Genomic DNA, 144,179 nt, shown 5'->3' with positions numbered 1-144,179 from the left:
AACATATATGTTCTGAAAACAACGACCAGAAAACTGTCGCTATCACAGCAGGGTAGAGAAAATCATTTTCAACAAGTACCGAGCACGTATCAACGACGTTTTTGTTGGTATCACGTGACTACCGCATTGACATGTGCTCTCTGCTTAGTGAATCTAGTTTTACTTTAAGTTGCTTCAGCATTTACAGATTTCCGGTCATTGTTTTTAAAATAAACATTTTGAGAACTTTGTGTTCGTTTATTTTTCTATAAAGATAATGTGACTTTCATTCATATGTTCGATTTGTTTTCCTAGAACAACACTAGGAATGGGTTAGTACTGATGTCACGTGACTATATGACCGCTGATGTATTTGACATGTAGGTTGCGATATTTGTATAGTCATGTGACTCGGAATGCAAATGGCGAGATCCGGGTCAAATTTCAGCAACGATGTACTTTCGTCTTGTCTGTCAGCTGATTAAAGATCTAACAAATGCTATGCTCACAATTTGTGAGAACATAAATCATATTCCTATCGATTTCATGCAGGTTTATCACGATAAAAGACCGTTCGAATTTGCTAGGTCGGCTACTTATCAGCTACCCTATACTTGACCATATATTCTACCTGGCCGACGTAAATCATAAAGAAAAATTTGGGCCAAGTGGGCAATGGATTTTTACGGACATCAACTGGGGCATGAAATCTGGGTACCTTAATGAAAAAAAGCTGTGTAAAGAAATTGTCCAAGTTGACTTCTAAACATATCATATAAACTCAAGCGTGAGGAAATATTTATGCTAGAAACGAAACAAAAACACTATTACAGACGCACAGGCTATACAAATCACTGGCTTCAAAAATTCAAGCTCTCTCAACAACAGCTACCATACATTTGGCAACAATGTTATAACCTGCTTTCTTCAAACTTTGTCAAGCAACCGCTATCCGTGACAAATGGATCAAACAATGAAACAATTGCAAATGCAAATTCCTGCACTTACTGATCAGAGTGGTTCATTCGTCAGTCCGCACGCTATTCCACTCCACAAGATTTCCCTCTTAGCATCCTTGCCATATTCCAAGACAGAAAATATTACATTTCAAGAAAAGTTTTAATTAGAAACCTCCACACATTGTTCCGCTGGGTGATAAGTTTGAGGGATCTTTAATACATGGTGGTAACTTTACAACACATATCTAGAAAAACAACAGTATGTCACCTCTTGCAAAGAAAATGTAAGTTATATTTTGATAGAAACAAGATCTCTAATTCTCCATGAAATGGCCAACATAAATAAATCGTAGTACAGTCATTATGTGCTTCGTTAGAGCTGTATATACATAATTGGCTACCATGGAGCTTTTCCAAATCAGAACTGAGAAAATCTTATATGTTATCTTTCTAACAATTATTAATTACTTACTGTTATTTTCATATGACATCCATCGATTAAATGTGATAATATAATAATAATATAAATTTTTGGTATCTATATTTTCATGCGTAGAACTTGTCTACTTAAGGTCGACAGGTCAATCATCTGCCTTCATCAACATATTTATATTAATGCGCAGTGTTTACAAATAGCACGTGGGTAGAGATGCTCATGGTGCATTACTTACAACACGTAACAATGTTAATTTGTTTTGTTTTTTTTCTCATTTGTTTTTCGTTTCTAAGAGCGGCATTTCTAGCTAGATTCCGCTTAGATAATTATTTAGATTTTCATAAAACAGTATAAGACCTGATGACCTATAAAGAGAGTGTGCAAGGCAATAATAGTACTTTGCCTGATGAATACAGTTTGTGGTGAATGTGGTACCCATGAGGCAAATGTGCATGATGATTTTAATTTGAATGAGAAAAAAATGGATGAGAAAATAATCTTTGTTGGGTGCCATTTTAACTGAGACAAGGAAATCCCAGTCGCGTGGTTACAGTGTTTATCTCCCCACGAGGCTCTACCGAGGTATATTAAGCCGGCATGCTCATAGCAAAACATAGTAAAATAAGAATGCTCAGAGCTACATTGGCTAATTTCTAAAGATCTCGTGGAAGAAAAGAAAAAAAAAACAGTTATAATACACATAATTGTTTAAACGGTCATCATCAACAAATTAAAACACGTGGCCCATTAAGGTTCGGCTGCAGAAAATATTTACTTAAAAGAGAATCGGTTCATGACAATATATCCCTGCCATTACCTAAAGGTTAAACAAAAATCTTTTTCTTAAGAAATTTAGAGATGGAAACAATTAGTTTCTGAAAAGATGTAGTCAAGTGTTAAGTCTATGTAACACTCCCGTTCCTGATAGCCAACAATTAGTAACCAAGGGATATTGAAACAGCTTCAACCATGATCGTGAATCCTTTTGAAAACGGGTCATTTAATTAAATAAAGACCAACACGTATTTGGTTGGTGATAGTAATTTAAAAAATAATCCGACAGGTTAATGTTAAATATGGTTCGTGACTTCGTGGTTTTAATGCTATTTTGCAGCACACGATAATCTTCGACCAGTATACCTGGTTGGTGGAAAACCCCTCAAAAACCGGGACTACACAACGACACTCCGGAAGCTACTGGCAAGCTTTCTTAGATGCTCACATTGACCAAACCCAAGACTCCAACCTACGTGGATATAGGTGAGATATCACCTGGGGCCCCCGTTTTAAATATGAATTGTAAACAGAAACAGTCCTTCTGCCCATCATACATAACTTTGTAAATATATATTCATCTTCATAAAATAGAAAAATTAGCATCCATTATGTCTTCATTCCCATGATATTTGATTTACAATTGTTTCCTCACTACACGTCATCATCAGGGTCACTTACACGCTTATCTTTGCTTTCATTAATATGTAGCTATCATCATACTTGATCTTTCGACGTTGCCTTTAGATTTACTAATTTTGATTTATGCTTTAAATTGCAACACTATGTTTCCAATTAAATTACATTTTCTGAATCCTGATCTGTACATCATAACAAAACCATTACTCTGGCCGTTTTAATTAAAAATAGCAGCTCACTTTTTTATTGCCCTCATAAGTACAGTCAGCTTTTCACGTAATTTAATACAATAATGCGTCACATGATTCAAACTGAGTTAATAGTTTATTTTAGTCTTTCTCATATGTGCAAAGCCAATGTATATTAAGGAATTAAATGCTTTGTTAATATTGGAAACGTGATGAGTGAAAATAGGAATTTCTTTTCTAACTCAAACCTGTGGTATACTATAGCAGTAGATTCAATCAATGTAGTGTGATTAAATGTTCTCCATTCAATAGCTGGGATCAGTTTTGGTCTATACATATGGGAACTATCAAGCAAATCGCGATATTGAGATACCATTTTGATTAGATTCAAAGGAATAAAAAAGCATAATTAGAGTATAATTATAATTATCTAAAAGCTATATCACTCCCTAAGGAACATTAATTTTGGGATTGCCTTTAATATACAGTTCAGTGAATATCGTTAAGTAGATTAACGAATGGCATTGAAATTGGATTGCAGCCTTCGACGTTTTATATTGAAGTTATATGGTTGTTTTAGCTTAATGGAATTCTTTATGCAGCCCTTGACTTTTATTCATCCTAAAATTAAAGAATTTTTAAAAACTATTCCGTTCAGCTGCTTTTGTTTAAAGATTCTGGTAAAAGAAGCTGGATGCAGTAGAAAATACAAGAACTCAATTCAAACTCGTATATTAGTTACAGAAGCTTCCTACGGTATCACAGGTTCTATGGTATAGCGTTACTCGAAGTTTTCGGTCATTTTCTGCATTGCGCCATCTATCGTCTAGTTGTTCTATATACACTATATGATCGTAAGTTACTATTTCTACATCACGGGCTGATTCCGGGAAAATTTCGGGATTGTTGGAGAATACACTAATTTAAATATGTACCGTTGAATATCAGTGTTTGCAAAAAATAACCGTACCCCTTGTTCTCAAATATAATCAATATCTTCTTAAAACTGATATTAGAGTAAAAAAAATAAAACCAGGTTAAGCAGTTTGATGTCTGATAATGAATTAGTGAGCACCATTGCCTTATGCCAGACGCCAGAATGGCACAATCGTCAAGCAGAAATAGAGTGGTTACTTGAACTATATAGCAAGCTCACAAAGCTATGAATTCAGATCATAGCCATCAGAGGTGAGCAAAAATATTAGTGTCCTTTTTACCGCGGATCTGAAGGGAGGTCGGATGTGGGTCTTGCCCTGAGCTATCATATGAATATCAGAAACTGACAAGTGTGCGCGTTGAGCTGCGCGCCCATGATGGTATATATATATATATATATATATATATATATATATATATATATATATATATATATGAACGTGTTCAACACGATAGCTAAATGGCACGTCTTTTCGATTTACCGTGTAATGCCTTTGCTCAGGTTTTCGATAGCCTCTGGAGCGTGTGGTGTTCCGCCGAACTCGGATTGATGACAGGGGCAGAATACGCCATTATTATATACTCCTTTTATCTCCGTTAACTTTACATTGTCAGAATCGCGCAGTATTTGATGACATTGAACACCTTGATACTGCACCCACGTATAGTAAATATAGTGTATTAGGAACTACTTTGTAAACAAACCATGTGCACTCATGCAGTAGACGTTTTAGGTTTTGGTTTATTAGATTTGTTTGTGGATGAACTAAAACAGATGTTTCGTCTATTTGAAAGTATAGATGATAAAGTTAATGATGTAGGCGAGTTCACTTATTCAGACATGAAACTTTCAAACAAACAAATGAATGAACGTAATATTCTGTTACGTATATTTGATTTAATTATATCTGATTTAATTTATATTTATTTCATTTTAATTGTTTGTCAGTTTTAAATTATTTTTATTTTTCATTACATGATATTGTAATATAAATTTATTCACTAGAGATGATACTTTTTTCAGAAAATAGTTTGACCTTGACTGTTAGTTTATAAACACGAGGTGTTGATGAAATCCTGACCTTGTTTCAGAATTTGTAGCAATCTTCGCAAACAAGTTCTATTTTATTTTAAAATGATTGGTTGTTTCTAAGGTCATGATGGGACTTTGTCTTTAAGATGTAAACAAATTTTTTATTTATTTCTTAGAGTAAAAATGATTGGTTTTTGTTAGGGTCACACTGGATAAACGTGATCTGTAACAAGTACTTGCTTCTATAACCTTCCAGAAGATGATCACGTGAGCCCTTGTTTACGTTTCAGAAAGACCATACAACCCATATTTTGGAGAATTAATCTCAGTAGAAGCTCGGCTGTTAAACTTTTAGTTGTACGTTGTGCTGTTTGGAGTTATTTCAAATTACTTGGATTCAAAAGAATTAAGTCTGTTATTTTTCAGCAAAATACATGTGCTCATGTAATATTGTGGAACAAGGGCAATTGTTATAAAAATTTATTCAGTTATCAGAAACCGGAGTGATAATTCTTTTTTCTACAAGGAACTGTAGACTTCAACACTACGGATTGCATTATACATCACCGTCTTCCACCTTGGATTCTTCGTCGGGATTCGAACGTGAAATCAGTAGAACATTTAGTTATTAGGACTAATCAAATTTTATTCTCGGATTATTTTTGGATTTGACTATAAAACCGTAAGTTCATATCTTTTTCATTTTTAAAGAATTTTTCCAGGGAAATAAATTATTGTATATTTTTTCAAAGCTTGTTGTTTTCTCTCTTCCTTTTGTTATTGTTTATTCGAGCCTAAACAAGTGACATACGAATTTGCAATGTCAACAACAACGCGAGAAATACAGTAATTGTACCCAAAACAAATATTAAAAAAACAACAACGTTTCTGATCATTGAAACAGTTATTTAAGAGAATATTCTTATCTGTTCGCAAAAAGAATTTTCAGACTGTGATCAGTGCTCTCTAGGGTCTATAAAAATATAGCTTAGAGAAGAATATTGAGGCCCAGGCCTATCGCATATCTATCAAAAACATACCATTTTACAAACATGTCCAAAAACTAGGTTGGAGAAAAAATTCAACTGAAGGTTTTGGTAGGAAACTAAGAGCCTCAAATCCAATAAGCCAAGACGAGGAAACGACTTTCCCGCTGGCTAAATGGACTGTAACACAACAGCTGCTTTTCAATTTTCCTCGTGTAACTATTTCGTTGCAATGTTAGACTAGCGAGAGAAGACACACTGTATGATACAGGTCATAGCTGGAGTCCCTCCAACAGCGAGATGCAAGTGACAAGGAATAAGCATGTTTTCTTTACCTGATAATAAGAATGCTACTAATTATATTTACTGAACTGACCCAATAACCATGTCCATCATAATCAGAAATCCAGAATCGAGTCGGATCACCATGGAAACAAAATCCATGCACATTCGTTCACAATATGACTCTAAATTTCAATTTAATGTTGACCGAAATGACAGATCTTTCTTAAACTGATGTTGAGCACGCGACTAAGCTAGAAAAGGTCGCCCGGCGGTGTTATGTGCGCATTAATATATCTTTTATGTATTGTTGATCCTACGGTTGTGTATTGTTTCTGGAATACAACATAAATTCAATTACTTTGTTTCTTTTAGTGTATTTGTTTAATCATTAAACCTTAGGTAGAATAATAAAATTAGCATACAGTAGAAAGATTATTGCATTTGTATCAGAAAATATGAACTCTTTTTCTCGGATGGATACTTCACTTCCACAGGTCGTGCAATATCATTCAGAAGAAAAACTCGTTCATATTCCCATACAAACGCAGTAACCTATAAATGTTGATCTACGGTAGCTCCGAGTCCATAATAGCCTCCCTTGCCATTACTGTTAGGTCCTTTTCGCACTCCTGGTTTCATGCCATCCCGTAGGCATAGATCGGGTTTGGGATACCTTGAACGTCACTAATACATTATCGATAAGTGTTTTGAAGAATGACTCCGGATTGCGTTTTAAACGTATGCCGAGTAAAACATATTCTAAGAGAATAACTTTTATGCTTGTCGCTGGCATGTTACGGTTGATGTTTCACTCATTGCAGCTATTGTTTAGCGCCACCATGCGATGAAGGAGCACTCTGGTGTAAAGGCAAATTCCCCATATACATCTGCCGTTGGTGATAACGAAGAATTCAAAGGAGATACTGCTGATGGCATAGATCGTCTTGTTGTTATTGGACCGGATCGCCTGCCGTATTCATTAGACACCAACTCAAATGTGATGCATTTTGAAAGGCCTGACGGGAAGTAAGGCAAGTGATCATTTAGCATCTCGAAGTCGAGCGATACGGTATTGACAGCGCCGAAACACATAACGTGAGTATTCACTTTATATGCCCTGATAGATCATCGTCAATTTAGGGCCAGCTTATTTGCACTCAAGCATGACACATATCTCCTTGACGATGGTGTGACACGTATTTTACATTAGCGTACGTTTAGCATCAACCTGCGTTGCAGTGCCGCCGATCAGAGCAATTATAAATGTCAACCTGGAAATACCAGGCGTGATAACAACGTTGTGACGCATGTTGTGAAATCTGACAGTAATTGTTTGGTTTTAGCCTAAGGTGTTTGTGTTGTTGGTTACAACAACAGTGCTCCGGGCTCCCCTTGCACCAAAACATCCGGTGAGGGATCCGTATGAGTCGAGTTTGTTTCCTTACTGAGATAAACTAAAGCTTCTATTGAATTTCTCGTGTCTTTCCTTCAAAAAGCGTGAATAATTTTTTTTGTTGCAGAACAGCAAAAGGAGGCTTTGACTTTGATATGCCTGGCTGGAGTGACCTTAATCTGCTGCAGCCCTTCTGATGCTGTATGAAAGTCGGCTACTAGCAATCCACGAAGACGAAAGAATAACAGCTCCGAATGAAATCCGACAATGGACGAATCTTTTAGAAAGAAATAGCGTAAAATCAAGGCCTGTCTGTTCCGACTGTACCGTGCAAAACGGTAAATTTTGCCCTTGAAGTAAAAATTATAACTTGAGCATGCACACAAGGGAAAAGGTAAACATTACTCCATTTACATGCTAGGAAGGGAAAAGGTTCATGGCCGTGTCATACATAAATATCAGTCGACCGAACGAACGAGACCAGTTGCTGTCAAATATGTCAGATGCCAAGCTATTCTAGGTTCTGTAGACGGAGGAAACAACAATCAAGAAGGAAGCTGTACATAAGTGCAATATTTTACAATGCGGAAACTCCTTGGCGTATGCAAATTAATGCAAACTCAGAAAGGTGAGCTTGCAAACAATACCTCCAAAACCAGCGAAATAAAAAATTACATAGGTGAGTTTAACTGACATAGAACGATACCAAGGTAAAAACAATGCGAGAGCTGCTACAAACCCAACTTGTGGCTAACGAGGGAGAACTTGATAACCTTTCTCAGGAGGCCGACTCGTTACGAAAAGGGTTACTCAGTCAATTTGCCTCTATGCGGCAGGCTTCAATCACATTATCCTCAGAGATATAATCCTTGTTGAAAACTTACGAACTCTCTTCCGCGAACAGAGAATCACTTTAGCCTCAAATTCTCATAGCCCGGTGGTTCATCATAAAGAAGATTGTACCTGCAGTCACAGGCAGAAGTGGCTAAACGCCATCTTCAGCTCTACCTCCGGCACCGGCACATACACCAGACTCCGGCAGTTTAAAGGAATGGGCAAATAATAATTAGAGCTTCCAGCTGGAATTCTGAAAAGGCTGGCATAACAAGCAGCGGCGGCTTGGCCAGACTATTTTGATGAATCGTGTCGTTCTTGCTGAGGATCGCTAGCAAACTCGTGGTGATTGTCATCACGATAGTCATCGTTGTCGTTGCCATTATCCGTTCTTATTATGAAGACAATCGAGAAATCTCTGCAGAACCTCTGAATTAGGTTGGTGTTTTATTGGAATCGTGGTCAGTTTCTTTTGATACATGAATTCTATACATGACGCTAGAGCTACTGCTGGTTTGTGCCTTTATTGCACTAACCTCTACAAACACATCTTGAGCTGACCGTTCACATCATCCTTCTTTGGCTGCGGTTGTTGGAGCGTGCTTTGCTCCTGAGCGGAGACAGTTGTACGAGCATTATTATAGAATTAATATTGATACTGGTGCCTACCATCATGATGTCGTTTGCTATGTAGACTCTCTACATATAGTATATACTTCTAAGAGAGAGTCAGGTCTAAGGTAATTTTGTTTGCATTTGAAAAATTTCAGTGAAAAGAATGTTGACATACCTCTATTTTATGTTCGTGTACTGTAGCTGAAATTTCTTTGTCTAATGTACTTGTGGACATTGTACATGAGCTAAACAAACAGCAAATCAAAAAAAATGTATGTATGTTCCCATTTGTTTAAAATATCAGCCTGGGTTAGTTTAAAGTACTACCATAAGCAGTTATTAAAAAGCGAAAACGAAATTTTGCCAGACAAGACAATATCAGCTTTTTGAAATTTCAACGACTGAATGAAAACTATATAAAAAGATTTTTAAAAATCGCTGAGGTCACAGGACTAAAATACAGTGTGATCTTCGAAAAAGGCGTATTCATTTAAACCTACAAATAGAAGGCACAGTGGTTGTTACATTTGGCAAGCATGCTGAAGACCGTATAATTTCCGGTCTTGCTATAGTACACCACGGTGATAGGTTAGATGCGCGTGTCCACATAGGTATACCCTCTCCCATCAACCACCACCCTCATCTATCCCTGAAATTAAACTTTCATATCACGTTCTTTATAGCAGAATTATAATTTTACTGTACCCAAGTTTCCAGTGTGTTTATGCAAATCAAAAATCTCTGATGCTGAAACCGCCTTATGTATTGATGCTGAACATCGTCGCGCTCTCCACAAAAAAAATACAAGCCGGCAGTAAACTCGATTGATGACGCTGATAGCATACTAACGGCTGTGGTCAGTATGCACTGGTGTGGCAGGGATGGGCAAAATGCTGATAATCGTTGCCACCTCATCGTGGTTGCCCTTGTACTTACAGATATTTCTTACTGGATGATTGTTATGGCTGGAAATTCATTAATCGCCTGGCCGAAGTCATCGCGTACCATATACCCAAGACGTTAATATGACACCACCATATTCGCGGAAGAGTTAAGGCTTATTCTCAATGAAGTTGATAAATATACAGCCTTGAAAAACGAAATACGGCCTGGCACACGCATGGACGAGGTGGACAAAAAAAGCTGATTGCCCGCAGCAAAGCCGCAAATCATTAAGAGCTGACGATATGATTGTTGGGGGTGCGGCTTCAGTCTAAAATTGGAACGACAGAAACATCATTATCTTCGAAACTTCGGCTTTCTGTTATGCAGCATGTTCTCCGCGCTCCACCTGGATATTACGGTGAGGTTGAGACTAGCAACAAATCGGTTGCCCAAGTGGCCTTATTTTTGTAGCCCCTTTAATGCTTGCGCAAGTGCTTTTTGGAGAGCATTCCCTACCTGACGGGCCGTAATATTTACTCGGCACTGCCTGCCGATCTGATTGATAAAGCCGTGAACTATCAGTGCCGCGGTCAGCATCCAAACGTCCTACAAAGACATTCACCCTAGTCGTGCTCCTTTGATATCAGGCCCATATCATTAAATCACGGGGCTTGCTTGCTAGAGTGTCATAATGGTCTTTCTTGAAGATCTTCAAACATTGATCTCAAGACCTTCAGACCAGATGAAGCAAAACCCACTCTGGTTAATATAGGTTTCCAACCCGAGACCAATTAATCAAACGGCTTTGGCTTTCCCAGCATCGATATCTCAATCACACTCAATAAGCTTTATCTGAGAGCGTATGGGCGCACATCTATTACCAGCCCCGTCTGCATAGAATCTCCAGCCTGCACCACCATATGCACTGCGAACGCCAAACTGACGAATTTTCCGAGGTCTCTTCACATTCTTGGTCGTATTACGCTCTCACGTTCAAGAACTTTAACAATACGTATCAGAATCAATACAAAAGCCTCTAAATATTAACCTCAAGGAAACTGGTATTTTTCGTTATGAATATTTTTTTAAGATTGTTTTCCGCTAAAATCCATGTTACTCAAGCGAGTAACTGAACAACATTTATACATCAGGTACGCATTCAAGGTGCAGACATATATTCAATTCAATTATATATATATGATACAGATTCGAGAAATTTTTATTCGTACTCTACGGAGATTCGAACCCAGGTCTGCGGGTAAACGGCTTCCATCGCCTTGCCTGCACACACGAACCCATATTCCCTCACGACTAAGCACACATCACCAAAAAATGATGTTACTCAATCGGTGTTATATGCACTCGTGTGAAGCAGACACACTCACATGACGACTAGTAATTAATTATCATGTATCTACACAGTCATTCCGGAATTCTATGAAAGAAATCAAGGCATCTAGAATTAATTATATAGAATTATAAATATACACCAGACAGAACTCTCTATAATTATCCATAATTAATTATATATACCTTGATTTCTTGAACGAATTAAAAATTTTCTAACCTGTATGATAGTAATATTTGTATTAAAATATTAATTTTGCCTACTATTATCAAGCATTCTTCTATAGGAATCCAGTGATAGCACTTTCCATCTGTTTAGTGTATATTTATAATTCTCTTTAATTAATTCTACATACCTTGATTTCATTGAAAATTGATTGAAATAAAAGTTCCAGAAAGTAAAGTAGCCAAGAAGGTAGGAAATTTTGAATCCATTTTCTGTTCTCAGTTCTTTGTTTTCTATCTCCATAGCATACCTTCACAGAAAAAAGGAGAAAGTTAAAATTCATTGTCTAACAATTTTAAACTTCCTCAAGAAGGATTTAGTTTAGAACTTATTTTCAAAAGAGGACACGAGTTAAATAAAATGCAACACTGTATGGACAGTATGGATCAGTCATACACACACACAAAGGGACTGAGTTAGGGTGTATAATTATAATTACTCGAGGTCATGTCTTACCTTAACCCGAGGGCACATGTTTCTTCATTACAAACCACGTAAATCAGAACAAAATGGCCTTTCGAACCGACTTGAACATTGTAAAATGCATGTGCATGGTTCTGGCCAAATAAGTTTAATTGCTTGTTTTGTCCCTAACAAAAGGGAAAGGAAAATAAATGAAAAACAAAATATAATAGCAAAAATGTGATATCTAAACAATTGATTGAGTTCAGTATTATTGCGATTTCCAATACAGTATTTAGTCTACAGACGTTATATCATCATAATATGAAAAGCCTATTTGCATTAAAGATGATGAATGTACTCGTTGATTTATTGTGATATTTTTATATCATACCAAGTGCATATACCATTTACATGGAAACCTGATAAAAGAATAAACCACATCGTCAGCTCATCACAATGGCAAACAAATCCTTCTGTTTTCGAAGCAAAAAAAACCCCAAACAATATTTAATTCATATTTTAAAAAGTTGCACGTACATCATGAATTTATTTACTGGCATATATATAGTGATGCTGTACGGGCGCCTCAGCATGGTAGCGATATTTCTGAAGTCAGCTTCAGTAACAGAGTTCTAGACCTATAAATACATGGTTATATAATTTGAATCATGCATACTCAGCATATCTAGATTTCATTAAAGAATGTGCTTATATTAAATTATTTTGTCCTTTTTCAATGCTTTTACCTTTTTATCCGTATCAAGTTTTATCTTTTAATATTTAATATTATCTAACCGTTTTATCTTAAATTTTAGAGGACAATATATTAACTATTTATTCTGAAGCGAATGGCTTCCGCATGATTTTAATAAATTTTGTTTTCACGTTTACATTTTACCGCATAACGTTTAGTCGGCACCGCATAGCCAGGAATTTGCTCATGTGCCAACACTCAATAAGAATACATATTAATTTAACTAACTTTTGAAATCCTTGATATCAAAGACTAAACAAGCTCGTTTTTGTCCTTGTCCGTATAGTTTTTGATTAAATTCAAACTTTAACCGTGTTCGTGTATGCGGTTGATTATGCATTGCTTTCAGTACGTGTTCTACTTTCTTCTGCCTGATAGACCTATTTACAGATTATGACATAGCCTGATTGATGACGGAATAAAGAAACCCTGAATTTCATTATGTAAAAAGTCACTGTATTGATGAAAAGTAATAAGATTGATGATTAAAACAAGCAAAAAATTATCTTTAAATTTTAGAACTTAAATTTTAAATGGCAATATAGCCGTAATTGTGCTAACGTACCATCAAGATCTATACATACGTACAGTAAAATTAATGCTTTAATGCTTTTTAACTGTTGGGAGTTGATTACACAAAATTAGAACTAATACTTTATTGCATTTTATTTTTTTTATTTATCCTGACCTAACTGTATTACTTGTGTCCAACCAAGTGGGGGGGGGGGGGTCGGGCAGAGTGATCTTAATCCGTTACGGATCACTACCGTCTCACCTCTGTCCGCGTGGGTTCGATTCTCGGGTTCGACCAATGTGAGTATGTGAGACAGCTTGCCAGTACCTTCCCGTGTGTCTTTGGTTTTTATCAGGGTTTTCACGTTATCCTCTTCCACCAGTTATGCTGGCCGCCAAGAGTAGCCTATCTTGTGCTGAGAAATGGTGTTAAACCAAAAACAACTTCAACAACAACGAACCGTCGAGCGTAATTATTAACATTAAAACGTACACTTATAGCAGCAAACTGGATCTTTGAACAATAATAATACTTCAACTATTTTTGTTTTTTAATTTCTACCTCATGATTTCCTTAATTATTATGTCAACCTATTCGTTTCTTTGCCCACCTGATCGACTCGACATGCAAATACGTAATAATTATTTTCAGCTGGTGAAGGCAGATATCAAGTTATGTCAACAACGCCTGTCAGTGTTTAATCTCCAGGGACAGAGATTCATTTATGTCAAATATAAAAGATGCAAAAACCAATACAAATCCATTTTCAGTTTAGTACTTTTTGTTTTCCAATACAAACATGTCAGTTAGTCGAAGGATATTTAAACACCATGGCGACAAAATCCATTAACTGTAACATAAGTATTTTTTTTTAAAATTAAATGTAAAAAAAAAAATAAACGGAAGAAATGTCATTATATTTTTAACTCAGTATTGTGGACATTTACTGGAGATGCATACGAGCATAAGTGTACGGTGTAATATGTTCTAGTAGCATTCTAAGCTAATTAAATGAAAAACTGTGTTATAGCCCCTGATTTATAATTGAAGAATAACATAATTGCTGCTTAAAAATTCTGGTTCGCATGAAGGAACATTAAAGATGAAAGTGACCTTATATAGTATAATTTCTGAAACTAATTATAGTATAATTAGTGACACTAATTATGTATGCAGATGTGCTCTGGAGTAAGTAATTTGATTAAAAAAGTTACTTTAACTTCCATATTGGTAACCATTGAAAGATTAACAAAGTTGAAAGTCAAAGAATGCGGTTCAAATAAAACTATTGAAAGAAAATTCACTTCACTGTTCAATGAGTCCAGCTAACAGGTAAAATACTGTATCCTTTTTTATAAGAAGGAAAGTTAATGTTAAATTTTCAACAAATAACCTTTTCTACAACGTTTCGGACATTTGTGCTCTTCATTAAAAAGCCACTCTCTCCAATCACGTCATTTTCTAACAGATTTCACGTCCTCTTTTTCGTCATCCAATCACATCATTTTCTAACAGATTTCACGTCCACTTTTTCGTCTTCCAATTAAATCATTTTCTAACAGATTTCACGTCATCTTTTTCGTGATCCAATCACATCATTTTCTAACAGATTTCGCTTCCTTGTCTATTTTAAACTTCCTTTTGAATTAAAGCAAATTGTTACGTACAAAGGTTTTAAATTATAATGTATCGTCCGGTTTATAGCAACTGACCGTTTACGATACTCTTTTCGTGTTAAGGCACCACATTTCTTATAAAGTAATTACGAACTATAAATTTAAAGATTATAAAATTACATTCTTCTACTCTGCCATTTAACAACTGGAAGAATGTGTCAGATTAGATGCATGCTGCGGCAGACTGCACTGCTTAATTTCTATACGTCCAACAAACTGTTACTGCCATTGTAAATAAGTCTCCAGCTCGTGCTCAGTAATATGCAACCACAGTCTTAATGATAAATGTCTATAGTGTATGCCAAAACTTGTCAGTTACGTGCATCACATACAATCAGAAGCTTGATGACATATGTCCACATGGATTGTCTTAGTTTGTTAGACAGCATGATTACGTGCGTTACATATTCATACACTTGATGACAGATGTTGATACTATATACCAAAGTTTGTCAGATGATCACGGATATCACATCTAATCACAGGTGTGTTGATATATGTCAGTATTATATACCAAAGTTTGTCACATAGTATAATCACGTGCATTAAATTGTGTTGTTGGTGTTGTGTGGTTTAACGCCATTTTTCAGCACACGATAGGCTATACATGGCGGCCAGTATTAATGGTGGAGGAAGAACCCGGGAAAACCCCGGAAAGAACCACCGACCAACGAGAAGCTAATGGCAAGCTTTCTCACATACCACATTGGCCGAATCCGAGACTCGAACCCACGCAGACAGAGGTGAGATGGCAGTGATCCGTAACGGAGAGAGCTTTAGACCACTCGGCCACTCACGGCCCCACATTAAATTGTCACAAGATTGATGACAGATGTCGATAACATATGTCAAAGTGTGTTGGACAGCATGATCACATGCACTGCACAGTCACAAGACTGATGACAGATGTCGATAATATATGGCAAAGTGTGTTGGACAGCATGATCACGTGCACTGCACAGTCACAATCTTGATGACAGATGTCGGTGCTTTATGCTCAAAGTTTGTCAGATAGCATAAGGATGTACATTGCTGCAAAAGAGCAGAGTTTCATTTTGCAATCAGTCGATGTCAACAGGCCGTAAACCACTGCGATAGCAGGATATTGGTGAATATTGATTAATTGTGCGCAGCTTTAGCTTTCTTGCATGTAGCAAGCAACACGATGTGATGTGATTTAAAATAATTCAATCCTAATTAACAGTAACAAAAGTAAAATACTATTAACTCGAAATATTTCTTAGGGGTCATACGTCACGTGTTTAGACTCAGACAAACAGTAACAAAAGAAACAGTGAAAACAACAAACTTTGAAAATTCAATAAATAATTTATTTCCCTGGAAAAACACTGTAAAATTGGAGAAAAAAAAGAAGTTACGGTTTTAAGAATCTACTCCAAAATAATCCGAGAATAATACACGAATTAAATTTTAGAAGTCCTAGTAATGAAATGCTCTAATGAATTTAAGTTCGAGTCCCGACGAAAAATCCAAAAATGGAAAGCGTTGACGTATGCTGTAGTCAGTATGGTGCTGTAGCATCTACAGTACTTTGCTATTCCACAGACAATAATATTCCGGTGTTTGAATTTCCGAATAAAATTTAAAGAAATGTCTTTGTCCAAGAATTCTGTATGAGCACTCAAATATTTCCAGGAAAAAGATTTTTTCTTTCAGAATCCAAATAATTTGACTGAAAATTAAAATATAACTCCAAACTGGTCACAAACAAAACGAAAGAACACCTTACGTCCCAATGTTTAGAAGTCCGACTGATGAAATTCTTTGTAAACAAAGGTTATACAGTAACTGGAGACGCAAAACAGATGCCCGTATGAGTGTCACGTGATCACATTCTGGAATGGTTTAGAAAGTAAAATGAATTTTAAAAAAGTTGTTGTTAACTTGATTCTCAATCAAGGCCAGGAACTAGGTCATCAAACAATGCAAAGTTTGATGTTTACGATAAAACAGTCAGGTCAAACTAATTTCTGGAAAATATAAAATTCCTAGTAAACAAAATTACATTACTTCGACATGTAATGATTTTTTTTTAATATAAAGATTTTAAAACTTAAATATAAATTAAATCAAATATACAGAACAGGGATTTATCAGCAGATCCTCAAATCCTAATTTGGGTAAAGAGATAGTACTTATTCGGTAAGTTGTTATGCGGTGTCAGAAGAGATTTTTAAAAAATAATTTTATTACAATTCTATTGGATATGTTCACTGTTTTGCTTCTTTGTTGTATTTTATTTGATTGTCCTTGTGACTAAGTTGTCGTATCTTTTGGCTTTATCATCATCCAAGAAAAATTTTTCAATTTCATCATCATCATCATCATCATCATCATCTTCTTATTCTTCTTCTTCTTCTTCCTCTTCCTCCTCCTCTTCTTCTTATTTTCTTCTTCTTCTTCTTCTTCTTCTTCTTCTTCTTCTTATTATTATTATTATTATTATTATTATTAAAGCAGCGGCCCCAAGTGGCCGAATGGTCTAGAGCGCTCACCGTTACGGATCGGTGCCATCTCACCTCTGTCTGCTTGGGTTCGAGTGGGTATGTGAGAAAGCTTGTCAGTAAGTTCTCGTGGGTCGGCGGTTCTTTCCGGGGTTTTCCCGGGTTCTTCCTCCATAATTTATAGCCTATGTTGTGCTGAAAAATGGCGTTAAACCCCACAACAACAACAACAACAACTACTACTACTACTACTACTACTACTATTACTAATAATAATAATAATTATTATAAAAGCGGTATTATTATTATTGAAAATATTTGTAACATCTATGCATTACTGCTGTGCCACTTGCATACAGTTATCCGTTCGAATATGACTCTTTTTCATCTCCTTTGGTCTCAGCTCTGGGCTTTTCGTGTACAGCCGAGAGCTTCAGTCTAAGGGCTTTTCGTGAAGAGCCGAGAGCTTCAGTCTAAGGGCTTTTCGTGTACAGCCGAGAGCTTCAGTCTAAGGGTTTTTCGTGTACAGGCGAGAGCTCAAGTCTAAGGGCTTTTCGTGTACAGGCGAGAGCTCAAGTCTGAGGTCTTTTCTTGTACAGCTGAGAGCTAAGTCACAGGGCAAAGTTGTTTCCGTTGCAACATACATATTCTTCACCGACGTGGTTTGACAAGAATTTCTCATTTTTATTATGAAATCTACGTACTGTCAGCAATAGATATGAAAATGTGTGTTTAAAATTATTGGTCTGCATCTTGTACGTAGAAACACATTTTCTGGATAAGGTTGGGCTTTAAGGTGTTTGTCGGGCAGTTTTATTGGGTTTTGTTTCGCAGGACAGTTAGATTATCATTCCTAGGAACTCGAATAACCGGATACTCCTCTAGAAGTATGAGCGCATGCGCATGCATGCACTCACGCACGCACGCACACACACACACACACACACACTCTCTCCCTCATATATATACTTGTGTGTGTTTCTCTAATCTCTACTAACGTGTGTTCAGGAAATTAGTTCTACACTGACATTAATCGCGAGGCAATGGTTGAATGAGGAGCTCACATGCTGAAGTAAGATCAACCGAGAGCTGTTAGTGTCAACAAGCCAAGTGGTGTATATTTATCGTGGTACAAACGAAATAACTTTACAGGAGGAACATATTTAATTGATGTATGCCTGTTTCTTACTTGCAATTTTATTCATAATTACCGAGCATGCCAGCGAGGTAATGATTTAAATCACAATTATCATAACAATGTAGCTACCACGTAAGAAAATGGAGTCATATTGATTCGTATGTTTAGTGCCACTTCGCAAACCAGATAAAGTAGTATCCAGTTTGATGTGCAGATGTCCATTACATATGTCTCTGTCTGTATACGAATCATGTCAGATATTGGATGCGTCTCCTTGCACAAAGACACATTATTTTGAATAATCCGCGTTATCTTTCTGTCAATCGTTTGAATAAAGTGAACAAAATAAAAACTGATTTGCCATTTTTTTAAAATACGACTGAGGGTCATATTTTTCCAGTATGAAGAGTAGAATATTTGGTCTAAATTTCGCGAAAACAATGTAACAGGTCATACAACTCCAACCCTTGTTGACATGATTGTGTGTGTGTGTGTGTGTGTGTGTGTGTGTGTGTGTGATTTGGATTTTTAGCGTACCTTTAACAATTTTTCAGTCATATCGCTACGATGTCTGCAGTGTGACAGTTTATAGTGATGTCTAGCATCGTGTCCCATCCAGTCACATTATCCTGACACCAAGCAGACCAGTCCTTACACTAATCTCTTAATGACTAGCGAGGCAGCTGATATTACCATTTTTACAAATATATGTGAGGACTTGGCAGGGTTCGAACCCGCGACCTTCCGCATCCAAGGCGTACGTTCTAACTACTCAGCCACTGAAGCGATCTCTAATAACTGAAAACAAACTACTAAGAATGAATACTAGGAAGTAAGAGTATCTACAGGTTTTGTTGGCCTATTTGAAACTTTCATCTGATTTCGCGATCGCATACAACCTTCTCCTCTTGCCTTTGGTTCATGTCAAACCAGAGCCAATGTATTTTGACTGGGTCCAAAAGATGCAGCACAAACAGTGACTCAACCTGTTGCTGTATAGCAGCAATTAACTGGCTCAGCTACAAGGTCAGTACTTTTGATCTGTACTCATTTGGAAGTCATCAACCTGACAAATTCATCTGAACAATGCTGACAGGTAACGTATTGCTGATTATAAAATGTTTTTTAAGTGTGTGTGTGGGGAGGGGTGTATTTTCAAGAATGAGAGGTCTCTCTTACAGTGTGACCAATACGTTCTTGGATAGCGAGTGAAATCCCTCTAGAGATGGTAAATGCTGAAATATCAAGTGATCCCTTTAATGAAAGTGGATCCACTTCATCCCTTCCTACTCCCTTTTGAAGATGCCCAATATAACCCAAGGTGCCCGAACTGGGCTAAAGAGTGTAATACTATCCTGGTAATACAGATGTAACAAAGATGGGGATCTCTGTTGGAGATAATAGTACTGGGTGAAGTCGTGGGTTTGTTGGGAGAAAACCCGTCATAAACAGGAAAACGTAGTCCAAACTCCTAATGAACCGAAACCATTCTTTCTCTATAGAAAGGGAATATAGTTCGCTTTCTTCTCCTCACTGAAGATACGGAAAGAAGAAAATTTTGAGTATAAGATTTTCAAACCAACCCAAGCTGACATGGTTTTTTTTTTAAGATTCCATCTCGGCATCAATGAACGAGACACCGGCCTCAACAGTTCTAAGTACTTCATAAGATTCGCCAAATGAAGATCTGAGCCAATCACTGGGTTCTTAGAGAATTTAAGTGCGTCAAAACGGGCTGCCCTACAAACTTGGAATTTTGAAGTCGAACATGATCTCTACTCAGAACGGAAAAGAAAATCTTATACTGTAGAACTTAATGGGGCCGCTATGACTACTGCCTTTCCATGTGCAGCAATGGCACACATTTCTCCACTTTGGATAATAGACATTGGACGTAGATCGTCTCCGGGACTGGCCGATGCAGTTGGCGATCATATCGGAAATGTTCGCCTGGCATGTGGATAGCTTGAGATAAGCCAATCGTGAAGGTGTAGAATCGGATGACTGTAGCGAAGATGATACCCCTTGTATTGCGACAGAAGGTCTTCCCACTCGGAAAATACCTTGATTTGGTCTATCAACAGATAGAGAAGGTCATTGAAGCAAGATCTTTATGACCAAAAAGGTGCCATCAGAACGATCTGTGGGTGTTCTGACCTTGTGAAGTATCAATCTTAAGAGCGGGAATGCGTAAGCTATCAGCCGATCCTACCGCCGGCTGAAGGCGTCCAATGCCCAGATTCTTTCGTCTGGGACTTGGGAGACATAAAACAGGAGCTTGTTGTTCAGTCTCGTAGCAAACAAGTCCATCAGTGACTTTTCCGGATGACTAAACAAGGGCTCTGCAACTGCTTCATGCAGATTCTATCCTGTTACGATTACCTTGCCTTTTCCCCCTGGCACCCGGTGACCAGTATCGTGACCGGTGACTGGTGGTCAGTGACAGTTCACCTGAATCAATGTCGACTCATATCGGTCGGACGGAAATACGTGAGCTAGACCACTGCATATCACTCTTCGGTTGCGCGAACTGCTTATCTTCGCAGACGAGATTTGGACACTTGGAGAATGTCAATCATACCCCAAAGGAAGAGCGCAATCACACTATCTCTACCCTCTCAAGGTGTAAGCTTTTTATCATACAAAAAAAGGTGCTGCCCCTCCTTCTTACAGTGGTGTTGGCACTAAATCGCAGCTTTGAGAATATAATCCTTAAGGATTGCAACTACCTTGTTCCCAGAAGACGCGCTCTCATTATCTGGGCAAGTGTTGATCCATCACCATTTTTGAGGGTAGCAGTTTTTCCTCAGTGGTGGTAATAGCTGCTCCCTCAGGGAAGGTGATATTCCTTCCTCTTTTCCTGGTGGTGTGATGCACACAATCCCAGTACTGCAATGTACAGATATCCTTGAGATTCAGAGGGAGCAGAGGGAGAAGGCACTTTCACTTGGTCACCTAAATCTAAATGCTTTGCTCGCTCATCAATTAGAAAACTCGCATGTACTTTGCCAGAGACCAATCGTTTGGGATGTTGCAGATGTCCAATGATTGCTGGGCTGAGGGATAATATTCGCTAACAAAGAGGAATATGAATACAAGTTCCTGAACAGCAATAAACCATAGGTGAAAGGTAATTTTCCTTGAGATGTCATCTATAAATGAATGTGGCGCTGTCGTGCATGGGCCTATATCATCGAGTTAGACACAGACGGGTTCAATGCACATGTTCTAAGAAACTCTTGGAACAGGAAGACAGTGCATCTGGCATAGACGACGGTTTGAGGGTTGTTCCACTGCCCAAGGGTAAGCAAAACAATACTTTGACAGTTAACGTAATGAGGCTGTCCTCATCCCGTATATTTAGTTTTATCCACAAATTTCCTGGAGCACTGAAGGACACAGTCAGTTTTTAGGATGTGACCTTTTCCTTCTCCAATCAGACCATTCTCATTTTCTTGATCAATATGAACAGCTTATATTGTAAAACGGTTGGTACATGACTGTAACTTAAAAAATCTTGCATACATTTGATGTTGGCTACTGATATATGATAATAATAAAATTATTTTTAAAAATTCCTCCTAAGTAAATAAACAATCAAAACTTTCCACCAAAAGTCTTCTTGGAAGGTATTCCTTCTCTTATTATTGGTACATCATGAGAGGTGCATTTCTTTGGAACAGCTGTACTGGAATATTAAGGGACCTCTCAAAACTCTCTTTCCCTCTCTCTCTCTGCAATGCAGAGAGTAGGCAAAGTTATTTCTACATTTATTTAAATCTGTGTTATGTATTTTAAAAGATGAAGAATCCTTATTTACAAGATCCAGAAATAATTTTCAGCCTCAAATCCTGACCAAAGACATTTGGATTTACCCGGAACTTAAAGAAAGCACAAGTGAAACTATGACACATTTCTTACATTAATAAGCAATATCCAACCCAACAAAGCCAGCTCCATGTTTACAAGAACACTTTACATTGTTTTACCTTCTGTACACATATTTGTTTCATTCTGCTTACTGAACTATTTGATGAATGTCAACTTGCTAGCATTTTTCTTCCAGGAAAATGTTACAACTCTATATATTATTTTTTCATCGTTTATTATGGCATAAACTTTAGCTGTTGCAGACCACATATCACACAATATCCATCGAGTGTTATAGTGGTGTGAGGTTTGGCAAATTTCAGTTTACTTGACAATAATGCAGATAAAATAACATTACAATATGAAATACTCATGTTATTGATATGCAACTATATGACGCCACTAAAAAATATGCTAATGTAAAAACTGAGTACCATAAAATTGCCCCATGTTTAATAGTCTTCTGTTTTGGACGGTACTCTTGAACAAAGCTTTTTGGGCAGAAATGACTATTTTCCTATTCAATTGCTGTGATCATCTTCTAGACCCCATAATCTATAGGTTGCTTTATTACTCTAATGAAGGCTAGCCACAACATTTTGTTAAGGAACTTGCACTAGAATAAAAGTTACTCTGCAAAACACATTTTACTTTGAACCACAATGTGACCTTAACCTTTTACCTTCAAACGAAAAGAACTCTTCCATACTTAATGTGCAAGTCGTCAACAAACACTGGCCAAAGTTCTTGTTCGAGGACTAAAGTTACATAAAATTCATTTTTCTTCTTGTATCCACAGTGAAAATGAACTTTGACTTTTTGACCTCAAAATCAGTCAGCTTCCTTCCTCCATATGCAAGTTATTCACAAAGTCCAGGTCTGTGGTGTCGAGTACTCAAAGCATTTTCCTTTGATTATTCACAATGACTGACCATTTAACACCAATTAACGTTTATCTTATGACTGTGTAATCATTTGTAAAGTACATTTTCATCTTAATTTCCTTTTATAGTTTCCCAAAATGCAGTTCCAAACCCCATGGAGCTCAATGGCTTCTTGCATTCTCGTTACTTGATGTAATATTTCACTTTAAAAAAAAAGTAATTCATGTGGTGACAATAATCATCTCCTCTGCTTTGCAACAGACCTAAATTAACACATGATTTCCAATAAATATAATTGTTGCCCTTCATGCTCATTTTGCCAAGAACCTAATTTTTCTATTTTTCTGTGCTGACTATTTACACTTTTTAAAGGGGCCCTGAGTGGCTGAGTGGTCTAAAGCGCTCACCATTACAGATCACTGCCATCTCACCTCTGTCTGCACGAGTTCAAGTCTCAGGCTCGGCTAATGTTGGTACACGAGAAAGCCTGTCATAGCTTCTCGTGCATTGGTGGTTCTTCCCGGGGGTTTCCAGACTTCTTCCTCCACCAATTATACTGGCCGCCATGTATAGCCTATCTTGTGCTTAAAAATGGCATTAAACCCTACAACAACAACAACATTAACATGCATATAGCTTGTCATGATCATACACACTACCTGCTAAAACGTGCAGACTAGAGCATCCTGTAAAGTTAGTCTGGTTTCCTGACCAACTACGCTGAATCTAATAAAAAAAACCTGGATCTAAATGAAACACATAAAAACCAATATCCGGATTTTTCCACAACAATCATATTTCTGTAATTTTTTCTTTTGTTCCAAAAGTCCATATTTTAAGGGTAATTTCCTAAAGATTTATAGTAAAATCGTAAAAGTTGGCAGATCTGTGTCTTGCAGACAAGACCCATGTTGATATGACTTCTGTTCAGGAGGAATGGCCATATCAAATGTTAGATTGTCGCCATTTTTATTTGGGACCTACCAGACATCGCAAGAAGTCTTTCAGTGAAGACCCATGTTGACAGGACTTCTGTTCAAGAGGAATGGCTACATCAAATATCAGATTGTCGCCATTTTTATTAGGACCTACCAGACATCGAAAGAAGTCTTTCAGTGAAGACCCATGTTGATAGGACTTCTGTTCAGGAGGAATGGCCATATCAAATGTTAGATTGTTGCCATTTTTATTTAGGACCTACCAGACATTGTAAGAAGTCTTTCAGTGAAGACCCATGCTGATATGACCATCCATTCTGAAGTAGTAGTTATAACAAAAGTTTCAAGATGGCCACTGTGGCAGCAATCCTGGATGCCCATGAAACACCATTTTCATTTAGGGCCAACTAGATCTTGGGATGTACATGTGTGAAAATTTCCAAGAAATTTAGGAGGATCAATAATAAGAAACCGTTGCTAATGTCTGGTCACTGATGGACAACTGAGAACAGATACTTGCATAAGCACATCTAGTCTGTGACCACCTGAACCAACATTTAATATGATTCAGCACAATTACTTTTCATAACACTATAATAGGGACCATTTAAAATGTTATGGTGGGCGATGAGTTAAAAGCACAACTGACAACTTGGGTGACAGAGTATATATATCAAAGCTAAGCCAGCAAATGACCTTTTGAAATGTGAATTATAAATTGTGGCCAAATGTTTAATTAAAAGTAGCGCAGTTGAACAATGTATATGCAAACACACAAGATACAGCGGCAGTCAATAGGATCTCATAGTTTATTAAGTTTTATCTTTAGAACAATTCTCATAAAAATAATTATGAACAATATAATGCACCAAAATACACTATATAACCTGGTGTGCAGCACTGGAGTACACACATACACAAAAAAGTCACTAAATGCATATCATGTAGAAAAATTACAACTGTCAAAAAAAGTGAAAAGAAAAATTTATTTGAAGAAACTTAAATATCAATCCTGCATGCATGAAGTTCATTTATTTCCTTGCTTAACAATAAATGACAAGGTCTGCAGCAAACAATGCAAGCTGTGCATTAAAACATAAGCAAACTGTGCAAACCATGATGCAAACATGCAACAAAAGTGCATCTAGCTAATTTTATTTATAAAAACCGATTGTCCCAATCAACTTTTCCTACAATCAAGATTCAGCTTTTAAATTTGTCTCATGAATTATTTTTTCATGAACTGACTCTGAGGCCCAAAAATTACTACATGAATAAACAGATTGACAGGCACACCCTTTCTAGTAACAAAAGACCACCTTTTATTTAGTCGAGAAAACTTTTCATTTCATAAAGCAAAGCCTTTTTTTATCTTAGTGAAAACCTTTAACAATGATGTCATAAACATATATTTATTTATGTAAAAGAGTAACCTGTATTTGTGCTCCAACTATAATTGGTTGAAATAAGAATAGTTACAATTGTTACAATTATATTCATGCAACAAATTCTCAGAAACCTTTCCAAAACACATAAAATTACCAATCTTATTTGCAAAATTCCATATTTAGACACTATTTTCAGATGATTACACCAGGAAATTGCCATTGCTACCAGTCTGTAAAGTCCAAACACTACAATCAGATGACTACACTGGGAAATTGTCATTGCTGCCAGTCTGTAAAGTCCAAACACTACAATCAGATGACTACACCGGGAAAATGTCATTGCTACCAGTCTGTAAAGTCCAAACATTACTATCAGATGACTAGACCAGGAATCTGCCATTGCTACCAGTCTGTAAAGTCCAAACACTGCAATCAGATGACTATGCCAGGAAATTGCCATTGCTACCAATTTTGTTAAGTCCAAACACTGCAATTAGATGCTTCAGCCTTTTTACTTCAGTCATATTTTTTTCAAACTATCTACACAATGTGTTCATCTGACTAAGGCATGCTTTCTACTGAATTTTGTAACAATTAACACTCACCATATTTAAAACTGTACTTTTTATTTTCTCACTGCTTGCTAATGACACAAAAGCTCAAAAAATGACTTGAGTTGTATGCCAATTATAGTACACATAAAGGGACATAGTTTCTTTATAAAGTTTAGCAAATGAATAAAACATTTTGCAACAGTATAGTGGGATATTTAGACCACAGTCTCAGATTTACAGTTCCTAACTATCCAGCCCTGCCAAATACATATATCTGAACTAAACACATTCCAAATGTAATTTTTTCCATGTTATTCAACAGTCAATTTTTAAACTATGAATGAAAACTTTATCATGTCATTCATTTATTGATAGTAATTTAAATCCACCTCCGACAACTCTACAAATATGCTGAAACATTTTGTCCAGTGCATTAAAACTATGTTTTACTGGATAAGTTTTCTTTACTGGACAGGATTTTCGACATCCATAAAATTTCAGAAGACAAAGCACAAAAACCTGTCAGCTTCAAAGCAAGTGTTTTTTCATCAAATCTCCATGGTAACAAAGAAATTAAATGTAACGGCATGTTCATGAGAACACAATAGTCTAGCTGTTATTAGTACACATATGAAGCCTGTAACTACATGTGAAAATAAAGCAGTAAGCATGATGAAACAGTAGAAGCACGCACCAGATTACAGTACCTAATCACTGTATATAATTGTTAAATAAATCTGGTTTAATATAACTGAATGATTGTCACTGATATTTCATAAAATAGTACAGATCTGAAACACCAAAATACCATAAGTACTTACTTATAAGTCAAAGCCAAATGCATACTGCATAAACCCAGATCTGATGTCACATAATGCACTGGCAGATCTGGGTCTAAGCAGTTTGTTAAGAGTAATCATTAGAACAAGCAACAAAGACCCTGATTTGCTGATGCATTATATGTTCTTTACAGCTGGACTCGACTTAAAAGCGTACATATACGCCATATTTATACTTTATGGCAAAGTCATATCTGTATTTTTTAGGTTTAAGGCATCAAGTTATATCAGTAATTTATGGGTATCTTGTTAGAGAAACTTATCAATGCTGATCCAATGTTTATATCTAGCCAACACATTGGCCATAATCTTTGTAAATTTTCATCAAAATATGGCCATAATCTTTGTAAATTTTCATCAACTCGATTCTGAGGCATCAAAGGTTTCTCACAATTCAGTCTTAAAAAAAAATAATCTTTTCTTTGATTTTGAAGAACATCCACTGCTGCCTTAAGAAACAGATCGTTTCTTCTCTGGTGTGGCACCTTCCAGAACATCTAATACTTTTCCTGCCGCATCAGGAATCCTTGTACCTGTAAGTAAATAATGGCATATGCAATATTGCTTTTTAGAATTCAGCTCAATTTAAGAACAACGATAATATTAATGGGTGGAATTTGTACTTAATAAGACAACACCTACTTCTCCCTAAACCAAACCCCACCCCCATTTCCGATTTTTGCTGAGGTGGCAGGGGACAGTTTCATAAATTGGGCCCTGGCAAATTTCTTAACTTAAGGCTCTGGTGTGACTTTTTGAGCTATTATTGCATAATAATTAAAGAAGATATGGATATATGTTTGAATTTGGTCTTTCTGGCTTGTGTTGTTCTTGGAATTGATGTGAGGCACGTACACCTGATGTAGTCACTGCACAATATGTAGCCAGTGAAATAACAATAGTTGGCTAGAAACCAGAGCTAGTCACTTATAGCAGTAGATGTGTTGGTTCAAGGCAAGTAGAATAACTAAAAAATTCCCTTAGATTGCATCAAGCTATTACACAAACAATGTTTTTCTAAATTATCACCCAGGTAAAAAGATTGTGTTTGCATTGTAAGCATCATATGTTCTCAAAAAATGGTCTTCAGACATGAAAAATGCATGTATAAATTTGGGGGTGAAGTGCATCAACCTTTTATTCTATGAATTTCCACTGACCTGTTAGGTCAAGTGAATGATATTCTTATGTTTTGCTTTATTATACCTATCCAAAAATATGGATCTTTTCGACCTCACTCATGTGTTTTACTTTTATGAATTTTTATATTAGGCAGGTGTATGCAACATAAAATTTGTGAATAAAATCTGTCCCTTACACCCTAATTACAAACTGCCATCTAGAGTGATCAAGGCAACCATCAAATTATTATGTTTATGGAGAACCTCCTTTATGCCTTATATTGGGTTATGCTACAGACCCTGAAAGTGGCAATTTTATCCCATTTTCACTTCATTTATATTAATTTTGCACTTGCATTTGTATTCCATTTGCATTTGTATTCCTTTGCATTTGCATTCCATATGCATTTGCATTTGTATTCCATTTGCATTTGCATTTGTATTCCATTTGCATTTGTATTCCATTTGCATTTACATTTGTATTCCATCTGCATTTGCATTTGTATTCCATTTGCATCTGCATTTGTATTCCATTTGCATTTGCATTCCATTTGCATTTGCATTTGTATTCCATCTGCATTTGCATTTGTATTCCATTTGCATCTGTATTTGTATTCCATTTGCATTTGCATTCCATTTGCATTAAATTTACATTTTCATTTTAGATATCATCTCACTGTTTTTCAGTTAGTCTGAAACATGCACTTTGACTTTGCATTTACAGCTTCCATTCATCATTTCCATTCACTTTCATTCATTTTTAATGCATTACAAAGTCAGGATTTCTGTTACTAAAAGGAGAAAACTATTGCTTTTGTAACTTGTCTTGTTAAAAGTGCACTTAAATACAACAGAAAACTCATAAATTAAAAATAAAGCATTGAATTTTATGACAAATAAATATATAACTGAAAATGCAACGGATGTGAAATTATGATGTTGAGTCTTGGTAGCAAAAAAAATATCCTATTTCTTCACCTAAAATTTGTAGTTACAAACTCAGGTGATAAATTCATCATAGCAATGGTGATTGCTCAATAAATGTCACAGCTTGTACAAAATGATCATGCCATCTTATAAAGAGACCATGTTATCAAAAAAGGACCATATTATAAAGAGATCATGTTATAAACAGGACTATGGTATAAAAGGGAACATATTATGAAAGGGACCATGTTAAAAAGGGACAACATTATAAAGGGATAATGTTATAAACAGGACCATTTTATAAAGGGACATTGTTATACAAAGGAACCATGCAATAAAGGGATCATCTTATACCAAGTTGCCTTACAGTGAAGAACCACTGTAGTCAGTGCCGAGAAAGTCAATGTGATATCAGTCCTAGCTTTATAATCTGGCTACCTCTATAAAAATGTCAAGAATTTTGGTGTCACTGATGGTTGGTTGATTTGCACTGTTACTATTGTCTGTAGACCATAATACAATGTCAAAATGTCAAGAATTTTGGTGTCAGTGACGGTTGGTTGATTTTCTTTTGGTGTCAGTGATGGTTGGTTGATTTGCACTGTTACTATTGTCTGTAGACCATAATACAGCATATACGTATGCATGGTCAGATATGATACACTGATCCAAATCTGAGCACAAAATTAATGTCCCCAATGATTAGCAAGGTCTTGCATAGGAATTGCATACCAGAGGTCTTGCATAGGAATTGCATAGCAAGGTCTTGCATAGGAATTGCACAAACATCCTTGTTGAATCATGAAACTAATTTACATGACAAGAACCATGTTATAAAAAATTACTAAAAATATCAAGTCTGCCTCCTATTCTAAAAAGGTACATTTTATATCATGAATATCCTCAAATTTCCAACATTTTTACTTTTCTGTGTGGCAAAATATAAAAAACACAAGGACATTGTTACACAAGGAACAAATAATTCTGGTGCATATTACACCTATCCCTCCATAACTTGTACAAACTTGGGTTCAAAAGCATAAACCACAGCAATGGCGAGGGTGCGAGTTAATGAGATACATCTGAAAAATTAGGGGATGCAGTTTTCATTGCCAAAGCGTACTCATTTATATCAAACTAAAATAATCCACTCTGCTACACTGAAGGCAAAGGATTATCCTTGGACTAAGTACACTTCATTGGGTATTAGGCTTAAACAGGTAAACAATACATACCTGGTCCAAATATAGCAGCAATTCCACAACTATAGAGGAAGTCATAATCCTGTGGGGGAATCACACCACCTGCCACAACAATTATGTCTCTGGAAGAAAAAAGTATCTGAATTGTAAAAAATGTCAACACAAAGATAAGCCTGGTACAATCACCAGTCTTACAAAACTGATCAGTTGACTATATCTCTAAGCAGGTTTTATGTAGTACTCTAAGAACACAACTTGTGTAAACGATCTCATAAACTATATATCATGCTGATTTTACCTTTTTTAATATAGTCTGATTAAAAAACAAAATATTTCAAGATATATACGCCTAATTAATCTGCATGGTCTATGCTAATATATTCAGTCACAGATTCACAGATCTTCCAAAGTGAAGTTTACAAACAAGTTTTGTGAAATGCTAAATCACATGACTTTCGAACAAAAATTGAAATTGTGTGTGTGTGTGTGTGTGTGATTTGGATTTTTAATTAAGCTTTAACAATTTTTCAGTCATATCACTATGATTTCTACAGTGTGACAGTTTATAGTGATGTTTAGCACTGGAGCATTGTGCCACAGTCACGTAGCTCATTTCTCACCCATGCGACAGAGAAATCTAGCTGTTTTGCTAACCTTACTTTTCTTATCTCAATCTAGTCATCTCAGACCAGTTGTCTCATTCAAGGTGTCCACGTGCTCAGAACTATTTCTAAAAAAAGAAACCCTTGTTGTCTTCTGCTGTGCCTGATGTAGTTGTTCTAAAATCAAATAACAACAACAACAAATATATAACAAAAACATAGTAACTTAAGGTAAATCCATCTTTGAGAACACACCAAACAAAAACATTTCAAGAGAGACAAAGACACAAACGCATATGGTGTCGAGCTTTTTGGTATTATGCTAGTTTGTTCCACACAGCATGGTCAATTTTATCCTATATGCAGGCCTAGCTCAGTACATTTAATTGCAAATACATGTCTAAAATTAGACAAGGTGTTTTCAAGAAATTTTTTATATAAATAGTTTGGTTTACATAACATTTTACAAGAGAAAAAATTTAATGTAACCAAAGCTAGTGATTTTCAATATTCTATATCATGGGTTGCTTCCACTGCTATCCTTTAAAAACAATACTGGTAGTTTAATGCAATGATAAAAGCCCAAGAAAAACACATGATTACATTGCATTTTTTATAGAACCAATAAGTCTTTTGGTAAAAATCCCATGAACATATGGCCATCTAATCTTCTGAAGTTGTCGTTGTTGTTGTAGGGTTTAACGTCATTTTTCAGCACATGATAGGCTATACATGGCGGCCAGTATTAATGGTGGAGGAAGAACCCAGGAAAACCCTGGAAAGAACCACCGACTCACGAGAAGCTACTGGCAAGCTTTCTCACATACCCATATTGGCTGAATCTGAGACTTGAACCCACGCAGACAGAGGTGAGATGGCAATGATCCGTAACGGAGAGCGCTTTAGACCACTCGGCCACTCGGGGCCCCATCTTCTGAAGTAGTGATAACATAGTATTGAAGATGCCACGATGGAGAATGGCACCATTTCATTGTTATTGTTCAAGTATTTTCTTGAAAATCCCATGTCAATATGACCATTTATTCAGGAGAAGCAACATCCAAATATTCAAGATGGCCACAACATCATATTTTTGAGGGTCATCATGCTTTTGGTCCAATCAGACGTTAAGATGAATGTGTATAAAGTTTCCTCTCAGTAGTTTATGGGAGGCTTTTGGCCCAATTAGACGTCAAGATGAATGCGTATAAAGTTTCCTCTCAGTGGTTTATGGGAGGCTTTTGGCCTAATTAGATGTCAAGATGAATGTGTATAAAGTTTCCTCTCAGTAGTTTATGGGAGGCTGTCATGACAATTTGATAAGCTTCAATCTTCTGCACTGTCTTCACATGATTGATCTTTGCAGCCTCTGGAACATGACTGTGCACAGATATTTTAAGACTGCCTTCATTTTCTGTACAGCAGCATGCTCAATATTTATGCATGTCATATTCTGTGCATTTCCAAAGTGTTTTCACAATAAGATCAAGACAAGTTACTCTTACAAATTCTAAAGGCATTCTCTGTAAACCACCTCCTTGTCAACAGAAAGTTTTTAATAAATTAGTAAACCAACTAGCTACAACATTTATATAATAATAATTAAAACCAATTCTTATACAGAAGACTACTCATAATTATTGCTTACTGTGCGTGTGTGTGTGTGTGTGTGTGTGTGTGTGATCTGGATTATTAACAAACCTTTAACAATTTTTCAGTCATATCGCTATGATGTCTGCAGTGTGGCAGTTTATAATAATGTCTAACACTAAGGCATCATGCCACAGACATGTAACATGATGTCCCACTCAGTCACATTATCCTGACACCAGGCTGACCAGTCCTAACACTAACCTCTTAATGCTGAGTGCCAAGCGAGGCAACTGTTAGTACCATTTTTATAAGTCTCTAGTATGAATCGGCCAGGGTTCAAACCTGGGACCCCCCTACATCCAAGGTGGATGCTCTTACCACTGGGCTACTGGAGGGGTCTGACTGCCTTTTAGAAGACATAGTTTAACATTACACAGTCATAATGTGGTATTTTAGATAAATGCTGGAGGGGGAATTTTCTGTTTTGATTTGACGATATATACAAAGTGACATAACAGTGGTTCAGCACCTCCAAGTAGTGTCGACTAACCTATCACATTCAAGGATTATATAAATATGGTTTTACACCATATTTCACCACCAGGGTCAAAATGGTTTTACACCATACCTCACCATCAGGGTCAAAATGGTTTTACACCATACCTCACCATCAGGGTCAAAATGGTTTTACACCATACCTCACCATCAGGGTCAAAATGGTTTTACACCATACCTCACCATCAGGGTCAGTAACCTACTTAAAAATGAGAATTGGAGAACATTTATTCAAGGAGATACTCAGAGAGGAGACAAAATCAGTGCCCTTTAAACTGCACCATCCCAAAGACTGAGGAATGAGAATGATCATTACAGACTATATACGTCAATATCAGGAGTAGACAATTTTTAAGACAGTTGTCATGGCAGCTATATTGGATATACAACTGACACAATTTGCATTTAGGACCAACTAGGTATCATAAGAAGTCAAAATCCTATTCTGACATGGCTATCCATTTGGGATTTGTAGAGTCAGCATTATTTTCAAAACATCAGTTTCCATTCAGAAGGTTTTGGTTTGGTTTTATGCCAAGGCAAATAGAGCGAAGTTCCTTGCCCAAGGACACACCAAGGTAGCTGACCCAGGTTGGTCCAATGATAAGATTCAAACCTGCACCCATTTTGTAGTGAGGACAGCAAGCTAACCGCTCTGCCACCTTGACTCCATTCAGAAAGAATAGTAATAACAAGAATTTCAAGATGGCTGCTGTGGTGGCCATATTGGACATCAGATTAACACCACATTCATTTAAGACCAACTAGATATCATAAGAAGTCTTTTAGTGAAAGCTTCATGTTGATACGACCATCCATAAAAGAGTTAGTGTTAAAAAGATTTTCAAGATGGCCACATTATGATGTCCATATTGGGTATCACATCAGCCCCAATTTGATTTTAGACCAACTGAATCACTTAAGAAATTTTCTGGTGAAATCCCCTGTCAATATGTCATTCTGTTCAGATTGAGTGGTGACAACTACATATTAAAGATGTCTGCCATGCTGACCATATTGGACGCCATGTAGGCACCATTTTTATTTAGGACAAACTAGACTTCATAAGAAGTCTTTCAGCGAAAACCTCATGCTGACAGGGCCGTCCATTCAGGATGAGTTGCAATAAAAATATTTTCAAGATGGCTGCCAAACTGGCTGCCATACTGTACATTAGACTGGCACCATTTTGATCTAGGACCAACAAGACATTATACTGTCTTTTAGTGAAAACCATATGTCCATCTAATATGTAGGAGACAAAATAATAACTGGACATCAGATTGGCACTTTTTTCATGTAAGACCAGTTAGATATCATAAGAAGGATTTAAGTGAAAACCCCATGTTGATATGACCATTCAGGATGAATAGAGACAAGATTTTCAAGATGGCTGCCATGATGGCCATATTGGATGACCTACCAGCACCATTTTCATTTGGGAACAACTAAACCATGAGATAAATTTGCATGTAAAGTTCAATGACAACCCTCCATGTGCTTTAAGAGTAGTGATAACAAACTCGTGCTGGACAGAAGATGGACAACATAGCATACCATAAGCTCTTCTGCCCTATGACCGGTAGAACCAATCAAAAATATATATCGATGGAAACAAGACCAAACTTTACATGTGAAGTTTTGCAACAATGTGCATTTGTGTGAATACACAAGCCTGCCTAATTACAATTCTTAAAACATTTAAAACATTCTCATGAATGATTTTGTAGCAGTTCATCCTGATTTGACATAAACACTAAAACAAACATGTATTTGTTACTTTTGCTGCTATAATCACTACCTGCAGGGTATACTTGCAGAAACACCTTATTATACTGGGATTATACTGGGTTTGTTATGGACAAATCTTTGCCAGTGCATGAAGGAATGACAAAAGCAATGATAGGAATACCTAGGTTATTACATCCCCTACACAAAAACATCACTTGTCAAGTCCTTAAAGCCTGAAGCCAGATCAATATCCTCATTTCTCTAGAAATGACGCTTGACTATTACCATATATGCTCACTTATAAGTTGAGTCAAACTGCAAACAACAAAGACCCTGATCTGCCATAGCAAAATGCACCTGCAAATTAGGATCGGTGTCACTTGTTTGTTCTAGTGATTACTCCTAACAAGCTGTACAGATCCAGATCTGCTGGCACATTATGTGATGGCAGATCAAGGTCTGTGCAGTTTGCAGTTAATTTCAACTTAAGCAATAAAAATTGTACGAACAGCTACCTTGCTAGGCTCCCAGCATTAAGAGGTTAGTGTTAGGACTGGTCAGCCTGGTGTCACGATAATGTGACTGGATGGGACATCATGCTACATGTCTGTGGCCCCAGTGCTAGAGACTACTATAAACTGGTACACTGCAGACATCGTAAAGCTACATTAAAAAAAAAAAAACACACACACACAAACACACACACTTAATGAAATGGGTTCCATGCGCATATTCACCTCATAACAGGACTCATGTTATAATGAAAGGCTTTATTGAGATCAAATGCTTAATGATCGTTTCTTGTGCATGATCCATCAATAAATACATGAATTATATACAACTGATCTAAGTAAAGATATCATTGCTTTACAGATTAAAAGCCTGTACTCAAACAGCAATTCCAATCTTTGAGTACATCTGATATCCTAAAAGTGTGAAGAATCAATCTGGCTAGAATAGCCTATCCTAAAGGTGTTAAGAATCAATCTGGCTAGGATAGCCTATCATGCAAGAATATATTCTGCAGTGATCAAGTTTGCTGTCAATGTCAATATCAATGCTGTCAATGTCAGCAGAGTTCTCTTTCACATCAATTTTTAAAAACTGTCAAATTGGAAATGGTGCTGGCATTTCAAACTAGCCAATGGTGTTATGCATCAATTATTTCATGTAAGTAGTGGTCTTACATTGTCTCCACTTCATGGCTAAGATCAAGTTTTGTCATTCAATGGGGAATCCTAAAATGCAAACTGAATTTGTGATGGTTTTTCAATTAGTTGTCAAGTAGTATAAATGAGATGGTGTAAAAAATCATCATCAGCTGACAGTCACATCAATCTCTCTGGAACCTTTGTTTTTTTATCTTGCCTTCTGTGCATCACTCACTGCTTCAGGTAAGGAGATTCACTAATGAAGAGAGATATTGTGTAGTTCAAGAAAATTTATATGGCATCATTTATTTCCCACTGCTAATATGTTTAAGAATTGCTTTCCACATAAAAATCTTTCATAATATTCTCAAGATAACTTTTTAACTTTCTGGTTAACAATGAAAATGTTGTTGTTGTTGTTGAAGGGTTTAATGCCATTTTTCAGCACACGATAGGCTATACATGGTGGCCACTGTAAATGGTGGAGGATGAACCCCGGAAAGAACCACTGACCCACAAGAAGCTACTTGCAAGCTTTCTCACATATCCACACTGGCTGAACCTGAGACTCGAACCCACGCAGAAAGAGGTGAGATGGCAATGATCCATGACGATGAGCACTTTAGACCACTCAGGGCCCCTGTTTAGTTGCAATATGTCCGTTTGTGAAAGACAATTGACACATTTTTTGAAAGTGTAGTGAGGAAGAAGAAAAAGTGTGGAGTGCATAAAAACTATTATTCTGTCAATCAATATTGGTGTCATTTATCTTCTTTCCTACATCATAAATATGGGACCACTTTCTCTGTGTAAAAAAATACTTGTTATTTATACAACCACTATTAACCTCTTGACCTTTGGATTTATGTCTGCCTCCTTGGGAACAGGCCCTGATTCATAACTTAAGACACTGTTCACAGCCACCCCTTAATATATAAAGACATACAATGCATTATGGGAAATTAATCAGTACAGTCAGTATTAATTCTTGTGGCTGTCCTTACAACTCTGGTGGCCTTCCCACTGAGATCCCCACCCAAAGAAGCTGTGGTGGTTCAGCAGTCACACATCAGACTTGCGACCAAAAGGCTCGGAATTTGATTCCCACCAACTGGTCAGCTTGGATCCTCAGTAATATGCATGGATCTCACCCATTTTCAATTTCATCTGTCTTAATGAAAGATGCTTATATACCAGGTTCTATCAAAAACAAGAAATCATAAGTATTTACAAGGTATAAGCTTGCAAAATTTAATCAGAAGTATGTTTTCTGGAGTGGAAACAAACTCCACCAATCAGATGCAGGATCATCTCATTAATAAATTTGTATTTTGCTCATCACCAATATTTTTTTAGATCTTGATGATATAAGAATACGTTCCAAGTCTGATCAAACTTGAATCAGAAATAATGATTCCAGGTTGGTAACAAGTTCAGCAAAAATCAAATGCAAATCTGCCCCCATGTATATAAATATTCTGCTCTTGCTCAGATTTGAACTCGTCAGGGATTCTGACAATACACACCTATATTCCACATGAACATGGACTTCAGAGAAATACAAGCAGTGGCGTCACTCGGGTTGGTGTCACCCAGTGTGGTAACTCATGGCGTCATCCCTATGGACCTCCTTCCTTAGTGATGCCACTGTTAACAAGCCAGTTTTTATGAATATTTAATGGATGGATGATATCCACACATGGCCATACCAAACTGACAAGATTTTCTGGCTGAGTGAGCTACAAATATCAGCTATGGTAATGGCCTGAAAATCTAAATGTGTCATCTACTTACAATCACAACAACTTTATCAAATTTCATTGCTCTAGGCTTAGTACTTTTTGTGCCATCTAATACTGATACAGAATGGACAGACAGACAGTCTCATAGACAGAGAAATGGACGGCAAGAAAACAGTGTGCTCCCTCCTGCTATCACAGTGAAAGTATACAAACTTTTCATCATTACCTGTACAGTAATTCTGGTCTATATGTCCACAGCACAAAAGTAAAACCTTAAACACAGGATAATTAAAACACTGGTAGGAATTTTCATATTCTGCTCTCATTTAAATTAACATGGGACTTCCCCTACCAATACTGAAGTGCTTGGCATTACAATCTTTGTCAACACTGATATTTCAGGCATTCTATTTTATGTTCTGATAAAAAGAATTATTTGTTATCTAAAATCCAAATGAACCGCACTGAAGGGAAACATCTTAAAATATGGGTGATAAAGCTGGAATAAACTGTCAGCCATTGGAAATAAATAACGAAACAAGGCAGGCCTTGCAAGAATGATGCACATTATTGTGCATTCAACTGATCTGCACAATGTTTTAGAAATTAATTTATCTCTCAAAAGTGTATCAGATAACAGACCTGGATGAACGATAAGGACAACCATTACTTCATTTTTTTAAAATTACTTTAAAATGTTCAAATTTGTCTTCATGGAAACTGATAGCCTGTGTCATCAATAAAATTAATTCAAGAACTCATCAGCATCAGATGATCACTGAGCAATTATATAGTAAGCAGAAAATATATAATACATTAACACATCTCACAATGACAAATGATCTAATTAGGGTTGTTCAAATACTGATGAATTAGCTCCCAAGTGACTGAAATTGGAGCTAATTGTAATTGATCACCATGAATAAATGATTAATGACAAATATGGCCTTGCATTGCAAACTTGATGTATTTCAGATGTGACCAAGCTGTTGGTTTTTTTTTAACAGCTCAGAGCAGATCAATTTTCATTAGATGGGACTAATAATGGATGCAAGACTTTGAACTATCAATTGTGCAGTTACATATTTTACAAAAAATGTTCAAAACTTTTTTTAATATTTATTTTCAAAGATGTTACATATTTTGTAAGGCATAATTTTGTCTTTAAACTTACACTGTATTTTTCATATCTGCCGCATGTTAGGTGTAGAATGCAGAAAATGAAGAAAATTCATCTACATGAACTGATTTATCCAAATTAAACTATCTGAACAGTCATAAACCATCATGAAACTTTCAAAACATTCTCCTTATAAGTTGAAATCTCTGAAAATGTTCTGTTGCAATCATGTTGGTTACATGATATATGAAATATTCTCAAAATATTGTGCAGTGTACGTCAACAACGATGCTTTGTATGCCAGCAACAGTTTACGAGGTATTAAATTAATTAAATGCAGTTAAATTAAGGAAAATGTTCAATGCTTAAGTAATTCAAGGATCTGATGAGTGGCAGGTCCTTTTTTGTATAAGGATATGAAGAACCCAGTTTGGTTTATCAAAAACTTTTATCCGACTTGTATTATGGACAAATATTTCTCTATACGGGATTTATTTATAGTGGTAGGCAATAATGCTGAAATTCTGCTCATTTATTCTGAGGAGAAGAAAAATCACCCATCATAGAAAGAGACTGACATGGATGCACTACTGTACAGATGGTATGCAGGAATTGCAGCATGGAACTGGTTAGGACTATTGCACATCTGTCACTATTTAAAGACTGCAATATGATTGAAATGACAGAATAAATAATCCATAGTCACTGCAAGGAAAATTTTGTCTCTGCAACCAGCAGAAATACAGTAACAATAGTGTGTTAACAGTTCAAAAATTCTAAATCATAAAAATTATTTTCAGTTTAGTAATTTTATTCTATGCAATTTATAATACTGGATGTAGATAAATTTACATTAAAAATCATTTCTTGTATGCATTCTTCTCATATTCACTTATAAGGGACAAACATTCACCATTTGATTCAAAGGCAAAATTAGATGTTTATGATGGCTGCTTGTAAAGACAGATTTAATGTATACAACTAACAAGTTCTTCAACTTTTATTCCACTTGCTTTATTCTTGTAACAGTCAGTAAACAGTGGTCATTTCTCATTGTTGATGAGTTTTGCGTACTCTGCCAAATTGTTTTCAATTGCAATCTGAATCATTTAAAAAATTAAGATCAGGTCTATTTCATTGCAGTCTTTATCATGTGCAAGACATACAATTTTTGACTTTTCATCATGGTTGCAGCAAGCCATGTTGCTGTTGACAATATTAACAGTTGCTGTTGACGATATTAACAGTTGCTGCTGACAATATTAACAGTTGCTTTTGACAATATTAACAGTTGGTGTTGACAATATTAACAGAAGTTAATTTCATTCAGTTCCAATGGTGGACTGCGTGAAGTGATGCACTCATCTTAAGGTAATTTCCATCACTTTATTTTAATTTGGATGAATTTCCACAAAAATGTTGCAAACATCTTCATGTAAAGATGAACATCTGCATCTAGTGAAACTGGTTATTAATTATCACAGTGTTAAACATGAAGTCAGTAACAAGGAGCAGTGTAACCAGTCTACCTAAAATATTGCTTTTTGTCAGTCTAAAGATCATCAATAAAATGCACATAACAGATAACAAGCTGAATTCAAAGCAAGCAACATGATGGGCATTATTTTGTTTTGACATTGCATTTGTGAATTGGTCATTCACATTTCAGTGGGCCATCAATGATTATTTTGCATTATTGGTGTAAAACCACAGCCTATATTGAACTTTGGCAAGGGCATACTGGTTCTGCATTTAAATTTGGAACTCCTCACATGTCTTGGTGATATCCAACCTTTTTCTCCCATCATTGATCCAATTGCCCACCCTATGGGATCTTAGGGACTAATGAGATTACAATAATGGTTACATAGCAAATAATGTATGCTGACAAAACAAGCCTGATGAAAAAGCTCGAAGACAAAATGGCTTGAGACAATATAACTCTATAAAATTAGTTTTGTTGTTGAACTTTATAAATTTTAATAACTATTACATGGGACTTATAATTGTTATTAATTTATTACTTAACTCAAAGAGCTTCCTGAATACTTGTAGCAGATTGAAAATCAAAGGAACCGGATTTCTTTCAACCCGAATATATACAGTAAAATCTTGAGGGAAAATGACAATTATCCACAACAGGCTAGCTGAATGAACGTCTACAATGTACTCCCATCTGTATTGATTCCTGCCATCTGATATCTAAACCGTAAACAGTAACTCTTTTCCTCTGTGTGATTCTGTCTTTTCCGTAACTGATCTACCTTTCAATCAGGCATATGGAGATGATCATTATGTTTGTACACATTTTAAATTAGCGTTTGATGGTCTAATTACAATGTCTGCACAAGTATATTGATTAATTAGTGTTTCACTATACTGGATACTGGCTTCAGGAGCCTAAATACCAGGGTTCATACAGGTTTATGTGAGGAAAAAATTCAAGGACAATTCAAGGACAGGATTCAGATTATCAAGGAGAAGCACAGAATCATGATGTAAGCTAAAATGCTCTAAAATTGGTAAAGTAAAAAGAATAATACAAGATAACTGTGCTTGAAAGCAATCTGTATTTGTCATTACTTCAGTGGAACTACAAGTCATAATAAATTTACAAGTCCCGCAACCAAAACTGACAGGGTGTGTAACTAATGCTGGTACCAAAGACCCCACTGCCCAAAACAAACCCACCAAAAAAACAACAAAGTTCTCAGAGTATGAAATAATAAACAGGGCGGGGGAAAGATACTTCTTACATACTTCACTAGCACTTTTATCACTTTTTCGAAAAGAACAAAAAACCCGTTTATAGTCTGATGGCTCATGATTAAGAAGTCGCTTTGTTTTACTTGCTGGCCATTTTAAAAACAACTGATTAACATGTAGTACACCATTTACTAAGAAAAAAAAGCTGTACTTCCAGAATTCATATGTTTAGGATTATGTATAAGGCAGACCATTCGTACGCAATTAACAGATCAGACATTGACTCTATGTCCACTAAAAGCCTCGAACTCTGATCTTATTTTTCAAAATATGAACAATAAAGCAAAACAAATGCATAAACATATGGTTCAAATATGTTTTTTTGTTCTCATTTTCACAGAATTCAAGTATAGTCAAGGACACAATCAACCTTTGGTCATAATTCAAGCATATTCAAGGACATGAGAAAAGGATTTTTAAATCCAAGGATGTTCAAGGAGCATGTGAACCCTGAATAACAATGCAACATTGCATTTTTTGGATAAAAGAGTCTATACATTCTTTAATTACAATCTTTGCTCTAGCTTTCAGCCACAATGGCCTCAGATCAATGCCATGAACACCATAATCCCTCTGATGGGACTTCTTGCCAGGGCTTTGTTGTCAGGGCTATTTTACTTTGGGCTATTATGATGGGGTGTCATAGTAGCTATACTGGACACCGCATTGGCATCATTTCCATTCAGGACCAACAGAACATCATACAAAGCCTTTCAGTGAAAACCTCATGCTGACATCACCATTTGTTCACTAGTAGTCATAACAAGCTGTTCAAAATGGCCAAAGTGGCAGCCATATTGGACATCAGATTGGTACCATTTTCATTTGAGGACTGACAAGACATCATGTGATTTGATGTGATTTATATTTTTAACGTAGCTTTAACAATTTTTCAGTCATATCGCCACGATGTCTGCAATGTGTCAGTTTATAGTGATGTCTAGCACTGGGGCATCATGCCGAAGACATGTAGTGTGATGTCCCACCCAGTCACATTATCCTGACACCAAGCCGACCAGTCCTAACACTAACCTCTAATGCTGAACACCCAGCGAGGCAGCTGTTAGTATGATTTTTATAAGTCTTTGGTATGACTCGGCCGGGGATTGAACCCACAACCTCCCGCATCTGAGGCAGGCACTCTAACCACTAGGCCACTGGAGCAGTATACACATTATAAGTCTTCCAGTAAAAACCATATTGCAGTTTGACTTTCAATTTAAGAGAAGTGTCAATAACAAGATTTTCAAGCTGGCTGCTGTGGCATATGAAATGGATATCAGATCAGCACCAATTTCATTTCTGACCAACTAGACATCATATTAGCTCATTTAGTGTGTGTATGTGTTGTGATTATGATTTTTAACATAGCTTTTACAATTTTTCAGTCATATCGCTACGACGTCTGCAGTGTGGCAGTTTATAATGATGTCTAGTACTGGGGCATCATGCTGCAGACATGTAGCATGATAACTCATTTAGTGAAAACCATGATATGACCATCCATTCAGGAAAAGTAGCTACAACAAGATTTTCAAAATGGCCACTGTGGTGACCATACTGGTACCATTTTACGACCTCCTAGACCATTGGATGAATGTGTTTAAATGATGATCTTCCATGTAGTTTTGGAGTAGTGAAAACAAACTTGTAATTAGGAACAAAATACCATTCTATATCTTCTCCTGGTCTATCACCAGTATTGCTAAAATACTTTAAAAACTTAAACTGATTGTTACAAGATTTTAAAATGTCATAATGATCTAACAGAAGTAATCACAATGTTGCAAATGTTATGCATTTACAAATTCTGTGATGGATGAACAGATTGACAAACCAAGATATGGCTGGGTACGACTAATTCAATATGCCCTGGCTAGTTTTAAAGGCAAGGCATAAAAACTTTCTGACCTTATATGGAGAATGACATACCCAATGATACTGTACTTACGGTCGACCCATCTTTTTCAGCTCTTTGATAAGCTCTGGTATGAGAGTCCTGTGCCCTGCAGCAAGGGAGCTAACTCCCACTGCATGAACATCTGCATCAACAGCCTGCTGGGCAGCCTCTCTGGGAGTCTGAAATCCAGTACAGAGAGATTAGTAACACAACATTGTTTTTTGCATTATAATTTGCAAATTAATAATAACAAAACAAACACTTTACAGTCAGTCATCATTGAAGAACCATTCTTAAATTGGACTATAAGTTATTGAAATTTGTATGGACATAAAGTCACATAACTTGATCTCAAAATCTCAAAGTAATAAGTTCTCAATCTCAAAATCTCAGAGTAAATCAGTCATTCAAGCAATTGTGTATGATACAAGAGTCATCAACAGAAAACATATCCCCAGTCCCATGCTTAACACATGAACCCCTAGCGACGAGTTAATGTGGCAGGAGGTAGGAGCCTACTGCCGAGCGCTGTAGCGTCATGGTCATGCAAGATACACTAAAGTGGGTGGTATTATAGAAAGGTAGACAGATGTAGCTCTACAATGATAATCTGGAATATCTAGTTGCACTACAAAATACAGATAAAAAAACTCATTTTTTGGACCCAACGTTTTCTACCCAAAATTCGCCCGTGGTCGGAATCCAATGTTGTGTCTGGATTTTAGACTTTTTGGTCTCAGATCTAAGGCAAACAGGTATGAACTGCAGACAGACAGATGAGCCGTTGCAAAACATAGGATAAGATGGGCATTTGGAATAAAGAGTGGTCTCGATACAAAAATAATGGCTCCATTTAGCAAAAAAATAAAAAATAAAAAAAATTATAACTTTTACCCTTCTGCTCATGTGCGAGCCAAATAATTAATGAAAAATTATGTTTCTAACACAACTAGGCAGTATGTTATTGAAAGATCACCTGGGATTTGGTGTTTTCGGATCTATTCAGAAATAGCTTTCAAAATGTGTTTCCTACTCGATTTTCAGGCGAAAATGACAAAAACTTCCTGGGGTTAATGTGTTAAGTAAAGCTACTGTATTATGAAACAAGGCTCATCAAGAAATAATATATCCCCAGTCACATGCATCAGTAAAGCTAATGTAATATGAAACAAGAATTATCAAGAGAAAACACATCCATGGTCCATGCTTATGGAAAGCTAATGTAATATGAAACAAGAGTCACCATGAGACAGTATATCCCCAGTCCCATGCTTATGTAAAGACTCCCAATGAATGTACTCTGTTGCAAATCACTCAATTTGTGTAATGTAATATACCTAAATGTAAAAAATATAAAGCTGTGGAGTCAAATTCGATCAAAGCCCACAGATCATTTTTCTTGTCAGCATTCATACAAAAAGTCAGCTCTATAGCTATAGTATAATTATTATAATATATGTCATGAAAAACTACAATCTTTTTTTTTGGGGGGGGGGTCCATGTGGTTGACGATATTGAAGATGTTGGACTACCCTGTTCTAAAGTATCGAAAGATGACTAACTACATATAGCTTCACAATTTTACCAACTGGTTGAAAGACCATGAGTGGTTTTGTTGTTGTAGGGTTTAATGCCATATTTCAGCACAATATGGGCTATACATGGTGACCAGTATAAATGGTGGAGGAAGAATCCAGGAAAACAGTGGAAAGAACCACCGACCAACAAAAAGCTACTGGCAAGCTTTCTCATGTAACCACATTGGTCGAGACTGAGACTCGAACCCACGCAGAGGTGAGATGGCAGTGATCCGTAAAGGTGAGCGTTTTAGACCACTCGGCCACTCGGGGCCCCACCCATGAGTGGTTTGAGAGTTATGCTTCAGAAACAAGAAATATTTATAGGTGGACATGGTGACAACAGTTGTAGCATGATACAATAACTCGGGGATAAAAATATAATTTTCTTCCAATACTGAATTAGTGAGACTTTTTAATGGCAGATGGCATATGTAAGTTTTGAATGTTTATACTAACCATGGTTGATCCATGTCAAATATTTCAATGAAACTCATCAGATGTATTAACAGCTGCTGTTATTTCTGCTGTAGTTCATCATTATGTAGTCACATCAGGTAAGTGAAACAAGAAGACAGAATCATTTATTAACCCCTGTCACACCAAAATGGTAACTTATGCTGATGATTTCTCAAAAACAAAAGGAATGTGTGTGTGTATATGTACACACACACATGGCCAGCCACAATGATACATTCTTTATTCTCCAACAAGCATTATGGGATCAATAACCACTATTTCTTATTTAATATACATCAGTTTTAATTGAAAACTGTATCATTAGAGCCCCACCCCTCCCCAACCCTACACTGTAGAGTCCCTTCCCACTATACAGCATCGAGCCTAACCTCACTTCCCCAACCCTACACTGTAGAGCCCCTTCCCACCATACAGCAAAGAGCCTAACCCCACTTCCCCAACCTACACTGTAGAGCCCCTTCCCACCATACAGCATAGAGCCTAACCCCACTTCCCCAACCCTACACTGTAGAGCCCCTTCCCACTATACAGCAAAGAGCCTAACCCCACTTCCCCAACCCTACACTGTAGAGCCCCTTCCCATCGTACAGCATAGAGCCTAACCCCACTTCCCCACCCTACACTGTAAAGCCTCTCCCTCCACACCCTACACTGTAAAGCCTCCCCACTCCCCCACCCTACACTGTAGAGTCCCACACCTCCCCCACCCTACACTACAAAGCCTTGAGGAAACACATGCAACATTTTTATCACTTAACTTATTTGTCTCAAAACAGGATGATACAATACACAACAAAAAAGCACTCTGTGTACCCTGAGGATGTTATAGCAGGGTTGAAGACACACACACATACACGCACACACACTAATGCATATGCATATGCAATACATTTCAATGTCTACAATACTATGTTTCTTATAATGTACACATCTACCATCCAGCTTGCTCACATATGAAAATATTTACAATTCAAGTTAAGTTTCTAATCAAATACAACAACTGTATTTGCTATTGATAACACAAAAGTATTCAACTGTAGAGATAAATGGACAAGTTTTTGGCTAAAACTGCATTACGTTTGATGTTTATTTGCCAGCAAAATCTGATTTTGTCATAAGCTATTCACTGCTGACACATTAAAACCTACATACAACATTGGTATTGGTCAGATCTTGGTGGTTAAATGGCATCCAATGCATTCTGCTCCTAATAATTTGCTGCATATGTGAAGACATTAATTAATTTCTATTTATCCACAGGCTTTAATTAGGACCACTCTTTTGGGAAAATCACAGTAACTCATTAACCTATGGTGCTACATTTACTCTACTGTGTCAAGGTCATTTAAGATACACCAAAGTGGGTGGTATTACAGAAACATAGGCAGATGTAGCTCTACAATGATACCAAATAATCTGGACTTTCTTCTTGCATCACAAAATACAGAGTAAACAATGTACTTATTTGAGACAAGATTTATACACAAAAACTTTGCCTGTTGTTGGAATCGGACTTTGTGTCCCGATTTTAGACCTTCTGGCCTGAGATCTAAAGCAAATGTCTGAAATGCACAGAGACAGATGAACCTTTGCAAAAAGTAGGACAAATTAGGGATCTGGAATAAAATGTAGCTGGGACACAAAAATGATGGGTCCAATGAGCAACTTATACCCTTCTGCACATGCGCAAGTGAAATAGCCAATTAAAAATGATGTTTCTAGGCGTCTGGCTAAATGAAAATCACATGGAAGCAGATGTATTATGATATATTCAAAAGTAACCTCAAAATGCATTTCCTACTCCCATTTCAGGCGAAAATGACAAAAATCTCCATGGGTTATTGAGTTAACTGTACAATAAGTCATCAACATAATATAGAACTACCTCACTATAAGGTTATTCATTATAACACAGTTCCTGTAACAAGGCAAAATGGTCACTATACGGCTCTTCCTCATAACACAGTTCCTATTACAATACATTATGGTCACTATAAACTATTATATCACAGTTACCATTACAAGGCATAACAGTCACTATAAACTATTCATTATAACACAGTTCCTATTATAGGGCATTTTAGTCACTATAAACTATTCATTATAATACTGTTCTTGCAACAAGGCAGTATGGTTACTATGGTTACTATATGGCTATTCAATATAATATGGTTCATGTTACATGGCAATATTAGCCACTATAAGGCCATTCATTATAACATGGTTCCTTTTACAAGGCAATATGGCCACTATAAGGCCATTCATTATAACACGGTTCCTTTTACAAGGCAATATGGCCACTATAAGGCCATTCATTATAACACGGTTCCTTTTACAAGGCAATATGGCCACTACAAGGCCATTCATTACAACACTGTTCCTGTTACAAGGCATTATGGTCATGGATTTCATTTCGTTATAGTGTACTTCAGTATTTGGCAGTTTCACTAAATGGTTTCCATGGTTACCAAGACTCATAGACAGCATTATAATAAGGTGTAACTGCTTTGAAAACGTTTTATTTTTGTAATTAGTGAATTTATTTTTTTTGTAATTATTACATGTTTTTTTTTAATTACTGAATGTTTTTTTGTAATTACTAAAAGTTTTTTAAAATTAATTAACCTTCATAAGCATATTAAAAATCAAATTAAAGAGAAATCAATGAATAAAAACAAATGACAGTATACAGACTAGTCCAGTAATAACCATCCTAAGAAATGTTTTTATTGATGACTTAATTATGAGTCCAGAGTATCTTTGGAAGATCTTTATTTGCCAGATGTTTATTTCAATAAAGATGTTTTATAGTTATATATTTTCTGAGCTATTAAATGTTTTCTGATCAAGCTTTTATATTAGATTTCATAGGAAAAATTGTCAATGGAAGTTGAAATGGTATAAGCTTTCTCTAGTCAGATAAAGAATTATGAAGGACACATTTTGTGTAGGAGTTGCCATAGGCAGCATTGTAAACATAAGCAACTTGTACGTGTTCTACACTAGACAATGTACAAGTGAAATTCAAAACTCAAAAGTGGAGATCAATGCTATTAATGCATTCGAATTTGGACCTAATATTATGGAATGACATACCGGTAATGAACAAATGCCATACCGTATATACTCACTTGTAAGTCGAGAATAACTGCAAACTACACAGATCCATATTTGCCATTGTCTAATGCACCAGCAGATCGGGGTCTATGTAGTTTCCTTGGAGTAATCAGTAGATCAAACAACACTGAACCTGATCTGCTGGCACATCATACAACAGCAGAACAGAGTTTGTGTTGTTTGCAGTAGGTCTCAACTTGCAAGCAAAAATAAACAGTATTTAATCACTGTAAATAAGTGAAGGTAAATACAGAAAATTGTTCAATTGTGGGCCTTTCAAAATTTTCAATAAAAGTGTGAACAAATTGTAAGAAAAATTCCCCATATAGAATTAATATGGTGCAAATAACTTTAACATTCTGTTTAAACCTTTTAGGAACAGAAACATGATCATACAAGCAAGCCAAAATGATTGATACATAAATAATTCAAATTGCAGAGGCAGAAATAATATAATTTGCCCACGCTGACCTATTCTGCACCAATGACTAGATGACTTCAGTTGCCTCTCAACGTATCATGAAATATATCTAAAAAGTTGATATCATGGTAGAGTTGGAAAATGGTGAACACACTGGTATTATGATCACAAGATTGATCAACCTTTTATTTTGCAGACAAAATCTCCTGCCCAGTACCCCCACCCCCACATCAATTTTTGTCACCCTTTCCACCTCTACGCCGCCTATTTTCCAAACAACAAATGCAAGGACTCTTAGTTTCTATCCTGCTTTGCTCATCAGTTCTAAGAATATGTACTCCAAAACTCAATGGGAAAAATTTCTTGTTCGGAACCTCCATTGCCTTCTGCTTTCAATAATTATCTATCCATTACAGGCCAACCGAACATAAGTATGTCAAATTGATGCTCACTGTCTTTTGGACCTAACCAAGTGAATTTCAATGCTCAGGCCAGCAAATTTGTTCTCTTGTCAATCCAGTGTTCACTGAGTTAAGTAATATGTCTGTCTATTGTTTATCAATATTCTTGACTATGCAAGTATAAAAATTGCTTGTCTACAATTTTCTAAGATGAACAATACAACTTAAAGAGGGAAGGAATTATGCCCAATAACTTCTTCAAAATAGTGATGTGAAAAGGTCAGTTCTATAGACAAGTTTACTCTAAGTCTCTGGATTGCTCATATACAACATGAATGTATATTGTTTTGTTTGTTTGTTTGTTTGTTGATGGGTTTACTGCCATTTTTCTGCACATGATAGGCTATACATGGTGACCAGCATCTGGTGGTGTGTGTGTGATTTGGATTTTTAACGTAGCTTTAACAATTTTCCAGTCATTTCCCTATGATGTCTGCAGTGTGACAGTTTATAGTGATGTCTAGCACTGGGGTATCATGCTGTAGACAGGTAGCATGATGTCCCACCCAGTCACATTCTCCTGACACCAGGCCGACCAGTCCTAACACTAACCTCTTAATGCTGAGCGCCAAGTGAGGCAGCTGTTAGTACCATTTTTGTAAGTCTTTGGTATGACTCGGCTGGGGATCGAACCCACAACCTCCCGCATCTGAGGTGGATGCTTTAACTACTAGGCCACCAGAGCGGTCATATCTGGTGGAGGAAGAACCTTAGAAAAACCCAGTAAGAACCACCAACCTACAGGAAGCCACTGGAAAGTTTTCTCACATTAGCCAAGCCTGAGACTTAAACCCACATGGATAGTGTAGTGACTGGTAAAGGCTAGTGCCTTAGACCACTCAGCCAGCAGGGGATCTAGGTTAGGGTTAGGGTTAGGGTTAGGGTTAACCTGAGATTTAAATCCACATGGATAGTGCAGTGACTGGTAAAGGCAAGTGCCTTATACCACTCAGCCAGCAGGGGATCTAGAAAAGTATATATACAGGACAGTATTATGTCCATGTTCTAATAAATATCCAGAATAACATGTACATGTATATGGTATTTTCTCTAGAATATTTGTTCAAGTGAACAAGTTTGACAAATATCAAACTCATTATTTCATAAAAATTTATAGTTTCAAATGTGCTCTTTCAATCACAACAAATCTGAATTTGAAAGAGCTGGTAGTTTTCACTGAACCACGAATATAATAATTTCTCACATAATGCACTACCATGTGACTGAAACTGCAAGCTATCTTGCAGCGCTGCTGTTAGTGGGCAGGTGGGGCCAGGACATGGTGTAGTATGGTAGAGAGCAGTATTATGTTGCCATGGTATCACGTGTCTCCAACAATTATAAAATCTATATTCTTCACTGAAAATTGGTATATACTAGGACTCACATGCATATTTCAGTTTCCATCATTGTACAACAGGTGTAGCTTTCATCATGGCATCACAGCATGCAACATTCAATCTGGTTTGTAATGGATCACACTATAGACTGACCTCATCCAAAACTGTCCACATAATTTAACACTGATTTTGACGTTATGTACATATCAGGGTTTACCTCTATTCAAGGTGAGACTATTCTCATCAGACTTTTTTCTTGGTATTCAAGCAGAGAACATCTAGCTCTTTTGACACTAACACATGCCAAAAGAAATGGTGAATGTCTTTCTAAGCTGGATTAGTGAAGCAATAAATGTCTATTCCTAATATAGTATGATCAGGCAAAGTATCTGAATAATTGCAATCTAGCAGCCAAATGCTAGTATCCCACCGGGAAATTCATTACAAACTGCACTGTAGCTGGATATTTTCATTGTAATATTTATCTAATAATCACAATAATATTCTTCCATTTAAGCAAATGCCATGCCACTAGGAGTGATTGTTTGTCTGAATCCTTTCTTTATAATAAAGTTAGTAGAATTCCATTGCATGAATAATAAACATACATCACCTATTTTATCACATAAGCGATGCAGAGTACAGTACAAATGTTATCAAAATGGTTTGAATGCCGTCTGTGGGAAAGGAAGCGTTGAAAAAAAATACTTGCTTAGGTTGCATCTGGAATGAAATAAAATTTAAAATTTCATTTAAAAAAAGCAAATGACAGTGCTGCCCCATTGACCAGTGCAAATTAAATGACATCTCATCACAAAAACTGCACATTCAACATGCATTTAAGATGACGGGGCAAAATTTAAATGCCACTTAGTAAGTTTTCATTTGAGACACTATATTTGATGTGATATACTCACATTCCTTACTAAGTGGTTGCATATACTGATATATATTTTCCTTTGGTTACTCCCACCCCCCACCCCCTTAAAAACAATGAGTACATGTCTCATCTGACTTTTGGAAGGATAGTGGCAGGTAAAACCCTGACATTTTGGAGGACAGTGGCAGGTAAAACCCTGACATTTTGGAGGATAGCGGCTGCTAAAACCCAAATCGAGGGAGATTTTGAAAAATTTTCAGGAAGATTTCAGTTATTTCAGGGAGGATCATCATGCCCACCACTGGCAACAATAAAACTATAATTGCATGCCTTGCAAAAAGCTGTATATGATTCACTCCACAAGTCAGGCATGGAAACTCCAGGCTACAAGAAGCTTGGAAATAAGTTTTTTACTGTTTGACTTTCCAATTTCATCCAAATCTCCCTTTCTTTTAGACACTGTAGAACAGGTCACTGAACATGAGAATTCAACTTTGTAACAACTTTGTAACAACTTCCACACTCTTTTAAAGAACTTCTGTGCACTTAGGTATTACTTGCTGGGGACTATCAAATTGTTTTTTCTTTAAACAAGCTTTTTTAGGAGAAAAAAAAAGCACATAGCTATAACCATACTTATAGAACCACTACCCAGCACATAGCTATAACCATACTATAACAGAACCACTACCCAGCACATTGCTGTAACCATATTTATAGAACCACTACCAAGCACACAGCTATAACCACACTTATAGAACCACTACCCAGCACACAGCTATAATCATACTTATTGAACCACTACCCAGCACATAGCTATAACTATACTTACAGAACCACTACCCAGCACACAGCTATAACCATACTTATAGAACCACTACCCAGCACATAGCTATAACCATACTTATAGAACCACTACCCAGCACATAGCTATAACTATACTTACAGAACCACTACCCAGCACACAGCTATAACCATACTTATAGAACCACTACCCAGCACATAGCTATAACCATACTTATAGAACCACTACCCAGCACATAGCTATAACTATACTTACAGAACCACTACCCAGCACATAGATATAACCATACTTTTAGAACCACTACCCAGCACATAGCTATAACCATACTATAATAGAACCACTACCCAGCACATAGCTATAACCATACTTATAGAACCACTACCCAGCACATAGCTATAACCATACTTATAGAACCACTACCCAGCACATAGCTATAACCATACTATAATAGAACCACTACCCAGCACATAGCTATAACCATACTTATAGAACCACTACCCAGCACATAGCTATAACCATACTATAATAGAACCACTACCCAGCACATAGCTATAACCATACTTATAGAACCACTACCCAGCACACAGCTATAACCATACTTATAGAACCACTACCCAGCACATAGATATAACCATACTTTTAGAACCACTACCCAGCACATAGCTATAACCATACTATAATAGAACCACTACCCAGCACATAGCTATAACCATACTTATAGAACCACTACCCAGCACACAGCTATAACCATACTTATAGAACCACTACCCAGCACATAGATATAACCATACTTTTAGAACCACTACCCAGCACATAGCTATAACCATACTATAATAGAACCACTACCCAGCACACAGCTATAACTATACTTATAGAACCACTACCCAGCACACAGCTATAACCATACTTATAGAACCACTACCCAGCACACAGCTATAACCATACTTATAGAACCACTACCCAGCACACAGCTATAACCATACTTATAGAACCACTACCCAGCACACAGCTATAACCATACTTATAGAACCACTACCCAGCACATAGATATAACCATACTTTTAGAACCACTACCCAGCACATAGCTATAACCATACTATAATAGAACCACTACCCAGCACATAGCTATAACCATACTTATAGAACCACTACCCAGCACACAGCTATAACTATACTTATAGAACCACTACCCAGCACATAGCTATAACCACACTTATAGAACCACTACCCAGCACATAGCTATAACCATACTTATAGAACCACTACCCAGCACACAGCTATAACCATACTTATAGAACCACTACCCAGCACACAGCTATAACTATACTTATAGAACCACTACCATGCACACAGCTATAACCATACTTATAGAACCACTACCCAGCACACAGCTATAACCATACTATAATAGAACCACTACCCAGCACATAGCTATAACCATACTTATAGAACCACTACCCAGCACACAGCTATAACTATACTTATAGAACCACTACCCAGCACATAGATATAACCATACTTTTAGAACCACTACCCAGCACATAGCTATAACCATACTATAATAGAACCACTACCCAGTACATAGCTATAACCATACTTATAGAACCACTACCCAGCACACAGCTATAACTATACTATAATAGAACCACTACCCAGCACACAGCTATAACCATACTATAATAGAACCACTACCCAGCACATAGCTATAACCATACTTATAGAACCACTACCCAGCACACAGCTATAACTATACTTATAGAACCACTACCCAGCACACAGCTATAACCATACTTATAGAACCACTACCCAGCACATAGATATAACCATACTTTTAGAACCACTACCCAGCACATAGCTATAACCATACTATAATAGAACCACTACCCAGCACATAGCTATAACCATACTTATAGAACCACTACCCAGCACACAGCTATAACTATACTTATAGAACCACTACCCAGCACATAGCTATAACCATACTTATAGAACCACTACCCAGCACATAGCTATAACCATACTTATAGAACCACTACCCAGCACACAGCTATAACCATACTTATAGAACCACTACCCAGCACATAGATATAACCATACTTATAGAACCACTACCCAGCACATAGATATAACCATACTATAATAGAACCACTACCCAGCACACAGCTATAACCATACTTATAGAACCACTACCCAGCACACAGCTATAACTATACTTATAGAACCACTACCATGCACACAGCTATAACCATACTTATAGAACCACTACCCAGCACATAGATATAACCATACTTATAGAACCACTACCCAGCACATAGATATAACCATACTTTTAGAACCACTACCCAGCACACAGCTATAACCATACTAATAGAACCACTACCCAGCACACAGCTATAACTATACTTATAGAACCACTACCCAGCACATAGCTATAACCATACTTATAGAACCACTACCCAGCACATAGATATAACCATACTTATAGAACCACTACCCAGCACACAGCTATAACCATACTTATAGAACCACTACCCAGCACATAGATATAACCATACTTATAGAACCACTACCCAGCACATAGATATAACCATACTATAATAGAACCACTACCCAGCACACAGCTATAACCATACTTATAGAACCACTACCCAGCACACAGCTATAACTATACTTATAGAACCACTACCATGCACACAGCTATAACCATACTTATAGAACCACTACCCAGCACACAGCTATAACCATACTTATAGAACCACTACCCAGCACATAGATATAACCATACTTATAGAACCACTACCCAGCACATAGCTATAACCATACTATAATAGAACCACTACCCAGCACACAGCTATAACCATACTTATAGAACCACTACCCAGCACACAGCTATAACTATGCTTATAGAACCACTACCATGCACACAGCTATAACCATACTTATAGAACCACTACCCAGCACATAGCTATAACCATACTATAATAGAACCACTACCCAGCACATAGCTATAACCATACTTATAGAACCACTACCCAGCACATAGCTATAACCATACTTATAGAACCACTACCCAGCACACAGCTATAACCATACTTATAGAACCACTACCCAGCACATAGATATAACCATACTTTTAGAACCACTACCCAGCACATAGCTATAACCATACTATAATAGAACCACTACCCAGCACATAGCTATAACCATACTTATAGAACCACTACCCAGCACACAGCTATAACTATACTTATAGAACCACTACCCAGCACACAGCTATAACCATACTTATAGAACCACTACCAAGCACACAGCTATAACCATACTTATAGAACCACTACCCAGCACACAGCTATAACCATACTTATAGAACCACTACCCAGCACATAGATATAACCATACTTATAGAACCACTACCCAGCACATAGCTATAACCATACTTATGGAACCAATACCCAGCACACAGCTATAACCATACTTATAGAACCACTACCATGCACACAGCTATAACCATACTTATAGAACCACTACCCAGCACATAGATATAACCATACTTTTAGAACCACTACCCAGCACATAGCTATAACCATACTATAATAGAACCACTACCCAGCACATAGCTATAACCATACTTATAGAACCACTACCCAGCACACAGCTATAACTATACTTATAGAACCACTACCATGCACACAGCTATAACCATACTTATGGAACCAATACCCAGCATACAGCTTTAATGAACCACTACCCAGCATATAGCTATAACCATACTTACAGAACTCCTACCCAGCATAAAGCAATAACCATACTTATAGAACCACTAACCAGTACTTGTTTCATTTTGTCTTTGCTGAGCTAAAATGAATCGGATAGCCTCGAGGCCCAGGTCCCCTCTAAATTCAGATCAGTCCTCTCTGATATTCAATGTTAGTTGCCCATAAGGCTCTTGAAAAGAAAGTATTATCTAATTTGTCTGAGAGAACCCTTGAGTGCACCGAGGAAATGCAGCATTTTATTCTGTAGTACTTTAAAGCATACCAATAAATTCTTACTATTTGGCCAGATGCATGATTAATGTTCAAGTTTAATTCATTTTTTAAGGCAAAATATCAAAATGCATTTCCTGTGATACAAGAGACAATCAGCTATCAGAGCAAAGCCCAGCAAAACTAAATTTCAGAACACTTGGTTGATGGAGTCTGACTCTGTGAAGAACAGCAGTAAGGGGAAGCATTTCTTTCTTTGCACATACTGCAAACACCCTATCAACAATAATCAAGCTGGATTGCATGGCATCTGTCGACATGGCAACACCACTTGAATGTAACATCATCACAAAACATGACATATTTGGCATGCTGAACTAACATTCAAATTGTTCTTATCAATCATTAATACCAATTATTAAATGACCCATGCTTTTCTTGATGGCTGTGAAATAGATTGACTGAAGACAATAATTACAGCACATGCTCATGTTTACACAGTTGATTTGTGTTGAGAAAGAGATTGAATTAACACCTGTACTGGACAGAGGTGTTTATTACTGCTGTATTACAAGTAAAGCCACCCCCCCTTAAGCTTAAACTATTGTCCCTCTCCTCAACTCCCACCAATGAAATGGTCAGTCCCAAGTGTGATGTATAATTTCTTTCTTCTGTTACGTGATCTGCAAGCATATACTGCTGTCAATTGGCATTAGATTCAGTTCTGACAATGTTAACATGATCATCTGCAAAAACAACTCAATTCTGACCAAGATTCGCTCCAAGACTCCAGCAAGGATGTTTGAAGAACAGCACCATCCACTCTCCAATAAGTGCAAAGATGAGCACCAATGACACATGCATTACCTTCAAACTCTCCTGCTGAACTACTGACAGCAACAAAGACTATATTTAATTAATCTATTATTGTGCCATCCAATGGATTTTAAGGAGAGAAACTTCGTGTGCTTTTGGGGTTTTTTTTAACGTCGGTTTGGTTGTTATTATGTGTTGGCATATACAAGTATGTGTGTGGTGATATTTGACAATGATAATTTTTTTTCATAAGTGAATTAAATATTTTAAAGCAAAGAGTCAAGTTATTTGTTTTTATCCTGACTTGAATTTCCAATTATCTTCAATAGGATTGTGTGAAAAGAAAGTTAATTTCAACTGGATGATGTTGCTTTTCTTTTGGTCATGTGCACCAACTCTGTCTGGGAATCATGGCAGGTATGTAACATCATCACATCTGTGTGTCCCATCTTGGGGCTTTTATCTAACAATGCCTCATCCAAATGATGTATCTGACATTTTTACCATTCTGAAATGCTTCAAAACATTCATCATTTTCAGAAAATGGCCAAATAGGCGGCAAATATTTTAGCTAATAAGAACAAATCAATGGATTGACAATACATCATGAGTCTCAGAATCTGGGGTGGCTATGGATGTTTGGCACACTGAAAATACCAAAGGTTACACTCTCTGTTGAAAAATTGATTTGTTTTGAAATTCGGATTCGCACATTATGATTGCATATCTATTATTTATGCCTCATCATGCTTGCCAAAAAAATTATCACAAGGCAAAATGCAGTACCCTGGCAGAGGATAATGATGTGGAATGAAACCAAAGTGGGCTTACAGATGTTATAGAAGCAATCATTACACAGAGAGCTTGTGACATCAAAAAACATCACTTAATCAATTAGTCTGATCTAGAAAATAAGCTTATTTCTATGCATGAACTAATAAATCACAGCAATGGCCCACAATGCATAATTAAATCATATAAATATTCATCCTTGTAATATTATTTCAGGCTTGATAAGGTTAGTAAAGAGTTATCCCTACAGGCTAAAGAACTAAATATTGACAGACCTTGAAAAATTTATACTTGCAACTTACTGACAAGCATGCTTTTAAAATGTTTTTGACATCAAACTAAAAAAAATAAAGCCAAGATTTAAAAAAAAGAAGCAGAATTCAAGTTTCCCTAAAACTGGCAAGTCAATTTAATGATTTAATGAGATACAAATCTGGACTCTTTTGGGACCTTTACAAATTCTGAGTATTTTGGGATCATTACAAATTTTGACTCTTTTTGTATCTTTACAAATCTGGACTCTTTCATTTCAAGATCTTTACAAATCTGGACTCTTTTGGTAACTTTACAAATTGGGATCTTTTCAGGATCTTTACAAATCTGGACTCTTTTGGGATCTCTACATATCCACTCTTTTTGGATCTTTACAAATCTGGACTCTTTTTGGATCTTTACAAATCTGGACTCTTTTGAGATCTTTACAAATCTGGATTCTTTTGGGATCTTTATATATCTAGACTTTCTTGGGGTCTTTACAAACTGGGATTCTTTTGGAATCTTTAAAAATCTGAATTCTTTTAGGAACTTTACAAATCTGTATTCTTCTGGGATCCCTACAAATCTGTAATCTTTTGGGATCCCTACAAATCTGTACTTTTTTGGGATCCCTATAAAACTGGACACTTTTGGGATATGTTCAAATCAATATGATGAAAGTGATGGAAAAAAAATGTATGCTAGTAAATACAGGAGGGTAATAATTGTTAATTTAATGATCTGAAAGGTTTGCCACTCTTGACAATGTATCTTGTAAGCTTTTCATGTCACTCATTTGATCTGGATCCTGGAGGTACCCAGGGGAAATAACAGTAAGGAGCGTCAGAGTTCTCATGGCCTATTGAAATAAAAATTCTGTGACAACTTCTTGACCAAAGGCAGATTTGCCCCCCCCCCCCCCGCATCTCTCTCTCTCTCTCTTTCACACACAAACATGCCAATGTTAAACATATAAAACAAATCAATTTACTATATTTCTCCAATGTCAATAAAAAACTAATACAGCTAAATACTAGTCAACCACATCAAAGTAATCATGTAACTTCATATTAAATAAGTCAACACTAAATCTATTAAATTTTTTATGCCAAATTTGCTTGTATTTTCTGCTTGCAGAAAGGCCTAAAAATATAATGGATGATGTACATGTACAGTGGAATCCATTATAACACACTTCATTATAGCACAAATAGAATATAACACAGTGATGTAACTGGATGATGCTGAACACGGACGTCCTGGATGGCATTTTTTGGAACACATGCAGTTTCTTAAGTGCAAAAGATGTTAACGAGAGTTCAGAAACTAAGAGTAATGGACCAAAAAGTGGAAGTTCTAGAAGGAAGGACTCTCACTGCCATGAGATTTCAAGAACAAGAAATGAAAACCATGTGAAAATAATTAATACTCACGGCAAACAGTGGCCCAATGTCCACATCAAATCCCATATCAGCAAAACCAGTGGCAATGACCTTGCCCCCTCTGTCATGTCCGTCTTGTCCCACCTTGGCTACCAGGATCCTAGGACGTCGGCCTTCACTCTCAGCAAATTTCTGCAGAATTAGAAGGAAATAAATTCATTGAATTTCGTTACCACAGTGAAATCTATAACTATTCAGACTGAACTGTAAAGCTACTGGACAATCATGGAAAGTGACCAATTTTTATTACCATCTCCAAATGGAAATTGGAAGAAATGTGCTGCAAAGGGGTTTTTAAAAATCTGACCTTGAAGTAACAGTGATTCATGATGCATGAAATGCCATTAAACTGAAAGCAAAAATTTATCATTGCTCATCCATGTACCTCAAACAGCTTTTATGACATTAAACAGAAATAAAACTTAAAATATTGACCTCTGACCTAGAGAATAAACCATCAACTGCACAATACATTTTCTGATGACAATATATAACTATACAAGGTTTGATCCATTTATCTTAAATAACCTTAAGTTAGAAAGCAGAAGATCAATCTGATTGAACCAAAATATTAACCTGTGACCTTGACCTAGAAGATATAACCCCTGTTGTGGTGCAATACACACATTTTGGTCATGATATATGGATACACATAGTTTCATCCCTTCATCTCAAACGGCTATATAATTGCCAAGTGGAAGGAAAATGTACCGGTAATAGAAAAATTCAACATATAACGCCATGGCAATGACCTTCAAGATAAACCCCAATGTGATACACAACACACCTGTAAATAATAAGATATACATATACCAAGATGTCTCTCTATCTTTCAAACTGTTGTAAAGTTATGTGGAAAAGAAAGTGCAATGGAAAAAATAATACTGACCTTGACCTTGAGGACAGGATGCCCAATCTGCACACAACATACCTTCTAGTGATTATGTGTAAGTATACAAATTTTCTTCCCTTAACTTCAAAGGGCTTTAATATTATAGAACATAAGGAAAATGTAAGTGATGAAAAATGCTGAATACTGAGTTGTGATCTTGATAACGAAGACTGCATGGTACAATGAACACCTTCTAGTGATGTTAATTTGCAACCAAGTTTCATCCCTTAATCATAAATGGCTTAAAAGATGGATGGATGGATGGATGGATTGATGAATGGGATGGATGGATAAATGGATGGATGGATGGATAGATACCATGTCCCATGCTTTTCTTCAAAATTCTTCAAAATGGCTGATGGCAATAATGACAGAAAACAAAGTTAGCTTTCAAATGTCAAAGACCGGGAATGCTGAGCACCTAGCAAGGCAGCTGCTAGTACCAATTATAAAGTCTTTGGTATGACTCAGCAAGGTTTTGAACCCGCAACCTCACACAGCCAATATGGATGCTCTAACCACATAAGCCAATCGAGTTGTCCTAATGCCTCTCTCTTTAATCTGATTGACAGTCAAAGGAAAAAATAAGACAAATGCTTTCAGAAACTTAATAAGAGTCCTACAAAGGGACAGATACTCTAATGGCCAAGAAGAATTTTCTGGAATTCATGGGAAGTCCATTTCTTCCATTATTTTATTCTTCCAACTGCAAAGCATTGAAACAATATTGGGCAGAAAAAAGTATTTCATAAAACTCCATAAAAATGTAATTTTCCACTAATCAGAAGTTTAATTTATAATGCATCTGAATGTCAATGATTCATCTGGAAGCACGTTTTATTTATTCGTTGTCCATAAGCATCAAGTTAATATTGATTTCATTTGTGATCCTCTTGTAATTTCACTTAAAATTTTACACAAATTGAATCAATCACCTCTAATGTACAATTTAAATGCATAAGCATTGTCACTTCCCAACAATATAGTATCAATATTTCATTATTTCATTATGTTCTAAAATAGTAAAATTGTCCATTTCAGCCCATTAAAAATGTCTGTCTCTTTGGAACAATGTTACTTTAAACTTAAATAATACAACCCCCAAACTGCTATTTATGATCTCTCTGGAGACCTGCTTTTTTCAACAGACAAATAAAATCTCTCTCCCAAAAGCTAATGCAATTAAATTTCACTCAAAACATTTTCCCTTATAATTTTTTTGAAAGGGTAGAAATGGCTGGCATAATTGATTTAACACCTATGGCAATTTATAAATTTCAGAAGAACAAAGACCAATTTGATGTATGGATTTTCAAATAAGGCTGGTGTTGATATTCAACTGATCCTACCAAATCATACATAATTATAACTGTGATCAATCAACCGTAAACATATTAATGATACAAGACAATCATGTAGTCTATACATAAGAGAGACAGGTAGGGGGGTAGCAGAAGGGATTTTGATGAAATTGTGTACCATGTTTAATTCATTTAGAAAATGGGGATAATTAATATGTTTTCATTATTTTCTCAAGTCGTTAATGATTAATCAGTGGAAATTCATCACTGATCTAGAGTATTTAAGTGATAGCCTACTGTGAAACAATGTATTAATCCGTCATGTGCAGATCACAATTTGATATACAGCAGAACTGGTATATCAAACTGCTTTATACAAACACTTTTAAAAGCCATGTTAGTTTTAATGTATGTGGTATACATACATACATACATACATACATATATACATACATACATACATATGTACATACGTAGGTATGTACGTACATACATACATACATACATATACATACACATATATACATACACACATACATACATACATACACATACATACATACATACATACATACATACACATATACGTACATACATACATACATACATACACATATACATGCATACATACATACATATACATATATACATACATACACATAACAAACACACATAATGACATATATATCCTGCATTAATGTAATATACCAGGACGAAACTCTGCAGCTCTTTTGGTCTATGACCGGTAGAGCTAAAAACAGTAATCAAGAAAAGATAAAGTACATACAGTGTATATCGTATACGCCATACAGAAGAAATGCTTCCTATTACAATACAGCAGATAAATGACAAACTTACAAAAACTTTAATGGAACAGGTACAAATTCTAGACTTATAAATACAAGAATGTTTGGTTTGGTTTTTGTGGGTTTAATGTCGTTTTTCAGCATGATAGGCTATAAATGGCAGTGAATATAATTATCAAAGAAAGAACCCAGGAAAGCCCTGTGAAGAACTATGAATTCACAGGAAGCAACTGGCGAGATTTCTCACATACGCACACTGGTCAACCCCTGAGATTCGAGCTTATGTGGACTGAGGTGAGACCAATAAGGAACCTAAGTGTCATCAAGAATTACAAGCTCATCACTGCAAACAATAATCATCTATCAGAAAGTAAATACTTAACCAATGTTAATAAAGCATAAAATGAAGATCAACATGGACTTCTTTAGATGACTGGGTGTAATTCTTAAATAAGTTACTTACAAATGTCGTGTTGTGATTGGAATAAAACAAACACACTGATAAAATGAACTTTAAATATAAAATTTCAACAAAAGTCATTGATGCATGAAATATAGGTCACAGAAACCTCCTTGTAGCAATAAGGATGTAGTACTTATTAAGATGCATCTCCTCACCAAGATTAATGTTTCTAGGTAGAATAGCATACATACAGCATACCAAATTTGTGTGATAACTGGATGTAGTACTTATTAAGATGCATCTCCTCACCAAGATTCATGTTTCTAGGTAGAATAGCATACATACAGCATACCAAATTTGTGTGATAACTGGATCACAGTGTCCTTATTTAGAGTAATGATATACTGCTCATCAAGATATATATTCTCACCAAGTTCCTAGATTCACAGGAGATAAGAAAAATATTATATGAGCATGAGGTAAACATGTTCTTTTGGGGTTTAACACCATTTTGAAGTGCAAGATAGGCAATACATGGTGGCCAGTATAACTGGTGAAGGAAGAACCCATGAGCCCCAGTAAGAACCACCAACTCACGGGAAGCTATTGACAAGCTTTCTCACTTACAATGGCCAAGCCCAACATTTGAGCCCACATGGACCGAGGTGAGATGGCAGTGATTGGTAAAGATGAGCACTTTAAACCACTCATCCCCTCCCCCCACGAAGCCCCTGAGCTAAACATAAAAACTTTTTCTTAAGAAAAAATGTACATGCAGCATTTTTGGATAAGGTGTATCAATGCTTTCTATATAACCATATATCATCATCATATTTCTAATGTCACTGATGTCCTGGTTTGTTATTATACTTATCCTTTACCCAGAGGTCACAGTATTTAGGTGGATATAGTAGGTTGTTGTTGTTATAGTTTTTAGCGCCATTTTTCAGCACATGATAGGCTATGTATGGCAGCCAGTATTAATGGTGGAGGAAGAACCTGGGAAAACCCTGGGAATAACCACTGACCCATGAGAAGCTACTGGCAAGCTTTCTCACATACCCACATTGGCTGAATCCTAGACTCGAACCCATGCAGACAGAGGTGAGATGGCAGTGATCCATAATGGAGAGTGCTTTAGACTACTCGGCCACTCAGTACCCCGGATATAGTAGGTATAAGTAGTCAGTTAATTAGGTATTAGTAGGAACAATGAGACAGTAATTAGGTGGATACAGTAGGAACAATGAGACAGTAATTAGGTGGATACAGTAGGCACAAGGAGACAGCAATTGTGTGGATATAGTAGGTACAAAGAGACAGTTAATTAGATAGATATAGTAGATGCAAGGAAACAGTAATTAGGTGGATATAGTAGACACAAGGAGACAGTAATTAGGTGGATATAGAGAGCACAAGGAGACAGTAATTTGGTGGATATAGTAGGTACAAAGAGACAGTTAATTAGACAGATATAGTAGGTGCAAGGAGACAGTAATTAGGTGGATATAGTAGGCACAAGGAGACAGTAATTTGGAGGATATAGTAGATACAAGGAAACAGTTAATTAGATATAGTAGGTACAATGAGACAGGAATTAGGTGGATATAGTAGGCACAAGGAGACAGTAATTAGGTGGATATAGTAGGACAAGGAGACATTATTTAGGTGGATATAGTAGGTAAAAGTAGTCAGTTAATTAGATATAGTAGGTAAAATGAGACAGTAATTAGGTGGATATAGTAGGCACAAGGAGACAGTAATTTGGTGGATATAGTAGGTACAAGGAGACAGTTAATTAGATATAGTAGGTGCAAGGAGACAGTTAATTAGACAGATAAAGTAGGTACAATGAGGCAGTAATTAGGTGGATATATTAGGTACAAGTAGTCAGTTAGATATTAGTAGGTACAATGAGGAAGTAATTAGGTAGATATAGTAGGCACAAGGAGACAGTAATTTGGTGGATATAGTAGGTACAAGGAGACAGTAATTAGGTGGATATAGTAGGCACAAGGAGACAGTATTTAGGTGGATATAGTAGGTACAAGGAGACAGCAATTAGGTGGATATAGTAGACACAAGGAGACAGCAATTAGGTGGATATAGTAGGCACAAGGAGACAGTAATTTTGTGGATATAGTAGGCACAAGGAGACAGTAATTTGGTGGATATAGTAGGCACAAGGAGACAGTAATTTGGTGGATATAGAAGGTACAAGGAGACAGTAATTAGGTGGATATAGTAGGCACAAGGAGACAGTATTTAGGTGGATATAGTAGGTACAAGGAGACAGCAATTAGGTAGATATAGTAGACACAAGGAGACAGCAATTAGGTGGATATAGTAGGCACAAGGAGACAGTAATTTGGTGGATACAGTAGGTACAAGGAGACAGTTAATTACATACATATAGTAGGTACAATGAGACAGTAATTAGGTGGATATAGCAGGTACAAGGAGACAGTTAATAATTCATATATAGAGGGCACAATGAGACATTAGGCAGACATAGTAGGTACAAGGAGACATTTAATTAGGTAGACATTGTAGGTACAAGGAGACAGTAATTAGTTTGATTTAGCGGGTACAAGGAGACAGTTAATTAGGTAGACACAGTAGGCACAAGAAGACATTTAATTAGGAAGACATATTAGGTACAAGGCAACATTTAATTAGGCAGACATAGCAGGCACAAGGAGACATTTAATTAGGTAGACATAGTAGGTACAAGGAGATATTTAATTAGGTATATATAGTAAGTACAAGGAGGCATTTAATTAGGTAGACATATTAGGTACAAGGAGACAGTAATTAGTTCAATTTAGTAGGTACAAGGAAACAGTAATTAGTTCAATTTAGTAGGTACAAGGAGACAGTAATTATGTACATTTAGTAGGTACAAGGAGGCAGCTTATTAGATATAATAAGCACAAAGAGAGAGATATAATAGGCACAAGGAGATAATTAATTAATTAGATATAAAAGGTACAAGGAGACAGTTAATTAGGTAGATTAATATAGTAGGCACTAGGAGACAGTTAATTAGGTAGATCTGATAGCTACAAGGAGACATTAATTAGGTAGATTTTATAGATACAAGGAGATAGTAATTAGGTGGAAATAGTTGGTAAAAAGAGACAGTAATTAGGTAATTTTAAAGGTAAAAAAACAGTAATTTGGTAGATTTTAAAGGTACGAGATAGTAATTATGTAGATTGTATAGATACAAGGAGGCAATTAATTAGTCAGATATAATAGCCCAAGGAGACAGTTCATTAGGTATATATCTGTATGTCTTTCATAATAAAATATACATAACATGAACAGTAATGAAAGAAAAACCATATTAAAGTAAACACGTTGTACAGAGCTCCACAGAAATTGAAAACTGCCTCATATGACCACACAACTGTGCAACTTAAGTCTGAAAATTATATTTGCCAACAGAATTCAACATAGGTCATAAAGTAACCTTTTGATACATGAGTCAGAAAGTATATTATCTTGTCAAACCATAGTTTATTAAAAAAAACTACACCGTCATCATCTGTACATATTTCAAAAGTTAAAAAGGGTTCAATTTTTTTTAAAAAATCTACTTGCCTACATTGGTAAGTACTAAACAATTTTAATTGCCTAGAATAAATAATTTGCCAGCTATTAAAAAAATATAGAAGTTGATCACATTATAACCTATATCTGATCATATAAAAATAATGCAGAGGACTTTTTAATGTACTTTGTGACTCTGTTCATGCTGCTTATAAGTACATGTAATTCAAGATAAGATCAGTCTATTTGCACTCTCTGTCAGATCTATTTTAAAGTGACTGCGTATTGTCCGTATGTGCTTGATAAAACAAATGTAAAACTCACTTCACTGTAGAATGTTGCTTTCAATGAAAAAAGTTGGCAATATTCTTGGCCGAACGTCACTTTCATCAAGAGAAATTATACTGGTCAACCCTAAACCAGTACTTGCCCAACTGAAACTGCTGGCATGTTTCACTTATCATTTCAGGTTGGCAGAGATAACCTTAATCTACTGTTTAACCATTAAAATTGTTACTAATCAATATCAGTACAAGTCATTTCAGTCAAGCTTGTCAGGCAATCAAGGTAAACTAGTCAAGTTTGTCAAGCTAAATGGTTGCCCATTGGGTATCAAGTATGGTTGGTACAGTGGCCATCTTGAAAATCTTGATACTGTTACTCCTACTGAATTGATGATTATATCAAGAAGGGGGTTTTCACTTTAAGACTCACTATGATGTCTAATTTATCATTTTGTCATGCTACTCCTCCGGAATGAATGGTCATACAGACATCGTTTTTTCACTAAATGAATTTGAATGGCATCTAATTATCTAATTAGTTCAAAATAAAAGCTGTGCCAATCAAACACCCAATATGGCCCCCACAACTGCCATCTTTAATATCCTGTTACTGCCACTTCTCCAGAACCGATGGTCAAACTATCATGGGGTTTCCACTTTAAGACTTCTTACAATGTCTGGTTGGTTCCAAAAGAAAATGGCAGAGCTATGACATCCAATATGGGACAAGTATTCATCTTCAAAACACTGTCATCGCTACTTTGATCTCTTGATCCTGAAAATGGTATAAGTTCTTCTTTAGCACAAATGAAAGTCATCCCCAATGACTGGTAACTGCAGATTGTATCCAACTTAAGTTGCTATGCTGAAACCAAATTGTTAAGAGACAGGTGGATGAACATCACAACAGAAAAAAATGCTCCACCTTAGGGCATTTATATAAAAATTCTCAAAATCAACCCTGTTGCACCACAAAGAGTTTAGCATCCATTTATGGTTACAGGATTTCAATCACTGTCCTAATATAAGCTCCACAGTTTAGAAAGTATCCACATTATTATATTTCCATGAAATGGATTCAAAAGCTTCGCTGAAAATAACTTAACAGCAAAGACCTGGCCTTTCCCTTCCTTCAAAGAAGTGCATGACAGAACACAGCTGCCTTATATTTTCATAGGTATATCTACCTTTTAAAATGCTTTTTTTATTTTCAAGAATGATATTACTTGAAGCATGTTACCTTATTTTTTTATGTATGTGTCTGTACAGTAAAACATGCCTTAATGATCACCTCTTTTAAGCAATCACCTGCCCTAATCCAATATATTTTGAGTTATACAAAACCAAACTACTGATGTGATAAATATTTAGTCACCTGTCACAAAAGGCCACACTTTTCTGTTCTCAGTGGTAGCTGCCTATTGCACGTTTGATTATACACAGTGGCACAGCTGCCTCTTGCAGGCTTTGATTATACACAGTGGCACATCTTGCACAGGGTATACAGAACCAGCACCTCGCCCCTCCAATAGCAACAGTAAGTGTAAAACCAGAATGATTCTAAGAATAAGTTTCTTTAATTATACTTTTTCCTTATGGTCTTCTTTTATTTTAAGAGAAAGTGATTGATATAGGTATACTGCTCCAGTGGCCTAATGGTTACAGCATCCACCTCAGGTGCAGGAAGTCATGGGTTTGAGCCCCGGCAGAGTCATACCAAAGACTTATAAAAATGGTACTAACAGCTGCCTAAATTGTTGCTCAGCATTAAGAGGTTAGTATTAAGACTGGTCGGCCTGGTGTCAGGATAATGTGACTGGGTGGGACATCATGCCACATGTCTACGGCATGATGCCCCAGTGCTAGACATCTCTATAAACTGCCACACTGCAGACATCATAGTGATTGACTGAAAAATTGTTAAAGCTTTGGTAAAAATTCAAATCACACACACACTGATGTATGTAGTTTGCACAGCCTTAATGTTCTGTGTTCACTGAATTCAATCGAGTGATAACATTTTGCTAACGCCAAGCCTTGGAATACAAAAATGATTTATGCAACTTGATGTTGTTGATGGTACAAATTTCTTTGTTCTATTTCACTTGGGTATATCTGTCCATGTCATGTGATTAATGGCATGGCTAACAAAACACTGAATTCTATTCTTATCTTGTTAACTATGCACTTTGATGTGCTTGGAAGATGGAAAAAGCATTATGTTAAAAAACAGGACAAAATGAATGATGACAGCTGCCAAATAATAGTTTGAAAACACCATTAAATACTGATGTAAATCTATATTAAAGATACATTTTAAAAAAAATAACTGAAACTGATGCAATGTGTTCTTAACTAAGGAAACACTCAACATTAATTATAGTCAGATTTGTAAATACTGTCCATTATAAATATATTTTCAAACAAAAACCAATAGTAAGTTTGCTTTTCTACTGATAAAAATTTAAGTAATGACACAGGTTTCATTTTTGGTGCAAAATGGCCATTGAGGAGGTATTTAAATTTGTTTCTTCTGCTTTTATGTAAATTTATTTCATACAAATTCTGACAATTATGTTTTTTCAAGTTTGCACATTTATTCCCAACAAAAACAGCTGTAATTTTGTTCATGCAGAAACTTAAACAGGCTATTAACTTCTCACTGTGTACTACATGAAATGTGATTAAAATGTATCATTACCTGCTATAGGCATAAGTCTGCATTTAATAACTTTACATATTAAAAACTTGTGTTTCATAACATACACACACACACAGACATAGACACACACACACACATGCACAGACACACACACATACAGTCTTCTCATCATTGATGAGGGTCACTAACTAAATTGCTGTCAACTTTTCAAGCTGAGTAGTCTACTTGTTTTTCGGTTATTTCAAGGATTTTATTTGTGGTTGCACCATGCTGACCATAATTCTACTTTCAAGTTCACTTTAAAGATGATAAGATGGCTGCAACTACACAATTCATAAAAATTTTAAATGGCAGATTGACAGACATACAAGCAGGCATATTGTAGTTATTCTGATAGGTAACCTAGGGGCAGCGCATTTTCCAAAGGTGGGGGGGGGCACTGAATACCATACATCACTGTTTGACTGAAAATGTTTGTAAATTAAGTTGTTTTGATTTTTCTAACAGTTTTTGGATTATTCATGTACTGTTTTAATTATTGGGACATACCATAATGGATATATATGGATCTATAAGCCTTTTTGATGGAAAAAAGGTGAGGGGGCATTTATTAGAAAAAGGTCTTCTATTAGAATAACTTCATGTACACGCATTTGCAAAGCACATGAACATGACATGAACTTGTCCATGGAGAAATCTTAAGCCAGATTACTGTGATGAGTACATTACATGCCTACCTCCTACTTCTTATAGTTCTTTACGTAGCTGGGGATGCTGGGGATGCTTGCCTCTGAAGATTATTGACCAACGGGTCTCAATATCTTAAACTACACTATGCAGAAATCTTTATTTTTTGTCAGCCTTCCCATGACCTTTACCTTTGACCTTTAGACCCCAAAATCTAAAATTTCTTTCTTACTCTAAGTGAAAGTCATCAAGCAAAGTATATCTTTGAATCACAATGACCTTGGACTTTGATATTATGAACCAAATAATCCTCCTCCTCATTTTAAATGCAAGCCCACCACAAACCTTTGGTTTATGTACATGTTCTGGTACATGGCCAAGAACTGAAATTTTTGTACAGAAACATTTTTCATTTTTTCAGCCAGTGACCCTGACCTTTGACAGGCTTCTTCCTTAATCAAGCCCAAGCCATAGTTCATTCCAGGTCTGTGATGCAGAACTAATCTCAGTGTCTGTAAATCTGTGTCCTTGATTTCTAACCTTTGAATCCCCAAATCAATATGTCTTTCTCACTTGTCCAGGGTCATTTTACTTTCATGGGAAGTTTCTGAGCAAAGTTGGCAGCCTATACCATCTGAATTTTGTGACATAATTAACAGAAAAGAACAATTTTGCCAATTCTTTATCTCAAAGGTTATAGACATATTTAAAAAGGTCAACTGAAAGACTCTAAAATCAATGCAACACCTATATATATATCTCCATAGCTACTGAATTCTTATATGAATTTCCATAACTATACACATAATTGTTTTTAAAAAGTATTCATATGATGCATATTGATAACTGAGAAACCTATTTCTGCATCCCATTGGTGAGTAAAGGTTGAGGTAAATATTTTAGCTCTTGTAAATAATGGTCCTAATTCTGGCTTGAACAAGTGCAGTTTCTACATGCTGATTAAAATGTGGGAAAAAAAACTATGTGTGGAGATGATTTTAAGAAAAAACAGGTCCTTTGGAAAGAAGAATCTGAGTCATATCGAATATATGCATTATTGAATATTAACCTATATTCACTAGTACTAACTATGCATGGGATGAGTTTGATATAATATTAAAATGAATTGACTAATATCAATTGTGTATGGATCAAACCTGACACTGTATAACTGTCCAACAATGATGAAAAAATAATTAGAAGCTATGTGCATAGAAAAGGTGATATTATTGATATTATGATGATGATGATGATGCAGGCATTCCCTGAATGGGTGAAATTTGTGCAGTGATGTACTAGCTGTGCACAGATGTACCAGTTGTATACAGATGTACCAACTGTACAGAGATGTATCAGTTGTGTGTAGAGATGTAACAGATGTGTAGAGATGTACCAGTTATGTAGAGATGTATCAATTGTGTAGAGATGTATCAGTTGTGTACATATACCAACTGTGCAGAGATGAACAAGTTGTGCAGAGATGTACCAGGTGTGTACAGATGTACCAGGTGTGTACAGATGCACCAACTGTGAAGAGATATGCCAGTTATGCTGATATGAACCAGTTGTGCATAGACAATAGAGAAACCTTGCGATATAACTTATTTTGGTGTTAATCGATCTGAGAGAAGTTACATGAAAATGAGGACAGCTTACTCCGTATTGGCACTGAAATCTAAAAGACAATGGTCATATGGTCCTATGTCACCTGTCATTTTTAAGAATTAACATGAGTGTGTGTGTGTGTATGTGTGTGATTTGGATTTTTAATGTAGCTTTAAAAAAAAAATCAATCATATTGCTACGATGTCTGCAGTGTGGCAGTTTATAGTGATGTCTAGCACTGGGGCATCATGCCACAGACATAAAGCATAATGTCTCACTCAGTCATATTATCCTGACACCAGGCCGACTAGTCCTAACACTAGCCTCTTAATGCTGAGCACCTAGCAAATCAGCTGTCAGTACCATTTTTATAAGTCTTTGTTATGACTCGGCCGGGGTTCAAACCCATGACCTCCCGCATCTGAGGAAGAACCACCATGACAGATGCTGCATAAATTATTCATCATCCAAGTCTGAAATCCAATTCTGATAATGCTATATTCCACTACCTAATGATGCTCCCCTTCTATACTGCAGAAATAAAGATTCTGAAAACATCTGATCCATACATTATCCAACAATTCAGAGATGGCATTTTTTAATTATTAGTTTCAGTAACACAATGTATCGAACCTGAGAAAATTCTTTTAAGAAAAATGAATTTAGTTTTTATTTAATTTGTATTCTATTTGCTTTCCATTTCATGTCCATTCCATTTACATTTCTATAGCTCATTGTATTTTGTTCATGGCTTTCATTTGTTCACCAGCATTAAGTGCATGTTGACCTTCTTGTTCAAAATGGCAGAAGTTGTAATAAGTCCCTTTTAAAAACCTAGGTTACTCTAGATGAAATCGGCAGGGCAAATTGATAACAGTATAGATGTTCCTCTTTTTGGACAGTAACAAATTTCATCAGCTCAAGATTTGTTTCCACATATTTTGGTTGTGATCTAGCAAGATAGCAAGAAATAACAGATTTTTTTTTTTTCTATGAAAGACTATTTACCAGTCATTTTGGTTCACATCTGACATGTTCACATGTCATTTTGGTTCACATCTGACATCTTGGACCTAAAAGACAATATTATACCTGCACGATTCAGTTTTCAGGTTTTCTGACAACACTGTGACTTGTATGTGGATATATATAATGAATTTAAAAGACAGGTTAGATTTACCTTTCCCTAATTTTTCATATCATCTGAAGCAAAGTTTCTGTTTCTTACAACAATATTATGTAATAAAGCAATAATTAAATTTAAACGTGAAAAATTTTGTTGTTTTAACTCTGCATATACATACATATTATACTATTATACTGTTAGGTTGATGGTATATGAAGTTGTGAGCTATCTTGTACATAAGTCCTGCTACTTACGGTGAAGTTATTTCAGAAATTCCAAAGTATTCTGGAAATTACAAGCTGAGGGAGACACATTAAGTGTTCATTCCAAAGTCTCTCTTTTAAAGAATGGAAAAACTCAAACCTTCCATCAAAGTGGACAATTGACTTCACTGAGCATAATCTATATATAGTGAACCTGTCCAATTGTTTTTATCTGATCAAAGGGAAGTAACTCTACAAAGTATATCTATAGTACTGATGGTACAAGTTCTGACCAAATTTGTACAAAAAGTGTCAGTTGTTCTGGAAGTTACTGCACTGTGAAGTTGTCAATAGAACTAAGTGTGTAGATTAACAGTGTAGAATAAAGAGACTTTTCTTTTGAAATTATTGATTAGAAAGTTTCTCTACACACTTACTGAGGTCTTTGTGGGATCTGAATTTTTAAAAAAAACATGCTCAAGACTAGGCTATTTGAAATCCACCTAACACAGTAAAAATGAAATCCACCTAACACAGTAAAAATAAGGTATTTGTCAAAATACCATGAACTATGCAAATGCAAAGCCAAAAGAAAGTACATGCAAGAACTTTCTTTTAAGATTATTGATCTTTTTATGCAATACATTAAAAAAAAGAAAACTTAACGGACAATTCATAATTACTTCTGATGGTCAAACTTCTAAATGTCTGTACTGTTAGACATATGCTTGAATTTAGTGTAATACAACATTCTCAAGTATTTCAATGATACAGATTGGGAGTCAGATAATTGAACAGAACTCTGGCATGATGTATATTGATTTGGTAAACTTCAATCACAGCACAATGTTTTGTGAAATTTTCCATAGACAATATGTGAATATGTACACAGCTCTCCTAGGATAACAGTATGCTAAATATTTGATTCTGGACAGACCAATTGGCAAAATGCACACTTACAATCTTTCTGTTATTTAACTAGACATACAGAAGGGATTATTTCAGATGGTGCCTTTGTTTTAGCCAATGATAGACCTTGGGTATAAAAAGAAGGGCTAAACTGGATGTGATCATGATCTAATCTACACTAGTAGTGATGAATTCATTAATGGGGTACAGATAAAATGCCACTAGGTGAAACAAATCACCTTGTCACTTCAACACAAACTCATTATTGGGGTACAGATAAAACGCCACTAGGTGTCACAAATCACCGTGTCACTTCAGTACGAACTCATTTCTGGGGTACAGACAAAATGCCACTAGGTGACACAAATCACCTTGTCACTTCAGCATGAACTCATTACTGGGGTACAGATAAAATGTCACTAGGTGACACAAATCACCTTGTCACTTCAGTATGAACTCATTACTGGGGTATAGATAAAATGCTACTAGGAGATGCAGATCACCTTGTCACTTCAACACAAGCTCTTTACTGGGGGTACATATAAAATGTCACTAGGTGACACAGATCATCTTGTCACTTCAACACAAACTCATTAATGGGATATAGATTTTAAAAAAAATGCCACTAGGTAACACAGATCATCTTGTCACTTCAACACATACTCACTAGTCTGGTATCTGTGGTATTTTACTTTGTATTTGTTTGTCTGCTTGCATTTCCTTCTGTAATATGTTATCTTGATACTGTCATATTTTTTTAATTTGATACACTTTATCTTTGAGCTGTAGCACCTTTATGACCATGAAATTTATTTCAGCTTGTCTTAACATCTTATTCAGCCGGATTTCAGACTATTTTTCCACAATGAACTTCCTTTCAGCTTGTCTTAACATCTCATTCAGCCTGATTTCAGATTTATTTTCCATAAAGAGAGCAGCCTAGTGTCATTAATATGAACTTAACTTTCCTTCTGCAAAATGTGGCTAAAGCTTAAAATCAGAATTACTAAAGAGCTTTGAATTAAATTTAAATTAATTAATCTTGGAGCACATAATAAAATGTAAAATGATGTAGAATTTATCAAGGTTTACAAACATAACCTTCCTTGATGCATATCCAATGTCAAGATTTTCAGGTGCAAAGTTTGATAAAGATATACCCAAGCAGAAGCTTGATCATGCTAACATATTCTGTTCATGCAAGAAATTCAGAATGAGCATATTAATGGATGTGTATGTGTAAGAAGACAAGCAACCATAGCTGTGTATGTGTAAAAAGACAAGCGACACTAGCTGTGTATGTGTAAGAAGACAAATGACCCTAGCTGTGTATGTGTAAGAAGACAAGTGACCCTAGCTGTGTATGTGTAAGAAGACAAGTGACCCTAGCTGTGTATGTGTAAGAGGACAAATGACCCTAGCTGTGTATGTATAAGACGAGCAACACTAGCTGTGTATGTGTAAGACAAGTGACCCTAGCTGTGTGTGTAAGAAGACAAGCGACTCTAGCTGTGTATGTGTAAGAGGACAAGTGACCCTAGCTGTGTATGTGTAAGAAGGCAAGCAACACTAGCTGTGTATGTGTAAGAGGACAAGTGACCCTAGCTGTGTATGTGTAAGAAGACAAGCGACACTAGCTGTGTATGTGTAAGAGGACAAGTGACCCTAGCTGTGTATGTGTAAGAAGACAAGCGACCCTAGCTGTGTATGTGTAAGAAGACAAGTGACACTAGCTTTGCATGTGTAAGAAGACAAGCAACACTAGCTGTGCATGTGTAAGAAGACAAGCGACCCTAGCTGTGCATGTGTAAGAAGACAAGCGACCCTAGCTGTGTATGTGTAAGAAGACAAGCGACCCTAGCTGTGCATGTGTAAGAAGACAAGCGACCCTAGCTGTGTATGTGTAAGAAGACAAGCGACCCTAGCTGTGTATGTGTAAGAAGACAAGCGACTCTAGCTGTGCATGTGTAAGAAGACAAGCGACCCTAGCTGTGCATGTGTAAGAAGACAAGCGACCCTAGCTGTGTATGTGTAAGAAGACAAGCGACCCTAGCTGTACATGTGTAAGAAGACAAGCGACCCTAGCTGTGTATGTGTAAGAAGACAAGCGACCCTAGCTGTGTATGTGTAAGAAGACAAGCGACTCTAGCTGTGCATGTGTAAGAAGACAAGCGACCCTAGCTGTGCATGTGTAAGAAGACAAGTGACCCTAGCTGTGTATGTGATGATTATATCATGTTTCAAATAAGTGTCATTCATTGCCCACAACTGCTCACAAGTGATATGTGCCCATGTAAGAAATAATTGAAGGGATTGTATGCATGTGTGCTATCCATGCTAATGAACCTTACAAAAGAACATACTTTCAGCTGCATAATTTGATTTAGACACGGGAAAGAAAAGTATATAGGCTAGCCCAGCAGTACGAGAGGAGTCTCTATGAAAATTATTTAAAACTTCATCTACAAACAGACTATATAGCACTAGCACACTACAGCTTGTGTTTAGAAAGTAGTGTATTTCTTTTGAAAGAGAAACATGTTATGATCAATTAGAAATGATAAAGACCCCAACAAAAATGGAATACAAACAGTATATAGAAGGAATGCAAATGAAATGAAATACAGAATGAATGTAAATTAACGCAGAATGAATGCCAATGAAGTAAAATGTAGAATGAATGCAAAGAGAAGGATGAATGCATTTTGATGAAAACGGAGAACACAACTGTAAAATGTATGTCATGAATAAATTTTGAAAATCAATTATTTTCAGGCTGGTGCTAATTCTACATTTCCACATTCAAAAGCCTTTTTTGCATCATGGATGTGAGTCTTTACACTGACAAAATAGTATTCACTCAATACAAAGCAAGAGAGTGTTTTAGTTAGAGAAGATTTAATATCCCACAATGATGTAATGACATAGTCACGAGTATTTGCATCTGTACAATTTTATCTAAATGAAATGAAATTGGAAATATAAGTTGCTGACAAATACCAAATACCCTACAATTATATTTTTAATTTACTGCAGCTGCAGTTATATTTGTATTTATCATCAATTAAATACCATCATTTGCATTTATGCATTTGCTATTTCATTAAAGATTATTTGTAACAAGACAATATTAATTCAATATTCTTTTTCTCCATTTAACATTTTAGAAAATGAAAAATCCTACTTAAGATCTGTTAATTCAATGACAACATGTCAATTCAATGACAATCTGTCAATTCAATTGCCAATTCAATGACTATCTGTCAATTCAATGCATTTCCATGTCATTTCAAAGGAATGAAAAAAAGAAAACGATGAGTGGAAGTAATAAATGCATTATCCAATCTGTAGATCACAAAGATACCAGATATTTTAATTAAACTGATGGGATAATTTACTCTACTGGTAACAGATGGCATAATATGATTAAATCCACTGAGAGATAGCATAAAATGATTTACTCTACTGATGACAGATGGCATAATATGATTAAATCCACTGAGATAGCATAAAATGATTTACTCTACTGGTGACAGATGACATAATATGATTAAATTCACTGAGAGATGGCATAAAATGATTTACTCTACTGATGACAGGTGGCATAATATGATTAAATCCACTGAGAGATAGCATAAAATGATTTACTCTACTGGTGACGGATGGCATAATATGATTACATCCACTGAGAGATAGCATAAAATGATTTACTCTACTGGTGACAGATGGCATAATATGATAAAATCCACTGAGAGATGGCATAAAATGATTTACTCTACTGGTGACAGATGGCATAATATGATAAAATCCACTGAGAGATGGCATAAAATGATTTACTCTACTGGTGACAGATGGCATAATATGATAAAATCCACTGAGAGATAGCATAAAATGACTTACTCTACTGATGACAGATGGCATAATATGATTAAATCCACTGAGAGGTGGCATAAAATGATTTACTCTACTGATGACAGATGGCATAATGTGATTAAATCCACTGAGAGATAGCATAAAATGATTTACTCTACTGGTGACAGATGGCATAATGTGATTAAATCCACTGAGAGATAGCATAAAATGATTTACTCTACTAGTGAATTATGGCATAATATGATTAAATCCACTGAGAGACAGCATAAAATGATTTACTCTACTGGTGACAGATGGCATAATGTGATTAAATCCACTGAGAGATAGCATAAAATGATTACCGATGACAGATGGCATAATATGATTAAATCCACTGAGAGATAGCATAAAATGATTTACTCTACTGGTGACAGATGGCATAATGTGATTAAATCCACCAAGAGATGGCATAAAATAATTTACTCTACTGATGACAGATGGCATATGATTAAATCCACTGAGAGATAGCATAAAATGATTTACTCTACTGGTGACAGATGGCATAATGTAATTAAATCCACTGAGAGATAGCATAAAATGATTTACTCTACTGATGACAGATGGTATAATATGATTAAATCCACTGAGAGATAGCATAAAATGATTTACTCTACTGGTGACAGATGGCATAATGTGATTAAATCCACTGAGAGATGGCATAAAATGATTTACTCTACTGATGACAGATGGCATAATGTGATTAAATCCACTGAGAGATAGCATAAAATGATTTACTCTACTGGTGACAGATGGCATAATATGATTAAATCCACTGATAATACATGCAGATGGCATAAAGAAATAAAACTTTTTGCAGAGATGAAAATTTTAAACTTCAGGTGCATTAATTTTAGCATTACAACAATACATTCAATGATCAAAGAGAGATGATGCATTACAATATATCTGGATAAAAAAATCACAATGCAAGAAAATGAATTAAAAAACAAAAATATAAATACAGCTGAAATGCAGCAAAACATAAAGCTAAGTCAAAATATTTAATATCAAGTACATGTAGCTGTAGGATGTAATCCATATTTGGTGGCAACCTGATCACTGGCATAAAGCTAAGTCAAAATATTTAATATCAAGCACACGTAGCTGTAGGATGTAATCCATATTTGGTGGCAACCTGATCACTGGCATAAAGCTAAGTCAAAATATTTAATATCAAGCACACGTAGCTGTAGGATGTAATCCATATTTGGTGGCAACCTGATCACTGGCATAAAGCTAAGTCAAAATATTTAATATCAAGCACACGTAGCTGTAGGATGTAATCCATATTTGGTGGCAACCTGATCACTGACATAAAGCTAAGTCAAAATATTTAATATCAAGCACATGTAGCTGTAGGATGTAATCCATATTTGGTGGCAACCTGATCACTGGCATAAAGCTAAGTCAAAATATTTAATATCAAGCACACATAGCTGTAGGATGTAATCCATATTTGGTGGAAACCTGATCACTGACATAAAGCTAAGTCAAAATATTTAATATCAAGCACATGTAGCTGTAGGATGTAATCCATATTTGGTGGCAACCTGATCACTGGCATAAAGCTAAGTCAAAATATTTAATATCAAGCACATGTAGCTGTAGGATGTAATCCATATTTGGTGGCAACCTGATCCCTGGCATAAAGCTAAGTCAAAATATTTAATATCAAGCACACGTAGCTGTAGGATGTAATCCATATTTGGTGGCAACCTGATCACTGGCATATAGCTAAGTCAAAATATTTAATATCAAGCACACGTAGCTGTAGGATGTAATCCATATCTGGTGGCAACCTGATCACTGGCATATAGCTAAGTCAAAATATTTAATATCAAGCACATGTTGCTGTAGGATGTAATCCATATTTGGTGGCAACCTGATCACTGGCATATAGCTAAGTCAAAATATTTAATATCAAGCACACGTAGCTGTAGGATGTAATCCATATTTGGTGGCAACCTGATCACTGGCATAAAGCTAAGTCAAAATATTTAATATCAAGCACACGTAGCTGTAGGATGTAATCCATATCTGGTGGCAACCTGATCACTGGCATAAAACTAAGTCAAAATATTTAATATCAAGCACACATAGCTGTAGGATGTAATCCATATTTGGTGGCAACCTGATCACTGGCATAAAGCTAAGTCAAAATATTTAATATCAAGCACATGTAGCTGTAGGATGTAATCCATATTTGGTGGCAACCTGATCCCTGGCATAAAGCTAAGTCAAAATATTTAATATCAAGCACACGTAGCTGTAGGATGTAATCCATATTTGGTGGCAACCTGATCACTGGCATATAGCTAAGTCAAAATATTTAATATCAAGCACACGTAGCTGTAGGATGTAATCCATATTTGGTGGCAACCTGATCACTGGCATATAGCTAAGTCAAAATATTTAATATCAAGCACATGTTGCTGTAGGATGTAATCCATATTTGGTGGCAACCTGATCCCTGGCATATAGCTAAGTCAAAATATTTAATATCAAGCACACGTAGCTGTAGGGTGTAATCCATATTTGGTGGCAACCTGATCACTGACATAAAGCTAAGTCAAAATATTTAATATCAAGCACATGTAGCTGTAGGATGTAATCCATATTTGGTGGCAACCTGATCACTGGCATAAAGCTAAGTCAAAATATTTAATATCAAGTACACGTAGCTGTAGGATGTAATCCATATTTGGTGGCAACCTGATCCCTGGCATAAAGCTAAGTCAAAATATTTAATATCAAGCACACGTAGCTGTAGGATGTAATCCATATCTGGTGGCAACCTGATCCCTGGCATAAAGCTAAGTCAAAATATTTAATATCAAGTACATGTAGCTGTAGGATGTAATCCATATTTGGTGGCAACCTGATCACTGGCATAAAGCTAAGTCAAAATATTTAATATCAAGCACACGTAGCTGTAGGATGTAATCCATATTTGGTGGCAACCTGATCACTGGCATAAAGCTAAGTCAAAATATTTAATATCAAGCACACGTAGCTGTAGGATGTAATCCATATTTGGTGGCAACCTGATCCCTGGCATAAATGTTTATGAGAGGACAAAGTGTGTACAGACATACTGATAAATATCCCTTGATGACTGCTTAAACTGCAATAAGTGAGGAACTCTTGTTTAAGCTTGCATTGTCAAAATAGATTGTTATGTCTCAGGCTAGCAAAATCAGCAAATACAACAAAAATCACACAATTTCATAACACAATACTTAATACATGAAAAGCCTGACATCTTCCTCCAAAAATGATACTAGACCATGCGGCCACAAAACTTCATGCTGTCTTTAATGTTCCATGAGAAGGATAGCCCAAAGTATTACCTTATGGAAATAACAGTCAGCAAAGATATACTGGAAATAGACCATCTAGTTTCAAATGGTAAACATTTTTACAAAGAAGAAACTATTGGGTGTAAAATGTAGTAGAGTGGTCATGATTTTGATGCAGAATGGACTTGTTATAGATGCCCATTTTCATAAATGTGATAAAATTAAAGATATATACTATTTCCAATCATTATTTGCATTGGATATCATCCACCGTAAAAAAAAAACTACTTGGCATTGTGCTATTGAAGCTATAAAGTGAGGAATTAGCTCATGTAAAATCAACTATTTCAGCTGTGCTAACAGCTACCACTTCAAAGCAATGGAACTGTTTTCAGCTGTGGTAATAGCTACCACTTCACATCACAGTAACTGTTGATCTGCTGTAATAGCTACTAGTTCATTGCACAGCAACTGTTTTCAGCTATGGTAATAGCTACCACTTCACAGCACAACAACTGTTGTCAGCTACAACTTCACTACACAGCAACTGTTGTTATCTGCTGTAATAGCTACTACTTCACAGCACAGCAACTGTTGTCAGCAGGTGTAAGAGCTACTGCTTCACATTCACAGCAACTTCTTGAATAACTGTCAGGCAGATGTACACATACATGTTAATGCCTTGAGAGGTTTAAGCATAATTATTGCTATTATAAGTGGCAAAAAAGTGATATTTGGGTGTAAAAAGTGTAATCTATACATTACATGCCAGAATTACAGCATGTCTAAAAACGATACATTTACTTTTGCTACTAACCTGGTTCTACAGCTGGTCAAAATTCTTGTTCCAAAGGGCAAAAACTAAATGGATTATAACCAGAATACAAGCACAAAATATAATGAAAAATTCTTTATATTCAGTTTACTTTAATTAGTCCACATGTGTAATTTTCACTGAATGATCGTGAACTGGAATTTTACAATGAGAATGGTCATGTGCTCAACATGCTGTATTAAATTACTCTCAAATTCTTCTATTAAAGTTTGCAAAATGATGTTGATTTGACCTTTTTTTCTGATCTGACATGTGTTTAAGTTTGAACAGATCCATCAGCTTTAACCTTTTCCATCCAGAACTTGCACTGTAAAGTGTTTCACTTAACATGTGATGCCATTTTCTTTAAAAGTATAAACTGGTCCACTAACTAGCTTATAAATATAATGAATCTGCAATGCAATGTTCAAATTTGAAGAAACCCATCTGTTTTCTTGGAAATGGGTCATTTACAATTGCTATAAATAGCAAATTAAGTACTCTTATGCTATTCTTACATAACAGTCAGCCTTTTAACAATATTCTTAAATTCATGAGTGGACTTATATAGGTGATAATAAAAATGACAAAAACAACATTTTATTGCTTTACTTATATTTTTTTTTGTACTAACAAAGCATAATCCATATATATTCAAGCATAAAACATAATTTGGTGAAAAATAAGCATAATTATTATGCCAAAAGCATAATGTTGGCATGAATGTGTGCAGCAAACTCTTCACAAATGGCTGCATTATAATTAAACCAGCAAGCCTGAGCCTGGCAGAATATAAGGTGCCTTCGTGGATTTTTCTCAGCAGCTTTTATATTGTTGCAAAAAATGTAATAAATATTTTACTTTATTATAAAATTTATAAGTGGGATTTAAATCTGTTCAGTCGAAACTATTGTGATGCAACAGAAACACCTCTATTTGAATTGTGCTGTCAAACGATCTTTCTGCTTTGTTAGTAACACTTTAATTTCCTATGTAAAGATTCTGTACTGAGAGGAAATGGAAAGAAACTTTTCAAATCCACAAACAAAATTGCCTGATATTACAACAATAAATCAGAATAATTTACAAATATCAAATGTTTAGTGAAATGTGCACAAATATATTGTAAGTGGTAATTTTATGCTATCTTATGAAAACCAAAATATGCTTGTATGTTCACTCTGTACATTTTAAATGGAGAGGTCCAGCTGTTCCAACATTATCAAAGAACACAAGATACATATCAATGCTAATGAGGGACGTTAAAATAATAAATATAGACAAAATGGAATCAATATTACTCAAGATAATATCCAAGATATCCAAAGTTGTTGCAATTACACACATTAGTTTAATAAACACTGAAATGATAAAATGGTGACCATTAACATGAAACCCTAATTATCAACTTCCACAACTGTCCATCCAAGCAGATGTTGGCATTTCAATCATTCAAGTTTCCTTTCCTATCATTTCCAAAGTGGGGCCAGCAGTAAACGAATTGGGAAAATATGCATATATACAAGTTCAATATGGAATAAAAGATAAACAAGACAGCGTGTTTAATAGTGAGCTAGACTTGGCATGTCTTAGTACCAAAAAGTAGTCCGTAAACAGTGGACTGATTTGTCCAGGTAGATGTTGGCTTTTCTATCATTCATTTATTTTCATGAAGTAATTACAGCAATCATCAGATTTATAAAGAAAATTGCAATGATTTACAGGAAAACACAAAGTCTGAAGTTTACACACAAAAAATCACTGATCTGAAAAGGAATTAAAGTACTGCAACTTTAAGATGAAATTTTCAATTTTAATGGGACAAATAAGCCGGGTAAAAGCTATTAGAAAAACATAGAAATATTTGCACAGACTTCTCTTTTTTACCTCCACTCAACCAATTTTAATGACGAAAACAAATCAAATCATAGAAGTAACAAGACCAATAAAATCCATGTATGAAATGAGTTTAGCATTCAAACAAATCCTAAATGTCCAATTCAAAAGATGACAAATTACTCTATCATGTCTTAGACAGAAATGTTTTGGTTAGTAAATTGACCTCCAAAGACAGGTGTGTGCTAAATATACAATCATTTCTTCCTATAATAATCTGTGTGCGTGTAATCCTGGAAAGGCATCCACATATGACACAATTATTTAATATATGTGACCTTAAGCAGGCTTCTCTTTATATCCTTTTCACTATCCAACAAAAAAGCCCCACTTGGTGTGCTATTCTCGAACATGCATAGTCCGAGTTTCCTCTTACCCTTGTCACCCCATTTTTGATATTTGGACATTTACGTTGGGGTGTAGGGTCAGAGTCCATTCCCTATCGAAAAGTTGGAATTCACCGACACCATTTGGTGTCAGCATGGGGTAGCCATTTACTAGCCAGCTCAGCAAACTTGAACAACCTTTCATCGAGATATACCTGCATGAAATCGACAGGAATATGATTTATTTTCTCCAAAATCATGAGCATAGCATTCGTCATGTCTTTAATTCGCTGACAGACAAGACAAAAGTACATCATTGCTGAAATTTGACCTGGATCTGGCCATTTGCATTCCTAGTCATGTGACTACACAACTCTTCCAACCTACATGTCAAATTCCCAAAATACTCACCTCAACTCTCTTAATTATTGTGTCAATTTCTTTTTCATCACCAAACTCTGTCTTGTAAGCACCACTGACCATTCGACTTGTGGCAAGATGGCGACCATACACCTATCAAAAGAAAACTCAATAAAAAGTGTCTAAGCTGTAGAGAAATAAAACTTATCACAAAATGCACACTGAAAGATATTATTTATCACGTTATTTTACTATATATCCTAGCACTGTTTGTGACATCATTCAACAGTACAAAATCTACACCGTTATGTGCCAAACATTATCTCCACTTCGTATTCAAATTTACAATGCTCACAGCATTCATCAGTGATTTTCTCTTCTGTAACCATGGTAATCCACTTTTGTAAAATCAATGTTTAACTGCGCAGTTAAAAATGGTGTAAACATTACAGAAAGACATCATCGATATGACATCACATTTACCAAGCTAAATCGAACCACCAAAACTCTGGTAGAGACTGGGCATAAAGAAGATAGGGTTATAACTTTGGCCTCTTCTTAATTTAATAAAAAAGCAAAATTCTTACACAATTTTAATAATCACAATAACAGTCCTGATAAAGAAAATGCCAATGAAAGGTATACATGGCCTTGTGAAACATTTAATAGTTATGACCTGATGTAAATTGTTCATGCGGGCTTACTGTTGTGGAAAACTGATGTGATCTCAGTAACTGTGTCATAAGGAAAAAATTTGATTAACATATACTTTTCTTCGTGTAATTGATAATAGTCTAAAATATTCAATCTACACAAATTTGACGAACTTTTAAGTACTCCAGTTATTATTTTATCCTTAGCGCTTTCTCCCATACTTTCCTATATATTGACCCTTTTGGGGGGATAGATATTCAACAAAGAGAAGCAAAATAAAATGCACACACAATCTAAATTTTGTAGACGAGTTTGGATTTATTGGAACCTTAGCTATTTCTGGGATTTACTGGACCCTAAGCTATGAAGAAATATAACTTTTCAACAGTAGTACAATAACCAGCATAGTATATGCATGCCATATCAGGTTATTTATATGCATGCCATATCAAGCTTTCTACTCCAAAATCAATATGTGCTTTTCTCATCTCAAATGATGAAATGGTTGGTCATGATTTGTGGAATGAAGCTTGAGATATTTTGTGAAAGTCATTTTCCTTTACTGAGTCCCTCTTACCTTGACCTATGATCTTTTAACCCCCCTGACCCCCAGATGAACATGTTTTTTGGTATTAAATGCAAGTTATCCATATAGGTTGGTCAAAGTAGGTTATATTTATTTTAAAAAATTCAAGATATGAAGAAACTATTTTTTATCTTTGATTTAATGTGACCCTGACCATTGACATATTTTTTTTTTACCCCCAAAAGCAATATGAGTCTTTCTTATCCTAAATTCAAGCTAATTATAAAGTTTGGGCATGGTATCTGATTCATTTAATGGAAAGTTTTACTTCTTTCAATCCCTGTGACTTTGTACTAGCTCCAAATCAATATCGTAGTTCTGGAGAACTTATGCTATAGTCAGAAAATGAAATTTAAAACAGATAAATGGAGATACAGAACTTGGGGCAACTTCATATCTGATGCGCCTTATGGTGGGCAAATAAAAAATTAAACACTCTAACATTCACAAGAAATCAACCTTAAGAAACGCCATATCTGCTCATGTCGGATGTGCAACTCACTAAACCAACCCTGAAATGTCAGTGCATAATTCACTGTTTGAACTGGAGTGCAGTGCAGACTGGTAAATAAGGCCAAATTTTTCATATTTTGTATTTTTGATCTAAAGAATTATTGACTAAGATTCTTTGTATCCAACACACATCAAGTAACTCTCTGCATGCAGTACTACTCAGCAAGTACATAATAATGATATATAATTAAAATTCATGTACAGCAAGTAAGCCATCCAAAGCATTAGATCCCTTAGGAATGCAAACATCAAATTTAAAATTTAGTTTATTCTATTTATTATGAGCTCTTATATTGAGGTCCCCGTAAATATGACATCTTATTGTAAGACTTCTCTGATTCCCTATTCATTTTATCTAATTTTATTGGTAAAATACACATGGATGGTATTTTTATAATGACATTATTTTATATGAACATGCTGATGCTGCTGAAGGTCTAGCAAAAGAAAGTGCTTGTTACAGATCAACTAAGGCACTTAAATCTTTCGGATTTTTTTATTTTTTTAACAACCAAGTCAACTTGAAAATTTAATATTGCTAATGGCTGGATCTAGAAATCATGATGTGGAAGAAATTATGTCATACACATCAAGTGTGTGCAATGCATGCACATTACCTCCTTAGCAGGTGGATTCTCCCCTTTAGTAAGTTAATGAAACATCAAGCTATCACATCATTCTCGTCAAGCTATAAGACCTTAAAGTTTGGGGTTAATGTCTACATATCACAGAGGTACCTTTTCCATTGCATCTGTAATTTCTCCGACAGTGCAGCGGTTTCGAGCTGCCTCAATGCTAAGAGCCAGTAGATTCCCATCCTTGCTTTCACAACACTTGGTAATGGCTGCAAGTGATTCCTGGGCCTGGCGTAAGGGAGACAACACAATTCAAAGTAAGCTATGGAACCTAGGACAGTTCTGTATATCGAGCTTGACTACATTCATAAATGATAGCAATTGTAAGAAATTGGAAAGCAGAAGAAACACATATAAGGCCCGAAATATAAGTTATGTAATGGCTTCAAAAACACAATGGTGATGGATTAATTAAAATGTTTCTATAATGATAATATTCTCTTTTATACCTAAACAAATTGTGACAAAGCCCATTTCATATGTAAGTTAGGAAACTAATGCCTATGTCAAAACTGAGTAAATGTGAAGCTGATTCATGATAATATAATTAGTTATCAAAGTTGTTAAAATGCCTAGGTTCTTCGTGCCCATACATATCCTAATATAAATGAAAACATCTAACAGATTTAACTGGGTGGATGGGGGCGGGGTATTTTTCTAGGTCTTTGTTAAGCCCAGGCCCCATATACTCAGGAACTTTTGTGCAAGAAACTCAGACTAATCCCAAACTAGGATGTGATTAGACCAATGAATTTACCATGATGATAAAGGAAAGGAAATTGAGAAAATTCTTAAAGTTCTATGGTCCTAACTTTATTCTAACCAATGTTCTATGATGTTTACTGTATTTTAACCAACGTTCTCTTATCCTAACTTTCTTACAACCAAAATTCTGTGGCCCTAATTTATTCTAACTAAAGTTCCATGACTCTAACTTTCTTCTAAGCGGAGATTGTAACCCTAATTTTATTCCAATTAAAGTTCTATAACCCTAACTATATTCTATCTAGGGGTCCATGACCCTAACTTTATTGCTGAAGCATAAAGACCAGGCCAAACCAAACCTAAACGCCATTCACAAGACTTAGATGCATACTATGTAATGACAATTACCATCAAGTCGGTGGTACCAATTTTACCTTCTTTTCACTTTTAATGGAAACTTGATTCCCTTATCTAGCAACAACAGCTGCTTCCATAACAACAACTTCAACATTTCCAATTACAAACTACAGAATACAGCAGAGTCAGTATGAGTACAGAAATTAAGATGATGATAAAATTTCAACTCAAAAGAATGCAAACAAGGAAATTTTACCTTCTTTTCATTCCTGGATGCTCTCACTTTCTTTAATCGGTCAATCTGTTTCTCCCGGACTCTGGAATTATCAATGCAGAGTACATCTACCCGTTCTTGTTCCTTCAGCCTGTGCTTGTTCACACCCACTATCACCTCTGTAAGGGGGATACAAATCAGTTTTCAACATACGACTCTCTGATTTAAGATCAAACTGAAAAGTGACATCAAAGCAGAATACAGAACAGTATGAAAAATTCTTCCAATCCCCTGGTTTAGAAACTTTGAATGCTATGCAAATACTAATAAATGTAATTCACTAACTTTTTACAAACATTTGTATGTAAATGTTTTACTTCACTGAGATTATGAGTGCATAGACTTGTAATAATTTCTATAAAGCTCATACCTTGTCCATTGTCAATTCTGGCCTGTTTTCGCGCAGCACATTCCTCTATTCTTAGTTTGGGCATCCCAGAAGCCACAGCTTTGGCCATACCCCCCATCTCTTCCACCTAAAAAAAAGGAATCCCACGTAAGCCTAAGAAAACTAACCTGGCTACCACTTGACAAAGCAAAGCGCTATGGCAGCTGGCTAAGAAATCTGTCAATCTATAATGTCACATATACATAAGCATCTGGCAAAACAAAAATCTCTCTGAAAGAGACATGGTTGGATGCAATCAGAAGTAACAACAACTAAAAAAGGAAAACATTACCAATCCCACTTCTAGCTAAAATTAAAATAACCATCTGGGAAAAATGAGATAAAGGTGACGTATATAGTAATGGCAGCCATACCAGATGGCAGAATAACATCATCCATGCCAATAGAATATATCCCACAATGCTTTGTGTCAAATTTCTTAAAATTCTGTTTACCAGGTTTTGAAAAGTGCTTATTCAAAGGTCATTCTTTTTTAGTAAATGGGGTCAAATTTGTCAGTATATCAGCATCATTTGTATAACAAGACCTTGAAACCAGGTTTCCTGCCAAATTTACTCAAATTCTGTTCAACAATTTGTTATAAAGCCTTTATTCTTCAATTTATTTTTGCACTGGTGGCATATTATACGATGGACCACCATCTTTGGTACAAACACGAATGGCCTTATCTCCAAGGTGCTTTCTGTTAAGTCTGATCAACCTTGTTTTCTGTCAAATCTGGTCAAATTCCATTCAACTTCTGTTGGCCAGTTTTGGAAAAGTTATTCAAAGATCTTTCTATTTTTTGCAACAGGGGCCAAATTGTTTTGCATATCAGCAGCATTTGTACAAGTTTAAAAGGCTTAAAAGACCAGGTTTCCTATCAATATTGCTCAAATTATGTTCTATGATTTTGAGATATCTCTTTTTAAAATTGCTAATTTTAGCAATGACAGCCATTTTTTATGATGTATCAATATTGTTTTTATAAATATGAAAGACTTTTACTCAAAACTGCTTAGTGTTAAGTTTGGTCAAATTCATGTTTGGTCTTTTGAGATGTTTGATTGGTTTCCCATTTTTAACAACAGCAGTCATAATTATACTCAAATTATGGTCAAATTCATATTTGGTATTTGGTCTTTGAGATGTTTAATGGTTTTTCCATTTTTAAAAACAGCAGTCATACCTGATGGCAGATTGTAATTATTTGTATAAAACTGAAAGGACATTATGCCAGGATGCTTACTCTGAAAGTTGACAAAATTTTGTTCACATGTTTCTGAGAAAAAGTCATTTGAAAGTTAATCACTTTTTGGTAATGGTGGCCACATATATTTATGGACTGACATCATTTGTACAAAATTTTTAGATTTCTTATGGTATGAATGATTTATGTCAAATTTGATCAAATTATGTTTAGCAGTTTTTGACCAGGAAAAAAAAGTTTTATTCTAAATTTATTAATGGTGGCCATATGTGATGGAAGATCTGCATTACACTTTACGCCTGGATGCTTTTTATCAAATTTATCAAATTCTTTTTAGTGGTTTTTGAGAAAAAAACATTGGAAGCTTTTATCCTTTTTATAGTATTTTTTTATTAGGCATAAAAAGTGTGTGATTTAGTTGGCTGACCATCCTTATTTTTTGTTGCTGACCCTAGCACATTTTCCTCCAGGGTAAAAAAAAAAACGTTTTTTAAAAAAAATAATTCCCAAAATGTATCTGTGCATCTCACCCTGAGATGGTTTTGCCAAGTTCTTGAAGCTTTTAGTACATTATATATTCTGATCAGTATAATATATTCAATATCCAAAACAGAGAAACAACTACCTACCTATCCTAATTTTAAAACCAGTGCACCGTATTTGCCAGCCTATGAGTCAATGCAAAGTATAAGCTGAATTCACTAATTTTGTAAATCTTCAATCCTTCGTCCATATATAAGTCGATTCGGAGTATAAGACAAGGCCAGGTCAATAACTTGGCTTCATTTTTTACACTAGTAATTCTGGTTTCATGAATATTAATGGTATCACTGTATGATATTCCATATCATTGGCAATCATGAAATTGCATCACCGATGCTAACATGCTTGTGATTTTACTCCTGTACAAGGCACTGCTATATGCCGTTATCAATTGACACAGCTGAATAAACAGTCCATGCTTGTTATAATTATGATATTCATTGCAACAAGAGCAACATGGCTGTGCATGCTATGTACATGTTATTTAAAGGTATAAAGCTTGAACCTGATTATTCCAGTTGAAACCAGTGTTGAGTGCAAGATTCAACAGATAAGATAAGCTCAGTTTGGATAACAATAGGGAAATGAGGCCATCCATAGGGAAAACAGAAATGTGAAGAAAATTAAGAGACAGAAAACAGAAAAGTTGCGAATGAAAAATAAAAATACTTTTTATTATACTTTAACATATCTTTGAAATGCTGTATCAAATTTACACAAATGAACAGTTTTATAATACATATTATTTAACATGTCAATTATAACCGAAAGCACATAAATGTAATTCATTTTACTACCTGTAGTAGAACTGTTCCACATTCTAATTAAGAAAAGAATGATTAAGAGCTCACTTAATTATCTCCAATATCTGAAAATCCCCCGAATTCTTCATCTTCCATATCGGAATGAAAAATGGTGGCTATCTCAGGGTTCAGAACATTGGAAATGTTCTCATTATCATCTGTCTCCATCTCATCATCCTCATCTGGCTTCTCTATTCGCTGACAATTTCTGCTTTAGCAAAGCTATTCAAAATAGCTGATTCAGGAACCCTGTCCCATGCATCCTTAACCTAATGTGCATCCTGGGAATATGTAGCGCGCTGCAGATGTCCGATGTTTGTAAAGCTGTGCTCGCCTGCCAACATCCAATGTTCCCACAACTTCTGAAGCTCAGCTTTGAAACAGCGATTAACGTAAATGTATAATAGTTGTAATAACTTTGTCATACCACCTGGAATGATGCCTAATGATGTCTTCTTGGTTTCAATCTTCACCTTTGTCTCGGCACTGATGTGTGCACGCATAGAATCCATAATGAGGAGAGACTTCTTAGTGAGGAAAAAGCCAACTCAATGTGTGAAACATCCATCTAACCACTTCTCAATCATGTTATTGTCCATCCATTCTTTTGGATTTACTTTTATTCCACTGGTGAATTTCTCCTTTGGCATTGTTTTTCTTTTAAAAATCAACATTGGTGACAACTTTCCGCCATCGGCAGAAAATGAGAGAACTAGAGTGAAGTTTGACTTCTCCTTACCTGTTGTCCTAATAGTAACACTGTTAGACCCTTTAAGCTCAACTGTTCTGTTCACTGGAATGCAGAATATTACCGGCACTTCGTCCGTGTTATCATGTTAGTCATTTCCAAATTGTCAGTCTTAATCTTGTCTTGGACATACTCATGTAAATTGTTCAATTTTTCCAGAAAGTCTACTGGGAGTTTCTGTGCCATAGTAGTGCATTGTCTTATACTAAGGCCTGTTCTCTGCATGAACCTAAAACACCATGACATACTTCCACTTTCAATTCCTAATTTAGTTGCAATTTCCTTTGCACTGATTCTGAGTTCCACAGAGTTCATTCCACGACACGCTGCGCATTGTATCAAGACAAATTCTTCTAATTTATCTTATATAATATTAATCTTCCTTTGCAGCCATGATTTGCTTTCTTTGTTTTTTTTTTAGAGCACATAATGCAACCTTAGCTTTACACCTATCTCAGACACATTTTTCACTTACACCATATTCCTGTGAGCAGCCATATTCCCACCTTCCTCTTCTGCGAACTTTACAACTTCCAGCTTAAAAGCCACTGTGTAAGACTTACATGATTTGACAGAAGGCATTGTGAGATAAACATACATATTATTTTTTTGGGCCTTGTAGGTACTTTAGAATTTTGGTATCTTTGATAGAAATATTGTTTACAGCACAGGTGGCTGCAAAAATTCAAAACTGTTTCCAATGTAATTGTAACCATATTTAATTCCAGATCAGAATCATTTGTGCAAACTTGAAAGGCCATGATAACTGAATACTTTCAGTTTGGTCAAACAGTGGCCATATCTGATGGCAGATTGCCATTATCTGCAAAAATTCTGAAAGCATTTCTGGCAGGATGCTTTCTTTTCAGTTTGGTCAAATTCTGTTCCACAATTATTATGAAGTTAGTTGAAAGTTTTAAATTATTTAAATCAATGCCATATTTGATGCTGACTTGGCATCATTTACATAAACTAAAGTGGTCATAATACCAGAATTCTTTCTATAGAATGTGGTCTAAGTCTGTCCAGCATCATTTACACCAAAATGGAAGGTCAATTTGTCATAATGCTTTCTGCACAATTCAGTCATATTATATTTAGCAGCTTCTAAGATGAAGCCATTTATAAGTATTTCTATATTTAAGTAATAATCTGATAGCAAATCATCAGTGGTGTCAAACTGAACTGCCATCATGACATGTTGCTTTGTGTCAAATCAGGTCAAAAACTAATGGAGGTATTCAAGTGGTTTCAAGGTTCATCATTTTTTTTATAGCGCTGCACATATGTGAAAGCAGATCGGCATCATTTGTACAATCTTGAAAGGTCCTCAAACCAGGATGCTTTCTGTCGATGTTATTTTACTAGTAAGTCAAGTTCTTCTCTCGATAAGCAGCTGCAACTTAATATATCAAAAGCTCTGAGTAAGCACACATTAAAACGAATACAAATGGAATAGACATAAGAAAATGTTATATTATTTCATGTCATATTCAGATTTAACATCTCTGAAACTGAATGGTGACCAAATACATACCCAAAGATTTGTCTTAGTACTAAATAAAGCAAAAAGCAAATTGTTGGGCTTTCTGTAGTAATCTGCTGTGTGATATGTTAAATACACTGGGATTTCTGTAGTCATCTGCTGTGTGATAGGTTAATCTTATGTTACGTGTTTAGCTCTAATAAACAGTAACAAAGAAAAAGTGAAAACAACAAGCTTTGTAAAATTTAACAAATAATTTATTTCCATGGAAGAAAAACACTATGCAAACATGAAAAAATAAGAACTTAAGGTTTTAAGAATCAAATCCAAAATTAATCCCAGAATAATCCATGAAATAAATTTTAGAAGTCCTAGTAATGAAATGTTCTAATGAATTCAAGTTCAAGTCCCAACAAAAAATTCAAAAGGGAAGGCGATGACGTATACTGTACTCAGTATAGCACTGATTTGTTTATAGTTCATTGTGAACCACAGAAAATAATATTCCAGTGTTTGAATTCTGAATAAAACAGAAAATAATATTCCAGTTTTGTATTCTGAATAAAATTTAAAGAAATGTCTTTGTCCAAGAATTCTTATGAGCACTCAAATATTTCCAGGAAAAAGAATTAATAATTCCAAAAATTAAAATTTAGGCTCATCTGGTCACAACAAAACACTTTCCAGTGTCCAAAGTAAAAGCCCAACTGAGATTATTTCTCTATAGGCAAAGGTTATACAATCAAATAATGTGCAAAATAGATACCCGTATGAAGGTCACGTGATCACATTCCAGAACAGTTCAGAAGCTATTTACATCTCTAAGGTCATATATTCCAGTACAGCCTCGATTTCACTATTATCATTCACACATTAAGAATGAATTAAAAAAAGAAGTTGTTTACTTGATTATCAATTAAGGACCAGAACTAGGTCAGTAAAAAGATACAAAGTTTTATTTTTAGGCGTTTTCAAATGAACAGTCAGGTCAAACTAATTTCTGGAAAATATCAAATTCCTAGTAAACAAAATGTCATTACTCTGACATGTAATGAAATTAAAAATAAAACGATTTTAAAACTTACAAACAATTAAATTAAATCAAATATAAATCAAATCAAATATACATAACATTAAATACAGTGGGCTTTCTGTTGCCATCTGCTGTGTGATGTTAAATACACTGGGCTTTCTGTTGCCATCTGCTGTGTAATGTTAAATACACTGGGCTTTCTGTAGTCATCTGCTGTGTGATTTTGTAAAATGCACTTTAAGACACCTAATCGTGCAGAGATGCCAACCCATGAGAATGCTTACCATGAATCCCTGCATCATGTTTAGGAATATTGGCAGCCTATCTTTAATAAATTTCTACATAATTACATTGACTTATCTTCTGAACCTATAGATACCTGCACATATTAAACAACACAGTTCAATGAAGAAAAAAATGAGAACCCATTTTTCTAATGCCAAAACCCTGAATGCCTTCAACATTGATTACTAAAACAATGACCACAAACATGCATTTTTCCTTTCTCTTCATTTCCATTCTGCATCTTGTAGGTCACAGTTTCTCTATTCTGAACCATGGTGTTTGCAACTAAGACCTACAACCAGAAGAAGCGTGCCACTGGCCTTGAGAGCAAGAAAATATTTTAAATAAAACTGGTACTGTGAACAACCTCTATTGCTATTTTCTTAAGGACAGGATTTTATTTCAGCTTTGTATGGGCATCATGGTATGTCTGTAGCGAAAAGTACCCTTGAATGCTAGGAGGGTTGCTGAATGTGATCTGGAGTCCCTCTTAGATGAATTCTGATACCCATGGGTTGTCATAGGAAAGTATCTCTCATTCCATGGTAAAGTGTTAAAGTCTCCACCATGGGGATGTCGGAAATGAACAGCAGCAGCATGGCATCATCTTCTGTGGGGAACAGGATGGGTAAGATGTTGGGCTGAAACCAGTCCTTATCTTCCCTTGTTCTGTTATCAGTGGGTCTTGAAAATGGGGTCTTAAAAAGGAAAAGGGGTTGGAGGAGGGGTTTTCCATTTGGAGTGCCTTAGAGGGTCCTTCCAACTTTCTCTAATGTTTCTTAGGAAAATAGTAGCAGTAGTACTGAAGTTGGAGAAGAGTTTAACAGTACATCAGCACAATGCTAACTACTACATGCCAACTGAAAGTAAAGTTCTAAATTATTAAATGTAAAGAATTGAAGAAAAAAAAACTAGGAAGATAAAGAGTTAGAAATGAACATAAACAAATAATACTCTTAAAAGTTAAAGATGCTAAAATTTTGTTAAGAAAATAAATGACAAAAATATATAATGTATCACCCTTACAAAAATTGTCAAAATTTCTTATACAAACTGTATTCCCTCAAAAAAGATGATGATATTCTCTAATGGTACATTATCATAAATGTTTTTCATTGAGTTGATATAAACATTTTTTATGTATCACAGAGTGGAAATCAACACACTCAATAGGAATGTGTTCAACTCCCAGTGGAAACTAGCTGGGTATGCATCTGAAGCAAGGTTCACCCCACAAAAGGTGTGCATGAGTCAGGCATGTATGCCTGGTATGTTCTCAGCAAAATACCACCTCAGCTGTATGATTTGTTATACATGAGGGATGCCACCATTCTATGATGGGTTTGCTGTTCTGAAGATTGATCATGGAATTTTCCTTCAACATATTTTGCCAGGTATGAAGAACATGGTGATGTATATAATAAATTTGAGGTAAATATATGGAATCTACCCTTTTCAAATGGATAACTGCAAGGCAGCTTTGGCTGGACTGGACTGGGTTGGCTGCAGACCTTTTAGGATAAATAAATAAATAAAATAGTTATGGTGATCATCCTCTGATTAGCCCGGTGAGTAATGGATTTTCATGGTTACTTGATGTGCTTTCCCTAGCATATTTTGATCGGAAAACTTAAGAAAAAATATGCCCACCAAACTGTATTTGCATCTGCTAAATCGTTTTCATGACATCATACAAAACACGCTTTTCAGTATGCAGGGAAAGACAGCAGACTAACAGACTAACTAAAATACCGGTCAGGATGCCCAGTAGCAATTAACTGGGGCATAAATATGTCCATACCTCATTGACAACTTTCAGTGCAGCTTCATACAACTCATCTGTCAAGCTTTCCATCATGTAGGACCCTCCCCATGGATCTGCCACCTTCAAAAGAGGCAAAAATGTTAAACTTGCACAATAAAAATAAGTAAATGCAAGTGCATCAGAATGTACTACAATGAACTGAAATATGCAAAGCATTTATATAAAATAAATGGGGGAGGAAAAAGCACACAAACAAAATTTGAATATGTAACTAGAGATAAAGGATGTAAACCTGATTGAAAATATTCTTGCAATCACAAGGTTTGTAATTAGTGTTTCAGGGTCAAGCTAGACTTAAATTTTAGGGAGAAGTGTTGTTGTTGTTGTTGTGGGGTTTAACGCCATTTTTCAGCGCACGAATGGCTATATATGGCGGCCAGTATTAATGGTGGAGGAAAAACCCGGAAAACCCCAGAAAAAAACACCGATTCACGAGAAGCTACTGGTAAGCTTTCTCACATACCCACATTGGCCGAATCTGAGACTCGAACCCACACAGACAGAGGTGAGATGGCAGTGATCTGTAACGGACAGCCCTTTAGACCACTCGGCCACTCAAGGGCCCCCAGAGGAAGAAGTGACTTCTCCTTTTGGACAGAATAGGAAGAAGTGACAGCCAAACAGGGAGAAGTGGAAATAAAGCAAGACACACAATATATATGTATGTCTGTGTGTATATATATATATATATATATATATATATATATATATATATATATATATATATATATGTATGCATGCGTGCATTGTTTTCATTCCCCTATTTGAAGCATGCCCTCTATTTCCCAGTACACATATTTGCATTTAACATTGGTTTTCAGCAATAATTTAGTTCAAGTAGAGTTCTATCTATATTATAAACAAATTTGGTGCATGTTTAAAACTATCATATTGATATGCAGTGTATTTTGGCAATATGACTTAAAACAAGAATAGAAGCTACACATTGTAATGAATTTAACTGAGTAACTAGTTTACAGTACATATTGTAAACACAAGTTAATACAAATGCTTAATCAACTATACTCCAATGCTGTATTATCATGGGCTCTAGATTATGACAGCAAACAGCATTTTCTGATTAATTTTGGAGACACGATGTATAGCAGTTGTTTACAGATGTAAAGCTGTAGCCAGTAAAGATGCAAATATCTTTCAGCACAATTTACTCTAAAATGTCAACATTTTTTATAAGTTTACATTGAAAAAGAAGGAACATCATGTTTTGGTAAAGAGCATGCAGTTCCGCTGAGCATCATATACAAAACTCCAGTCGAACTTCCTATACCTGCATCAGCTTTGATTACGAAATATATTCAGTGTATCATCTTATAGTTGATGATTATAGATCATATGTGATGTTGACGTACATGTCCATACAAGGTTATGGTTACAATTTCATTCCATGGAAGCCAGTATGGACTAAAATTGACAAAATGTTGCTTATGATCATACTTCTTGTAGGTAAATAAGAATATAATAACAGTTAAACTTTCTTGAAATCTGTAATATTTCAATAATAATAATAATAAAAATAACAATAATAATATCTTTTATATATTTATATTTATTTGCCCACATTACATTTAAAATTCATGTAAAGATAAATAATAAATGTTTTTAATTTGTAATGTTATTTGTGGATTTCCACTTTAATTACATTTGTGTATTATAGTTAACTATAAAATGGCAGTTGAAAAGATTTAAAAACTTGTTTGAATTAACACGTACTATGTAATGAGAGCAAATGCACTCGTCTTTAGGATCATACACTGTTCATCCTAATTTCTCTGTTGGTTATAAAACTTTACCGTAACTATTTCATAGGCAACACTTTAAAGAATTAAAGTCAGTATATGAATGAACTCATGAGTTAAACCCTTTTTTTCAACTGAACTGACACAACCAACATGCAAGTGCATCTATTTTTAGAAAGAAGGGTTTTCTTAATGTAACCACTCACTTTATAACTTCGTTACAACAGTCCATTGACAGGATTGTAAATATAAGGTTTAATTATTTGTCTAAGTACTTGGTGTAACGTTAGGTATTGGTTAAATAGTATTTGCTTGTTAGGGATTTTTTTCTTTCATATTTCACAAAATTGAGAGAACTCAGAATACAAACTTGACCTTACAGCATCTCTTGAATTCCACAACATAAAATTGTCCCATAGGTTTCTGACCTACATAGCATTTAAAGCTAAATCTTCAATAATGTAATATTGAGACTCTGCCTTCTATGAATTGTTTATTCTCCATAAATATTTACCCAATGGTTTATGAAAAGAGACAATATAATAAAGCTATACTTCCCATACACAGCTATTTCTGCTATATATTCCCACTAACAGGTTCACATATGGTTCCAAACTGATATTTATGAAGAAAATAATGTACAAGAAGCAGTTAAAATATTTTATGTTACCGGTTCTACTCTAACACAAATTGCTATTTACATAAGCTTAAGGTTCGAAACACAAGTTTGGATGTTTTTATCACCAAAGGATAACTTGCAGAAATAGGGCAGCAATAGTTGCTAACTTACTCAGGAAAGGGTTAATGTTCAGTCAGCTATCAAAACACAAGCCTGTGAATGCCTGTGAATGTGCAAGAGTTTATTTTTGTCGGCATCAGCATCAACTATCTGATGACTTGAAGCCAACATTTCACCTTCAGCCATAACATAACACTGGAACTAACCTGGCCATAGCAACGGAGCATCTCAAAAAGGACAGTCATTCAATGTTCCTCAAAAAAAAACCACAGTACAAAGTCATTTTCACTTTCCTAATAGAAGAAGGAAAAGTTTACATTTTTTGGGCGACTTAGTCACCCACTTTGCCTGGTATCTTGATGCCTGGTGTTTGGTCGCAAGTGCAAATGTTAATTTAACAATTAAATAAGTGGTTGATTAGGCCTTGTACGATATTGACAATGTAGTTGATTAGGCCTTGTACAATACTGACAATGTGTTTGATTAGGCCTTGTACAATAGTGACAATGTGGTTGATTAGGCCTTGTACGATATTGACAATGTGGTTGATTAGGCCTTGTACGATACTGACAATGTGGCTGATTAGGCCTTGCACAATATTGACAATGTGGTTGATTAGGCCTTGTACAATACTGACAATGTGGTTGATTAGGCCTTGTACAATAATGACAATGTGGTTGATTAGGCCTCGTACAATACTGACAATGTGGTTGATTAGGCCTTGTACAATATGACAATGTGGTTGATTAGGCCTTGTACAATACTGACAATGTGGTTGATTAGGCCTTGTACAATACTGACATGATGTAAAACTTAGTGACTTTGATGATTTATTTATAGACTGCATAACTGTTTTGTTTTGCTACTAATGAGAAGAAATGATCTACCTCCAAAACATTGGAGAAAGAATAAAAATAATTTAAAATGCAGAAAATCCTGTTTCCCCAAGTTTAATGGTGTATTACCATATATTAATGCAATTGGTCATACTCGTTTTAAGGAATTTAAGATTTCTAATCTTTTGACAATAACCTGGGCTCAGAAGGCTTGGGGTATGTTATTAGAATCTATCAATCATGCTACATACCAAAAAATATTTTACATAGATCAGCATGAGATATTTAATTTTGTTATGTCTGAAAAGATCAAGCAATGAATGATTTAAAAAAAAAGATGAAGCAAAACTTTACACAGAATGGAATTAACATATTTGAAGTCACAAATGGACAGACAGAGGAAATCTTCCAGTGCTAGACTTTTGGGAAAATCTTTACATGCCAAAACAGCTGAATATTCACTCACTAGAAATATGTGAGAAAGTTTATGTTATACATACTTTTCTCTCTTCCTTCCTTCAATATTTATTGGTTCAAACACTGCATTATTACTTTCATATTACATTTACTTAATCACCAATGACGAGGAAGTTTCAATGGCTGTTAAGTCTTCATTTTTCAGCCATGCGGTTAATTTATTATTGATTTCAGCACATATATCCTGATGACATTTTAGTGACACTACTGATACCTCTACCCCAATATATTCCAGACTTGATATAGCACATTATTTTAAAAAAATTACGATTACATTTTGCATTACGGATGTTTTGAATTACATGGTGTGCTGCTTGAGAATTGGGGTGGGGGATGTTTTCAAGAGTATACAAAGAAATGGTAAGGCTATTTTGAGAACGACTGAACTCCTGGACTGTTGTAGGTATTTAATATTTGCACATGTAGCTGAAGTTTACTGGAAGCTTGAAAGATAGGCATGAAATAACTGAGGGTTACCAGATCAAATAATTGAAGGTTACCATAAATGATAACTGAAGGTTATCATACAAAGATAACATTTACCTTGGGAAAAAATGACAGGAAATGGAATAATATTTGATCTACACAAACAATTAAGGCAGCTATTTATGTAAAACACGATTTAATTAGATTCAGTCTACTGATAAAATCAGTCTACTGATAAAAATTGAAAACAAAGTTCAGGCTTGTTATTATTAGAATACTGATGAGTATAAATTGTTATGTATATTTAATTTAATTATTTGTTTATTAGTTTCTAAACTTTTTAAAATTCTTTTACATGCTATTGTAAGATTGTTGTTGTTGTTGTTGTTGTTGTAGGGTTTAAGGCCATTTTTCAGCACATGATAGGCCATACATGGCGGCCAGTATTAATGGTGGAGGAAGAGCCCAGGAAATCCCTGGAAAGAAACACTGACCCTCATGAAGCTACTGGCAAGCTTTCTCACATACCCACATTAGTTGAATCCGAGACTCGAACCCACACAGACAGAGGTGAGATGGCAGTGATCCGTAATGGATAGCGCTTTAGACCACTTGGCCACTCGAGGCCCGCTATTGTAAGGTAACTTTGTTTACTGAATATGACATCTTCCAGAAATTCAGTTCAGTTCTGTTTGACCTGACTGTTATAACAGAAACACGGTATCAAGTTTCTGACCTTGATTCAGAAACAATGGCAGTTCTGGTAAACAACTTTTAAAATTTTTTTTAATTCTTTCTCAAAGTAAGAGTTGTTAAGTCAAGGCCATACCTGAATGACATGATAATATACAAGATGTTGTATATGAGTAAATCAGGCAGTAACACCAAATGTGTATATGAGTAAATCTTGCAGTGATACCAGATGTGTATATGAGTAAATCAGGCAGTGACATTGGATGTGTATAAGAGTAAATCAGGCAGTGATATTGGATGTGTATCAGAGTCAATCAGGCAATGACACCAGATGTGCATAAGAGTGAATCAGGCAGCGATATTGGATGTGTATATGAGTAAATCAGGCAATGACACCAGATATGTATGAGAGTAATTCAGGCAGCAATATTTGATGTGTAGCCGAGTAAATCAGGCAGTGATACCAGATGTGTATCAGTCTCAATCAGGCAATGACACCAGATGTGCATATGAGTAAATCAAGCAATGACACCAGATGTGTATCTGGGTAAATCTGGCAGTGACACCATATGTGTATAAGAGTAAATCAGGAAGCGATATCGGATGTGTATCTGAGTAAATCTGGCAGTGACACCAGATGTGTATATGAGTAAATCAGGCAGTGACACCAGATGTGTGTACGAGTAAATCAGGCAGCAATATTGGATGTGTATCTGAGTAAATCAGGCAGTGATACCAGATGTGTATATGAGTAAATCAGGCAGTGACACCAAATATATATACAAGTAAATCAGGCAGTGATACCAGATGTGTATATGAGTAAATCAGGCAGTGACACCAAATATATATACAAGTAAATCAGGCAGTGATACCAGATGTGTATATGAGTAAATCAGGCAGTGACACCAAATATATATACAAGTAAATCAGGCAGTGATACCAGATGTGTATATGAGACTTAAATGTATTAAAAAAATGTTCATGCAGTAAGTTTTCAGGTGATATGGCAAACATTTATTCAAGAAATTCTTTGTTGGTTTTCAATTACAACCATTAGATTCAGAAAAATCAAAACTTATTAGTTTTAGTCAAATATTTAAGATTTATTCATTTGGACTCTAAAATACTGCCATTTCAAAATGCTTTTATGTATCTCCCTGACTGATTTTCTCATAAATGAATAGAAAGTAGTTTAAAGTTCTTTAAATTGATTTATAGTTTGCCAGCAAGAGATGCACTAACTTTATTCTGTAACTAATCCACTTCATTTATTTCACCACTAATTGTGCCTACAAAACCATACACAAACTGATAATCATGTTTACTTATGTTGTTGTTGCTGCGGGTGTAATGCCATTTTTCAGCACATGACAGGCTATGTATGGCAGCCAGTATTACTAGTGGAGGAAGAACCTGGCAAAACCCCAGTAAGAACCACTGACCCATGGGAAGCTACTGGCAAGCTTCTCACATAAGCACACTGGCTGAGCCCAATACTCGAACCCAAGTGGACAGAGGTGAGATGGCAGTGATCGTAAAAGCAAGCACTTTAGACCACTTGGAAACCCAAGGCCCTTTTACTTATGTAATTTCTCATGAAATAATGAAAAGTAATACTCTTATAGCACAATAATTTTTTATAGGTATAAATTTATATATTTATTATTCAGTCTTTAAAACAAAAATCCTTCTTTTAACACTGTTAAGTCAAGCTACGTTTTTTCTTCAACAAATAAACCCAATATGAGCCAATGGTCTTATACAATGTGTTTACTTTAAAACACAAAATCTGATTTGAGAGACCTCTGTTTTAAGCAACCATCTGTCAATTACAACCAAACTTATTGTGTGTGGATTAAATGTATTATATCATTGAATAAGTAACCACCTGCTGAACATGGCCAGCAGCAACATTTTATTGGAACAATGCTGTTGTTTGTAACCACAACTGACAAGAAAGGTCTGCTTATTATGTGTAGATTATCCCAAACCACGATGGAAAAATGAAGCAAAAACATAGCCAAGTTAGACTAATGGTTTCCTTATGTCTTCAGGTAAGCATCATATACAACTGATCACAAACCAGACTATAGCATATGTTACGAACTACCAAAGTGGTAACTGCAATCATGTCAATCTCCATTACAGCTTGCCATTAGCATTTTAAAAGGAAGCAGTCATGGATGTACATAGTTGGAAATTTGCATTGTTCTGATGTGAAAATCCACCGTAACAGTTAATGCTCTAATGAGAGATCAACTCTCCCAACTATCACTGTAGCAGGTTGAATGCATTATTTGTCAATGGAGTTAATACATACAGATATGCTCCCAGGATTTTATCATAAGGGGGGATTTCCCCCCTTGCCTGAAAAATAAGGGGGAAGTAGAACAAATTGAGGGGGAGGAGGAAATGGACCTACTTCATTATTTACATAACACTTCAATATCCATCTCCCTTCTTTCCTTATCCACTTTGTAAGACCAATATTAAAATCAAAATCTTAAAAAGATGTTGCCTTGATTTGTATAAGTATTAGTCTGTCCATTGTTGGTGCCCAGAGTGTCCAAGTGGTCTAAAGCGCTTTCCGTTACAGATCACTGTCATCTCACCTCTGTCTGCGTGGGTTCGATTCTCAGAATCGGCTAATGTGGGTATGTGAGAAAGCTTGCCAGTAGCTTCTCGTGGGTCGGTGGTTCTTTCGGGGGTTTTCCCGGGTTCTTCCTCCACCATTAATACTGGCTGCCATGTATAGCCTATTGTGTGCTGAAAAATGGTGATAAACACTACAACAACAACAACTGTTCATTGTTTCTCAGCTTAACTGGTTTCACATCTGTGTATGAATACTGTTCTGTACTGAGAACACCCTTTCACAACTCACAAGGATTTTCTCTAATATAAACTCTGTCAAAGTCTAACTTTCTTGAATTAGCACTCTACTGACTACTATGCTAGATTTACTATCCTGTAATGGTGTATTAGGATTTTAAGTATATTAATGCCAAAGTCAAACTGTTCAAACAGAGGTATTTTAATCAAATAAATATCTTTACTTTTTTATTTCATTTTTAAATTCGTATTTATTAGATTTATCTTAACCTTTATATTAGAGGTATATAGCTATGTAGCACATGTTCCCACAGGACTAAATTGTAACTAGAAAAGAAACGAAATTTTAAACTGCTTGTATTTCAACTTGGCCTCTTCTACATTCAATCATGAAATACAGCTGAAATGAGGGGTTGACTGTCATGCCATCTGTTTTGTTCCATCCAGCATGTACATCTGATTCTAATTTAATGCCATTTTTTGGTTCAAAATCACTCAATGGCATCTCCTTTAATACTTTCCGGTTCATATTCCTGGCTTTAAAATAAAACATGCATTTGTAAAACTTCCTTTATGCAAGGTTCAAACTTCGACACAATGCTTGTTATAAGGCTAAATGTGCCAATGAAATTTAGAAAAACAACCATTCATGTTAAGCCGAACAAACCAGATATGTCAAATACGATGCCACATCATGACAAGTACTTCAATGTTTTTACCACTGCTATAAGTATTTTAAGGGTGAATGGCTGAATAAAGTTGTATACTGCACAGAGGACATTTTCATTGTGTGACTTGAAACTAATTTGCAGGAGTCCTTTTGCATCACCACTTTCCAATTGCATGAATTCATACAAATTTTGCATGAATCATGTGATCGCGTGCCCTGGGAGCATCTCTGTACATAATGCATGGGATGAATGAGGCCTTTGTCTCAATAAGTTACTAGGGTTTTCCAGATGGGTTTTTACAATAGTTATTGTAAAGGTTCCTGTAACATGTTTTATTAATCTTAAAGTTACCATATTTGTTTACTAATAAGATAAGGATAACAGCAAATTGCACAGACCCAGATCTGCCTTCAGATAATGTGGTGGTAAGTCTGAGACTATGTGGTATTTTAGGATTAATCAGTGGAACAAACAATGAACTGCCTGTGCATTATGCTATGGCAGAATCAGGATCTGTGTTTCTTTCAGCTGGACTGGAGTTATAAGTGAATATACCATATTAAAACCTAAACACCAACTGAAAATGCCAATGACAGAAATCTTGTCATCTTTTATAATTGTAACAGCATGTAGGTTTATATCCTTTGTTTACTGAGTTAACCCATATATTTTGCAGGTGTATTTAGCATTTGGCTTTGGGCTCTATATAAATTTATTCTATTTCTAAAGGAGTTAAAGCTGTCTTTCGCTTTAACTGGTATGTATACAATCCATATTTTACTCAAGTCCTGATCCGAACTGCTACAATTATTACTACAGCTATCATGGATATGTCAAACAACATTTTCACAAAATATTTTGAGATAAATGCATTTATTATATATTTCATTCTAAGGTAATGAAATATACCAGTAGTAGAAAAGTGACACTGCCACAGTGGCAATAGCACTTTCATTGCCACAGTGGCAGTATCACTTTTGGAACTACTTTTTTCCATTTAGGAAATATATCTGCCCTTGTGAATGTTACTCCAACCTGCATTTCCATTTTTAGGCCTATTTTATTTTTCTTCTTCTGTTCCGTCTCCCTATCCATTCCTCTCTCCCTCTACATGAATATGTACAGATCTTAAAATGTGCCAAGTGCGTCAGCATCTGCTTCCAAGCTAGACAGCAAGCTTGCCAAGGCCACACAAAAATGTACATTTGAAGTATGAAAATCCTTAAACTCACACTCATTTATATCTTTTGTTTAAAGATGTTACACTCTGAAGCCTGTATGATACAACTGCTCAACTATGTTTCTAGTTACCCCACCCTGACAGTATCAATCCACACATGAAATGTGTTAAAAAAAATAAAAATGTCTTCATTTTTTTATATACAAATACAATCATTATTTTGACAAAATACACAGCTTAAGCATGATGTGTACAAATTTGAAAAACACTGCTGTGCCAAAATTTTTTTAAAATTTAGGAACCTCTTTATATCAATGCAGCAATGCAGCTGCTAATCACATGGCACAGAATGGAGAAAATCTGTACAAATCAATGGCATTAGCCTCAAAAAGTTATTTAACTCTCCTCTATGGCATCATATTCAAGTAATTCTTCAATATATAGACTATGGCTAAACGAGTCTAAAATGTACATACTTTGGGTATTCCAGACTCTTCCTGCAGAATAATCTGTGTGTTACGAGCAATACGTGCACTGAAGGGAGTTGGAAGACCAAGGGCCTCATCAAAAGAGTTGCTGTGAAGAGACTGACAACCTCCAAATACTGCACCCATTGCTTCAATACAAGTTCTTATAATATTGTTGTAGGGATCCTGAAAAATTAAACAAATTTAAACTTAAATTGTTTAAAGGAGTTTCTTATTAAACAGTGTTCAGGTGAAAAACTCTTGAAAACAGAATCCTTTAAGAGTGAATGAATACTGCATAATTAGTTATTGGTCACTGAAAACCTTTTCTTATTCACATTATCCAAATACATAAATGCACTTCAATTGTAGAAATTACTTCACAGATTTCAACATTGATAGTATGACTTACTTTCCTAACTGACAACTGACAAAGACTCTCATTCAGTTAAAATAAATGTGTTCCATGTGTTATCACTGAATTTGTGCAGAATAGAAAGTATCAATTCTTGTTCAAATCACTGTTCTTTCTTCCAAATGTCTAATGAAAAAAGATCAATATTTGATCTAAATTATCAATATGTTCCTAGTTTATCATTTATTGTCATTCCAATCACTGACTAGCAGTTAAACCTATAATAAATGGGTTACACAAAACTTTCTCTTACCTGCATCTAAGCCTTTATGTACTCAGGTGCCATAATTGTTTAAATTTTTAATGTCATAATCTCATTCATAAATAATACATAAACTTACCTTAATCCGACAATACATCAACATTACTTTGTAATGTGAACTTATGATGAGAAATTTGTCTGCAGCACTTTCGTAATAATAACTGATAGTTTCTGAACATAAACATGGGAAAATTTTACCAGGTGTAAAGGAGTTGGGTTTTTAGATCTTCAGATGTTCTGTTATCTTTATTCTAGTTTACAGAATTTTCAACGCCAGCCCAAATTTTTTTTATCAGGTTAAGGTTAGAACTTTATGATGGCCACATTAGTTGTGGAATATTATTTTTCTATTCCCACTTGTCCATCTCTCTAAACAAATGCACAGATGAATTGGCATCTTGATACTCTAAGTTTTCAAATGTGCCATTATATTTGGAACATTCATATTACCATCTGCAAAGGCAAGATTACCCACACCATAAAAGGTTTAACAACACATCATCAACTTCAACCCTCTGCTAGAAAAAGGCTCAGCCAGTAGCCTTTCCATTTCATGATGTTCTTTCTCCACACTTTTACCTTTCTGCCAGGTTTGAAAACAACACCCATCTGATCAGAAAATAAAACTTTCTTTCAATCATGCTCAACACCCCATGCGCCATATACAAAATGGTTTTCTTTCTCACCTATGTCTGCACAATATTTTATGAGGAATTCTCTAGAACACTCCCAGAGAATGAAAATATAACTGGTCAAATAAGTTGGTTATTTCCCATAACAACTCAAATTTGTTCACATACACAATCCATGAAAGTTTGTTCCTGCCCAATTTTGTGTTAACTACCTGTCCTCCTTTCTAAGATTTGCAAATTGACAAGAAAATGAATTTCTAATACTTGTACAAATTGTAGTGAGAAGAATTCTTAGTACTATAAAAAAAAAATGTAGAGGAATGAATTCCTAGAACTTGTACAAACTGTAAAGGGATGAATTCCAAACACTTGCACAAACTGAACAGGAATCAAGTCCTAGCACACTTGTACAACATGTTGAACAATGAATTCCAAGTACTTGTACAAACTGTAGAAGAATGAATTCCATATATTTGTACAACCTGAAGAAGAATGAAATCCTAGTATTTGTATAACTTGAACTGGAATGAATTCCTAGTACATGTATAAACTGTACAGGAAGGAATTTCTAGTACTTGTACAACTTGTAGAGGGATGAATTCCTAGTACCTTACAGGAATGCATTCCTAGTACTTGTACAACTTGTACAGATTTATAACCCTCCTGATTTAAAGACACAATTTGTTGTGTTTCAACATTCAATTCCTTTCCATGACTCACCATGTTGAAATATATTGATGTTTACATACTGCAGATATCAATCTGATTTCTGGAAACAACATGTGCTAAAATTGACACTACATGACAGAGTGCAAGACATTCAAGTAATGGGAACAAGATGGGGTTCATATTTCTATTAAGCATTTTCAGGAGACTACCAGAAACATAATACAGTCAACCATCTTGAAAGAGAAACAATAGAGACACGCTAGTGAATTCCATATATCTAACTATATGTAACCTTTTAAAACTCTTGTATGATGCTGTGTAACCTTTCAACACTCTATAATGATACTGTGTAACCTTTCAATACTCTATAATGATACTGTGTAACCTTTCAATATTCTATAATGATACTGTGTAGCCTTTCAATATTCTATAATGATACTGTGTAACCTTTCAACACTCTATAATGATACTGTGGAACCTTTCAACACTCTATAATGATACTGTGTAGCCTTTCAACACTCTATAATGATACTGTGTAGCCTTTCAATACTCTATAATGATGCTGTGTAACATTTCAATATTCTATAATGATACTGTGTAGCCTTTCAATACTCTATAATGATACTGTGTAGCCTTTCAATACTCTATAATGATACTGTGTAGCCTTTCAATATTCTATAATGATACTGTGTAACCTTTCAATACTATCGTATGATGCTGTGGAACCTTTCAACACTCTATAATGATGCTGTGTAACATTTCAATACTCTATAATGATGCTGTGTAACATTTCAATACTCTATAATGATGCTGTGTAACATTTCAATACTCTATGATCCTATGTAGCCTTTCAATACTCTATAATGATACTATGTAACCTTTCAAATACTCTATACTGACTGATAAATAGAGAACTAAATTTGTAGACGGAGATCAGAAGCATGAATACATGCAAAAAGAGATTTTACTTCTTTCAAACTAGCAGTTTACATCAATCAAAGCACCCTTTCACTGATAAGGCCAATTAAATATTGATATTCATTTACTTTATTGGAGAGGGTGGTTGTTGTTGGGGGGGTCTTCAGACTAGGTCTTCTAATATTTACTTTATCCACAATCTGGTAAGAGTAACTATGGGCTTATCATCAAGCATCAACTTATAATTGGTGATTTTGAGTAATTAACATCAAGATCATGCCAACCATATCTTTAATTAAGCCTATTTTATCCTAAATGCTAATTATAAAAATCTTCCATACAAAATTATTGAGCCTGAGGCAATGTACCTGTTCTGTGAGAGACCAGCCTGATGTCTGACAGTGGGCCCGCAGCAATAAAGATTTTGAACTCTTGGGTTTGAATTTTTCCTTTACCAGATTTGCCCATAATCTCCGAGCCGCTCTCATCTTGGCAATTTCCTGGAGAAAGAATGCAAACTAGCATGAGCCTCTTAACAAAATGACAAAACTTCAAATATCCCATCTGATGGATTAAGTCGACAGCTTGATTTCCTGTCCTAACCTGAAATGATGTACAGCAAGCAAAAGATAGTCATACTGAACAACAATGATGATGTCTAGTTGGATGAGGAGAGATGAGGAAATTAAATATACATAACATATATGTCAACTTTTCACAGGACTATCAATCTGAGAAAGTGGTTTTACAAATTTGATTTTGACCTTGTTTACAGAGAATTAATATTCTGAAACAAATATTAGAAACATTATTAATACGGCTGTGGAACCATCAGTCACCAGGCTTTCTAGACAATATTTTATATGTATATTTACATTAAATTATCCATCTAAAATTAAAACTAAAGCTGATACAAAATATAGCATGGTTTAAAATGAGATTCAGTGCCAGCCAAGACTGTATTAGGACCAAAATGGGACCAACATAAAAAAATTCAGAACTGTATACTGTTCCCTTTTTATTATTATGGATGCATCTACTGACAGATTTTGGATGCATCTACCTGACAGATTTTGGATGCATCTACCTGACAGATTTTGGATACACAAGCAAGTCTCATAATGATTTTTTTTTGTCTGAAGAAGAAGATATGTAGTGACCTGTGTTCTACCTTTGCAGTTTACTCTTATCTTTACTACTATTTGTTTATTCATTTATTTACCCCATCTAGTCATATTATTTACCCTATCAAATATATTTACCCCATCTGATCATAGTATTTACCTATCAAATATATTTACCCCATCTAGTCATATTATTTACCCTATCAAATATATTTACCCCATCTAATCATAGTATTTACCCTAACAAATCTATTTACCCCATCTAGTCACATCATTTTCCCTATCAAATCTGTTTACCCCATCTAATCACATCATTTACCCTATCAAATCTATTTACCCTATCTAGTCATTATTTACCCTATAAAATCTATTTACCCCATCTAGTCACATCATTTTCCCTATCAAATCTATTTACCCCATCTAGTCATTATTTACCGTCAAATCTATTTACCCCATCTAGTCACATCATTTTCCCTATCAAATCTATTTACTCCATCTAGTCTTCATTTACCCTATCAAATCTATTTACACCATCTAGTCGCATTATTTACCCTATCAAATCTATTTACCCTATCTAGTCACATTATAACAATATAAATATAACTTAAATTTTGTATATTGATGCAAAACAAGTTAGGAACTGTTAAAAAGGCCTCAAAAGAAAATGGCAAGAACTTTACGTGTAATTATTTTTATTAAAACTAAAAAGAAAGAAAATTTAAAGTAGATTTTGCTTCTCTGAGAATAATTACCCAACAACATTAACATCAAGGATATAAGCCTGCAACCTCACAAATCCAGCCCTACTATAAAGACAAAATTTTGTCTTTTCTAGCTCATCTAGTTAAAGGGCATTAACTCTTGCCCATCACCTCACCTTGCCACTACTAGGTGTTGGTAGTTTTATGCTAAGTGATTTGAGAATAAGGATGCTCACATGGCAGAGTCAATTGAAGGGTTTTTAGGTAATGGCAGCTAGTTGAGGGATTGAGCCATTTACATTAGATCATGTAGATCATTGACTGACCCAGGACTTATCCCAAAGGAGATGGGCTATCAGAATTATCTTGCAAAATTCAGACCCCTTTTTTCTGTGTTATTGTCAGTACTAAGACTGTTGGGGGTGGGTAGTCAAATGCCCATTAACCCCTCCCAACCGAATGGTAGTGCAACTATGGCTTAAGATTTAGGGTCTTGGAACCTATAAGACAAAGGTAACCCATTTGCAGTTTCACTTTCTTGAAAAAGGTCAATTGTTGGACACACCCAAAGTGCATAAATCCAGTATAGATGAAGGGACCATTCTGCATGGATAACCTGGCCCTTTCTGGGAAGAGCATTGGCCATAATGCTGAGTCTGCCAGCACTGTGTCTGATTTGTTCAATGATCTGAAGTTGACAGCATTCATGAAGAAACTGCCAAAGCAGCATGGCATAGGTCTGGTTGCTTGGTGCCCTGTTTGAGGAGGTAAGTCACCACTAGGAGTTGTCGGACATAATCAGGACTGACTTCTCACCGAGTCAGTCGATCTTTCATATGGAGATTGATGTGAAGAGGCAGTTTCAATAGTCCCCATTTGATGCTGACTATATTCAAAGTCCAGCAACAAGAAGACTCCCCAATGTTATGTACTGGCATCAGTACATACTGTCACTGCCAGGTGGGCTTCTCTAGAAGAATTCTTGTCATGTACCACTGGCACAGGAATGATAATACCTCAGCTGTGACACTGGCCATTTTCCACAATGAATAACCCAAGGAGTTGCAAGAACTCTCTCGCTGAAATCCCCATCATGTTGGCAATGACTGTTCAAATCTGACAATCCATATAATGTTGACATGAGGGAGACGTACAAGATTCAGACTGGTTATCACCTCCTCACCCAGGTAGACATACAAGATTGAGACTGGTTATCACCTCCTCACCCAGGTAGACATACAAGACTGAGACTGGTTATCACCTCCACACCAAGGTAGACATACAAGATTGAGAATGGTTATTACCTCCACACCCAAGTAGACATACAAGATTGAGACTGGTTATCACCTCCTAACACAGGTAGACATACAAGATTGAGACTGGTTATCACGTCCTAACACAGGTAGACATACAAGATTGAGACTGGTTATCACCTCCACACCAAGGTAGACATACAAGATTGAGACTGGTTATTACCTCCATATCAAGGTAGACATACAAGATTGAGATTGGTTATCACCTCCACACCCAGGTAGACATACAAGATTGAGACTGGTTATCATCTACACACAAAAAACAGTCAGTGAAGGTCAGATCTGTCCCAGTTCACGAGAAAACCAAGATGATTAAAAAGGGACAGGAGATTGCTTCTGCCCCTTATGAGAATATAACTTACCATATGTTTATGAAGGAGACTGTCCACATAAAAGTGTCAAGTGCAAATTAAGTATAGAGATCTGATAAAACTTTTATGCCAAATATTTCTGCACAGTTTTATTACTAAACCTCATGACAATGCCTAAAAACTGGAAATAACCAAAAGTGTGCTTTTTGGATTGTTTTCCAAGGTATAAAGGTTTGGATGTTTAAACAATTATGTTAAATGGTCATATCTCCAAAACCTGATGTCCAATCAAAATGAAATATTTGTTTTCTCATTCTGATGAGTATTTTTTATAACAAATGACTAAATATTGCTGTAGGATTAAATTATCATGGTTGGGTATTTATCGATGTGTCAATTTTATCTAATCACTCACAAAGTTAACATAAAGGAAGATCAGAGTTTTCTTTTATTAGCCTTTTAACTGCAACAGAATACATAGCCTGATCTTCGCTTGACAAGAGTCGTTGATTCTTTATACATTAATATAGGGTAGAGTGTCATAGTGGGTCATGCCAGTGATATATCATGATCATTATTTTAATATATTTAAAAATGGCTGATGCTGTTTAAACCAGGCTATTCCTTTAATTTTTTACTAGAATTACACTTGCGCATAGCACGTGTTATAGCATTCATTGTTGTTACTTTCTACACATTTCGGTCTTTCAGATCATGTCCATTTTTAGCAAGATCCCTTGCTTGACATATGACCTTGACCTTTAATAACAGTTGCTGGAACATGCTATCAAAGCGACATGCAATAATTTCCAAAGATTGGCTTCTAAAGCCTGCCATATGCCTTCTATGGCAAAAGGGTTGAGTGCTGGAATGTAGAAAGGTCTTTGCAATTACATTGTTTTAACTTCTAATGGTCGATTTTAATCTGGGGCTTGTAAATTTTGATCGGAAATTACAAGAGTGAATGAGTGTGGGCTTGTTGTTATTATTAGGGTGCAAGGCATTGATATAGATAAAACTTCACACCAAATGACCTGGAAACAGGGAACCAAAAGCAGTCCACAGAATTTATTGATGTGTAAAAAATTCCAGATCAGTATCATGTAACCATTTAGATCCAATCAAAACGTAGAAAAAGCAGTCAATTCACAAAAATTGGAATTATACTGGACTATTACTTTTACAGGAAATATTCTTGAACGCCCCCCGCCCCCGACCAGCGGCCACCCGCTCCCTACAGCCAGAATCTGTTGGCACCAACAAGTTTGTGTTCAAAAGTACCCCTCACAAAAGGCCACCCGGCTAATATGACTAGCGGCCAGCATATTAGTGCAATAATATAAAATTTACCCCTCACAAGCAGCCGCATTTTATTTTAATATGTATCCAGAACCAGTATTTTATTCATAACGTGTGTTAAGTAATCCGATTTCTGTTTCCCAATGTCAGGTTTTTGTTACTGAAAGAAGTGTTAACTAAAGTACATGTACCACTAAGGTTAATATTATATCATTTACGCCTCACGAGAAGCCACATTTATTCCATAAAACCGAGAAAGACAAAAATTTTAATCCATACAAAAGGGTAAGTACATGTAATCCAATTAGCCTTACTGCTGTGTTATCATAAAATGTCCAGGTTAGTTACTCTGATAATTGTTAAGATTACAATTATTGAACAGTAGTAACAGCTGAGAAGTGGCATTATCGATGTGCAATACACAAGTCAGCAGGAAAATGATTTGATAGCCTTTATGGCTTCCCTTAGTAAGATGTTGAGCTAATTCACTTTGATAATTATTGGTTATTACTACTGACAATAATTGTCAAAATTACAAATCGTAACAGCCGCAAGGTCAAATCTGCGTGATGTTAAGGGTACATATCGAAGCCATTTTGGCTACTCTAACTTAGTGTAAAGAAATGTATAAGAACAATAGGATACTAGACTGCAGCTAACAAATCACTGACAAGATCACTTTCTTTAAAAACATGGCAATTTGTTTCGATGCATAAAAATTGTTTTATCAGTATTGTAGTTGGCAACATGAATAACTTATGGTAAAAAGATCAACATGTTATCGAGGAAAAGAAAAATTCACAGTTTAGAAGAGAAAGTGAAAGTAATTCAACTGACAGAGAAGGGGGGGGGGTTGAGGATCCTTGCAGAAAACTAATGTCGGACAGACTCAGATAAACATATCGTGAAAGATAAGGAAACAATTCTACAGAAGTGGGAAGGGAAAATGGACAGAGAAAAGAAGATTGTTTGAGCCAGGAGATGTTTGTATCCTGATTTGAATGACAAGAAAAAGCAACAATTTTGTCAGTTGAATTGGGATATGACGACTTTACCGGAAGTAATGGATGGTTGCACATATTTCAAGTGCGACACAATATCAAGTGTTCTGTCCTTAGTGAAGAATCAGCTGATATTAATAATGAAGTTGTCGAAGATTGGAACAAAAGACAAACGATATATGCAGGGGATATGATAGCAAGGATATTTTTAATTGTGACGAGACTGGTTTGTTTTTTTAGACTGTTACCAACAAAGTGACAGATGACGTGATCTGTAACATAATTATAAAGACAGTTTTAAAACTATATCAATGGTTATTCATAACATTCTTTTGAAAATGATGAAACAGTTTGTTTTACATTTATTTCACAACATGCATCTGATTTTTTAATGAAAATATTAAATGTTTTAGAATTAAATGTACTTGTGACTTTCTTCATATGCATTTACTATTCACATTTGTCATCCCCCTCTAGAAAGGCCACCCTCATTATAAGGCCACTTCCCTGCTGCAATAGGGTTGGCCTTATAAGAGGGGGACTACTGTAATGTGATATTATGCATGGCTGCAAAAAAGCAATTAACTTCAGAGTATTCAGTAAAACTGCCAAAATTACCACACTCTCCATTCCTCATCCCCTTGCCTCCCCAACGGCACCAATCACTCTCATCTAGCCCGATCCAACTCTCCCAACCTGAGTGGATCAAATTCCTAGATCACTGTACACATCTACAACAAACCAAATTTCCTTCTAAAGCTTGAACACTATAGAAATAAAACTCGTACAATTTAGTGGCATTAATTAAGCGAATTGGAAGCACAGATGCATACCATATAGAAGTTCATTCCAATTCCCCAGAAGAACGACAGTCTCGGTGCAAATTTATCGACATCCAAACCTCTCTGAACACCTGGAAAACAAAAAAACAAAAAGAGTTTATATATCTGAGTAAAATACTGAAATTAATATATCAATAAAGGTTATCTGATTTCAGTTCATTGCACATGAAGTTTCCACAATTTAAAGTAGATACAGCAGCCCCAATCTAATGAGGCCACCCTCTCTGTAATGAAAAAGTGGCTTTATTAAAGGAACAGCCTCTCATGGAGATATAAAATAATTAAAATATACAATTTTGCTGTCGGGCAATGTGACTTTATGAGATTGATTCTCTTGAGTATGGCCTCTGAAGAGGAAGACCACTGTACTCTAAATTGTCCAGGTGTAAGTAATATAATGGGTTACGGTGATCTAAAGATCCTTCTTGAGCAATAGTGATGATTTTCTAGATTTTTCCTTGGCTTTGGTGTTACAGTACTAGGATATACATGCATGCAATATGCTTCATGATTAGCCAGTCATTAATATGTGATAAATCTAAAAGCATAGTATCATCAAAATCAGACAAGTGGGTCAGATTTCCTGTAATTAAAGTATGTACATTTGGTTGTAGCTTTATATAACACTGATATAAACAAGGTTAACTTTCTTACTGTCAAGTTCATACAAATCCTTGTATGATTCCCAAAAAGAAATGTCCTTATGATCCAAATAAAGGATGGAATAGATCATAATAGAAATTCCTTGATATGTCATTCATTTGGCTCCCAGAGTCGTAACATGCTCAGCCAATCAGATGCAGCATCACTTTATTAATATGCATGACTCTTGGTCACAGTTTACTAATTATTTTATGAGCTACATAATCAACTCATTTGTGGTTGCGTAGGCTTGAACTTAAAACTATTTTCATTTTATCGCTGTTGCCACACTCTCAGAGATCTCATCAGTCCAGATTTTGACAGTGGGAACTTACAAGGGCATTTTTCTCAAAATCAATCATTCTCGTCATGTTCAAATATTCCTCTTGGCTAGGTCATGCATAGAATATATGAGGTGCCATCAAGAAATGCTTAAAAATGAAACAGAAGAATGCAGACTTCACATATAAACTTTTATAATCAATTTTTTTTACATGAATCATGGAATCTGTCAGTGACTGAACTAGCGGTGACACATGCTATGTGTCAATGAAAGAATATTGTATACCTGCATTATTCTATGAAACAAGCACACATTTTTTAGGACAAAAAACTAGTTATTAAATATAGTAATAAAATGTATTAAGTAACAATTTTATATCACATAAAAAGTGTTTGAAAAGGATGGATAAATCAGCCACTGATTAATGTTGATAGCAAAATTAAATTAAGTGACAACTGAAAAATGTATATGGTGTCTGCTACCAAGCTAGTCTCTCAGCTTGCCAAGAACACACAAAAATTTACTTTTGAATGTAGACATAAACAAAATGAAGAACAAAAATCTTTACAAGTAAATTCACAATCATTAAAATATTTCATTGAAATATGTTATGCTCTGACATCTGTCAGATACAAATGCTGTGATATATTTCTAGTTACCCCACCCAAATATTATCAATCTGCACACGGAATGTGTTTAAGAAAGATGTCTTTTCAGAGGTCTCGCTAGGATTTTAAAACTACGAGTCCAGGATTCCCATTCTGATAAAAATAAGGAGTCCCATCAGCAAAAGTTGCAGTTGCCTCCAGGGGTCAAGCTAGACTTGAATTTTAGGGAGAAGTGACTTGTCCTTTTAGACAGAACAGGGAAAAGTGAGAGCTCAGCAGGGAGAAGTGGACGTGAAGCAAGAAATGCAATATATATAAAAACTCTTATTTGAATTAAGCCCTCTCTTTCCCAGTATTCATATTTGCATTTAACTTTGGATTTAAGCAATACTTTTCAAGTAGACAATTGTCTGAGTTATATTAGCCATGTGACTCTAAAAAAGAATAACAGAAACTACACTGTAACAAATTTAAACTAAGTAACCAGATTATATTACTGTAATTTCAAGTTAGTAAAAATGCTTAATCAACTACCCTTAATCAATTTTTTAAAATTCTTTTATTTATCTATACTTTCTAAAAGTTCACAATAATGGCACTTTCAAAGATTTCTAAACATGTTTGAAACAACCCCTGAACCATGTACATGAGGGCAAATGCTCATGTGTCTTGAAATCATACTGTTCTTCCTCATTTCTTCGTTGCAGATAAAACATTACTATAACTATTCATACAAATCACACTAAAATGCATAAAATTACAGACATGTCTCCTTTATAGTCGGTATTTGAACTAAACCCATCTATCCTACAGAATCAACACAGACGTGAGTGCATCTCTGTTCAGAAGAAGAGGTTTTCATAATGTAATCAGACACTCACTTTAACATAGCTTCATTATAACAGTCCAATGACAGGATTGCAGATTTATGGTTTATTTATTTGTCTACATACTTTTAGTAATTTTAGGGGATGGCTAAATAGTATCTGCTTTGCTGCTTTTTTCAGTATTTTCACAAATATGTGTCAAGTCAGAAATCAACTTAAACCTTATAATGCATCTCGTGAATTCCACAACATAGCATTGTCCCATATGTTTCTGACCTACATAATTTGTATTTTAAAGGTAAATCTTTAATAAATTACCTAGGCTTTGCTTTCAATGAATTGAATATTTTATTAAATATATTTGACCGATGATTTACGAAAACAGACAATCTAATAAACTGGTACATCCCATACTTAGTGATATCCGCCAATATTTCCTGTTAGGCCTACTGGTTTACTTACAGTTTCAAACTAATTTTATGACAAAATAGGGTACACGAGGAAGTTTATATATATCCAGATCACTGATTCTGATCTTAAAACATAAATTGCTATTTACACACTATTGTTAAAGTTTCAAAATGCAAGTTTGTATGTTTTTATCATCAAAGGAAACATGCAGAAATTGGGCAGTGACAGTGCTACCTTACTTGGGAAAGTGTTAATGGTCAATCAGCTATCAAAACACATGCTTGTGAATGGACAAGAGTTTGTCAACATAACTGATATCGAAACGAGACTTATCTGTTGATGTCTTGATGAATAAATTTCACTACATTAGAACTAACCAGGCTTAGGCAAGAGGGCATCTAAAAAAGTATGGTCAGTCAAGGTACCTCTTAAAAAAATCACAGGGCAAAGTTGTTTTCACTTTCCTAACAGAAGAAGGTGAAGTTTACATTTTATAGGCAACTTAGTCACCCATTTTTGCCTGGTAGTGTGACCCCTGGCCCTCTCAAAAAACTATGAAAATTAGAATAACTATTGGTTGCCATTGAGTTTAATTTATACATTCTTTATAACACAAACATAGCTCTTGTTTGTCCATCAGAGTGAGACTGAATTTTGTCAATACAAGTAAGGACTTATTCCAAACACTAAGCTAGGCATCACACACTTTCTTACACTTAGCTACTGTCCCATTTGAACTATCAATTCTAGCAGCTTTGGTACTCTTCTGAATCGTGTTGCAATCTTCGTAAATTTGCTGTGTAACCCCAAAATACTCATCCAAATTTGGGAATGGCATTTTGTCCAAGTCTCAAAATGTCTTGATTCTGAGGTCATGTGCACTGCTTATTCTGCTTCATTCGGAAATGAACACAATAATAAAAGCTAAAGTTGTTATTCTGATGTACCCTTATAAATGACCACATGTACATCTCTGGGTTTTTCCTGCCTCTGAATTCAGTCACTGTAAATATCAATACATTTTCCCACCCGGCCACCAGTCAAAGCCCTTGAACTTGCCACCTAGTTACTGCATCATGTTCTTTTAATGGGCGACATGTAGACCAAGGGGTCTTTCAGCCACTGAATTCTATCATTGTAAATATCAGCACAGCTGACTGCTCAACACATTTTCCCACAAAGCAGGTGGCTGAAGCAGGACTGGCAAGTCATTGAATTTTTCTGCACACCTATTACATGTGTATGAAGGACTCCCACCTCAGTGATTTTCAGCGTCCCAGCTAAAAAATCTGGCTCCAAATATGCGTGATTAAGCACTTCTGAGACCTCTGCTTACAGTCATTATTTTCACAAAATGCATAATTTGTAGCAAGATATGCACAAGCTTAATTTGTAAGATGTCACTGTCCCAAAATTACTGTAAAATTTAGGAACTTCCTTTAGTAATACAGCTGTTAACTGCAATGGTACAGAATGGAGAAAACTCATGCAAATTGATGGATTTTGCATTAAACTATATATATATATATTCCACTTCATCTAAGAAATGTGTATCTACTCAAGAAACATAGATATCCACTATATATTCCAAGTTTAATCAAAATCAGCTCAAGTACTAAATTTCACAAACTTTCATGTAAAACGAGTCACAGCAACTCGTTTGATACTACAAGACATTTATAGTATCAATTAGTTTATTGATTCAAGCATAGAAAAAAGAAAACACAAAATGTAACAAAAGCCACTGAATTGTGAAATGTGGGTCACAATGACTTGCTCTTGACAGGAGGGTGAAGCACTATTTAAGATGCATCCCTCACCAAGTTTCAGATTCTAGGTATAACAGTATATAGGTGGCAAAAAATGGTCAGGTCTTTAACTAAATGCAAAAAACTTAAAATATGAAATATAAGTCACAATGACCTTCTGCTGTAAGGCTGTGGTACTAAAAGAGATGCATATAATTATCTAGTTTGCTGATTCTCACATGAACAGAACTTGAGAAAAAAACTTAAAACAAAATTTAACCAAAGTCAGTGAAACATGAGCTATGGGTCACTGTGACATACTTTGTGATGATGTTGTACTCACCAAGATGCATCCCACCACCAAATTTCATCAATCAATGTAAATCAGAGCATATACAAGGTGCAAAAAAAACTACTCATTAGGAGCTTAAAATTAAAACTTAAACTAAAAGTGAAATGCAGGTCATGGTGACATTTTGTTTTAAGAGTTGCACTAAAAGAGATGCATACAATCAACCAGTTTAATGATTCTATATGAACACAGTTTGAGAATTAAAAAAAATACATAAAGTCAGTGAAGCAAAGAATATAGGTTACAGTGATCTACTCTATGATGAGATCACTGTAACCCCTCACCAAGTTTCCTGATTCTACACGTAACAGTACATATTCAGTGTGCATGAGACTTGAGCTAAATGCAAAAACTTTACCAAGAATGTACAGGAACAAAGTTAGTCCCCATCCGCAAATGATTACAAAACATCTATATACAAAAACCAAGGTGGATTTCAAAATTGAAATTTGAAGGGGGAAAATCCCACATCTGTGTAAAAACAGAGTTTCTCAATGTAGATGGATTCAAAAGCCATACTCATAAATATATAGGCTTTTAATACATGCCATGCACAACAATCTAACTTAATTTCTGTAATGATATCCATCCTTGCATGCAAAGAACAATCTGACAGGAAAAGTCATTCTCCTTTAGTTGCATCTTTCTCAACTACCATGAACTAGACCTGTCTATTCACCATGTGATCAACAATGAAAACTGGTTTATGTGCAATTACAATGGAAAATGCTAATAATCAATCAATAATCAGTGTGTTAATCTATTATTGAATACAACCAACATATCCAAGAAAAATCAACTCAGACTGCTTGGTTCACTGACACTGCAAAAAGAATGATACCTTTTTTTGAATATGAGGATAAGAATTAGTGCAGAAATTTTATGATCTCCCAAGTCAGGATGTGAAATGTAGAAAGGTGGATTGTTACATATCCAATCAGAATTAACTGAGGTGACAAATTATGCACAACGGTTTTCAAAGTTTCTTAATTTTTTATTACGATTGTTGAGAAATCAGCATGAATCCTGCCTTCACACATTCCAGAATAGATCCTGGAGAAATGAAGGTAAATGGTATCAAATAACTCAATAACAAAAGAATGATTTGAATAGGAAACCAGTCTTGAATGATATGAAATCACTCAAAGACAATGATGTGATGTATGTTGAGAAACAGTTTGAAAAAAAACTGAACATGACCAGCATATTAAGACAGTCCCCAAGCTATATTCCAAATGTGAAGAAAGTGGACACAACTTTTTGGATATGTAAGGAAGGAAAACAATTTAAATGTTCAGGTTAATCTAAGGTGTTGGCATATGTAAAGACAGATTCACATATGTAAAGACAGATTCACATTTGTAAGGCAGATTCACATATGTAAAGACAGATTCACAGATGTAAAGACAGATTCACATATGTATTCCAAAAAAGATCCCTACACCAACCTTTCACCAACACAGACTCAACAAAAATGAAATGATAAAATATGCAAATAAAATTATAACAAACAGTACAAAAACCTAAATGTTACAGAATACTGCCTTGGTTGTAAAAGATGTTACATGTAGTGTTAGTGCATAACACCAAATCACCCCAGGTTCAAACCTGTTCGTATGTACTCAAGACCATCAGCAATGGTAAAGGCCGTCTCAAGAACTGCATCTGCCCCAGCCTCCTGCATGTGGTATCCAGAAATTGAGATCGAGTTGAACTTGGGCATATACTGAAATCATAAAAATATAAATAAATAAATAAACAAGTAAATAAAATATCAGACAGATCTCTCTGTCTCTCTCTCTCTGTCTGTGTCTCTCTCTCTCTCTCTCTCTCTCTCTCTCTCTCTATATATATATATATATATATATATATATATATATATATATATATATATATATATATATATATATTTACTGACACAACAACTGTTACCAGCACAGTTACAAAACAGTTTCCCCATCATCTTGAGCTGTTCAAGCTCTTCATCAGTGGAAGAAACAACTTTTTAAAAAAGATAAAAGAAAATATGTATCTACATGGTTGAATAAGAGGGTAACGTATCCCTTCAAAACTAACTTCAATAAAATCAGATGAAAAACAGCATCAAAAAGTGAATGCAAACCAACAGTACAAATAATATGTATTGACAAAAAAATTGGTAATGTCACATTTTTAAAAAAGTTTACTAATGTTTTAAGCTAATCTGCCTCTCCATCTGGGAAAGAAACAATTTACAAAACCAAAATTAACATGTAACACAAAATCCACAGAATGCTAAATAAGAAAAAGAGAAATAATGAAATAAAGTAAGATTTAATACAGAATCATAATTTTGAAAACTACACACTGACTTTGTTTTGGGTCAGAACAGCAAAAATAATCAAACATCGGGTTATCCACGTAAATTTGTATTTGTCATTTTATTTACTATCTCTAATTCCACTGATAACAATCTGACAATATTCTTAGAAAGATGACTACTGCATGAGAATAGTAAAAAAGTAATTTCCTTATTTGCTATTAATAGCAATGTATAAGACCCATTTCCAAGAAAACAGACAGGTTCCTTCAAATGTGAACTTTGCCTCACATTTTCATTTTATTGATAAGCTAGGGAAGTTATGAACCAGTCTGTACTTTTAAAGAAAATGGCACCAGATGTTAAGCGAAATGTTTTATGGTGTGAGTTGTGAATGTTATATGACAGGATATGTTAGAAATGATGGATCTTTTCAAACTTCAAAGCAAGTCAAATTATAAACAACTACAAATCAACACCACTTTATAAACTTTAAAAGTATATGAGTAATGAATAGCAATCTGAGCATCTGACACACTTCACTGCAGATTTCCAGTGTATGATCACCAGACTCACCTCACTGGATATTCCCAGTTTATGATCATTCACCTGACTCACTTCACTGCAGATTTCCAGTTTATGATCACATGACTCACCTCACTGCAGATGTCCAGTTTATGATCACCAGACTCGACTTGACTCACTTCACTGCAGATTTCCAGTTTACGATCATTCACCTGACTCACTTCACTGCAGATTTCCAGTTTATGATCATTCACCTGACTCACTTCACTGCAGATTTCCAGTTTATGATCATTCAGTGAAATTTACACATGCAGAATAGTTAATGAGTGCTGAATATAAATAAATTTTTATTATATTTTGTACTTGTATTCTAATCTATATGGATTTTGACCTTAGTGAAAAGAATTTTGACTAGCTGCAGAACCAGGCTATGTAGCAAAAATATATCTTATTCATATGTGATGTAATTCATGCATGTAATATGGAGATTACACTTTTTAGGCCCAAATTCCACTTTTTTTGCCACTTACAATAGCAATAATTATGCTTATACCTGGGGGGTGGGGGTGGCATGTAAGTAGCTGCCAAGACAAAGATGTATCATTATTAGAGCTTGATCCAGACAGGAATCTTGCATATATAAAAAATCAAGTTAGTCACGAAGGCAATGTTTATCAACCAACCAGAAACCCCCTTTGAAGACATCACATAACCATCTGTTAATGTGCCTTCTTGAACAGTAAGAATCTCAGTTTTTCATTGGTCATCAGGCAACCAAACCATCCCATAACAATCATCCAATTCCTTCCATCATATTCTCCTTTTTTTCATGCTCTCTGTGGTGTGGCATGCACCATGGGAGAATGATGTCATACTGGATTACACCTATCCCAATTTTTACATTAGCATTTGATCTAGACTGTTAAGGTGACTGTCTGGATTACAATGTTAATCAGAAATCATATTTCCAAGCCCATAATCACAAGGATAATCTATACCATCACACAGTCTAGGCCCAGGGTAATTTAGTCATGGGTAACCATGTCAGCCCATAATCACAAAGGATAATCTATACCATCACACAGTCTGGGCCCAGGGTAATTTAGTCTGGGTAACCATGTCAGCTCATGATCAGCCACCCAGATGAACTTCTTAGGTGCTATGTTAACTTGCAAATGAACATGCAAGTGCCCAAGTTTAGCAAAGGATTCAAGGTTGGAAATAATCTGTTTTGGTGCAATGGAATGGATCAAGTACATTTCTCTGGATCTGGGTCAAATAGAAGGTAATAGGCCTATCAATGTTACATCATAATCTGCCCTACACAAGGTACACATATCCCTTAATGTCTGAGACACAGTTTAGCATGTTCTGGCATGGGGTCGTTGCTAAGATTATAATAAAATGTCTCATCTGAGTTGCCTGTTCACGTTAGCAATGTAGTCAGAAGTATTCGTGACAACCGTGCATTGTCCTTTGTCTCCTAGCTTGACAACAATATCTTCCCTTGCACTGTTGTTTCTGTGACTGAATTTCAAAGCTTTGGACTTTACTAGGGGATGGAACATAATTTACTTTCTGGGAGAAATCTATCTGACTCATTGTGACTTACGTTGGATTCTCCTGCATAGTCACAAAACTTTCTGAGGTACATTCTCCGTAAAAAGACTCTTGACGTCTTCATTTAATCTATGTACACTCTATGTTTGGGTCAGGGCTAAATGATGATGCTCCACTTGGACAGAAGACTTGTCTGAATCATAGAGCTCAACTTAAGATAACTACATGACAGATGTGAAATTTAGTTTCTGGAGAGGGATTTCCAATGATCTCTCTTAAAAGTTTTTTTTTGTCCGAAAGTTTTTTAAGACTTGTTAGAAATGTGTTAGGATCTCCCAAGGAGTTACAAAAAGTATTTAAATCACAAGTTATATTTGAAATTTGATACATGGCTCCAATTCTCTGACTTAATGTAAAGCTCAATAAGCTTCAAAGAAGGGAGTTCCATCCTCTGTTAAAGAACTTGATGGCTTCCCCAACAGTATGGGGTGAAGGATGAATTTTCAAACCTCAGATCATTCTGTTTTCTAATCAATTGCAAAAATGATGTTCTGTCCCAATTTACTTTTTGCTATAATAACTGAATGGTGACTTAATTATCAAACTATTCCCATTTCCCCAATAAATTTAAATACAGGTGATGCACAATTTATGCCAATTTGATTTAGGCACTTTGATTTTCAATCCATGTACAATGAAGAATAAGATTCAATTTGCACCACTGTGCTAATTTTTATACTATCACTGGTCCCATGTGCTGTGACTCATACGCAGCTCATATAAATGAATTTACATTAATTTCAATTTAGCCATAGCTTCAGGAATGCATCTATGATATAAATTCAGCATCATCTGTACATATATACACACATACAAACACAGAGTGACACGTTTACACATGGTGCACGCCAGTGCATTCAGAATTGCAAAATCATATACTGTTAAAAGGACAACAAAACTGGCATATTAATATTTGAAGTGGCAGTCAAAATTAATATTGCACATTATCTAACAAATGAACCTCAAGTACAGCCTGTGAGAAGACTATTTTTTGCCATATGAATATATTCTGTGATATGTATAAAATGTAATGTATAGATACCATGATGTGTATAAAAACTCATGTGTATATATCCTGTAATGTGCATAATAACTCCATGTATATATCCGGTGACGTGTATAAAAATCCATGTACATATCCCATGTGTACAAAACCCATGCATATATCCTGTGATGTGTATAAAAACAACTCATGATGTGTACAAAAACCATGCATGTATCCTGTGACGTGTATAAAAATGCATGCATATATCCCATGATTATATAAAAATGAAAAAACAGCATATACTCCTGATTAAAATCTACCTTGGATGTGTATTCGAAGATATCCCCAATGATTCTCATGGAAGGCTCAGGAGGGAAAATGTAGGTGTTACGGACCATGAACTCCTTCAATATGTCATTCTGTATTGTACCAGACAGCTCATCTTGCTTGGCACCCTGTTGATAACAAGAGCCAGTTAGAGTTTCTGCTAAAATGGTAGTTTAGCTTTCATCAATTCAATTTATCTCACCCATTACTCTTGCATATCACCTGACAGCACACTTACTATAATGTTTGTTGTTGTTGTTGTGGGGTTTAATGCCATATTTCAGCACAAGATAGGCTATGCATGGCAGCCAGTATTAATGGTGGAGGAAGAACCCGGGAAAACACCAAGAAGAACCAATGACCCACGAGAACCTACTGGCAAGCTTTCTCACATACCCACATTAGCCAAATCCTAGACTCGAACCCACGCAGACAGAGGTGAGATGGCAGTGATCCGTAATGGAGAGCGCTTTAGACCACTCGGGGCCCCTACTATAATTTTACTTCTCTGTTTCAAAAGACCATGATCACCAGAAGAATGATTGAACAAACAACCAAAAGTTCATGGTACACATGCTTCCTAGAGTTGTAGTGTGTGCATGAACTCCATAAGATAACAAGAGGCATAAGTAAGCCTGATATCACTCACCTTTAATGTACTGGTCTAAAAGATCTAAAAGGCAAATGTAATAATAAGGTCCAACAATTGTCATATTTTATTGGAGGCAAGTACCATTTATAGGTTTTCCATCTAGTTGACATGGAAGTCACACCACTGCAAAGGAAGCTAGCTTGAACTAACCTCTGACAGATCAGACCCTAGGACACATTCATACCAAGTTAAATAAAACTTGGTCCAGCCATTCTTAAAAAGCTGAAAATAGATTTCCCTTACGTTTGCTCTGGAATCAACACAATTGCTAAAGGAGCTAGCCCAGTCAAAATTTTTATAGAGCATGTTAAGAAGCATTCCTACCAAATTTGATCGAAAGTGGTTCAACTTTTCTATACCAGTAGTTGAAAACAGGTTTCACACCAGGTCACTAAGCAACCTACATCTATGCTAGGAGTGCCACCCAAGACTATATTTCACACAGTATGCCCTAAGAAACATTCCAACCATGTCTGATAAAAACCTGACTATGATGTTATGGAGAAGAACTTGAAAATCAGCTTTATGTATGGTTGCTCTAGAAATCACACAGTAGCTATGGAAGCAAAACTGAATGTGTCCTATCAAAATTCCTAAAACGTTTTATCATAATTGGCTCAGACATTCTAATGAAGTCAAAACAATGTTTTCTGTATGTAGCAAAGGAAACCGCACCACTGGTACAGAACCAATCCAAATACAATTTTGATAGAACAGTTTCTAATGAACATCCCGAACAAGTTCTGGCAGATTGGTGTAGCTGTTCTGGAGAAGCCAAAAATACAAGTATCAGTTACTAATGAAGCCACACCATCACTAGGGAAGCCTAAAATACAATTTTAATGAAGGCTGTTCTATGAAACATGCATATCAACTTAAAACTGGATGTCATTTGTGAGGAAATGTCAGAAATAGGTTTTTCAACTGCCTGCAAATGAAGCCACATTATTCCTTGGGGATTCTACCCTGGACACAGTACTTACATAGCTTGTCTTATCAAGCATTTCTACCAAGTCTGACCGAAATTGGCTCAACATTTTGAGTTAAAAGTATGTTTTCCATATGGTTGCAAACCATGCCAAGATTTTCAAGATGCATGATGGCCATCAGATTGGCACCATTTTCATTTATCCCCAACTAGACATCATAAGTTGTTTAGTGCAAACAATAAGAATGAGTAGCAATAACAAGATTTTCAAAATGGCCACAGTAACATCCATACTGAATGTCCTAGTGGCACCATTTTCATATAGTACCAAGCAGACCATGAGATGAATGAGAGAATAAAGTTTCATAGAAATCCTCCAATTACAGGAAAAGTAGCAACAACAAACTGATGCTAACAGATGAAGAGAAAATATACAAATGGACAACATACCATCCTATAAGTTGTTCTGATCTCTGACCATGTAATCTTCATCCCCTTACCTGCTCCTCAGCAGCTACAACATACATGGCCATAATTGGCAAGACAGCACCATTCATTGTCATCGATGTTGAGATTTTCTTCAGCGGAATCCCATCAAACAAGAGTTTTGTGTCCTCAACTGAGTCGATTGCCACACCAGCCATACCCACATCACCATGTACCCTTGGATTGTCTGAGTCATACCTGAAAGTTCAAAGTAACATTTTCTTTCTGGAACTAATTAAAAAATGAATATACAATGACTAAGTAAAATACTATCAACTGACTCAATGTTAGAATTTGTAGCATTAAAATGCATAAATGATAGACTGAATGCAATTTGAATTCCGTTGTCATAGTATTAACCTTGTATCATCGTATGTTATTACACTTTCTGAGTTACAATCACAAAAGCTCCAAACAAGAATGATATAACTGGGTATTTCACTTCCTGATTTGGAACTAAATACATTTTTAAAAACTGGATGGAAGTATTTATAAAAACCACAAAACCAATGTCTATGTCTCACTGGTTTTGTCCACAGTGTTAATCATTACTGTTAGCACATCTCAGCAGATTCACTGTATATTTGCATTAAGCTCTGGCCAACCAATCGACTGCCTCAAGCACCCAACAGAATCACTTTCTATACTTTTCCCAAAGAATGTGTACTGGACCTCAGAGCTGTAACATCAAGTGCTGACAAGTATAGATATATAATTCTCAGCCATTTGGTGCAGCATACTTCCGAGTGTGCAGTTGTTTCTTTCAGGTCTACTGGGACTGCTCAGTTTTCTGTGTACTAGATGTACCCTTGTGAAATAGTCACTTTCAGGTCTACCGGGACTGCTCAGCTTTCTGTGTACTATATGTACCTTTGTGAAATAGTCACTTTCAGGTCTACTGGGACTGCTCAGCTTTTCTGTGTACTAGATGTACCCTTGTGAAATAGTCCCTTTCAGGTCTACTGGGACTGCTCAGCTTTCTGTGTACTATATGTACCTTCGTGAAATAGTCACTTTCTTGGTCTACTGGGACTGCTCAGCTTTTCTGTGTACTAGATGTACCTTGTGAGATAGCCACTTTCAGGTCTACTGGGACTGCTCAGCTTTCTGTGTACTATATGTACCTTTGTGAAATAGTCACTTTCAGGTCTACTGGGACTGCTCAGCTTTTCTGTGTACTAGATGTACCCTTGTGAAATAGTCACTTTCAAGTCTACTGGGACTGCTCAACTTTCTGTGTACTATATGTACCCTTATGAAATAGTCACTTTCATGTCTACTGGCACTGCTGAGCCTTTCTGTGTACTATACTGTATATACCATGTGAAGTACACTTTCAGGTCTATTTGCATTACACAGCCTGACAATATTATATATACCCCTTATAAAACACATTCACTTTCAAGTCAACTGGTTCTGCCCAGCCTGGCTGAATAATGTAGGCATTATAAGTCTATTGGTAAAAACACCATGTTGGTATAGTCACCATTTGAGAATAGTAGAGATAACAATATCTTCATGATAGCCACTACACTGAGTGGCTGTTCACTAGTCTCAGTGGACATCTCTTCCTGTAGACACCCAACAGATATAATGGACATCCATTACTTGTAGTGGACACTTAATCCCTTGCACTGTGTCTACAGCCACACACTGTCTGGGCAATCCATAATCTGAACATAACTATGCAATGCATTTACCTAAAAGCCAAATCTAAGAGTGATGAAGCAAAATTTACAGTTATGTATAAAAGTTTCCATTTCAAAATCCTACCCTCTGTGAGTTGGCAGGTCAAATGCCACGCTAAGCCCTTGTTGACCACCAGCAATGTTGTCTCTGTAAAACTTGTTACTCTCCTCCACAGTGCTGAATCCTGCATACTGAAACAAGATCAGGACTCACCATTTTAAAACTCTACTCGATTCCAAATCTTACTCAAGCATATTCTAACAAATTAAATGACTGCATTTATCACAGTTACCATCCTTCTTGAAACAAGAATCTCCTGGTCTTTTCTTGCTTTTTTTCCTAAGTGAAATTCATTAAATTAAAAAATCATTCTTACTTAGGAAACAATGAAAAACTTTATATTTTGAGATTCTTGCAAAACATCTGAATTAGACATATGACCATGAACTAAATCACAGGATGTTCACCAGAATCAAGTAAAAAACAGTTGAAACTCATAAATGTGCATGCTGCTTAATCTCCATATGAAGCAATTTGTTTCAGAAGGATTATCTAAACATTTGACAAGAAGAATTTGAAAATTACAATGACTTAAAGGAAAAGAAGGTAGAAATTTTTCTTTTTTTAAATCCACTTAAGCCAGTCGCAGGGAAGATTTTTGTATTCATTCTTCCTTGGAATGGGTGAGATGCAGCAGATACTTGCCCATCTCATCAATCTACTCAAAACAGCAGACATGTCACAACACTAATACCAGTTGCTGTCATCAATCTACTCAACACAGTAGACATGTCACAATACTAATTCCAGTTGCTGTCATCAATCTACTCAACACAGCAGACATGTCACAACACTAATACCAATTGCTGTCATCAATCTACTCAACACAGTAGACATGTCACAATACTAATTCCAGTTGCTGTCATCAATCTACTCAACACAGCAGACATGTCACAACACTAATACCAGTTGCTGTCATCAGTCTGCTCAACATAGTAGGCATCTCACAATGCTAATAACAGTTGCTGTCATCAATTCACTCAACACATTAGACATGTCACAAGACTAATACCAGTTGCTGTCATCAGTCTATTCAACACAGTAGACATGTCACAACACTAATACCAGTTGCTGTCATCAATCTACTCAACACAGTAGACATGTAACAACACTAACAACACTAATACCAGTTGCTGTCATCAATCTACTCAACAGAGTATACAGGTCACAATACTAATACCAGCTGATGTCATCAATCTACTCAATGCAATAGACATGTCACAATACAAATAACACTAATACCAGTTGCTGTCATCGATCTACTCAACACAGTATACAAATCACAACACTAATACCAGTTGCTGTCATCAATCTACTCAACACAGTATACAGGTCACAATAATAATACCAGTTGTTGTCATCAATCTACTCAACACAGTAGACATGTCAAAACACTAATACCTGTTGCTGTCATCAATCTACTCAACATAGTAGACATGTCACAACACTGATAACAGTTGCTGTCATCAATCTACTCAACATAGCAAACTTGTCACAACACTACTACTACTTGTCCATGTCATCAGTCTACTCAACACAGCAGACATGTCACAACACTAACACCAGTTGCTGTCATCAGTCTACTCAACACAGCAAACTTGTCACAACACTACTACTACTTGTCCATGTCATCAGTCTACTCAACACAGCAGACATGTCACAACACTAATACCAGTTGCTGTCATCAGTCTCCTCAACACAGCAAACTTGTCACAACACTACTACTACTTGTCCATGTCGTCAGTCTACTCAACACAGCAGACATGTCACAACACTAACACCAGTTGCTGTCATCAGTCTACTCAACACAGCAAACTTGTCACAACACTACTACTACTTGTCCATGTCATCAGTCTACTCAACACAGCAGACATGTCACAACACTAACACCAGTTGCTGTCATCAGTCTACTCAACACAGCAAACTTGTCACAACACTACTACTACTTGTCCATGTCATCAGTCTACTCAACACAGCAGACATGTCACAACACTAACACCAGTTGCTGTCATCAGTCTACTCAACACAGCAAACTTGTCACAACACTACTACTACTTGTCCATGTCATCAGTCTACTCAACACAGCAGACATGTCACAACACTAACACCAGTTGCTGTCATCAGTCTACTCAACACAGCAAACTTGTCACAACACTACTACTACTTGTCCATGTCGTCAGTCTACTCAACACAGTAGGCTTTTCACAATACTAATATCAGTTGATGATATAAGTCTACTCAACGCAGCAAACTTGTCACAATACTACTATCTGTCCATGTCATCAGTCTACTCAACACTGTAGTCTTTTCACAACACCAACACCTGTTGCAGTCATCAGTTTACTCAACACAGCAATCTTGTAACAACACTACTATTTGTACATGTTGTCAATCTCCTCAAAAAGAACACTTCTCACAACACTACCTTGGCACTTACTACAAAAACCACTGGCACCTGATGCAAGCTTGATACTAGGCTTGTTTTTAACCTGCTGTCATCACTTTTGTATCAAGTTTACATCAGGTGGATTGTGTAAAAGTCAAAGTAGGCTTCTTTTGCCACGTGTTCTGATCTGACAAGGAGGTAAAATAGGAAAAATAATATAACTGATGTACATAATATGTTAAGAGATCCTGCGCTTTAAAGCTTGTTAAAAATTGAAAATGCACAAAGATATTCTCAAGGTGTGAATCTGTATCTATGTGGACAAGAACCAATCAAGTTTTCCTTTGCAGAGCCAATCTGTACGCAGTCAGGATGAGAGGAAAAGTGCTTTTCCTAAGCCCTGCTAATATCTGGTTGGTGCCCTAATGTCTACTTTCAATGGAATTCAACTAAAAAATTTATATGGAATGCAAATTATTGTCAAGGAGACCCTGGACATGTGATTCAGCATTGAAAGTTTTCATAGTAAAATGAACTAACTTGATTGTCACCAGGTAGTCCCAAATAGTGTCGCTTTGTTGGTGTTTTGAATAAAATGGGAAATCCTTTATAACACAGTCACTACATGAGCATGGGCAAGTCTCTGCTTTCAAGCAAGAGATGTGATGTATTTCACTGTCTTTAATAATCTCAATAATTTCATAAATTTTCGAGTTACATATCTCTGAACACACGTGTACAAGAATTCCTCCTTTTTATTTGTTTTAGAAATATTAAAACTACACACTGCAAATACTGGATTCAGACAACACAGTTTTTACTGAAATAGACTTTTCTAGAAACCAAAAAAGGACAGTGTGCAGAATGTAAACCTGTTTACATCAAGAGCTTCCATTTGGTTTGAAACTTTAATATGTTGACAGTGCTGGGGACAAACTGGCAATAATCAGGTTGTAAATTATAAACTGATGAATGAAAGGACAAGGATTTTTTATATCCTGGATGCTTTACAATTTTAAAATCAGTAGGGAGTACAAACAAATGGGAGGGTGTGCAAATGCTATAACCATAGCAGCATCTCTGATGCAACCATGAAGGTCTGGTACAAAAGATAAATTATTTAATCTTGAACATTGATGTCAGGCAATATATATCTTTAATATGGTTTTCAATTTTAAAATTCTCTAAATGTACAATAAAGTCAGGAGAGTCATACCTGTCGGATGGTCCAAGGCCTGTGTGTATACATGGTAGAGTAAGGTCCCCTTGTAAAGGGAAACTGTCCTGGCAACTCGTGGAGTGTCTGTTCTGTATCCTTCTTGGTGTACAATGGTTTGATGTTTATACCCTATACAAATATATATCAGACATCTTTGATTGCTCTTCCAAAGTACATGAATATTTTTTTAATCTTTTAAAGATCTTTACAATAGCCAATTTAATTAACCTAGTTGCAAAAAATATATTGTGTAGTCTGACACTTACTGTTCAAAAGACAAAATACCTACGGTTACATTTTAAGGAGTTATGTTTCAGAATAATATGCTCTTCTCAATATTTAGCAAGCCAATCTTTGCATAAGTTTCCATAAAGACCAATCAGATGCTTTTCTATTCTTTGTTTCCATTCTCCATAAATGAAATATGAAATCAAAAAGAATTTTATAACTTAAAAAAAATGAAACAGTGGCATCAGTGGAAAAAAATAACAGCCAAAACTGCCAATATTAAAATTACCAGTACACATACAAAAATGACAATTCTGCTATTATCACATCTTAATTTCGATTGGATTCAACATCTTTATACATTTATTAAAACAAAAGCAGTATTACAATAAGCCTATACTCCATGGATATTTGTGATACATGCAGGTGTGAAAAAAAATAAGTATAACACTTCGAACATAAGCAATTATTTTCTTTCAGAAATTACACTAAGTGAGATTTGGAATGTATTTACGTTGATAGAAAATGTTGATTTAATGGAACATCAGTACCATAATGGATAAACTCCCAATTAAAAGTGAAATTCTAAAAATGTACAAATAAAAAATATAATTACAAAATCTTTATGAATATAAAGCCCTCCCATATAAGCATATGCATAGAGAACCTGCTTCAATCATATCCTATATGATTTCTTTTAAATATGATATCCAACAACTGCAGTCCAGTGACTTAACTTTTTATAGGCAAATGAAAAACAGTTCATCAAGAATTATTAAAATGTTAAAAAGATGAAACATTTATTGGACATTTAGTTTCACAATACACTGAAATCAGAATATTTAAGTGAGTTGTTTGATAGTGATTTCAGTACCAGTTAGTCCAACATTTTATTGTTTATTAAAGTAATATCTAGGTGATGTGAAAAACATGCTGACAAAGCACTTATTTGCAAATGCAAAGTAGGACTAAAAACCCTTCACTGATACTCACAATCTAGACCTACAAATGAATCAATGAATGAACCACAAAGGGAGTAACATCTAAATCAGGTATCTCAAGCATGTCCCACGGGCCACATGCGGCCTGCTAAGCCATATCCTGTGGCCCACAAAATGACTGGTGTCACAAGGTGTCACAAGAGATAACAAAGGTGGTGCAGCCCTTGTGCCACCAAAAATACCCTCATGTGGCCCTCAGGGTGGTTTGAGTTTGAGACAAACAGATCAATGAATTAAGAACAAAGGTGGCAATATCTAAATGATGATTTAGCTAGAGCTAAGATAGGCCTTTGTGTATTTCAGCATTTAAAGCCTTTGTGTATTTCAGCATTTAATGCTAATGGTATTCTATAAAAAATTTAATTATTGAGAGAAAATTTCATACACAGACTTGTTATCCATTCCTTGTTCTACTGCTGTAAATATGAACAACAGTTAATACATCAAAAATAAAAACAACTCTATAATAATAATAATGATAATAATAATTAATAATAATAATAATAATAATAATAATAATAATAATAACCCAATGAACCAAAGTAAAAAAAAATTGTTAATTTAGACATTTATTCATGCCATGAAGAACAAAGCAATATGTATTAAGCTTATCAAAATTAAAATTAAAGAAAATTCAATAATATTAAATAAAATTGATAAAATAAAAATAAAGATTAAAATTTTTTTAAACTGGTGCCCTCATAACGAAATCTTGAAAATGTTGTAAATAATGGTTCTCCAAAAGTTTAAATTGCATTTTAATTTTTAAAAAAAGAGCTTCAGTTTTAAGTTTGGATACAATAAGATTTTGTCAAGTGGATAAATTTATGTTCCTCTTGATTTCAGGAGGGTAAGGCTCTATGTAAGGTCCTTCAAGTTTGCTAGGCCTAGTTAGTAAGCTGTTACTCTATGCCAATACTATGTTGATTTGACAATTTCATGTTTTCCATAGTAAATATGCTATGATCTCCCATCTCAACATCACTACACAAAATGGAAAAATTCAGGGAATGTCTAGTCTATACAGAGTTAGCTATCACACCTATCTATACTAAAACACTGCACTTTTAATGCTGAATTGAATTATTACCTCAGGAGTTTTCCATGTAAGAACTTCTTCTGGATCTTTTCCACTGAGCTCTTTCTTTGCACTCTCCCGCCATTTTGGATCCAATGGTTCCCGATGGAGACATCGAGATGAGCAGGCAGGCAACAGCTTCTATATATGAGTAAACATACTGTTAAAATCATCAAGAAGTACATGTACCACCAAACAATGTATACCAAATACAAATACATGTATGTAAATTAAATTTAAATTCATAATTTCATAATGCAAATGAAAATTTAAGTTTTAACAGACTGTTTCCCTAGATTCTACACACCTTCATTCATCGAAAAAATGTTAGTCATTTTAGTTTGTATGAATAAAACCGAAAGGGGGCCTTCATTACAAAATATGGCTACATCATCTAATATTATCATATCTTGATATCATAGGTCAAATGGTTGTTATACAAAGGAAATGAAAAAAGAATTGACAAAGAACAGCGTCTATATTTTTGTTTCAAAGAAAAATCATAGAACTTTAAGCCAGTTTGTAGCACAGCAGTGTAAATTATTTCAAAGAATAGACATTTTTAGAGGGATAATATACAGTTGTACATGCAAGGTTCCAACCCTGTACACATATAATTACTGCAATAAGCAGTCACAAACAGCTAGCTGACTTCCTTAACTACAAACTACTCAGGGATTTCAATAGCTATTTCTGTTTTCTCTAAATTTTAACACTGGCTGCATATCAACTGATGCAATTTATTTAATAACCTGTGAGAAATAAAATGTCACATGCAGTATGTTCGGCAAACCCTGCAACATGTTTCCAAGAAAATGAATAATCACCACTTTCAAATAAAAAAATAAATGCATGGATCCTTGGTTCTCATCTACTGTTTCAATACAGCTTATGTTATGTGCATGTATATTTAATCTGTATTTTGCCAACTGACCTTTTTCCATAACTGAGTGTCTACCTGACTAATGCCTTTTTTCTGTAAACAACATATTATATAGTACATTTTTGTCTATGATATCAGATTATATTTTAAGCTCATTATTACTTGAAGCTAAACATGTTTACTTGGATCTGAGTTCAGGACAATGGTATTCCCCTGGGGACAACTGGATCTACCTGATGTTTTACATGTTCTTTACTAAATATTTACTAAGAGACCTGACTTTATTTACAAACTAGAATGTTCTGGAAATGAATCTGAGGTGAAAATTACTCTCATCCACGTTATGTTATTGTGTCTTGGTTTTATATAAGGTAGCAATAAACAGAATTAATCATTCCTACCTAATCATCCTAAGTGGAATCAATTTATGTTGTGTTCATGTTCATTTGAGAAGTTTAGTTAAATTATTCACAGGAATTACAAAGTACTCAATAATGCTTTCACAATAAATAACTATTTTGGGATTGTTGTGAATTCATTTAGTGATATTTTAGATTATATCATTGTGGCATATTGAGACTGTTAGCAAATCAAAACTATTCCTGGATATTGGTACATCAGCACATTCAAAACCGGAATTCATTAAACAAAACATGAAATTCATTCATAATACTCTATACTTTTGGACATGTGAAAGAACTTTTATAACTATTTGGGATTTCATTCACAATACTGTAAGTTCTTTCTAAATTTTCACTTTGTATTCAAGGGAAATAAGTTATTTGTTGAATTTTACTGAACTTGTTGGTTCTTGCTGTATTCTATTAGTTTCAGACTATAGAGACATAACACTTAATACAAATAATCACTAGGTAATTTTTCTTTCATGCCTTTCAATACTGTGATACTGAGAGATGAACAGACACATTAAAGAAAGTTACTGGATAATAATAATGAGGACTTTGTATAGCGCCTAATCTTTAGAAGCTCTAAGCGCTTTACAACATTAGACAACACCTGTAAGATAAAAAACATAATAATATTATTGCAAAAACAAACACCATGAAATTAGAAAAACATTAAAAAATAAAAACATGCTGAGAATATTTCAGGTAGGAAACATTATTAGGTCTTAAAGTTTGTTCTTGCAGTCGAAATAAGTGAGTTTTGAGAGCCCTCTTGAATGTGATCAATGTGTCTTTGTGTCTAAGTTCAGTGGGCAATTCATTCCATGTTGCTCAGCCCTGGTATGCAAAAGAATGCTGTCCATATGACTGTGTTTTCATAGTGGTAATAATGAGTATACAATTGTCAGAAGAGGAGCGTAAGTATCTTGCTGGTGTGTACACATGGGTGAGGTCGGATAGGTATGTTGGACTGGAGTCCGACAGTGAAACGTAGCACAGAGAACAAATTTTGTGTTTGATTCTGGATCGAATGGATAGCCAGTGTAGGGTACAGAGAAGCGGGGAAGTGTGCTCTGATCGTGGTACTCTAAGTATGATACGAGCAGCTGTGTTTTGAACTTTTTTAGGTTTCTGGAGTAGATATTGAGATGAACCAGACAGAATTGAGTTACAATAGTCCAATCTTTAAAGTACTAATGAACACACAAGTGTTTTAGTGGATACCTGTTAGATGCTTTATATTCCAATTTAATTAAAAACAAAATAATTGATATATGTGGTATCAAGGGTGGAAAAATCACTAATATGTGCTAGTCTGATGAGTTACCAAACAAAAACATAGGGCTGTACACATTGTTCAACGGATAAACATTTCTATTAACCACAACATTAAAACCATTCCATAGACGTCAGGAATCAGCTGCTGTACTCCTGTGTATCAGGTGGTTGAGCAGATACAGTAGATATCCAATAGATATGATCATCACCTGTCTGTGAATGTAGATGGCAAGAGCTGTGTGGACAGTGCATCAGCTCAGGTGCAGCAGAAACTGACTACCACCCACTGTATCCAGCTGTGTCACCAGATGTCTTGACACAACTGGATTCAGACAATCCCAGACAAGAGAGTTACTGCAACTCTCCCTCACTTAAACTGAATACACATGCAAATCATGACACTATTCCCCTCCCAGTACCATACTATTTCAAGTCCTGTGGCAGTGGGTGAGCGGCAAAGCAGCAGGTGTGGATACATTGGGAGATGTAGCTACAAACTAAACTGGCAGTTCAGGGCATAGAATCACTTTTCACTAACCGAAGCTGCAGTGAAATTCAGCAACCCATTTTTAGAATCATATTGTTCACTACCAATGTAGAGGAAAGAGCTAGAAAAGGTAAACACTGCCCGCTTCACTTCAACCCTGGTCAACACACTGCGGCTGATGGGATCCCAACTTAGTGGTCGCAAAACCAAACAAGAGAACAAAAGTGATACAACTCACCATCAGTGCCTGAACCATATCCACACTAATGAACAGTACAATAGCAAATGGACCAAAGAGAAGAACAGCCTTAGTTAGTAGAGAACTGGCCAGATACACCATTAAGATAGCAGCCATGAGTGAAACTAACCTAACTTAATGAAGGACACCTCACTAAAGAAGTCGGTGTGTGTGATTAGAATTTTTAACATAGCTTTCACAATTTTTCAGTCATATCACTACGATTTCTGCAGTGTGGCAGTTTATAGTGATGTCAAGCACTGGGGCCACATTCCGCAGACATGTAGCATGATGTCCCACCCAGTCACATTATCCTGAAACCAGGCCGACCAGTCCTAACACTAACCTCTTAATGTTGAGCACCTAGCGAGGCAGCTGTTAGTACCAGTTTTGTAAGTCTTTGGTATGACACGGCCAGGATTCAAAGCCCACGACCTCCCACTTCTGATTTGGATGCTCTAACCACCAGGCCACCAAAGCGGTAAAGAAGAAGCCAGTTACACCTTCTGTGTGGCTGAAGAAGTGCGACGTGAAGCTGATATTTGATTTGCCATCAAATTACAGCCAGGAAAGCCAAAACCAGATTATTAATGAAATGAATAAAAAATATACTAATATTGCAGAAACTCATTAGATACTTTTTGCAAAGGCTCATCAGTCTGTTTGCAGTTCATACCGGTTTGCCTTAGATGTGAGACCAACAAGACTAACATCCAGACACAAAATCGGATTCCGACCACAAGTAAATTTTGTGTAAAAAAAAAGTCGGGTCCAAAAAATGAGGTTTTTCTATCTGTATTTCGTAGTACAACTGGATATTCCAGATTATTTGCTATCATTGTAGAACAACATCTGTCTACCTTTATATAATACCACCCACTTTAGTGTATCATGCATGACCATGACGCTACAGAGCTCGGCAGTAGGCTACTACCTCCTGCCCTGTAAAGTCGTCACTAGGGGTTAATGTGTTAACTGATTTTAGCATTCCCAGCTTCCATCACATTCCAATCAACTGAAATGTAGGTCAACTGAACTTGAAAACATCTCCATTTACTTGTGTCGAAATTTGAAACCTTTCAGAAAAATACTTCTGAGCAAGTCCAACTAAAGCAATACAGCTTTAAATTTGTAAAAAATCATCAATATGTCAGGTGTGTAAATTATTACTGAAAATTTGGCTTCTCAATCCTCTGACTGCAGTCCAGGGAACGAACTACATGGGGGCCCCAAGTGGCCGAGTGGTCTAAAGTGCTCTCTGTTACGGTTCACTGCCATCTCACCTCTGTCTGCATGGGTTCAATTCTCTGATTAAGCCAATGTGGGTATGTGAGAAAGCTTGCCAGTAGCTTCTCATGGGTCAGTGGTTCTTTCCAGGGTTTTCCCCAAGTTCTTCCTCCACCATTAATACTGGCCGCCATGTATAGCCTATCGTGTGCTGAAAAATGGCATTAAACCCTACAACAACGAGCTACATGATGTTATTTAGGAAGTAAGACATCGACCCAAAAACATAACTGTCAGGACAAACATATTACACTGTAATACTAGGGTGTGGGTTGTAACTGAAAATAACAAATGAATTGTACAGATTAATTGAAATTCTTTGACTCAATGACTTTGGCTGTTTTCCAACTTTCCTAGAAATGTATGTGCCTATAGTACCAGTCACATGGGTCATGTATGTGCATTTATTCATTTTAAATTAAATATAAATTGTCTTTTAAAATGTAAGACTAATTTTCTTTAACCAAAGTCTATTCAATCCTGATTTTTGAATGATCTGCACCTTAACTGTCATCAAGAAACTTCCTAACAAAAATTATTGATCCCTGTTGTCTTTTACAATGGTGGCACATACCAAACTTGGGTTAAAAAAAGTGTGTCAAATGGCATCGTCACAATAAAGGGTTGAACAAATTTGTTTATCAATATGCGTAGCTTTCATTCTGACATCAATTCAGATTGTGCTGGATCACACCTATAGGTTCATTTCATCAAAAAATGTATACGTACTTTAAAATACTGATTTTGCCCTATACACCTATCACAGTCTAAGTAATGACATTCCAAAAAAATATGGATGTATACAAATCCAAATGATGTGAATACTTGCCACTTAAAGGTACAATGCTGTCCGGCATTTCTGCGTACATAAGGATTCCGTCTCCAATACTGAAGCAAAACGCATACCTAATTTGACTGATTGACAAAAATAAAATACTGCAGTGCTTACCATTTGAAACGAGGCAATTGTTACTGAGAATATTCTATTCAAAATAATATTAATTTTGGACAGACAGGATACAACCATCATGTTTTCATGACTTGCAATATGTCAGCCAATTATGTGCACAGCATTGAAAACATGTAATTTGTATCCATCTGGCTATAGAAATGAAATACATTACTTTGGACTGTTTCTATCAGCAGTTCAGTCGAGTACTTAGGTTAGGATTATAGCTAGTTCTACAAACTTTGACATAACAATGTCAATAAATTCCAAGCGATATTAAGCCAACTGAACTGATCTTGTAAAAAAATTAGTAAATATAAGCTTTTATGTGGAAGAGAAACAGCATTGAATAGGGTGTAATGTGTTTACAACATCCTGTTTATGGGGAAAAGTTACTAAAGAATTTAGAAACAGACTATACGCTGGGAAATTTTGTGACAATCCTGTTATAACCGCAAGCTGACATGTTGGGTAGCAGACGATTTTGTGTGTGGGACAACTTCTTGAAAAAATGGAAACTTGGATTAAGATGCAGAATTTTTTTAAGGCATACTTTACCACCTTCTATATAATGCATTTATTTTATGATTCTAACAGATAACACAGTAAATCGGATATTTTGGGCTACGGGTTCAAGGTCATGGAGTGGGTCTTGATGTTGACATTTAGAAATCACATTTTCATAATCCTTTCATGTCGAAACGTGGGATATTTGTGTATACTTTATGAATAACATTTTCTTCATTAAAGTACGATCGTTCTTTCATGATACAAAATGGATTTTTGACCCAAAATAGCACGTGATCCAGTGTTTACAGAAATGACGTATCGTTGCGCAGAATTACCCGACGCGCAGAATCAAATTCTAAAAAAATGACACCCATTACTGAAATAGTCGGTGTTGAATACATACATGACCCGTTTTACTTGTACTATAATCATGAGCAGAACTTATGAACGACTGTCAGGTTACTATATCAAGACAGGATGTTGATATACTAAATTATATAGTTGTAATAGCATCCTCGAAATTAAGTAACACGATAGAACAGCTTGTAGTACACGCTTTTCCCCGAATATTTATCTCAACACATAACCATGACGGTATACCTGTAATACTCGATATGAAGCCGTCTGTTTTAAGGATTGGGCTGCGCTCAGCATGGTTACGAAAAACTCAGATTCTTCCTCTTTAAATCGTATGTTTACTTCGCTGAAATCTATAGCTTGAAGGTGATGGCAAGGTCAAGGTCGACTATACTGGAATGAACGTCTTCTAAGTAGGCCTGTATCATACGGATCGTGCCTCGAATAAATGGGGATCTAATTTACCCAACAAGGATTGCACGAGATGTCACGAATCTACGAATAACCAAACTGTTTGACTGGTAAATCTGTGGTTCTATGCATTTACCGCAAGCCACTACAAACCTACCGCAAAACACCTTACAAATGCAAATTTGTCAGTGAAAACAGTTTTAAGTTTACAAAATGTGAAACTTATCATATAATAAGCGAAGAAACTTTGTAGAAAATAAATTAATTTTAAACCGAATCAGATCAGATTTGCAGCTGTAAAGTGTTGTAACAATATGTAAAGTAAATTTGATTGAAAGGTTATATATATATATATATATATATATATATATATATATATATATATATATATATATATATATATATATATATATATATAACCAGTAACATGATCTCTTACGAGGTCTTACAACAGACTGTAACTTATTAACAAACATGCATATAAAAACATAAAATGCATCGAGTTGATAGCGCAGTGAAACATTATCCATAAGTGAATGCAACTAAACAATCTTAGTACACAAGGAAAGCAATGTATCCGTAACATTTAGTACACTCAGCTATGAACCATCACCATCTCGAATTGCAAGCCCTGCGTGAACATATT

The 144,179-nt window shown here is 35.6% G+C and overlaps 1 protein-coding gene across 2 annotated transcripts; it reads right to left on the bottom strand.

The window, feature by feature from the left end:
* Window positions 1-24,950: 24,950 nt before the first annotated feature.
* On the bottom strand, window positions 24,951-143,524 carry LOC149779619 (methylmalonyl-CoA mutase, mitochondrial-like). 2 transcript variants are annotated; one of them, XR_016415683.1, is made up of 20 exons: window positions 143,366-143,524; window positions 136,739-136,867; window positions 134,417-134,548; window positions 130,839-130,945; window positions 129,080-129,263; window positions 126,993-127,127; window positions 122,852-122,969; window positions 116,364-116,443; window positions 110,150-110,281; window positions 106,895-107,071; window positions 96,784-96,867; window positions 88,857-88,962; window positions 88,469-88,605; window positions 87,253-87,378; window positions 84,814-84,915; window positions 59,714-59,854; window positions 43,402-43,529; window positions 30,224-30,312; window positions 27,302-27,473; window positions 24,951-27,268 (listed from the first exon to the last, which is right to left on the bottom strand). XR_016415683.1 is itself a non-coding variant. In XM_089940407.1 (19 exons), the coding sequence occupies exons 1-19, from the start codon at window positions 143,417-143,419 to the stop codon at window positions 27,391-27,393; spliced, it is 2,244 nt and encodes a 747-aa protein (XP_089796533.1). In that variant the 5' UTR covers window positions 143,420-143,524; the 3' UTR covers window positions 24,951-27,390. The 2 variants fall into 2 exon arrangements, 1 of the variants encoding a protein (XP_089796533.1); XM_089940407.1 differs by having other exon boundaries at window positions 24,951-27,473.
* Between the last annotated feature and the right edge of the window lie 655 nt (window positions 143,525-144,179).

Source organism: Sinohyriopsis cumingii, chromosome 17 (assembly GCF_028554795.1).
Source record: "Sinohyriopsis cumingii isolate HCF-2022 chromosome 17, ASM2855479v2, whole genome shotgun sequence".
NCBI classification, from domain to species: domain Eukaryota; kingdom Metazoa; phylum Mollusca; class Bivalvia; order Unionida; family Unionidae; genus Sinohyriopsis; species Sinohyriopsis cumingii.
The sequence above is the reverse complement of the archived record's forward strand: the minus strand, read 5'-3'. Positions and strand labels throughout refer to the sequence as shown.

Bases quoted from the DNA above. Each gene is read 5' to 3' on its own strand.
- LOC149779619 (XM_089940407.1), bottom strand. From the start codon at position 143,419: ATGCTGAGCGCAGCCCAATCCTTAAAACAGACGGCTTCATATCGAGTA. The intron at 136,868-143,365 runs GTATACCGTCAT...ACTCATATATAG, and splicing joins CTTCATATCGAGTATTACAG to AAGCTGTTGCCTGCCTGCTC. The intron at 87,379-88,468 runs GTAAAATTTCCT...CCCTTACGCCAG, and splicing joins CATCCAGGAATGAAAAGAAG to GCCCAGGAATCACTTGCAGC.